We start from the raw sequence: 144,179 nt of genomic DNA, 5'->3' as shown, positions 1-144,179 counted from the left end.
TGCATAGCTCTTGCAAGAAGTATATATATACCTATAAAGATGGTCAAGTGTCCACCACTGTCTCCTCTAGTCTCCCATGTCCCATCAGGGGGCAGGGGGCCTTAGAGGTATAGTCAGATGGGGTAAGACAGGACCGAAATCACTAACAAGCATGTAGCATCTATACCATGAATAAATAAAAAACCCTAAACCTATCACAAGGTGTAGTTATGCAATGGGCTTCTAAGCTACAACTCAGACTTTCTGCATACAACATAGTTTTCTGTACAGATTAAAAAAAGTGAGCTGGTCCCATCTTACCCCAATGGGGTAAGATGGGACCGGGCATGGGGTAAGACAGGACCAACAGGTAATTCTTGTGTTACAAGGTTTTTAATAAAAGTACAAACCTGATATTCAATATTATCAATCTAGAAACACATTATTTGATTACACAACCACTTGTTACTGTTTTGTGTTGCAGGATGTCAACTCTATTGATATTTATCAGTCACATTGGAGTTTTTGTCACGAGAAAACTGTTGACTCTTTAATGACCACATTTTTTTAAGCGCATAAATTTTTTTTGTTATAATTTCTAGTGATTCCAGTTACTAAGTAGTGTATAGATGAGTATGGAACATTGAAAATTGTATATTGAAAAATGTAAGGCAACATTTCAGTCCACTTGGTCTTACGAGATCCTAACATTAAACGCGACGGTATGATCCATTTAGTCTTCTGAGCGCAAAATATGGATGATATTATGTAGCTGGCATAGTTAATTATCATTTTGTACATTACTTTTGCTAGCAACAATGGGCTTAAGAAGTTTGGCCAAGAAACTTCCAAGAAACTCTAGTATTTTAGCAAAAATGCCTTATTTGAGATTGAAATTTCAAAGAAAATTTGTGTTTTCCCAACATCCTTGATGTTGGGAAAACATAAAGGTTGATGGGCCAAAGACGCCAGGGCCATGGTTGTGAGGCTAATGTCTAGGCAGAGAGGCCAGTGTCCAGGTTGAGAGGCCAGCATTAAGGCTGAGAGGCCCGAGTCCAGGTTGAGAGGCCCGAGTCCAGGTTGAGAGGCCAGGGTCCAGGTTGAGAGGCCAGGGTCCAGGTTGAGAGGCCAGGTTTCCACCTTCCATTCTTTTAATTTCAATCATGATTGATTCATTTTCTTTTTCAAATTTGCTTTCAGAACTGGTTTCAGGCATATTGGTGAAACCAATATCGTATCCAATATCAGAAGACTTTTGATCCAGAGTCTTCATTAGATTCACTAGAGAATGGACCAGCAAGATGTTTATGTAGACTGGGACGTTTTCTTGGAGAAGAAAATATTTTCATGCTAAAGCTCATGAAGGAGACTGAAAGGCAAAAAATATTACAAGTGCACTTCAATAATGGCCAGTCTATGTAGATAGAAAATCGGTAAACTGAATTTGTGTTTCTCACTAATGGTGAGAAAAATATTGTAGAAGGGCACTAAATTATAGAATAGTAATGAAAACACAATTATTATCCTTTGTAATTCCCTACTTGCATGGTCTAAGGAACATGACTCAATGGTCACATTTCAAACAATGCAGTTGTAAGTCCAACTGTACTGAAGGATTGCCTTTAGCAACACAATGTGATATATGCATGTAATTTTTATTTTATGTTCAAATTTTGCATGTGCACCCACTATTGTACTAGAAACTGTGTAGAATTATTCCAATGCTGCAACTTTTCTGATTTTCCCACCATAGTCCAATAAAGATTGGGAAATTTCAACAAATGAATGGCACCACGGATTCCCAACAAGACCAGCGCTGTTCGACGCAGTTGGCGGCAAAGAGTAGAGCTGCACCACTGAAACAAAACAGGGAAGCTTACCAAACACGTTCAAAACAACTATCGCATATTCCTTATCATGTCAGTAATAATACACAGCATGTTTGAAAGGCAACCGTATGGTACACCTGGTCGTTAAAGGGTTAAGCATAGTAATAGTAGGTTGGCTTTGATTCATTGTAGAGCACTGCTGAATGCTACATATATATTCCATTAGTGTCATTGTCTGAAAATTTATCAAATTGATAATAAAACCAATGGATAATAACTCCCAACCACTCTTGCACATAGTTCTGCAGCTCACTAATGGGAAGAGACATCCCTATTTTCTCCATCCCCTTGATGCAATTTACCGTAGTACGCTAAATTTCTTTGAGGAGAGCGTCTGCCCCAAAATTTATCTCGGTTATTTACAGGTGGAGCACTCTGAAACTTGGTACGTACACTTATTTAAAATAGAAAGAGTTTGAATTTTTGTGTGAATTTAAAAAAAAGAAATTAAGGAAAATGAATTTCTTATAATACGGCCAAAAAAGGGGGTACTGTAGAAATGTAACTAGTACTAAGATTTTCAAGCTACACCATTGAGACACATATCATTCGATGCATAAAGTCTTTATCTATAAAATGTTTATAGCTTTTTTTAGAAATTCTAATTTTTGTGAAAGTGGGGGCATTTTTCATAAATTTTTCAATTTTCTCCCAGCCATCCTCCCGTTTTTCGCAGAATAAAATCCAAATTATAACAAAATTAGGAAAAATGCCATGAACGTTTTGTAGATCTTTTATTTTTGAATCGAATGATATATGTCTCATTGTTGTAGCTTCAAAACTGTAGTAGGAGATAGGTTTGCAGTGACAATAAGTTAACTTTTCAGTAGGGCCTGACAAAGTCGTGTGCACCTCAAAAACGACATTCAAGGGTGCAAGGTTGCAAAGACTAGATGATACTCTAGCTCAATTTCTGTCAAGGATGGTGTGAATGACGGCACAAGACTGCAGTCCCATACAACTGCAGGTGGATAACTGAAGCACAGCGTGTTCAGACTAGCTATTTAAGTGTGTTACCGGTATTTTCAGCCCATCTCAATGGTAAAGAACTCCCGCGCCTAACCCTTTCGCAATCTGTCTTGAATGCATAAACCAACCTACAGAGATGGTTTTGGTACCATTAGATGCATCAGAATGTAAGCTTTAAGATAAGATGCGTACAAAAACCGAAAATCAAAATTTTTTATTTTGGGGCAGACGCTTCCCTTAAAAAGCTGACAAGTTAGAATGGTTATTTTGAGCAAAAGATGTATGTTCCATTTGGCCAAAATACTCCAATACAAATGCACCATAATATATTCATTTAAAAGCTATTTTTGATAAACTATGGGGTAAGAAAGGACCATTTGTGGGGTAAGATAGGACCACTTGTGGGGTAAAGCAGGATCATTTAGTGGTCCTGTCTTACCCCATGTCCGGTCCTTTTTTACCCCATTTTGGAATACATGTCAGGCAGTGATGGTAGCAGGTGGAAATGCCTAGTATGTCTCAAAAGTTGCTTATTACTTGAGGTTACATGCCTACATCCACAAACTTGGCCAAAAAAATTTTTGTTATTAGACAGAGCTTATTTCCCAAACAGGGTTAACTATTTTGTGACCCTTCTTTACATAAGTTTTCTTTAAAAATTAGCCAGAAATTCATTATTTGCAGAAGAGGGTTGAAACAAGCACTGAAATGACATGCAATGATTGCTCTAACATATTCTTCTATCAAATTGAATTTATTGCAATTAGAATGCATGATATGGGCTGGTCCTTTCTTACCCCATGAAGGCTGCGATCCTGTCTTACCCCATTTGACTATATACCTATATAAGTAATATACAAGAGATATTTTAGTGATTGTGGACTAAAATTAATTGAACCTTTAATTGAATAATTTTTTTCTAGTGTTGAATAGCTTAGACAGAAGCTTCTCCTCATGCTCCTTTGCTAATTGTCACAATGATGGCATCTGCATTGTGGAAGGTAAGAGTTTGTCTATGAAGTAAGACAAAAAAAATTTCTTTCCCCAAACACAGGTAGCTTTTGTAGCATAATTGGTCCTTAGTTCTTATTTCAACTGATGACTCCTCCTCAATACTTGAACTGTTAGTGCAACTTATTTCTTATTGATATTTCTTTTTCTATACCACACAAGAATAGTTGTTTGCTTTGATTTAACAAAAATTACCATTTTCCAATTTTAGCATTTTTGTTTAACACTCAAAACCTTGGTTTGATCAACTTTCAATGATATTTTATTTACTATACTAATGCATTTGCAATACTCTCAAGACAAAGTGCAATACATTTATTGAAAAATTCACGTTATTCCAGTGCCTGTTGCTGGGCATTTGTAAATGCTCTGATTTCATATGTACCAGTCAGTATTTATGTTAACTGGTGTGCTATTATGCTATTCTCACTGAAATTACTCTTGCCTCTCAATTAGACCTGTTCTAAAATTTTGTTTCCTAATTGTTGACTTTAATCTTTCATTAATGCCACCTTCCTTTAATGCACATCACATTAACTGCTGTAATTAATCCAAGTTTGTCTTTGAAAATTTGCCATATTTTTACTAAAACCTCTCTCTCTTGCTTTCTACAGACTGTGAGGCCTCATGTGCCTCTCATCCGGTTTAGGAAAGGTGGCTCAGTCGCCCAGGAGCTTGGTGAGTCCCATACATAGGTAGTGCCTACAAGTACAAGTGCTACAGTATATAGGTATGCCTGGTAGATTAATGTTGTATTAGTAATGTTTTGACTTACTATGAACAACCCTGGATATCAAATTTCTATAAATGCAGGTCTTTAGTTCTTTGCTCATGAGCATTCAGTATAACAAACCATGCTGGAATGCAGAATGGTGTTGACAACTTAAAATTCTGTATCATAATTGAAAATTTTTGAGTTAATTGTCAACCACTGAACAAATATTTTTTCCCAAAATGTGTTACTCAACTTTCTTGTGTGAAAAGGTGGTTTCATTTCAATAATAGAATTTCACTATTCAAGTTTTGTTAATTGCTTATATAAACAATCTGCCAGAAGTAGTGTCAAGCGTATTCTCTATGTATGCTGATGACACAAAAGTTTATAATACAGCTAAGGATGCGTCAAATGAAGTGCAATTACAAGATGATCTTGACAGTTCAGTTAGCTGGGTGGCTCATAAGTGGCAGCTGCATTTTAATGCATCTTAATCTCTCAGTACTTCTGACATCTTTCAATAGATCCATTTACTCTAAGTCATAATTGCCTGGTCGTCAGTACATTATCAATTTTGTCAACTTGTTCATGAAGATATTTAAGTTTCATTTCATTTAGAGCGAGTTCATTAAATAAAATCAACTTGTCCAGCGAGTCACACTGTTGAACCATTCGATTGGTTTTAACTGATGGATCGATTGGAAGCATTCGCATTGGTGATCCACGCCTCAGCAGTATAAGAGGGTTTAGAGGTTTTATTATTCAACTAGATATCTATGTTTACTGACAACTATTGAACTCTGTGCAGTGCGGGGCGCTCTACCGGTAGCAACTGCAGCAGACACCAAAACCGCCCCCGTCACTGCCGCTGCCGCAGTTCTTGAGGACTGGCAAATGCCGCTCAGGTTCAGACGGAAGGAACTCTCGCAGGATGAGATCGATTGCATCAACGTAAGTGCCTGGCAACTCATCAAAGTTGCAACGCAAACAGTCTCACTTGATGATTCTACCTCCATGCACAACAGTCTGACTAAACGTTTCTACCTCCATGCTCAAGAGTCGACTGATTGTTGCTATCTTTATGCTCAATAGTCCGATCAAATGTTTTTACTTCAATTGTCGGTTGACAAAGCCCAAATCTACGGTGCCTTAGGTCGCTGAATAAATTGAATTGCACACTCAAGTAACGCGAGTTATTTACCGGGCTATAAAATACGCGGTGTAACTAGGGCAAGAAGTTATCCTCTATGAAAATAATTTACATAATGTAACTCTCCGTCTGAAGGAGGTGAAGTTTCTTAATTAAGTATCTATTTGACTTATGAACCTGTACATGAATATTTATCAGTCACTTCTGTACATCTGAATTCCACTTTGAAATCCTGTAAAAGAACGTATTTCCGTTTCAGAGTGGTGGTGTATGTTGACCTGCGACGGAGCTACAAACGTGTAAAATGTTGAGTATATAGATGAATGATCGTCGAGAGATCAATATTCTAATGATTCGCACCGGCGAAGCGGGCTCCTGGCTAAGAAGTATCGCTTTAATTGGCAATCGGCCGTCATCGTTGTTATGTTAGTAGAGTAATATAAATTATCCTCAAAAGTGTGGATTTCTTGCTTCCTAAACTTTATGATCGTGAGTTTACACATTCTGTAAATAAAATAGTGACTTTGAAAAAGTTCCAATATATATAATAACTCAAGTCATAAAATGACACGAAATTTTGGTTAACACATTTTTTTTGTAGCAAAAATACTGTTGTGAAACAATTAGAACTGTAAAATAATTATGATTAGGCCTAGCTATCAACAGTATGGAAGTTTTTCTGAAGAAGAGCTACAAAGATTGAAGCTGAAACGCAACAACTAATTTGTTGGGTAAGCGGCTAAGCACTTTACGGAAAATAGGGCGAGTTGCTTCATACTTCAACTTAAATACTCAATAATAGTCTTGTTTATTTGACAGCGAATTAACCTCGTTACCGATCTATTTAGTCGATCGTAACAATTTTCAGTACAGTTGCTAACTATTTTCGACGTCAATGAAATCATGCACTATCAGTTCGTCTCCAAATTCAGTTCATCACAATATTTGACGGTCGTCTCCAGTTGTAATGTTAACTCTTTAAAATTCAACTTTATTCCAATACAAGCATGGATTAACACTGGTAATAATTTAGCTTAAAACTAAATAAACCTTTCGCACAACCATGAACAAGAATTAAAAACGAAGAATTAATAACTGCGATTCATCCTTCGGCTTCTTTGGCCGAGGACCAAAACATCTGAAAATATGAGTACCGTACAAATTCTATGCTGAAAGTGATCCTCGACAGGAAATGATCAGTAAATAGAAAAAAAAAATCTTGAAAGAAATGGGAACTGACTCGAATTAAATATATATATATTACATTTCGCCTTTGAAACCTAAATGACGTAGGGAATGCAGGCAACATTCAAATAATGCCGCTTATTAGATTTTCATGAACTTTCATTTTAAATGAAGGTAATGCAGTAGAGAAAGGAATGTGGAAATAAGGAGTTGAGAGGGGGCTGGCGTGGTAAAACTGATTATAACTTTTACGTTCAATGAAGCAAATTTCTTGAAGCCTCAGCTTAAATAAGCATAAGGCCGAGGGACTCTTGAAGGTATAACTTTTTCCATAATATGCCTTAATAGCGGAGGGCAGTGAAACCTGAAAATACTTGGTAATAGTCAGTAGATTTTTGGTTCGAAAGCAAGGAAGTTGTAGCTGAGAAGAATCATCACACAATCATTGAAGCGCAGCTGAGGGGGAGGTTGAGGGCGTAAGAGAGCTGGGTGGGTGGAGCGGGGCAGATGTTCACGGGCAGATCCCACACGAGGGTCTCGATGTCTAGCTCTTGGGGCGCTCGCCACGACAACGACTCATCCTCCTGCAGCAGAACATAGCATATGAGATTATTATTGTTCTATGAAGCGATTGTCCTGGCGTCTGGTTCAACCGAACTTTAAGGGTACGTATGTTTCACAAAAATGTGATGGCGAGCAAAAGAAGACACGAGTTAACTTCTGTCAGGTCTTAATTATTCTCAATAACAAGCTACACATGCACTGTATAACACTTTAGCTTATAAAACCTTAATATATCGCGTATACATTAATTATTATTTAACATAAAGGATGATGTCTGACGAATACAGAACACGGGATTGCACCTAGTCATCATTCACATCATTCGCTATTAGTTGCAGGCATCAATCAACCAGGCTAACAGCAGCACACATCATCGTCCATATCAACAGCTCGTTAACTGCAGGCTGCGGATTTAAGCTAAACCTCACACCAGAATAACATTTATTTCCCCACTTGCATAATGCTTAGCCTGGCTCCCGTACATCAGTCATTTCGCAATTTGCTTTGCTTGATATTAAACCTTGTTTCCGAACATCAATCATTTCTCCCCACATGCTTAACATGGCTCCTGGACATCAGTCATTTCCCTAATTTGCTTTGCTTGATATTAAACCTTGTTTCCGAACATCAATCATTTCTCCCCACATGCTTAACATGGCTCCTGGACATGTATCATTTCCCCACCTGCTTGACCCAGCCCCCCATATGCAGGCCGGTGTCGGGGTTGTGTTCAGCGGCCTCGCCAGCTTTGGACGCCTTTTTGAGCTTCGCTCTCTGCGCCTTATGGTGAGAGTCGTCAAGGCTGAGGACGAACTCGAAGTGCAGGCGATATTTCAAGTTAACTGCGGGAAGGAAGAATAAATTATTTTTAAATATAAAGTAAATAGTGAAGGAAAAATAAGTATAATTTTTAGATAGAAAAATAAATAGCGATAATAATAAGTTATTTTTCGCTCATACAATAAGCACAATATTTCCCAACTATGAATGCAAAGTCAATTAAAACGATGCAAGATTCCCGACACAAAGAGACGTTAAGTAAACATGATTCTACTTGCGTCTCTCAAGCAATTAAATGACACTCAAGAATTTAGGTATTCAAAAGATTCTATTAAAAATATAGTGTGAAGAGCTGTAAGAGATAAACTTCATGCAATCGGAGACGAATCTAAAAACATTTATTACCTAAACCAAACTAGTTGCCAGTGCGTAATGCAAACAGGGTCGCACACAGTCATACTTTAAAACTTTATCACATCGATTTGTACGTTCATGCTGAAACTTTATTGAGATTGACTTTTCATTTGTTTTAAGCTCTGAAGATAAGCTTGCCAATGCAAATTAGATGCGTAGTACAAGATTCTAGTTTTGATGAGATACCAATCTAATTAGTCAAGAAACCCTCATGTTGGGCTGCCAGTTCTACCGTGATTGTTGCTGTTCAGTATCAAGCATGAGACATTAAATCTTGTTCCAAGTTCAGATCAGGGAAGTTGTTTTACAGTTCATTAGTAAAATATTTTGAGCAGCAATTTATTAAAATCATCGTTCCTAAACAACATCAATGAAAAAGACTAAAAAAAATATGAAATAAAAGCAGACAAAATATCATTATGCTTGAATTTCAAAAGACAAATCATAGACTTATAAAGAAGTGCCACCACATTCTGGATATCAATTTTTTACAGAGGGCTGTAAATTTCGACCTACATATTTTTGAATTCTTAAGTGATCATAAATTTGCCAAACTCCAAAACTAGCGGCATGAGACTAAATCGGGTATAGTAGCGCTGGATACTAACTTTCGATACAGCAAGTAAGTGTACACGCCGAGTAGTAGTTGTAGTTGTAGGTTTCCCTCAAATTCATGTGCACCGATTTCCTGTGCCGTTCTAGCTTAGTTGTTTCTAGCGCTTCAGAAAATCTGTACCTACACGCCGAGTAACTGTACACACCGAGACACTGTACGCACACAAAAAAACTACACAACAAGAAACAGTACACACCAACAAACTATGCACACCAACAAACTGTACACACCAACAAACTGTACACACCAACAAACTGTACACACCGAGTAACTGTACACACCGAGTAACTGTACACACCAACAAACTGTACACACCAACAAACTGTACACACCGAGCAAGTGTACACACCGAGTAACTGTACACAAACAGGACAATGGTAAACAGGAGCTCAACTTCAACAGGTGTAAATTGCGTCACGTGGCGCCATATACAGCAGTGGAGGCAACACGGCAACAACTGACCCATGTGAGCATCACGGCATCAACTGACCCATGTGAGCATCACGGCATCAACTGACCCATGCGAGCATCACGGCATCAACTGACCCAGGTGGCATGTGAGCATCACGGCAACAACTGGCCCATGTGAGCATCAGGGCATCAACTGACCCATGTGAGCATCGAATGATGGCGTGATGTGCAGAGGTACGGGCATCAGCAGGCTGGTATGCGTCATGCTGAGGCACACCTCATGCGTCTTGCTGTGCGACACAACAGACGCGCTCTGCTGACGACGTTTCCTGTGTTCCTGTGCCACCTCCTCCACGCTCTGCAGGCACACCGCGTACTGCGCACGAGGTACAAGTGTTAGTGTCAATGAATGGTAACTCGTATCGAATATCGAAAGAACGTAACTTTACCTCATATAAGATAACAATAACTCACAACACACATGATACAAATAATACACACAGGCTTGTTGAATAATTATGACACTGCCGACTGCATACGAGATCATATTAGCGACTAGGGTAGTTGAAAGGTAACTCATACAAGTAATAGTATCACGTAACACGCATGATGGAAACTTTGGCGCTATTGAATGTTTTAAGTTTTGAATTGAATGTTCACTGCGCAGTAACTGTGCAGTTCCTTGGTATAAGCGATGCACAGCACTACGCACAAAGGCAACACTTAAGAGCAGTGTTAAAAAAACTGCCAGGGTTGTAGAGCACCTGGACGCAGGGGATTTGGGCGGCAGAGAAGTCGAGGGTGGCGAGGAGGTCGTCACCCAGTCTGTACCGGCTTCTGAAGAGGCGGAACTGCACCACGTGTCCGCGGGAGTGGACGACGTTGTAAGCCCGCGCACTGGGCGCCGTCCACGCCTGTGACCACGGACAGCCATTACAGCAAACATCGTCAATGTGATGGTGGAGAAAAGCAAAAAAAAGGACTTCGTAAAATGGAAAAAACTTCATTTTAGTTGATCAGGAAAATTGACTATGCAAATTTAACAAGAAACTATTTTTACAGTTTACTTGTAATCTTTCTTTCAATTCCTAAAAAACATAAGTGGCAAATCAACGACAAAGTTTGCAGCCAAGACTCACCTGCAGCAGGGCAGCGTTGGGAGCAGGGGAGGAGCAGGCGTGGGGGGATGGGTGCAGGAAGGGGTTGCTGGGTGACAGCTCATCATCACTCTCACTGTATGCATCCTCCAGAGCTCCTGGTGTACATAATCATGTCATTATCAATCATGAATGGTAATATAAATACATTGCAGTCTGACCATCACAGAAGAGTTAAACACAACACACAAAGAAATATCTTGTAAGGAATAGGAACCAGCAAGAAGGGTCAATAGCTATGGGTGAATAATTACCACAATAACAAGCTAAGGGCTCATAAATTACCAGGTTAACAAGCCAGAGGCAAAAAAGTTGCATGTTTACCTGCTAGTAGCCAATAAATTACCATGTTAACCAGCCAGTAGCTAATAAATTTCAAGTTTACCTGCTAGTAGCCAATAAATTGCTAGGTTAACCAGCCAATGGCTAATAAGTTTCAAGTTTACATGCAAGTAGCCGTTAAATTACCATGTTAACCAGCCAGTAGCTAATAAATTGCTAGGTTAACCTAGTGTCCAATAAAAAGTAATGTTGAACCCTAAATACCTGGTGGTGGAGGTGGGAGAAGCAGCACCCTGAGGGGGAGTCTGAGGAGCACCACCTTACGGCCATGTCGCTGGGCCCCCACGGTCACTTTCCATGAGTATTTCACATGCACACCTCGGTAGCTGGGTGGACCAGTCACTGGTACCACCTCACGGTACCTGACTGCCAACAACAATATTAGTATCATGATGCAACTAGTTCTTGAAACAAGCCACTTGCCATACTAATAAATCTCATTACATGTAGTTGTTCAGTCATGGCTATCGCGTGATCTATCACATAATGTTTCCAGATGCAGACTCCGGTCTAGTAGGTACTTTTCCCTCAATCTCTATCACGTCTAGTGAATATTACGTCTCAATTACAAATGATCGTATCTTATAAAAAAATTATATTGAATATAATGAGACGCCATATTGACAACGGATAGAAGCGGCCTAAGTACACGTAGCAGCCAATTTCTTGTCTTTGATAGGTGAGTTTAGCTTGAAAAGACATCAGGGATTGGGTGACAAAGTTACAAACTCGTAACTATTTTTGATAGTAGAGTCCTTGATCACTTTACCAAACAAGTTTAAAGCTTGAGAAGCACATGCAAATAAAATACCTGCCACAAACAAAACACCCACATGTTCGAGAGTGGCCAGGGGGGAGATGCAGATCACAGAACAGTATGGTGGGCTTTGTTGTCAGCACCAGGTGGCCTCCCTCGCCACGCCAGGGAGCCAATGATGTTCCTGGAAATAATTAATAAATTAATAACTCGGCAACGAACTGTTCTTTTGCTGAAGATGTTCTGGGTTCAGAAACCATACATAACACAACTAACTGCTTTTGTTGTCATGATAATCCTTATTGTAGTTCAATATATGCAATTTAATTCCGCAAGAAGGGGCTTCTTAGGTACCTACAGATGTTCCTGCATGAAAGTTAATAATATTATGAAGAGTTGCATAAAAATGTAACAACTTATCTCATAATAAGGCAATGTATTCAGTGAAAAAAATTTCAGTTTCAAGCAGCTGTCAACGCAGGCCAGTTTTTAGGTGCCTCTATTATAGAGCTATTCAACAATTAGTACAGATTTGAGTTCATGTACATATGGTTTCCTGCTATCACAAATTTTATGAACATTTTTAAAAATATCCTGAAGCAGCTAAGAAGAGAAGTTTGAAATGAACATTTATTTATATCTGTACTTGCAAGCATCATCCCTGATATAGTACAATAGTCACAACTTGAGCAAAATCCAATAAAAAGCTCCGCCAATTATTTGTGGTAGGTGGATGGATTTCAATGCTTCTGCACTGAATATAGCACAAACTACATAGCAGAGATACAAAAGGAATAATCCAATAAATCATGCATTAAATTCAAAGCATCCGAAGCAAGTGCTTGGCACAGAGCCTCCCAAAGTACTGAAATTCTAACGTTTGTGGCTTGCAATGATGTAAATTACTACGGTATTTCAAGAGAGGTAGGTAATTATCAATGAAAAATTTATCCCTAAAAATTTAACATAAGTTTCCTCTACTATTCCTAGTTCATAAGAAGAGAGTGAAAAAATAACATTGAGAAGAACTTTGAAATTACCTGCAGATGTGAGATTGCCCAATTCTCCAGCAGCAACTGTTGCTTTGGCAGGAGAGGGAGCAATGACGTATGCATCATTTGATGTGCAAATGCAGTGGATTTGAGCACTGCACCAAGCCACAACATCGCCACTCCTGTGAGTCACAAGGTTTCTTTGGATCAAAAATCATTAAATGTTTCAATTAGTCTTGATGATGAAATAGCTCCAACACACATGACGTTTGCATAATAGTATTCTCTGTGAAGCCTTATACAGGTGATCATAGATATGTTTGACCAACCACAAAATAAAGCTTTGGCAGTATTGCTTCTTACAAATTTTCATAGAAGAAAAGTATGTACAGCATTGGCGACAATTATTGATTCACTTAAACCATATGTATTCTTTTACTTTCAAAGAAGACTACAAACCTGTCATAATTTGCTACATCAGTCATAGTGATGAATTAAAAATATATACACAAGCATTAACAACTATTTGAAACTGGCAAGCAATCTGCAAGAATTTTATCATTTAAGTAATAGAAAAAAGGCTTTAGTCTCTGACTTTGAAGAATTCTTATTTAAAAAAAAAAACATTCAAATTGCCGGTGGCAGGCTTTCAGCATATTTTTATATAATAAATGCTTGATGTAAGTAACATAATACAGGTAATGTACTGTTGTTTCTGGCCTTTTAGAAATATTTCAGAACTGAACTTTATGTTACTGCAAACAAAATTTGCATATGTAACAAAATTTCTGAAGAAACATCATCTGTACAAAGATGTCACTTGAGATGGCAAAATAATTAGGAGCATTTATTTTGACCCAAAGCATAGATCCATTATGATTCCTCCTAAAATGAATAGCTCCCATACAAACAGTTATCAATTAGGTACTTACATGTCATCAGAGTTATTGCTGCTGCAGTCTTTTGTTGAGCTCACAGTGACAGAAACAGTGATGGTCTCCCCAGCAGCAACAACACTGCCTCCCTCAACCTGGCCAGTCACTTCTACACCCATCTTCCCCTATTAGTATAAATCTTTCCCTACTTCAATAATTTATAAATAATACTATGGAATAAATTTTTATTGAAGATATCAACTCATCAAGCGTAAATCAAGTACAAGAAAACAAATTAACATTAAACAGCATCTTGATTAGCCAGACTTGATTAACCCTCAAGATGCTGAGGTACAATCAAGGTGGATGGTGGTTGCCAATTATGTTTCTCCATAGATTGCAACTTACAACTGATATGGCAAATGTGCAATGATTGGCACCAATGTATGCGCATTACCATCAAAATGGCCAATGTGAGATGATTGGCACTGAGGATGTACGCACACATCACACACAAGATTAATATGGCCAAAGTGCAATGATTGAAAGAGGCATACACCCAATACATACATGGGTGATGAACAATGATTGGCACAGACATTTGCACATTATGATCAATATGGCCAATGTGTGATGATTGGCATGGACATATGCGCATTATGATCAATATGGATGATGTGCCATGATTGGTACAGATTGGCCAAAACAATTGCTGCAGTGGGCAGATACAAGTAATCAAATCAAGCTGAAGATACACCTGTTGATATTCAACAGCAGTGTTGATCAATTGGTCCATAGTTTGTGATCATCATGGATGGCAATTTAAGGTCAAGATGGCTGATGGGGAGCTTGAAAAGATGTTGATATATCAATCTAAAATGCCTTGCTTTACAGCCTGGATGATTAAATCTGCATGGAAACAAGCAGGGAAGTTTTCAAAAGCAGATTTCACACCCAATAATCAATCAATGATATTGATTGATTTTGTTAGCTTCATTGCCTGACCACCATGCAGAACAGAGTTGAGCAATTATATCACCAAGATCATGTTTTTAGGCCAAAAATGTCAGCATTGTTATGATATGTTGCCATTACCATACCATTAAGTCTTCTTGACAAAAATACAGTAAAAAAGGTAATTAAAGTTAAAAAGAAATGTGTTAGCAACTGGCAAGATGTCATGAAGATAGATTTCAATGCTGATGCGTTGCCAGTGCCGGAGCAACTCAATTAGAGGCTCATAAGTCATAGCCAGCCTGGAATTCGGTATGGGTAATATATTCTCATATTTACATAACAAAATGGATTGGACGGCCTACCACATTATAAATACAATGCTATTGCAAGGCATAGACTGAGCTTGTGAGAGGCTACTGCTAGTCTGACATTTATGATTTACTGACTGCATGTGGATCTCCAAGGTGCCATTCTTGATGATCTTTGCTAGTCATTTATTAATTACAATTTTTGCAATAAATATGTTCTAAAATAGAAGAAAAATTATGTTAACTATTGTAGAAAAGTCTCAAGATTTTAATATTACTAACAAGGTTTTTGGTACCACACAAAATGATGAGATAATCTCTGATTCTTTCATGACTTGTGCACATTGTAATGGCAGTGATTAAGTGATAAGTGAAGCTGTCCCACTCTCTGTTTGGGTAATGTCATATTTGATTTCACAATAAATGGATTTGATCCACACTGAGATTTAAATGATGGAAACCAATTTAACATTTAAACACCTCTTTATAACCAAGCAGATATGAATTTTTTTATGTTTTTGCATGATTTTGTCAATATTGTCTTACTGACTTCACTTCAAATCCTGAATGATTTAGTCTCGCATTGCAAATATTCCAACATCTCATGTCCTATAGAAAATGTTCATTGTTTACACAGAAGAATTACTGCTTTTTGATAAATCAGAGAGGCAGGATTTCAAAAACTTGGGCATGTACCATTAATAAAAATTAGATAATATTAGAATTTAAGTGGTATTAAAATTACCAGAGGTGACACTTTTAGAATTTCAATAAAGAAACTCATATTCAAAATTCATAATTTGAAAGATAAATAATATTGATATTTTCATAAATGGTACCTATATGATGCAAAAATTATTGATCAGGGTGTGAATATCAAAATTGCTACCTACCTATTTTTAAATGTTTCAGGATTTATAGAAATGGCACCTAGAAGAGTAAACATGACACAAGGTATTTTTTATATAAATTCCCAACATTTGATGTAGTTACATCAATCAATCATTTGTAGGACAATTCAACTGTTGTCCATTGACTACAAATTAAGTGACAATAAATGAATTTGGTAGATAATTTATGAATCCTTTTTATATATGGGAATGAAAATTATCCTATCATTTTCGAAATGCTGAATAAATGTTTGTAAAAACTAAACTTTTGTAGGCAATGGAGTCTTTGAAATGACCAAATAATTAATTTTAAGTATTAAGGTAAGAGTGAATAATATCATCATATGATTTGTAAGAAACATTGTTATTCTTAACATATAAGATAGAATGAATATTTTTAATATAAAAGACCTACATCTTCTGTAATATGGATAAGCACTCACTCATTTAGCAACTGCCAAGTGAAATGTCATCAAGCACTGCCTGCACTGGACGTGGCAAATGCAGAACTGCTGACCGGAGTCTGAAGCAATCAGCAAGATGAATGCTTTAGTTGTGTGTACAAACTACATACATCATTTTGCTGCCCCAAATGATCTCTGCACTCTATGTTTCATGATGAAGAGTAAACTCTACTTTGTAGCATGAGATGTTATTATTTCATTACCTTTAGTTAATTATCTTCAATTATTGTTAACTAATGCATCTTATCCTTCTAATTAAATTTTTTCAACATCTTTTAAAATTTTCTAGTGATTAAATCATATCATAGAGTTATAGCAGAGACTTTTTCTAAAGTTTATTTTTGAGTCCTATAAGGCAGTTCAGTGTAGAATTCTAGAAGGGTATTAAATTAACCAGTACAGATAGCATATTGGGAAGCAAGACTTGAAAGCTCGGAAAGGCCAGGAACTTTCCACTTTCAGTCTATTATATACCTACATATCCCATCCTCATCCAGCAGTGATTGGTTAATGAGATTGTAATGTTTTGCCCTTTCCAGCTGTGACTGGTTGATGGATTTGTATTGTTATCCCCTTTCTAGCTGTGATCAGTTGATGGAAATCCTTTCCAGCTGCTATTGGTTGTGCCCATAAGACCTGCCCCATATATGGTATATGTACTACACTACTGGTTAACTTAATACTTAACTTATACCTAATAATTATTCATTACATACAAAGGGCATGGAAAATTTTCAAAAAATCAATTAACACATTGACTACGAAGTGATACATATGCGTACCACGAAATGTATTTCTCCAGGACGTAGTGGTACATAATTCCGGTTGCCTAAAATTGACCAAATCCGAGATCAAGAAAGGCCAAACAAGGCCAATAACTCAATATATACTAGTTTATTTGTAGGTACCACTATAAAAAACCCATTTATTATTTTTTTTGCAGTATTTAAAATTTAATTAGGAAGTACCCTTATCATAAATTTTAGCCGGCCAATGCAATTGAGAAAAACTAAATCACGGAATTTGTCCGGAAAAAATGACCTGACCGTCTGGCAACCCTGTTTAAAAACAGTACAAAAAATAAAATAATAGTACAAGATGAAGCAATCATAGTCAACATGTTAAATAGAAAAAAAATATCAATCAAACATGAGACAACTAAACAATTCTATAACTAATCTGGATTACTAGTCAAGTGGGGTGACTTTGGCCACTGGGGGTGACTTGGCTACACAGCCTACACCTGCAACAGAAACAAATGGAAGCAAAACAAAATAATTAACGTTGACCAAACTCCAAAGTGACTGAGATGAGGTGAGAGAGAGTTTTTAGACTCTCCCTCAAGTTCATTTATGAATCCTAAAAGTAGACCATTAAAGTAATATCATGGATACCAGTAAAGCATCATGGATACCAGCATTTTAATTTCATACATAAGAAATTGGTTTATATCATGAGAAAATTAGGAAATTAAAAATGAACTGCCTCTAATAAATCTCTGGTTTGTCACTCTGCTCCCCACCCACAAAAATAGAAATTGCAAAAGAAGCTATGATGAATCGTTAGATATGGACAGTTTCAAAATGGTAAACCAGAGATTCTTTAGAATCAGTTCATTTTTTATTTCCTCATTACCATACTCAAGATTCAAATTTCAAACCAATATCTTATGCATGATAATCAGATAATGCTGGTATCCATGATACTTTATACTGGTATACTTATACTAAGTTATAGGCCTCTAAATTGACTTGAAGATGAGTCTACTGTCTAAAAATGTCTCTGCTTTGCAACCATCACTATGCTATGGTGAGTATGGTCTATGGATATGGTCTTTATGCATCAAATGCTATGCATCTCATACTCATTGTTGAAGCTTGACAATCCTAGGAGGAGATAGATTTCTGTTCGAACTATAGTACCCCCTCCTTTTTGCCGTTTTATATGAATTTCACTATTTCACATTTTCTTTCCTTTTTAAAAAAATTTACATGAATAAAAGTCTTAGATTTCTGTTCTACACATGTCTTGTGCAGGTACCAAGTTTTACAGTGATCTTTCCATAAAAAAAAGGTTTTTTACCTAGTCTCCCAGACAGCATATGCTCCCCTTTAAAAATTAACAGATTCTAAAAAATCTGTGGTTTGTACTTTGTCACTATGGGTGCAACATGCCTACCGTGCCTAGTAGTAGAACCTTTAATCCTGAATGATGAATCCTTCACCAGCTCAACGCCTCAACCTACAACTACAAGTACTAAACTGCAGTACAACGTCTTGGGCCTGCCGGCCTGGGGTCACACTTAGTCGGAAAAGCTGAAGATGCTGAAGTGGCAAATGATTGATCAATGGAATGCTGTAGCTGAATGATGGAGTTGGGAGACTCAAAGCAAGGCAGCACTCAGCACAGAATATCAATGCAATGATAGCATTAGCATGTTAGCATTCATGGATGATCATGATGGACCATAGCCTCATACTCGTAGGCATTTTCAAAATTCGAGAATGATGATGCGGCAGCCGGCCAAAACTGGCTGCTGTCACGGGAACCCAGCAGAGTACATCTCTTCATCAGTTAAGAGTCAAGACAGCCTATTGCCTCTCAGACTCTCGGGCACAATCACATATTCCTTGACCCTTTCAATGATGGTGTGTGTTGTTGTGGTCGGCTTGAAGGTGAAGAAGTAGTCGAAAGATAACCACTTGTTACATCTGGACCTAGCAGAAAGTTTCAGTGTTAAGTGTCAATGAACCTTGATGGATCTATTACTATTAGCTGGGCTTCCAGTTTTGATCACAGGTAAATCCAGGGTGGCATAGTGGCATAGCAGAGAGTTTTTTAGACTCTCCCTCAAGTTCATTTTTTAGGAGTACTGTCAATCGGGGCTACTCGGGACAGATTTGAGAGTTTTTTTGTTAATAACTTCTTACGATGAAACATTTCATAAACAAGTTTAGACTCATTTTATAGCTCTTTGCGAGGGCTATTGAATGGCATCAAAAAAATTCCATATGCTATTTGTAAGGTGCCAGAAGCAAAAAAAAGAGTTTCCCGAGTAGCCCCCTTGAACGAGGCTACTCGGGACACTTGGAATAAAACTTCATTTTAAACCTTTAAAGCATGCAGAGTGTACTCATACATTACTAACAGTACTCTGAAGTCCTCCTCTTTCATTGTAGATGATATAGAGGTAGAATGAATTACTTTTTCTGTGATTTTTACTCGTTTCTCCTTCATTGATATATTACCATATGCAATAATTACCATATTATTGATGCGATATTACTGTATCCATGAACATGCCATCAAGCATTTACAACAACCTTGTCCACTGCAAGCTTCATACCAGCAGCCTTATAGCATTTTTTCTGTTTCTGTAAGCTTACAGGACGGCTTGTAATTTCACACCATTTTAATTGGGTTAAGTGAATTTACTATAAGAAACAGATTGTGAAAAACATACCTGAAACAGAAAGGAATGTGTTAGTGACAACCATCGTACGTTTTGGAGAAATAAATTGTAGTTTAGGTCAATTGTTTTTCATTCTATGATGCCTGGTGCACAATTCTATATATGACATTCCATGCACAATTTTGTGATGACCGATGATGCACTAATTTTTTGATAAGTGAATTTTTTTTGCTGAGCGCGGTAAATGTAATCAATATTCTTTGTTCTTAATCAATTTTTTTCTTAACTGGTGCCTTTGCTAACTGAGGTTCTACTGTAAATGCATTTTTGGGGTTGTCCCGAATAGCCCCGGGGGGTTGTCCCGAATAGCCCCGGGGGGTTGTCCCGAATAGCCCCGGGGGGTTGTCCCAAGTAGCCCCGCCGTGCGGAAATGACCGCCATTTCGTTTTGGAATAAGATAGGCAAAATCTGTTGATTACGTTTTCAAGCCGACACCTGGGTGCAACTTTTATGTAAGTAAAATTTTTTTATACGGCAAATATTTTTTTTTGCTCCAGACCTTAGCAGAAGTAACTTTGCAAAATTGCGTTTTTCACCATTTTTTTCAGGAATTTTTCAAAGCTAGTAAATGTTGTATTTTTTTACTTCCTTTATACTACATAGATAGGAAAAATGTTGACGTTTACGCCACAATTTTTAATTTTGCAATATTCCAATTAGTTTTGCTACGACAGTTTTACGCCGTGTTGGAGGCCTGTCCTGAGTAGCCCCACTTGTCCTGAGTAGCCCCGGTTGACGGTACCATAAGTAGACCAGTAAAGTATCCTGGATACCAGCCTTATCATACATAAGAATGCAATCTTACAATCTTAGGTAAATGAGGAAGTTAAAAATGAACGGATTCTTAAAAATCTCTGGTTTGTCACTATGCAGGGTGGTGCTCATGCACTACAAGTCTACAGGGAAGTCAGATGATATGTTTGCATTAAAATAAGTTAAATAGGTGATTGTTACTCTTATAATTGCATGTTGAATCTTTCTGCATTAGTTGCCTCCTCCAAAAGCTGTCTCAATGGTGCTGTTACTATGAGAGGCCCAGGGCCATAATCCTACCTCATCTCTAATCAAAGTGATGAAGCAGCCTCTCCCTGATGCAATTACCTCATTCATCCACAGCTGATTCCAGCTGGCCTGAACCCTATCATGCAACAGTTTCTCCACCTCCTCTTTTGAGCTGGGAGTGAGGGTATGGTACCCAAGCTTGTGGGCATCATTGGCTGCCCGGTCAGCAGCCTTGTTGTCCTCAATACCATGGTGGCCTGGGACATACTGGATGCGCACCTCATGGGAGGGCATTAGTGACATGATTTTATTTTGTATTTCAAATATTAGGCTTAGGAAGTAGGTTGTCTATCTCTTATCATGCAAATTGAGGATTGTGAATCTGTGAAAATTACAACATTTTCTGATTGAAGGAGATTGGTTTGTGACCAACTTAAACCTTCTCTTATTGCAAATAATTCGGATTCAATTACCTGAACATCTGGACAAAGCTTCCAGTTTAATAGGACCCCTCTGGAGGGAATTGCTACTGCAGCTGAGGTCGAATGGCTAGGAGTGCTCACATGAGATCCATCTGTAAATATTGCAGTGTGGCTAGAATATTTGAAGTGAAGAAGGTCTTGAAAAATTTGAGCAGCAGCTTCTGAAGATATCTCTGATACAGTCAAGGAAGAAAAGTTAACTGTGTTCCCAGCGAGCCGTTCATGTCGTATGCTCTTTTGGGCAGTTAACTCGTATGGAGTAAAGAAGATGGACGAGGTTGTCCACTTTACTCGTAAACGTGTAAGCTGAAAACAAATTACCTATGAGACGCTAAAACAGCACAACTATGGAAATTACCTATGAAACACTAATACAAAACATTTATACACAAGAACCAGAAACAACGTTAACACGCTTTTACAATAAACACAATTATGAAGAAAACAATAAGTTGAAATATTTTTAGTTACTATAGGTTACTTAGATTTACATAGTTCGTATAGGAGTACTGCGTAGCAAGTACCAGGTCACAAGGATGAATAATGTATGGCCTAACAGGTTCAACATCAGATTGCGTTGGCTACTTATTCTTTGTATGAACAGAGACAGAGAGACGGGCATATGAATGACGCCACAAATTGAGAATAGAGCCTCGGAGTTGAACCAGGGAGGAAGTGGGGAGAAAAGGGAAGAGGTGAGCAGATGAGGAACTGGGATTTGTAATGAAGAAAAGATAGCCCTAGTGCGAGATACAAAGCTGGCTGGTGACGATGTTACCGGGAGGCCTCTACCATATTTTTCACCCAACCATCTGCTCTCTATGTATGAATTATTGTTGAATTAATGTTTACTTATTAATTATTGTGGAATGTATGTTTTCTTTTTGTTCTTTTCAGCCTATGAACTAATTCTCCACTTATGGCAACTTTGCTAATTATTGTGATAGTGATTGGAGGACTATAAAAATGCAATTGTGATCCCTAAATTGATGAGCTACCAAGTGGAACTGCCACAAGTTGTTGGTGAGTGGAATTAGGTGTGATCCCTTTAATTGCAAAGATGTTTTGTGAGTGTCCCATAATTTTGCTACCTGCGAATCTGATTAATTAACTTTGTTAGTGCTTCACTTATCATCCAATGTTTATTGCAATTCTTATTTAAACTGTCATTTGCTTGCAATTTATTCTTGAATGCTTTGATTTTGTGTGTTTATCTTGAAAACTTCATAACTTTTACCAATTACTTGAATGGTTTTTCTTGGTTCTAGTTTTAGCTTATCTTTGCAAATGTTTTACTGATTTCACTCCCAATATTATGTTTGTCTGTTTTGTTTTTCATATTTCTTGCTTGCTGCACGCAACCAGCTTGCCATCAATTAAGAATCTATTTTAAGTATTTATTGCATCAGTTTTAACATTCAAGTTCCCTTCAGGCTTATTATTATTATCTAGTTGGACAGGTTATTGATTTTTGTTCTCTTTATTTTTCAGTTCATCAATGACGGAATATGTGTAACCCTGTCCATGCTCCCTTCCCNGGCCATATCGCTCGTAAAATGCGTGCATCCGTGTCGATCATTGATCGTAAAGTTTGGGCATCTATGTCAATCATTGAGCAACAGCTGCGTCGATCGCGCAAGTGCATGCATCATTGTCGGGCATTGGCCGAATCAGTCGTAAAGCACGTGCCTCAGTATCGATCATCAGACAACGGTCAGATATGCACTTTGGTTTTTCTAGCAAACATTCTGGCAACTTTTTTTCCTGGCATGCTGGAGTACATCCCAAAATGGGCCTCCGGTGCTCACGCCGCACCTTTCAGATCGCGGCGACCGCAACGGGACGCCGATGTAAGGTCGAGATGGCTGATGAAGATCCTCAAAAGACGCCAATGTAAGGTCGAGGTGGCTGATAAAAATTTTCAAAAGACGCCAATATCTCGAGCTAAAAGGCCATACTCTACAGACTGGTCAGGCGGGCTACTCATGACACCCCCTGGGGTAATAAGGTACACCCTCAAAAATGCATTTACAGTAGAACCTCAGTTAGCAAAGGTTCCAGTTAACAAAAAAATTGATTAACAACAAAGTATTTTGATTACATTTACCTCGCTCAGCGAAAAAAGTTCACTTATCGAAAAATTAGTGCATCATCGGTTGTCACAAAATTGTACAATGTACATGGAATGCTATATATAGAATTGTGCATCGGGCATCATAGAATGAAAAGTAATTGACCTAAACTATGATTTATTTCTCCAAAACATAGGGTAAATGCGGTATATTCCAACACATTAAGGACGCATCGATAAATGAAAAACTATAAAAAAATAACGTATGCATTACTCGAGTTCTGTTTGCTTTACACGACTCTCGAAACACCGCACTATGCGCCAGCAGGCTGGAATTCTAGAATTTGTGGTTCACATAAAAAAAAGCTTTACGCCTTAAAAAAACGTTTCATGCAACTAGAAACAGGTTTGCAGGCCGTCAGAAATCGGCTTCAGTTGCAGTAGCTATGATCGTATGAACGTCAAGTCAGGTCAGGCAACACAGAGAAGGCCCCATGCAAGATTGTTAATTGCGTGCGTCACTCACAGATGAGCAAGAGGGATGGATCTACAGAAGGAAATACTATTTACTCCCAACATAATAGTTTCAAATTGAATATAAAAAACATTTATGGCACCTATTCTGGCTATTCATTACCTCAGCTTTCAAATTGAGGAGAAACTCATCGGCAGTTGGAGAAACTTCTCGAAGAAAAGGCAATGCACAACAAACAACATGACACTTCACAGTTGACTGACTAGAATAGACTCAATAGTCAATAGAGTACTCAAAAGTAAAAAATTTAGCATTCAAACCTTTAGATTCTGTGAACCTTGTCACAGAATCTAAAACTACTGATAAAGTTACTAGGCATTTCAAGTCTGAACATATATTTTTCCATAGCTTAATTAATCTTGTCCGTTCTTGAATGCATTCATACTTGGAGGGCCAACGATGTAATGGGGAGGCTGTTCCACATGTTGGTGATTCGATGCGAGAAGAAATGTTGCAGCTTGCAGGGATAAGTTGCACTTTGCAGCACCATTTTCTTAGTTTGTAGCCCCTGCCCCCTGGCCCCTTGGTGTTGGTTCTTGTTTAAGATTCTAGTAATCATTCGGGGACCTTGTGTAACCAGAAACACCGCCACGAAGTTGAAATAATTATGGGTAGCATGCCGACTTGACGGTGACTTGCGTATTGGTTTTAGCACAAAGGCTAAAGAGTCGCTCTTTGGTCTGGCCCTAAATTCCCTTGCATTGGAGAGAGGAGAAATGAACACAAGGAACTTTTTGTAATATATTGGTGATCTTTGGGTGATACACAATTCCACTGTACAAGGCAGTAGGCACACAGTTTATTAGGTCCAAAGCTCCAGGAAATAGGGTCTCAGCCTCAGGGATGCAATGTCAAGGAATCCTAATAAATTACTGAGGACCACAAAAGCAGACGGCAAGGATATGGGTACAAGCGGCACCACAAAACTGACAACCTTGCAGGAACGGGCAGCAAGGATTCGGGTACAAGCCACACCACAAAACTTACAACCTTACAGGAGTGGACTGCAAGGATACAGGTACAAGCCGCACCACAAAACTCAGGAGTGGACAGCAAGGATATGGGTACGAGCCGTACCACAAAACTGACAACCTTACACATAGTGGCAATCAAGAACACATTTTTTTGGGGATGGTAAACATACAATTTAAGCCTATGCATTGCAGAACAAATTTATGAACGCCAATGTTAAACAATCAAAATAAAATTCATTAAACTCAGTTAACATAGAGATAGAAATTTATATAAAAAACTTCTTAGTTATAACGTGCCTCTGACACTCCAGATGGCAGTGTGTCTAGAAGCACATGCAACGACAACCACACGTGGTGCGAGTTGAAAACGTACTGCTGGCTGCTGTATACTGACTACAAGCATCAAGCTATATTTCACGTTCAGCTGGGACGTTCAGTTCAGATTTAGTTTGCTTGTTCAGGAAAAAAATAACTTATTTGTTTGTCTATAGCAGAGATGTTCATGTGCTCATCCAGATTTTGCTTTTGATTTAATTCCTGATTTAAAGCAAACTATGCATTGAGGGATTTTTTGCAAATGATTCAACACTGTAAAGAATTTTTTTAAACAAACTTACAGAACAAAGTTTCATAGCACGTTTTCCATGCAAAAGTTTATTAAATTGAACGTTATTTTTACCAAATTAAAAATGAAACAAAACTATTCACTCACAATGCCTTTGGGTGAGCATGACCAGGTATTTCTGTCTCTGCTTTGATTTTAATGAATGTGCTAAATGATAATTTTTTGTGCTTCTTCCTGCATAAGATCTTCAAATCTGAATTGATCTTAACAAAAGTAAATATGTATCTATTTATTGACAATACCGTATGCTACTATAGGCGCTGGTAGACATTTTATTTTTATTGGCATGCCTGATTTTTTATTACACTTAGCACATTTAATTATTGACCTAATTAATAATGAAGACGTTTATTTACAATATGCTGTTACGAATGTTGTAAGAATTTACTTTTTATTTTAATTTTGTGTCATCTTCATTTTTGCATGTATATACATATACCTATTGGATACATTGACAGCCTGACATGCAGCAGGTCTACAAGTTTCAGTGAACCTTAAATATCTCCCAAATTAAAGAATGCATCTTGATGAAACTCTGCACACATGTTCAATAGGGCCTAACAGTAAAGTTTATAGCATGATCATTTTTTTCGCCTTTGCTGTCTTTTCCTAGTAATACGGGAAAGCTTGTGCACAAAGATAAGATATTTATTAGGCTCACTGCAAATTTAGGACCGTATAACTCGCACAAGAAAACAAAATTGAAAAATTGTTCACAGCCTGAACATCAGTGTTAGGTCTTATTGAACGCATGTGCAAATGTTCACCAAGCTGCATTAATAAATTAGAGATATTTTAGGCTCAGTGAAACTTGGATACAGGCCGCAAACCCGGCCGTAAATGTGTTAGAGAGGTTATAAGAGTTTGCAGTAGTGTTTTTTTTGAAAATATAGCTTCATTGTGGAAAGGGTCAAGCTTTCTTTCTATTATATAAATGTATGCACATGAAACAAGCTAAAAATTAGCTATCGCACTGGTAACAATCTAAATGAATTCCGACAGTGCTCACAGAAAAGTATTGTCTTAGCTTTGTTCATGGCCTTTTCATGTTGAAATGGCTAACTTATGCTTATTGGACCTCCTATGAAAATTCATTCCAAATATTTGACCCAAAATTGTCAACGCGACTGGTCGGACTAATGTGAGCGCACGTTAGTCATTAATCATTAGGACTAATCAGCGCACATTAGTCTGGGATTCTCTGCAATAAGGTATTACCAATCAGTCCAATCTCAGCAACACCAGGCGGGGATGCATGTTGCCATATTGAAGAGTTTCTTATCCTTTTTTGAATTCAGAAAGGAATTTGTAATTTTTTAGAAAAACCATTAAGATACAGGCAACAATAAAACAACCTACTTACAATGTTTATTTTAAAGAAGTTACAACTTGAATGGAATCATGGGAGTGTACTGTAAACTGGGGTAACTTAGACTCCCTGGGTAACTTAGACCACTTTTCGTTTTTTTTAACAAAAACCCCCAAAACTCAAAAACGAATTAACATAGAAAAATTCTGTCAATGGGCATTAAAGGCCTAATACTGAGGCTACGTAACACAATAGAAAGATTTAAAAAGTTTGCATATCTAATAGGTTAAAAAATTAAAAATGTGACCCATGAAAAAAAGCTATTATTTAAAGCCTGTCAGAGTACCCCCTCCAATTTTTTTATTTTTTGGCATAGTAACTCCAGGTTTTGATGCATTGTAGTACAACTCTTCTAGTTACATATGCAAAAGACAAATTTTAGGAAAGTGTCATAGTTTGCAAATGGGAGGTGCCGCACCCCAATGGGGGAACTTTGACCACCTAATGGAAGCTGTGACGGGGTAACATTGATCGGCTTGGAAATTAAGTTGAAATTACCATAGGTACCTATATAACATATTTTATGTTTGATACACCTATTAATATTATTTTCTTTATGTTTCAGACTCTAGAGTCTTATATATGGTAATTTTAACTTAATTTCCAAATCAGTCAATGTTACCCTGTCACGGCTGCCATTAGGTGGTCACATTTCGCCCATTGGGAGGCGGTGCCCCCCATTTGCAAACTATGACACTTTCCTTTGCATATGTAACTAGAAGAGTTCTATTACAATGCACCGCAACCTGGAGTTATTTGTAGTTATTTTATCAAAAAATAAAATTAATTTTACCACCCGGTCAAAGAAACCCCAAGAGCTGGGGTAACAAAGACCATCACTTTTTTTGAAGTTACATCAAAACTATGAGAGGCAGGAGCCAGCAATTTATGGTGAGTAAAGCTAGAGTATAGACCTGCAATTTGCATGTTTCAATTTAAGTTTAACTTATCTAGTAAAAAAATTGCATCATTTTGAAAAATAAATGTGGTCAAAGTTATCCCATTTTACGGTACTGATATGGCTGAGGGTGAATGATCAATGCAAACTTAACAGGCCCTGGCCTTTTGGTCAATGCAGGTAATGGATATATTATGATCAGAATAGGCAGCAGTTAGCATTTCATGCAGTTAGATTAATTTATTTATTGTTAGTACCATATCATCAGTAATGGTCTGCAACTTACTTGCAGTGAAGGGTAGAATTGAACTAAAAGCTTCTATTGATTCCATCTTAAATGTTATATGTAAAAATATGTGTTGTTTGAATGATTGCCATTGGTTAGCTATTTATTTCTTTGTCAGTCATCCAGACTGTGAAGTAATTGAAAATGAGGATGCCAAATTCACCATTGTTTACAAAAAGTAGCATTCTTACTACTGAATTTTGAATGCAGAATCTGTAAAATCAATTTGTGAATAAAAAGCATGCTAATAGAACCAATGGAATCTAACATTGGGAACTCAGTGAGCCTAGTAGTGCCTAGATTTAGAGAATACTTTAAATCTCAGATTTTTTAAATATTAGCTGCCATGTTAATTTGAGGAGTTCTTGTACAAATTATCAAAGAGCCTCATAATTATGCATTAAATTTCATGCATTGTCCACTTATAATTTCCACAGGTTTTCATTATTAGTTAGCAATGGCTCCAAAAGCAGAAGTTCAGCTTCAGCCCCTCACAGACCCTAAAGTGGATGATAGAGGAGTGAATGCCATTCTGTTGGGGCCCCCTGGAGCTGGCAAGGGAACACAAGTAAGTCTATTTCATGTTGCCCTGCTAATTATATATATATATATATATATATTTAAACACGAGTGGTTAATGACCAGAGAAATCATTGATTTAAATTTTCAGGATCGAACAATATTCTTCAGTGGACGTTGGTTGATAAAAATTCAGGTTCAGTCACATTCGAAACGTTGTTAATAAATTAAATTACTTCCTTGAACCTGAATTTTTATCAACCAACGTCCACTGAAGAATATTGTTTGATCCTGAAAATTTAAATCAATGATTTCTCTGCTCATTAACCACTCGTGTTTAAATAAGCTTATACTGCTATCTTATGGTAATTTCTGCACCCATGACCCGGCAGCAAGAGATTAAATGAAGACTGTGAGACGCAGAGCTAAACTAATTCCGATAAAAATCCCACCAAAACAGTGAACTCCGAAATGTGAAATTTGAAAACTCGGAAATTTATTTCGAATTGTCTCGAAGTCTCTCTATCGAACAACTTCATCTCGAGATCCGCGATGAATTGAACTGGCTCCGTGACACCCATGGCCACATCGCCAAACCCCGAACTATACGCAGCGGCGGCACCTTCGAAAAAGGAGTTCTTCAAGAATCTGGTGTGGTCTTTAAATTTTGCTTCAAAGAAGGTTGTAGACTTCTTCATCTTTGGGATTACATTGGACTAATTGGATTAACTTCAATGAAATTGAGCAGCTGTTCTTCCTGCCACCTGAGACAAGCTCGAAACCAGATCATGTCTCAAAGTATTACAATCGAGCAACTTCATCTCAAGATCCGTGAAGAATTCAACCGGCTCTGTGACACCCTTGACAATGACGTCAAATACCGAACTGTACCCAGCAACGGCCCCTTCAAAAAAGAAGGAGTTCTTCAAGAATCTGATGTGATCTATAAATTTTGCTTCAAAGAAGGTTGTAGACTTCTTCATCTTTTGGACTACATTAGAGTAACTGTAGTAACTTCATCGACATTGAGCAGCTGTTTTTCCTGCCACCTGAGACAATTTCGCAACCAGACCAGGTCTCAAAGTCTTACCATCGAGCAACTTAATCTCATGATCCGTGATGAATTCAACAGGCTTCCTGACACCCTTGACAACAACTCTCACTGTGCTGGAGAAACACACCAGCATCTTCATCGTGCAGTGAACCAAAATATTCGACCAACAATAGCTGAAGCCCTCATCTCTATGGATTTCTGAACTTTGAGATTGTTTCGGAATTTTTTTCACTGTTCCAAATTTTCGTGTTGTATCATATTTACGTGTATCATGTACTTATTTCCGTCAAAATTTCGGTATTCAATGCTTCCTATAACTTGAAAATGAATGATGTCACATTCGAAACATCGTTAATAAATTAAATTACTTCCTCGAACCTGAATTTTTATCAACCAACGTCCACTGAAGAATATTGTTCGATCCTGAAAATTTAAATCAATGATTTCTCTGGTCATTAACCACTCATGTTTAAATAAGCTTATTCTGCTATCTTATGGTAATATTTATATATACCATCTGATATATAGTTTCAGTGCAAACTTGATTCTCCTTGAACAATAATTATTTCAGGTTTTGAAGTTTTCATCTTTTATGTTCAGGCAAGTTATTAATTAGTGGAGGACTGAAAGGCACTAAGTTTCACTATTTTTTTTCAATTGTGTAGCTGTTAGAGCTTATGAATTCCTTGTAGACTTCAGGTTGATGATCGAAACTGATGTCCTGCTTCTATAGAAATTTTTATATAGTCCATCACTCATTTTTAGTTTAGAAGATGGATTTATCCTATGTTTTTATATTTTAAGATTTGTAGCAGACAAAAAAACAGACAACAAGAAGTGTATATATATAGTTAAAGAGAAGAGTTGTAAACACTGCAAGTGTTGTTGTTTGTAAATAAATTACAAGTGTTGTAAATGAGCTGCATTAATTTCAAAATGTATATTGAACACACTTCTACCTGTCCAATCAATCTGAAATTTTGCATACTTGCATAAAGTTAGAAACAATACGTGAATCAAATGACAGAATAAATGATTTGAATTTTTTTTATAATATTAAAAAAATTTTAAAAATAATTTTTTTAATATTTAAAAATAAAATAAGAAATTCATTGTACATGTGTAACATCAGAGACACAGGCCTCTTTAGAAGTGTTGTCTTTAGAAAGTAATTTTTAAATGCATAATATTATACTCTGGTGTTAACAAAGGTTCTGTTTTCTCAGGCACCTCTTCTGAAGGAGCGTTATGGAGTGTGCCACCTGAGCACTGGTGACATGCTAAGAGCAGAGATAAGCTCTGAATCAGAGCTTGGGAACACCTTGAAAAAGATCATCAATACAGGTAGATCATTTTTCATTTATTCTGGATATCTTTTATTATAAATGGCAGATTATATTAGGTATTTGTTTTTCTTTATGTTCCTAAATTTGGTGCACTTGGTGTTCTAGTACCAGTACATCCATGACAATGGGTATCTCATTTATGGTTGAGGCATGAAGTGACTTTCAATAAAAATAAAATATGAATAATGCTTACCATTTGTTGTTGAAATTCAACAGAACCACCTCTAAAAAGTATAGATATGAATATATACATATATAAAGTAACTGGTCAATTTTGCCAAAATCAGAAATGCTGATTAGGGATATAATTCAAGTTTGTCCACTTTATGTCCCAGGACTCAATGACAAATCTCACTGGCTTGCAGCTTGTGCAGATTTTAAGCTGAACTATTGCTCATGTAGTCTCAATTTATGTAAACAATTTTTTTGCACTATTCATGCTTCCATATTTTTCCACTAAAAACTATTTATTAAAAACTTTTTACTCTACAAGTCATAAATGAACGATTAAATTTTAATTACAGCATCCAAATTATCCATATAATATTTGCAGGAGCGCTTGTGAGTGATGACCTGGTGGTTTCTTTGGTGAGGCGTAACTTGGATCTACCTGAATGTGCAAGAGGTTTTCTTCTGGATGGCTTCCCACGCACCATTCCTCAGGCGGAGAAGGTGGCTTTCAAACTTTTATCTTGATCATGTCCTTTTTTTTGGCAAACATATATATATATACTATATATATTTATACCAAAAGGCACAAACTTATCCTAACAGAAAGTCTGAGAATTTTATTTAAACCTGTTTAAGTGAGCATTGCAGGACTAAAATTTTTATTCCAACATGTTGTAATGTATTCTAGACTCATTTCTTTGTATCCTATTCTTACATCCTGACAAAGTTTCCTCTTGTAAAGTCATTAAAGGAAATTAAATTACTCATGTTGACAGTTAGATATAAGTGTATTAATATTGAATGACGAATAAAAATTGCCAAAATTTGTACCTTGTTATTCTATTATAATTAAATTATGTCACCCAAATTCCTACCTTTGTATCTATCTTGCAGTTAGATGAGATGTTGGCCAACCGCAAACAGAAACTGGACGCGGTCATCGAGTTCAGCATTGATGACAGTTTGCTTATCCGTCGCATAACAGGACGGCTCTTCCATCTTGCTTCTGGCCGCTCCTACCATGAGGAATTCTACCCCCCTAAGAAGCCCATGATTGATGATGTTTGTACCACATTTCAGGAGATGAAATAGGATTTGTAGGTGTAACATTTCTCATCAGGTGAAGGATTTTCTCATTTTTAGAATGAGCAATACATGTCTTGATGTACCATCGATTCCTTTGATATGCAGTTATTTCCTTTAAATATACTGTAATTCATGTTTTTAATGTAATTCATAATTCATGTTTAAATCGATAGTGCAAATCAATTTATTAAAAATGCTAGGTATTGTTTGCTTGAGTCACTAACCAGTTTCTTGTGTGTCGATTGCAGTGAGTGGTTATGATAGCCTGATATAGGTACCTAAGTAAACAAATCTCAATTGCTTAGTGGTTAGTAAAGAGTATATGTGGAATAGAGGTTCAAGATTGTGTGAAATTGGTTCAGATGTGTTCTAAAAAGGTTAAAATTGTTCGTTAAATTTATGACTTTTGTTAGATTGTTAATAGAATATTTTCATATTTCTTATTAGGTAACTGGAGAGCAGCTGGTACGCCGCAGTGACGACACTCCAGAGTCTCTTAGACTCCGTCTTGATGCTTATCATCGGCAGACAGAGCCACTTGCTGCTTACTATGCTCGCAAAGGTAGGATTTTCACCATCACAGACAGCCACATGCTGCTTACTATGCTCGCAAAGGTAGGATTTTCACCATCATAGACAGCCACATGCTGCTTACTATACTCGCAAAGGTAGGATTTTCACCATCACAGACAGCCACATGCTGCTTACTATGCTCGTTAAGGTGGGATTTCTTGCCTGTAGATCTATTTCCAAGCGCTAGTTTGTTGGTTAATATTTGCTTGGACTTTGTGCAGAGTTAACACTTGAACTCAATGCAGAGGTAATGTTTCTCACAGGGACTCGCTCCATATTAATCACAAATTACAGAACAACTAGTCATCTTCACACATTTTTATTCATGGCAAATTAACTAGCGACTCCTCTTTTTGCAGGTCTTCACCAGAAAGTGGACGCTTCTAAGCCTGCAGAAGATGTGTTCTCCGCCATAGACCTTATATTTGCCAACGCTAAGAGTAAGGATGTAGTCATGTTTCTCTGAACACCGCTCCAGCAGGTATTAGTGAGGCTCTTTTCTGTCTTTCTTTTCGAACTTTGTTCATTTACTAACAGTCTCAGTGGAATCGATTTTAAACTTAGAAGCGGTATGAGCTGGTTTGTTTGAACAATTGGGTACGTCGTTAGTGCCTTTTTCATTGTTTTGTCCTTGTTTCAATTTAAATTTACCCATTATGCACAGACATGTACCGTATATAGTAGGTACCTATCATGTGCTTAAAGGCATGAAAAAATCCTCAAAAATTCATCATATACCTTAAGCTTCATAAAAATACATTACAAACCATAACCCTCGTGAAAAGTCCATTATATGCATCAAGCCACACGAAAAGTCCATTTTATATATATGCATATAGGTATATTCCTCAAGGCTCATGGAAAATCCGGTACATATATTCTCCACATCCCATTCGCCTAACTTTTTCCTGACAAAGTACAAGTGCTTGCGCTGCTTGTGGCTCCATTTCAGTCCCCCATTTTTTCTCTAATAATAGTCGAGTTCCCTGGGCTTAAACTAATACGCTCCTCCGAGGTCTTACAAATTAGTAACACTGTTCAATGATAAGTAGAAATCCAATGAATTTGTCATAAATTGGCTTTGCTTTTATAAGCTGCAAGTTACAGCATTGCCACGCAAAACATTTTTATTATTTCTATATAATGTTTGTTGTCCTGCCAACTTTGTTGATGTTCCTTGATTTGTTAAATTGCCTTCTCGGTAGCCTCGCGCGATAGAATACTCCTTGTTTATGAAAATTTATTCGTAAGGTGCTTAGATTGCTGGTATTTATTGTGCCATGTGATACACATGGGCAGTGTGTTGTTCATGACATTTTTCTTTATTAACCTGAAGGGAAATTGACCTGTTAGCGCATAATATAGCTGTAGTGATGAATTGCATAGACCTTGAATCTTGTTTCAACACTGAATCGTAATCCTTGATTATGTCAACTTTGTCTTATTTTTCACCACCTTTCGATGATAGAAATTGTTTTAATACCTTTAATACCCTCGCATTTTTTACTTCAAATGGGGTTTAAAATGCAGAGACCCTAGTGAGATCCAGTGTATTTGTTTCAGAGTTCCAAGACAGCCTAGGCAAATGAATGAGAGAAGCTGGAGTGCTCCCGCCACGGACATCTACTGCAGCTCATGTCGCGACTGCACACTCTGTGGACCTCGTCTTATTTACACCAGTTCTGCTATGTAATATTGATTTAAACTTCATTTCTTTTCGAAATGTTTTCCTCTAATGGATCCTGATTAATTCGTAGTTCTGTCGAAGTTTACATTGAGAAATCTGAAGGATCAAACTTAGCCAATACGTTTAGAATATCTTCGCCGGCGCGTGTTACTTTCTTTCTTGTGACTACCAGCGGTCTCTACCGTCAATTCTTTATTTTTAGAAATTTCGCGGTGCTTCTGAGATTTTTCGTAGCGCCCTTTATCAATGTTATCTACGATTTTAGTTGAAACATGGTGAAAAGTTTGTTAGTACATTTTTATAAATAGTTTGTCTTGAAATTTCGATCCAACAGTAACGCCAATGAATTTTTAAAGGTTCTTGGCGTTTCTGTTCAATGCTATTGGTTACATACTTAAGGTATTTTGTAACATTGTGGATAACTGCTTTATACAGCTTAGAAGTGACTGGTGTACAAGTTATGCAAGCTAGCCATGAAAGTGTTTCCCCTTGATTTTTTCATTTTTATTTGTGTTTATTTAGCTTTAGCTTACTGTTTCCGAGTAATTGAAGTTGGTGAGTCGTACCGGATTGAAATGTCAAAGAAGTTTTCTTTGGAGAAATCAGAAGCATTTTTATTATTTTCGCGCATTCTGTATACAGTACATGACTAGAAGTGGTTGCTATGGACGTGACGGTATATTTTAGTTTATATAAATGAAGATTGTATGTATTGATTGAAATAATTACTACTTGCAATTTGGAGTGGATCACATTGAATATCAGTCTGGGTGACAACCAGACGCTTGAATGTAATAAAGATATCCAATATTTGAAGGTTATGGCAAATTGACCGTTCTCTCGAATAATCATGATATTCAACCCGCTAAATTTCCTGCTTCAATGTCATAATTTGTTTTAAAAACGATTTCACCAACAAACCTGGCCTCCAAAAATGCGACATTCATAATATTTTTCTTGTTAGGTGTACAAAGAACAACATCCTACTCTATCACTTTTAATTTTCTTGCAGTTTTTTAAAGGATCTTCGAACGCCACAAGCTATTATTGCCCTACACGCTTAGTGTTGGAGGAGTTTATGAAAAGATTAGAAGTAATAATATTAGAAAATTGTTCTGACAATATTTCATAAACAAGCAAATCATATTCGAGATCGGTAAAGGAGTTCATTGATTGTGATTAAATATTTTCGAGTCCAACGGCCTTAGGCAGTCGTAGTTACCTTCCTCTTGATTCGCCGCAATATTCTGCTCTCCTGCATGTGGAGAAGAGAGAGAATAATCCTTTGAAGAAGCTGGTTAGTGTTTCTCTAATTTAAACCGTTCTGGATGGTGACAGAAGAATATGCACTGAAAATACTTACCAATTCATTCAGCATTCAAAGAACAAACTACTCCTGCTAGGTATCACTCATACGCCGTTAATTAATTAATATCAAATAATCCACTTTTTCAGTTACTATTTTGTCTAAATACATTCTTGTACATTCGTCTCCCAGTCATTTATGCTGTTGATGCTTATAAAGTGTGAAATTTAAAATATTTTTGCTACTGTTGTATCAGTTAAGAATTTGTGGTTTGATGTAAGGTGAGCGCCGCTGAAAATTGTTCAGCTATCTATTGCGAATCTCAAGCTGCATTTGCCTCCTATAATTTGAGATTAATTCATTATACTTTGGTGATACATACAGAGGTCAGTGACGCTGGAGCCAAATCTTCTGAGAACTTGAAGTATAAACAGTGACTTACATGCGTTTGTGCTGTGAATCGGGGAGGCTAATTCCGGTTTTACTTTCACGTCAGTTGGCTTCAGAGAAAATAGCTCTTTAAACAAATTTAAAGTTTTTCTGAAATCTCATTAAATTGATTCACTCGCTGTTAGACTGAACCTATAAGATGTTCCTACAAACCTCATATATTATCGTCTTGGTGGATATCACATAGGAAATGTTCGTTACTTAAATCTGGATGAATCTGAAGGGACGTACTATCAAAACTCGCTTTAGCCTGAGAAGTCGCCAATGAATGGCAGACAGAGCTACGAAGTCATTTATTTTTGATAGTGCAGCCCCTTGGCAGCTAAAAGTTCAGCAATAAATAGCTACAATTCTCGGCGCCTCAGACCAGCGCAGTCACTGCCCTACAGTTAAGGTCGGGCGCGCCTATATTGCTTCCCACCAGGTATCTGACGTTGAAATAACGTTGATTAAACGTTGTTTCCAAGAAATTAATTCTTAATCAACGTTGCTTTAACGTTATGCCTGGAGGGTTATGCTCGTAAAAATGACCTCCTACCACTCCTCTTCTTAATTATCGGAGTCCTCTTATAACAGTTAACTCGATTGTTACTTCTTTTCAGTTGGGAACATGATGTTTTCGAACTAATCCGCCAGCGCCTAAATTTTAATAATTGCCATCTCTTTTTTCAGTTGAATTTCTCTTGTTACATGACCTTTTTATCATGTTTCGTCTTGGCGCTAGTATTTTTCCTAAAGACATAGATTTACCAGCGGGTAGCGTGGTGTTTTTTCGAGAGTAATGCTACTTTGACGTTAGATTTATTTGGTTCAGATGAGTGTTGGTCCGTTGGTTATATGAATATAGCATAAAGATGAAATGACGATTTCAATGAATACTTGTATAACTGATCTGATACACTTGCTTTGTTAGTAGAACGTTTGACTCTAGTGTGTTGACCTGTCAAAAGACATCAGGAGCTATAAAATAATGGTTTTTGAACGACTTGAGATGAGCATGTGTATTTGCATGTGCTCGTATGTTTCATTATCGTGTATTTCATGCATAGACCATAATTCTAAAAGTTCAAGTACACATATGTGCGTCATTATCATGTATTTCATGTATAGAACCCTGTTCTAAAAGTGAAGCTATTGAGTAAATCAACGTGAAATGTTCCATTGTATGCCATCGACGTACGGTTTAGTAATGTGAGATTAAATAATTAGTGATGTGCAATGACATTATCACGATTGTTATGCATTTATTTATCAGTTTCACACGAACTGTTCATTCTAATATTCGTATCAATGATAAAACTACTAGAACTAGTCATCATGCACTGCGCGCAAGTATTGCAATCACAGTTTATTTCTTGTTCGCTCATTGTCGTAAATATTATTCCTGTATAATGGCCTGGTAACGACAGTTATCGTTTGCAACCGGAGAGTTAAGACCGCACGCTTATCCTAGCTAAGAGTGCAGCACGTGTTCAAATTTTCGTTTTCGAAAAAATAGTGCATCACGTCTTCTTTTTTACGAAGATTTATTTCGTTTCTTATTTATAAATCGGGCTTTACTTAATTGCTGTGGATCTTGCCATTTTCTTACATGACGTTGCAGCGGGGCCGCCATCAGCCTTAGAACGTGCTTCGGAATTGAGCAGTTCTAAGCAATTTATTCAAGCAGGTTTGGCGGCCGGGAATGTTTTCGAGTGAACGGCGTAAAATCTTTGATTGGTTCATTTGGGCTCACTTGATGATTTCACTGTAAAAAGGCTGTCTCGTGTGTATTTGAATCGTTCTCAGTGTAGGTTTTCATTCGTTATTGTGTTTAGAATTTGATTACTTTTAAATCACTTTGGGATTTTTGTGCTTCTAAAGAATCCAATGGCAAGCCGTCGTGTTGGCTATGAATTTCAATTTTTTCCATAGGATTTCTTAGAGTATTTATTTCGAAAGCTATGCTAATTAACTCTAGCTTCGCAACTTTCCATTTAATTTAGAAACATAAGCAAACCTAATATCGACACAGGTAAAATTTGAAGTGTGCGTTGTGTGTTTGATCAAATTTAATATCGTAGTCTGTACTTTAGTATAGACTTATTGTACAAAAATTTGTAAATGGAGTCCGAAATGTGGTGAAGCGATAAAAGTTATTTCTTTAAATTTCTGGAACTCATTAAACTTCTATAGTATCTAGTGTCCTTTTTGTGTCTGTGTCTGTTAGGCTTGCGTGGTCGTCGCCATAGAATTTGACGATATTTCTAAGCAAAGTTCTGAATATGAAATTCATGCTGACTAGTTATATTATAGAACATTATTTTACATGCTGATATGCTAGTTTATGTAGATTTCTACGCTCATGACACCTGCTACTTGGAAGTACTTTAATAAAAGACTATTAGTGGATTTAATTATTTAATTAGTGAGAAACGAGAGAGTAGCCTCGGTATCTTATTTTCTATCACTTAGAGAATATTTAAATTTCAGAGTAGTGACTGATAACAGTTCTAACACGTTTATTTAATTATTACGTAGTGATTTACATTAATCAATCAACATTAAATATCGATTTTGTGTCCTTTGATTCAGTTCAACTGAAGTCGGAGCCAATTTTCGGTTGTGCTCATATCTGTCTACGTGAACTTCAGATTGATATCCTATTATTCAGTGTAATTTTGTTTAGGATTTGAGGAATTGTCAGCTTTGCTGTTTATTTTTGAGCGACAAATAAAAGGAATTCTTGTTTGGTGATTGTAGTTTTTAACCGAATAGTAGAAAGATTTTCGATGTGGTACCGTTGGAATTGATGCATTCGTTTTGACTTGCCTATTTGCGCGATTGTTTGTTATCGCGAGTCTTAAATAGATGGAAAAATACACAACTGAATAGTACTTATTTTTAACTTGTGATCTGAAAAAACTCACCAATAGCAGAGAAAATTCTTGTAACGCCTTGCCAATGTTGAGCTTTTTTTGTATTCTCTTTGAGGAAGGCGTCGCCACAAATGAGTCACGCTTCAGAAGGTTGAAAAAAATGTGGAGGAAGGGGCTCCGTCCGGCGGCGATCCGGGTGGGGGGAGCCTCTGCCGTTTCGCTTGTTCCGTGGCCAGGGTACCCCCACGACGCAGACGCGGCAGAGATCGGGGGCTCAGAAGGTTGAAGCTCAGGAGGGTGATGAACATAAATAGATTGTAGTCAGCACTACAGACAATATCCGTTCATGTGAATTGTATCTTAGCTCCTATTCATTCAAGCATTCTAAACATGACTACTGTACTAAGATATTGTTTCACGTAGGGGAATTACTTGCGAAATTTAGTGCTTGTTTTAACTGTGCAGTGGGTTTTTTTAACTGGGTGCAGTGGGAGGACCAATCAGCGCTAGTCGGCCCTGTCCTGAGTCTTTGTTTTGTATCCAACGAATTGTACGACAGCATTGGTCTTTGTTGGCCACCGTGCACCACGGAACTGAGGAACGCTACCTCATGGCTGAGTTAGTGCGATACCAAAATGGGCTCGGTTAGTTAGTAGTTATTCCACCTAGGGTATGAACGGCGGGAACGCTATGGATCCGTGGCGTCAGAGCGAAGGATTCCTACTCCTAATGAATGTTGTCCAAGAGGCAGCAGTGGAAATTGATTTCTCGATAATATTTCAGTTTCAGCAGTCCTGATTAGGGAAAGTCGTTCCCTGATAAGCCGCCCGAAGCTAAACGTTCTTCTCTTCTGGCTTACGTTCATAGATGGCGAATCTGAGCTGCCGCTCGTCAACAGCAGGCCTGTGCTTCCTGTTGGGTCCCTGGCCAGGGGTCCAGATATGCTGAAACTATGTTGTGAGTGAACATTCGTGCAGTGCTGCTGCGGCAGAGGCAACATATTGAAATGGTCACATCTCTCTTTAAAACCACCACTCTATCTTTCGCACGAGACTGCTTGTTGCGGTAATGTAGTGTGGAAACGCCTTAAAAGAAATAAATCTCATGAAATCGAAAACAACACGCTCATCCGCATGCACCCATGTTCACTCGGTGGAGGCTTGCTCCCCTTAACTCCGTGTTAAACTCAAATTAGTTATCTGTGTTCATTTCTTTCATATGTGAACCTTCTCTTTATAGGCTGAAATTTGGGATACTGTAGTGGTGCTTTGCATATAACCGTCTTCTGGTTAGGTCACTCGTAAATTTCACCTGCTAAGCATCCAACAACAACCTTGATGAATCCCAGTGTGCATTCGTGTACATGACAGTAAAAGAGTTTGAGTTTGTAGCTAAAGTAACTTTCTGTATGTCTGATTGTCTGTCCTCAATGTTCAACGTACGTGATATTCGGCGCGGCATATTTTGAACTGAAGTGATAGTACGAAAGGATATATGCTAATCTAAAATATCATTTATATGACTTTCGTAGACCCTTCTTATTTCGTTGTAAGGCTGACTATCGCGTGTGTTGCAGAAAGGAGCGCTTCCTCGTTAGCTCATCGTCCATGATGATTTACTGTAGTCCCCATTACAGTAGGCAAAGCCTCCATTTACCTAAGTGGAGTTGATTCCTCTATGACAGGCCACATGAGGATTAAAGATGTTCTATTACTGTCCTTGCTCACTATGGCTGTGAAGGTTTATCATGACCCATGTGAGCCCACTGCTTGAGTGAGGTTGAGTTGGTGCTGGATAAAACCGATCTCTCTAAAGTTAGAGAAAATGAAACGCAAGAAAAAACATTATTAGCGATAACTTTGTGGAACCATCATTTAAAATTTAGATGGCGAATAAATTTAAAATTAAAAAGATCTATTAGTCAAAATTCTCGCAGTACGGAAATGGCTTCACCAAGCCATCAAGTTCTCTCGGCGCAGCGGATATCTTTATCTTATCCGAATGCAAATCCAAAACGCTCGCGCCATTCGCCCTTGTCGTTACTCGTTAGTGCCTGGCTGCCTGCGAGTGTGTTAAGTGGAGTCTCAAGGACCATTCGGTCTACACCCCTCTCAGCCCTCTGAATTCTCAGTAGTAGAATATTTGGTAGCCCATATTTCTCGAGCTAATCTCTTTTTCTTCATTTTTATAAGCTAATCCATATTAAGCATCAATTTTCTAGCATGACTGGCCCAAATGGAGACACCAGCTCGATTGCTGACTCGGAAGATCAAGATATGGTTTGTTTTATTAGCAATTAAGCATTTATTGTCAAATGTGTCAAAGACATACGAGACATTAATCAAAAGTCGCCATAAGTGATGACAGCATGAACAGATACCTAATGCATCTTACTCACCGCTCATCAATAATGCTTGTCAATTGTCATTGCACATGTAACATGTTTGTATACGTATACTAATATTGTATACCTACTCCTTAGTCCTAAGTCCTAACTGTCCAGTGACCAGTAAAGTCCTACCAACCATTTCAATTTGCTTGAATCGGTTAAACTGGTATAATGAAAATTATGACCTCCATCATGAGGCTCCATGCAGTGTGGAATTCTGTATAGGTAATATATTCTCATGTCAATATAAGAAAACGTATCGAAATACCAACCCTACCACGTTACACCACCTTCCAGGCTTCCACTGCAATGAAAATTGATGAACTGAGCACATTTGAAACGGCTGTACTTCCGAAATTGCGCGTGGTTTGAAATCCAATCCCGTGTTGCCAACGACTAATCAAGTTAACTAGTCGTTTATCTGTAGGCTAGCGGACACATTTTTGCAATTAATACGTTCTAAAATAAAAAAAAAACACATCCAGCTTCATAAAAAATTCTCACGATTGGACAACACCCACAAAGTTTTCGATTTCACATGAAATTATTAGATAAACTTCCACTCTTTCATTGCTTACATTCACATGGCGTTTTCTGTTTACTTCTCACAAGACGGTGTCACACACTTATGTTTTGGTTGTGTCTAGTTTGATTTCACAATAAATAGACTTGATTCACATTCCATTATGAGATTTAAATGATTGAAATTTTTTTTTAAATTATAAAAACCTATTTATACGTTCCAGATTTGAATTTTTTGCCCTATTATGTTGGATTTATCTTGATCAATTCACTTCAAATTCTGAATGATTTCGTCTGCCATCCCGCGTTTTCATTACAACTTCCAAGTGATTAGGTACTTTATAGAAACTGAGCAAGTTAGCATGCGTGTTTTAAGCCTTTAAGAAGTTCATTTTTTGCCTCAAGTAACAATGTTGGATAGAAGAAGTGGTCTTGGTGGATCGAAATAATATATGAACCTCCGAAATTAGAATTCCATCCTGGCTCCATGTTTGATGTTTCTTGATGTTTGTTAGCCTATGTTTGAGTTTGAACAAGGCTGTTTTAAAACTTTTCATCACCTTTAAATTGTTTGGCAAATTGGCTGTTTAAAACAACTTTTGGCTAATGGAATTTTAGAATGAAGGCTTTTACTTTGAGGCTGTGATATTAATGTTCATGTTGAAATTACAGCCTCCGAGCCTCGTAGGAAAAGTGATATACAATTGTTTACTTAGTACTTTACTAGTTGGGAAAGGGAAATGTCCTACTTTTTCTGAAATATTGCAGCTCTGATATCATATAATTTCAGTAGGTATAAAATCTCGCAGCTCTTATGTCAACACTGTCATGTATTTTTGTTTGATTGGGAAAATCATGGTTGGCACCATACTCAGGATGATGTATGTTTTCGGTGAATTTTCCCGTGCATTTTCACTTTTTTTAAGCTATTGCTGTGCACAGTTGGCGCAATGTAATGAAAATTGATTCTCTTCGCGGCTCGCGCACGTGTTCGGCTGTTCGCGCAATCCCGGCCATCAATTCTACGTCGCGCTGCCGTGCATGAGCAGTTTGTGGAGGAACAGACGTAATACTCACATTACTCAGTACAGTATGCCTTTAATTATCTTTCAATAATATATGATTTTTCTTGATACGGAAATTTGGTGAATGAGAAATCTAGAACTTTATTTTAGAAGAAATTTTCTCCAAAGTCCTATGGCAACACTGAACACCGTCTGTTTACATTTTGTATGTATAATTGCCACAGTTTACAATTACCGTATGTTCCGTATCCGACAAGGCGGACAAGCGGAAGAGTCAGAAGTAACCCGGACATGTCTTATATTTTATTATTGTCAGTTCGACTCGCGTAGTCAATATACTCGTGTATATTGTCGACTAAAATAGTAGAACTATTTTAGCTTTCTAAAGTACAGCGTACGTTGCATTTTTTTACCAGCATAGTACGGCGCACCTCGCAGGTCGTTAAATACAAAATAAATTCCGGCGCACCTGGCACATCTTCCTGACCATGGGGTTGGCACAACCCCACATTGCAATTTGCAAACATGTCATTTCATAAAATTTTCAACTTCTGCAGTACTTCAACATTCCAGCCAAAATATCCAGCATAATGAAATGATAACAAGTTAACCTAAAATGTTTTGTTGAAGATGGCAAAGTTGTGGTCATGTCAGAGTGGTCAGACTGCATTATCACATGTTCAGTTGCCACTAAAATGGCTTTTCATGGCTGGTGATGGCTGAGATATGGAATTCACAGCTTGCAAATCCATAAAATCACTGCTTGAAAAATCCAGTTGTGGTTCAGAGAGTTGGTATTTTCCTCACTAGGTTGTTTAGAAGCATTCCTTTTATAATAATTTTTGCCAGTCTGTATGCAGTTCAAATTTATAACTTAGCAGTTAACAAGCATAATTAAAAATATTTTTGTAGTTAGAATTTTGCTGCTCAAAAGCATTCTTAACCAGACTGTTATCTGCCTCGATTAAAATTTTTCTACTTGTTTCTGAAATCTTGCAGTTCCAGAAATGGCAGAAAAGTTCTCGTCACAATTATTAAGGTAGATGTTTTTCATGCTAATTATCTGGTAACCATTTTGGCAAGGCAGAGACTTCTTTACTCTTCAGATTCTTCCTTTTTGAGTGCCAGGTACATGTGAATTCTTATTGTGGATCAACCAATCTGCACCATGCACAAAAATATTCTGAGAAAAAATGCCTTAAGTGCCAAAATAGTTTAAGCTTGGATGCAGTGCTGCAAAATTGCATGCAAATGTTTACTTGAATTGCAAAACTATGCATGAACAAGTATTGGTTTAATTTAGCTACAAAATTTTTATGTTAAATGGCTTCTGCTACTGACAGCATTGGCAGCTACCAGCTGCAGCCATGCAATGACACAATCATGACCTATCAGTCTATCACCATGACTTGATGAAATTTTGCATATTAGTGACTGTACAAAATGTTCAATGCATGCTGCTGCCAACAGCTGTGGCTGTACAATGACACATCTTAGACTCAGTTCATTTTTAATTGTCTGATATAGGTAGTTCAAATTTTTGTTCAATACCATATGGCAGTAAATGTTTTGGTTCCCAAAGATTCATTGATAAGGTCAAAGAATAACTCTCTTGTATTGACTGGATTTGTTAATACTTTTCAGGAGGACACTTGGAGTGTGGGCAGTGGAAGCAATGCAGACAACACATCTCGATCCACCACACCAACAATGTCTGCGCCTGCTGGTCCTCATAAACGTGGGAAAGCCAAGAGAGGCAGGAAAAAAGCTCCTCAGCCCCTACCTCCTCAGAATCTCTATAAATTTGTGTGAGCACATATATAAGTATAGATAGTAGGTAATATATCACTTCCCTCATCTGGCTCTGTTTGTGTCTCCTAGATTTTTACCCCAGCATCCTATAGTTTCAGAAACTAGAACAACTAAAAATTCAAATTCATCACTTGCAGATCATTCACTTGCCAGGCTCACACTCTAATAGGTATACAATTTAATGCAATTGATATCCCATGTTTTGTAGCTCAGTTCATAGGAAAGAAATAATGTGTTTTTCTTCAAGTGATCATTCTAAAATGACATAATTTAGGGCTAGATGTATTTCTTGACAGAAATGTTAAGCATACAATTTTTGGTTGAACTTTAATAATAAATTAATTATGAAATTGAGTTTTTTAGAAAAGCAATGAAAGTTGAATGACCTGATTACATTTAATAGTGTATTCTCAATTATGGCCAGTTCATGCCCTTACAGTAATATTTAAATTCTTTAATTGAATTTAAGAATTATTTCAGATGCATTCAAAAAATGTGGAAGATGAAATCATCAATTCTGGGTCAAAATTGTAAATGTGAACTGTCAATACTCTCTGGAGTTCACTGTTCATGTTTATTTTGATACTTTCTATTATAAATAATTTTTTTACTGATACGGTATGTAAAATATTCTAGTATTGAATCCTGATTAATTGAATGTCAGTTTGCAATTTGAAAATTTTACATCATTCAACAGATCATTTCTTAAAGAAGATCATGGCCAACCTCTTTTTGGAGTTGCATTCAACCAATATCTGGGTGAAGGGCAGCCTGCCGTGTTTGCCACTGCTGGCAGCAACAGAGTTTCAGTCTATCAGTGCGAGAAGAATGCCTCCATTCGTCTGCTACAATGCTATGCTGATCCTGATGTAAATGAATGCATTTTAGTCACACACAGTCTTTACCCAAACAGAACCTATCATTAGGCCTCTTATGTGCTGAAAAGTCTTGCTTCCAGAGCTTTTTTTCTATTGTGTATACAATTTGAAGGTTTATTCTTTAAAATCATAAAGATTGCATCTTTTCTAAGGCTGTCTAATTGCTGTGTGTGGTTTATGAAACAATTCTTTGTGTCCGAATCTAGGTCTAAGTTTTGGGTACAGGTTGGAAGAAGAGAAGGTAAGTAGGATTCTCAGCCTGTGCCCTTTGGTCATACTACGTATTCAAGCAAATTTTTCTCCAATTTATTTCTGTCACCCTTTATTTTGTGCAGAGATGATAGTGCTGCTTTTCTCTTAGCACCATGCTGGCTGTCTTAGAACTTCTGCAACAAATTTGCCAAGAATTTTTTCTGTGTGTTCAATAAAAAATATAATAATAATAAAAATGAAATAACAAATTCTTTATTTTCTGCAATCTATTTGACAATGTTGCTTTTGGCCTGTGTTTGCCTCTCATCACCACCTCATTTCACTCTAATATATTTTCAAATGAATTAACACTGTAAGTAGGTAATGTAAAATGCTGCTACCTTATGAAAGATTAAAATACAGCTGCCTTTTTCGTTAAAGGGTAAAATTCTGGCCGTTCCATCACTCGTCCTGACGATTTATTGTCACCTATCATTTTCATGAATATTTTACTTCGCATCAAGCCAATTATGCAAGTGTTATTTCACAAATAACAAGATAGTTGAGTATTATCATTTCTGTTTAGGTCATCAGCCTTTTCTTTATAAATGGGTTACTTCAGTATTTCAGTCGTATATTAGGTCCTTTACACAATGGAAATGAATATAAAAGTGCTGAAACCATATTATGCCAATTGAGTCAGTGATACAAGCTATGATTCAGCGTTTAGAGGTGGACCATGAGGAGGGCGTGTTCCTCATTTTCCTTGTATTTCAAATTCAGTACAATATTTTTATGTGCAGCCTGAAGAAAACTTCTATAGCGTCGCTTGGAGTTATGATACAGAGACTGGACACCCTCTGCTGGCTGCCGGCGGTGCCCGAGGCGTCGTGAGACTCTTCTCCATTGCCACCATGACCTGCACTAAACATTTTACTGGTATGAAAAATTCCAACAAAAATTGATTTAATATAGAGTTGCAGTATAGATTAGTAGTCAATATTAACTCAATTAAATTTGAGCAACATATTAATCAAATTTGCCTTAAAAGAGCTTTGCTTAGCAAAGAAAATTTGAATGCTAATTGAACAACTCATTTCAAGATATTTTTATTCTTGAATGGAGGAGCAAGCTAGATAGGTAGTTACAATTTGAATTATTATTCTACTCCGTATTTTGAAATTTGTGTTTGAATAGAGAAACCAGGCAGCGAAATCGTTTCCTTTATCTCTCCATTAATGGAACAGTTTTATTTATTGTTGAATTGTTTGTTCAGGTCACGGCAATGCAATTAACGAAGTAAAGTTCCACCCTGGGAACCCTGACTTGCTGCTGTCTGTGAGCAAGGACCACGCGATGCGGCTCTGGAACGTGCGCACTGACATCCTCGTCGCTCTGCTCGGTGGAGTTGAGGCTCACAGGGACGAAGTCCTTAGCGCTGTCAGTGATGCCTTCAAAATAAATGTTTTGAGTGGAAGTCATAATTCCGATTTATTTCTATTGGAGTGCACTTGTATGCAAGCATGCTTTTAATACAGTATATGCCAATATGATTTGATTGGCGTCAATATATAAAACATAATAGATATATGATTTTTTTTCAAATCTATTTTTCACTAATAAATTATGCTAATTGTGTTGAGAAATCCATTGGATTCGAAATTTGAATCTAATTTGCATGATTTTCTTAGATTAGCTGGATGCAAGCTGTAAACGATGCTCGGGATGATTGGTTAAAATAATCGTTATATCAAGAGTAAACAAAATAAATTATTTTGTATGTATATTATGTCGATGTCTTCCAATCAGGTTCTTCAGTCATTTTAATGTAATCAGTAATTTCAGTCATTTTTAATGACTGTCAGAGCGACATGTCTACTGTCATCAGTCCAAGTATTTGCATTGCAAATTGTTCTACCTGTTTATAATATCTGCTTGTCTTGATGGTAGTTATTATTCTTCAATGCCCTGCTTATATTCTACGACATCAATATATTTAATATTTCAATAACTTGTATGGTAAAATATGGACAAATCTATTCAATTGCCTCGGTAAAATGTTTTCATAGTTCATGTATCCTTATTTTATGGTGTTTTGTGGGCAGGACATAGACGTGGAAGGTCGTTATCTGGTGTCCTGTGGCATGGATCATTCGCTCAAGATTTGGAGCCTCACGACAGAAGCCATGCAAAACGCTATCAAAGATTCTTACACATTCAATCCAGCGCGCTCTAATCAGCCTTTTGCAACTGTTGAGCAAAATTTTCCCGACTTTTCAACCCGGGACATCCACCGAAACTACGTTGACTGCGTTAGGTGGTTGGGTAATCTCGTGCTTTCTAAGGTGCGTTTTTCTTTCTCCACTGTTATAATTTTACTAGGTCATTCCATTTTTATTTCATACGCGTAAATGTGTCGTTTTCTAGTCACATACATTTATTATCGTTATCAACAGTTTTAGAAACTAACTTCTACAAATCGAAATTTATAAATTTTTCCCAATAACTTAGATTGGAATTGTCTCAGGCTGAACTTACGTTTCTTCTTCACTGGTAGATAAAAATTCCGAAAATGTGCTCCTTGCAGAGTTGCGAGAACACGATCGTGTGCTGGAAGCCTGGCTTGTTAAATCAGACAGAACTGAAGCTGAACGACACAAACGTGACGATCTTGCACAAATTCGACTACAAGGAATGCCAGATTTGGTTCATGCGCTTTTCTCTGGACTTTTGGCAAAGAGTGAGTTGGTTCTCGAAACTAAATCAAATATATTTCAAATTGTGAAACCCAAAGGATAAATCGATTTCCGACGATTTTTGTTGCTTATTTCATTGTTTTTGTTTTTAATATACGATGGAGGTATCAAGTGTGTAAAATAATTCAATCAAGTCAAAATGAAATTATAAAATCATTCAGAAGGCCTAGATTTCAACTGGATGAACTATGATGAAGATCCTGCTATGAAACTAACCATGATGATGAAGATCCTGCTTCGTATATATCCAAACTATTCTATAAAATTGATTTTAATTGCTAATTTTTTTTCAGATGTTGGCAGTAGGTAACCAGCAAGGAAAGATTTACGTGTGGGAAATGACAGCAACAGATCCTCGAATGATTCGACCTAGTACTCTCAGCCACCCGCGCTGTACAGCTGCCATACGCCAAACTGCTTTCAGTCGTGACGCGTCAATACTCATAGGCGTCTGCGACGACGCCACCATTTGGCGATGGGAAGCCACTCCCAATTCATAAGACCCTGGGGCAAAATAGATGGAGTATTTTTTTGTTTGCTTATTCAAATGATATTAGTTCATAGAAGCATTGTTCCTGAGCGTCCCACCACTGAGCTCGCGGTGTCTGACCGTGGGTCTCGGTTGCGGGTTTACATTGCTATTTAAGCAGAATTCTATCTATGCATTCCTTTCCTTGGTCTCATTCTTGCAGGCTGCCGACTTCTCGTGTAAGCGAAATCTTGTACGTGTGTCTTCATTGCTGTTGCTATTTAATTAATAATTTTTAATTAATTCGTCTCTTTGAGACGGTTACACTGTTGCTTCCCTAAAAGGTTCAGCGACTTGACCACTTGTGGGTGATGAATGATGTAACAAATTTTTAAGAATCGAGATCTTCTGCCGTGCGGGGGATGTTTATTTTTAACTTCCGGTGAAAAAATCTGAATGGCTTAATCTCAATTAAATCTTTGTAAACTAATGATGATATTTGTCATTAATATAGGAGGATATATTTTTTGTTATTTCTTGCGCCGACGCATGAGGGGCAAGCTCAGGTGGTGAACGAGGGAGGGCGATCAGAAGATATCTGGTCGAAGGTAAGAAATGTAGCCTATTGGGTCGGCGCCTCCATGGTATTATCTCTTAGAGACTAGATGTTGAGGGTCGTAGGGCAGGAAGGTCAGGCAAAAAGATGCTGGACTGATAGGAGGGGATCCCCGCACTCAGGGCAGGCGGCGCTTGGTGTACGACCAACCTTTAAGGTACATGATGCAAGTAAACTGAGCGGAGCTGGACTAGTAATGAGCGACCAGGCCGCGGTGATCGCATAGGCTTTGTCGATGCGGGTAGACATCTCTAGGTGGAGAGGATGCTTCGCACCTCCGTTGGAGCCCGCGCTCGTGAACCATTCTTTAGTAGGGGTGGCCACACACCCCCTCCCCCCCTTCCTGCGATCGGTCAGCCAGAGCGCATTAGCGCTCTGGCTGATAAAAATTGGTGGGCCATATTGCCCAAGTAGTGACACTTACCGCCCGGCTCTATCAAAATGTGGGCGGAGTACTGTTACACCTTTCAGTATGACGAAACCGGGTCAAAATGGCCCACATTTGAGCAAAAAGTAAATCGCCATTAGGAAAATTCTCGCATTTATCTGAATGAGGTGCTTTCCCTCGCCCGCCTTCGCATCGTCGAGCTTCGGTTAGAACGCGAAGATAGTGGGGTCGTCGGCGTATGTGACGATATTAGAGTCCACTACTGAAAAATCGGAGAGGAATTTTCTAACAGAGCAGGGAAGATCAGCGACCCCTATAGGGCTCCTCAATAGAGATCGTGATTTTAGACCCGATGGCTGTTCTCTGACATCCGGGACCATCACTTTGACCGTCTGACGTCCATCTTGTCGTCATCAGTAACATAGTAAGAACATTATGCTTAGCACGTACGCGTGACTTACTTGCAAACCCTTTCGGATCGAAGTGAGGCGATCATCAATTGCCAATTTTCAAATTTTTTCCTGATTCTCCTATTAGGTGATCTTTATTCAAACATAAATCATGAATATAAACATTGTTCATCTTTTTCGATTGCATTGTGATTCATTCTCTCGAGTCGCTGTTGAGACTGTTCACTTATCGAGCTCCTCTCCAGAAATAGCCTCACGAAAAAGGCGCTCGCCATTTGCTAATTGAGAACCTAATGTTCAAGCGCTATTGCATAAACCTAACTCTACGCACCGACGTATTAACTGTAGAGCGAAATGTATCGAGTAATCTAACAGTGACATGTTACAATGGTGCCCATAAAACGTTGCTTGATACTTAGAATAAAACCAATTGTGCAGGAACACCAAACAACCGCCTTTTTCGAATAAATGTGAATGGAGAGAAAAAAAGAGAACTTAATTCATAACAGTACAGCATGAATTCTATTTGATATAGAATACAGTAGAAGTGTCGGCACTGAAGAAATAGGTACATGGCCTGTTGCCGATTCTTGAGAAGAAAGCTTTACCCGCTGTGTTATTTGTTGAAGTCATTACCTCGTCGACGAAGTCGTTCAAATTTTTCTATCTGGTCTTGCGGATGGGTCACACTTAAAAAACTGAAGACGCTGAAGTGCAGATTACATGACGAATAATAGATCGATCGAATGCGGCGGCGATTTTGGAGATTTCGTAACTTTAGGAGGTAATGTAATCGAATATCACTATATATCATTGGTGTCAAAAGAATCACAACCTTACATATTATATTAAATCTAAAACCAGGGCGTTGAGACAGATTTACCCGTTGTCTGCTTAAACACGTTTAACGATCTTGTCTCCTGTTATTTCTAGTGAAACCTGACGCTCGCTTCAGGTTTTACGGGTTCGTCGCCTATGAGCTGGACCAGTGCTTGCTGAGCGCAATTGATATCGCTGAAAGTATTTGTGAGACCTCACTATTCTAGCCTCAAAGTTCATGAACAGATTCTAGAATGACATCCACAAAATTTTAATGGTATCAGGAGGGTGTTTCAAACAAGGAGAGATGCTTTTCAAGTTTCTTTCTTAGATCTTGACATTAGAGGGATGCCACTAGAAGTCTAGAAGAGTAGCTCAGACCAAATACCTGCCAATGTTACATAAATCAGTACACAGAACACATACATATCATAGGTCGTAGCAGCTGACAACATGACTTACTAGTGTTTTCATTGTTAAGTTATCGAACTACTGAAGAAACCTATCGACTATCGACTGCATAAATCCTATCGACCATCGACTGGCATGCGGTTGTTCAACGACCAGATGACCTTGAGATAAATTTTACAACGACTCTTGTGCCACACTATGAGACCTGGCTCACACAGCTGCCACATGGCAGATCTTGTTTTGATATGAGACAATAGTTACATATTTGTCATTACAATAGCAACACCTCACAACACAAAGAGGATACAAAAATAAACAAATCTTATTATTATTAGATTCTTACCCCAGTTTAATGTGCTCTAGGTAACAAGGTAATGCCAAGTGAATAAATCGGTTATGATCCGCATTTCGGCTCAGTGTTGCACTTTGGGAAAAGTCTAGATTATTATTTGACAAACATTGTTTATCTTTTTTGAATTATGAAATTCTATTTTATTTTAATATTGTCATCAGACGTATGTGCAGGCTAACTAGGTACATTTATAATTGTCCTGAATATGCCTTATTTTATAATTCATGACAAAATGAAATAATACATTTTTCGAGACGTTCACTACATATTCAACCCAGAGGGTGCGGAGTGGTGAAATAAGGAGAATCAAGCATTTATTTAATGCAACTCACCACTCGCCACTCGGTAACAGCATTTAGCACTTAATGTCTGTGTTTACAGTAAAACGATCACGAATGGTTTAACTGGTTCAACGCTACTATCTCGGAAAATATTCAACTCGGAGAGAGCGGAGTTATGAAATGAGGGGATCGCTTATTAAGTTATTCAATGTAAATCACCATGACTCACCCTGCAATAGCATTTAGCCATTGTTGAACTGGCATAAATGATAAGGTTGGCCAATCAGAAGCCCATTTTTGCATATGTAGTTTGTTGTTCGCCTGTGATGTCACTGATCTCAGTGACGTCAAGGGCATTAACCAATCACTCAAATGCAATCAAACCAGTCGACCAATCCGTCGTGGGAATGGCGGGTTTGTTCACGTTTCTTGATCTACGTGACGTAACAAGAAAGCTCAACTGAAAGACGGAACTCCTCGTAGGTCAACCTTGTATAGTTCAAACATAGCATTTAGCACTCGCTATTAGTATTAGTGCTTAAACTCGAGTAAAGCAACTATGACCGCGTACGGTTTCACAGGTTCAACGCTTATATCTCGGAAAATGTACAACCCAAAGAGTTCAGAGTAGTGATTTTCATTGAATAGGTGGCTAATTAATCTTATTTCATCACTCCGTACTCTCTGGGTTGATTATTTTCTGAGATATAAGCGTTGAACTTCTTAAACTGTACGCATTCATTGCAACTTCAAGCAGTATTGGCGAGTGTCAAGTTTTATTGTCGAGTGATTGATTCATCGTATTTCAAGTCTCCGCACTATCTGTATTAGATGCTTTTGTAGTCATAAGATTTGAAGCTTCAAACCATGATTAAGCTATACGTTTACCGTAGCCATGTAAAAAATGAGTGTACCTAGTCTCTTTTTAAGCATTTGTATTACAAATTTTTTTGTAGAATTTAGAAAGTAGATATGCATAGTACCAATGCCTAATTTTTCAGCATAGAATCAATCAGCAGGACCGTTACTTTCATGTTTGCTAAATACGCGAAATTCGTTCAGCCTCAGCATTCCGTTAATCATTCGTTCGCCACTTCAGCAACTTCATCGTTGTTGTTGTTGTTGATGACCCTCCCCGCCTCGCTTTACGGCGAGGTGGGGGGATGCATGCCAGAGACCAGCATTTCTTTCATACTCCTTTCCGTGCGTAAGCCTGCTAAAGGGCAGAGTAGACTAAGTGATTATATGTTAAAAGCCAAAGGGACAAATCCCCTTCAAGTTCATGGAAATGAACCAGCGAGCTAATGAGGTATTGAGAACTTGAGAAGTAAGCCACCAATACAATTGCTCTATGCCGTATCTAAAACCGCCCATCAGCTCTATCCCATGCTGTCTAACCTCCTCAGTATTTTTGGTAAGCAACTCCCTACGCCCTACGGCCTATGCCATACTGCTGTGCAGGGGAGAAAAATCTACTCTGCGAGCCGCAACTGGATTTTTTGAGCCGCAAACTAAAGAATTTTCAAGCTGTAAGCCTATTTCTCAAGCCGTGGAAAGCCATTCTTGAACCGCGAAGTTGTAAACTATTGCCGTATTGGCGGCGATGGCATGAATGATGAGTGCAGATCACAAATAGCTAAGCTTAAATTTCGCCCTAGAAATAGCAGTTAAACATTATTCCCTAATTCACATGTATTTTACTTCATGCCAGGCATGGAATATATCTACTTGGCAAGCCACAACTGAATTTTTTGATCCGTGGTTTTATGGATTTGCCAGCCGTGATTCCATTTCTTTGAGCCGTGATTCCATTTCTTTGAGCTGTGATTCCATTTCTTTGAGCCATGATTCCATTTCACCGAGCCTTGGAATTCCATATCTCAGCCATGAAAAGCCATTTACAAGGCGCAAATTTATTTACAACATCCATGCATCGCCATCATGATGCACGTGCTACCCCAAATCTCTAATTTACCCTAAAACAGTCAAATTGCAACAATAAAATTTGTCTTTACTGTGAGTTGAGGCTGTTAAGCACGTGTTAATGCAGGGGAGGAAAACTTCGACTCTGTGAGCCGCGACTGGATTATTTGAGCCGCGAACTAACGAATTTTCAAGCCGTAAGCCTATTTCTCAAGCCGTGGAAAGCCTTTCTTGAACCTCAAACTTGCGAACTCTTGGCGGCAATGGCATACAATGATACGCGCCGATCACAAATAGCTAAGCTCGAATTTTGCCCTAGAAATAGCAGTTAAACATTATTCCCTAATTCACATGTATTTTAGTTCATGCTAATGCCTACCTTACAATATTATAAAAATATAACACAATTTTACTAAAATTTGAGAGGCGAGTGTAAGATCTTCATCTTTGCGGTCACAGTTTATATATACGAGTATGGCGAGAGCATGGTACTAACCCGCAGACTTAAATATTTTGTTGAATGATAAATTCTATGATAAAGAAAAAAAAATCGAACATACAAAGTTCTGGAAACACTTGTTAAGATGTTTTGACCAACCAGTGAACAAAAACGATTCACCTGCAATGAGATATAAGCTCATACAGAATATCTTAAAAAGGCTACCTTAGAGCTACGACTAATATAAATTACGAAACGAAAAATCCTCAACATGATGCGCCTTTTTTACGAGCAATTTAAGACGTGTGTTGTGTGATTCTAGGCAAAAATCCATTTGCGATGATAAACATCTTTTAAAAATTTCAGTTTTTTTTAATTGAAGGTAAATGTGAGTTAATTTGCATTTAGAAAATATTTAGACAACATGAAGTTTTGTAGATAGACCTGCTCTACACACAGCTCGTTTCACAGGCTCAAAATGTTTACGAATGCTTAGGCCATACATTTAGAAATACATACAAATGCTTAGGCCATACATACATTCAAAATGCGCATCATTTAGTTTTAATTCAAATGGAAACGAGCATGATGGAAGACCTATTTGTTTGTCACACTTCAAGGAATAAATGAGAAAAGAAACTACCTATAATGCTCAATTCATGTTAAAAATGGTTCTCTCTTAACCTGGGACTCTAACTTTTTATCCACGTAGAGAAATTGGAAAAAAATGTTTCATCAGAAGAGCTTGAAAAGGAAAGCCGTTTGAAAGGGGAAAGAGAAACGTCGTGTGAGAGGGTCGCTTGTTGGAGACCAACACTGCCCTGCTTCGATTATACCACCTTGGTTCCTTCCTCCAATATTGTATACAGAGGTGGGCAGTAGCGCGCTACATGTAGCGTCCGCTACTAGCGGCCGCTACATTTTCAGTAGCGGTAGCGGTAGCGGCTCTACATTTAAGGCAATGTAGCGGTAGCGGTAGCGCCCGCTACATATTTAAGTAACACATATATAAGTCAAACCATGCACATATTAAAAAAGACTTCTAAAGTCGCTAGGTATTGTTTTTACAAATCGAATGGTATGTCTCTCATTGCCGTAGCTTGAAAACTGTTGGAGTTATAATTTTTTTAAGATGGATTTTTTTGGATTTTTAAATTGTTTAGGGGAGCCAAATAAAGTAAAATTCATTGAAAACAGAAGAATATGCCCAAAAAGTCTTGATATTGTAGCCCAAGCTTTCCCATTGATAATTATTTGCATTCAAGGTACCAGCACGCGTCTTTAGACCTATTTATGTTCAATTTAACGTGAATAATAGGCTATAAATGGGACTTTTTATATATAAATATATATATAAAATATTCATTTTACATAACTTTACAACTGCATTGCGAAAAAAATATTGCATGAACATCCATGGTAGTAGCTTTGTTAAACGCGTCTTGTTTGTAGCTTTCAAACGAGTGCAAACACTTTGCAATTGACCTAAATAATGACATATAAATACCATTTATTTGTAAATAATTATATAAAATGACCATTTTATAAAAGTTCAAGACTGCATTACACAAAAAAGTATTGCATGTACATCTATGGTAGTAGCTTTGTTGAACGCATCTCGTTTGTAGCTTTCAAACGAGTGCAAACTCTTTGTAATTGACGAGAGTAATGATCTATATATACAGATTTAATCCAAATAAATCTTTGTACATATTGTTTAAAATGTTCATAGATATATTTTTAAAATTGTCTTACTCAAAAATTATAGCACGCACAGACATGCGGTAAACTGCGTTAGACGCGCCTTTTCAGCAGCTTCAAAATGAGTCAAGAAAACGGTAAAGCAAAAATTTCCGATTTTTAGGGTAGTCGGTCCCCTTAATAGTATTAAATATTATTTAAAAACCAGCATGATACATACATAATATAAATTAGAGAATAAAACTGTACGAAAGATTTCGGTGTAGTGTTGTCAACCTCAGCCTGTTACTAGTGTCAACATGTTAGTTGTTACTTGTTAAGTTGTTACTTGTTAAGTTGTTACCAGTTACAGTTTTTTTTCATCTTTCAGTTTGCTTACAGTTATTTTTACACAGTTATTTTTATGTTTCACCTTCCCTACATGGATGTCTACTTTAATCTACCAATCTCAAAAATAATCCACATATATATGCAAAAAAAGACTGAATGTATATGTGGATAATTTCTTAGATTGGTAGATTAAAGTTCACATCCATGTAGGGAAAGTAAAACATAAAAATACCTGTAACTTCTATTTACTGTATCTAACCCTGGGGTAACCCATACTAGTTCGGTTAGGTTAATTGCAATAAAGTTGCATTGATATGTTTTAAAAATGTTTATTATCATTAAATGTTAATGAGTAAATCTCAATAGCAGAAAAATAAATATTTAGAGATTTCCAATAATTTTGGTCATTGTAGCGGCTAATGTAGCGCGCTACATTTTACTGTAGCGGTAGCGGTAGCGCCCGTTTCAATCTAGTGGGTGTAGCGGTAGCGGTAGCGCCCGCTACATTTAGCGTAACGTTTATTAAACGTCGAATTTAACGAAATCAACTCGTAATCAACTTTGTTTCAACGTCATTTGCGTCGAGGCGATGCAGTCTGCACTGAAGGACATCCGAGGTAGTCGCGCTCTTAGATTGCCATCTTTAGCTGCATTTCTTAGTTCATCAATTGTCATTGATGATAAAAATGTATTTTATCTAATGTCATTATCAGAGATATTTAATATCTTTAAGATGATTGTAGAATGAAAAGCGTTAGGAATCATGAATACCTTCTGGTTTTTCGATTATTTCGTACAATTAAGTAGGAGCAACAGATGATCCACATACAAATAAGAACGATCCATATACAAGAGAGTAACCAGCCAACTTCTTTCACGAAAGTTTAATCAATTCTGAGCTATGATTATAAATATAATAGAAAAAAAATATAGATGGACTCATCCATGGGAAGTTTGATTTGGAATCTTCCGTAATATTGTGAACAAATAATATTGGTGTCACCTGATCGCATAATTTCTAACTTGATGCATTTGTCTTTAGTAGCTGATGCCGGATTTCCTGGAGGTGATCTTTGAAAATTTTCCAGGTGACCTTTGAAAAATAACACAAAAATTTTCCATCATCATTTTAAAGGAATCAAATTGCTTGTGTTTATATAAACTGAATATTTCAGAAAATTTGAAACTATTTCACATTTTTCTTTCACGCTTACAATTCCATTTTATTCAACATCGTCTTAATTCAATTTTACGGTCCAACCTGTCGGCGTTGTTAATCCCATTAGGGGTAATAACCCTGAACCTCAGACCAATGATCGTAATGGCTAACAATTCCAATTTCGAAGGAAAGATTATACAAATGTTATAGATGAAAAACTACAACAATTTAACAACCTTCAACTACGAAATTAAACCATAAGTTTTCTTAACCCTATAACAATAAAAAAAACTTGCGTCTTGCTTTACATTCTTTCATTCCATTTCTTGTTCAGAAGCCATCCTGAAAATATATTAACAAACGCAAATTAATTGCATAATAATTATTTAACAAAAATAGCAGTATATGCCGCGAAAACGTAAAACAAATAAATAAAGAACAGGCTAATATGAATAATATGTTTGATCACCTATAAAAAAGTCATTAAATTGACACAGATCCTTACCGCAATATATAAACATACCAAAAAAAACTAACACGTACCTTTGTAGGGAAATTGCGATACAGCGGCAAATTTCTAAACGAGGTACGGTAACGTCAGAGGTGACATGAAGCCATGAATTACATGTATCCTATCAGCAGAGGTGGGCAGTAGCCGCTAGAGGTGGGCAGTAGCGGCCGCTACATTTTCAGTAGCGGCGCTACATTTAAAGCAATGTAGCGGTAGCGGTAGCACCCGCTACATATTTAAGTAGCGATGCGAGGTTTTGCCGCTACAGCGCTACCGCTACATTTATAGATAAAGCCTTTAGATTTTACTTAATATTATTATATATTATTTAAAAACCAGCATGATACATACATAATATAAATTACAGAATAAAACTGTACGTAAGATTTCTGTGTAATGTTGTCAACCTCAGCCTGTTACTAGTGTCAACATGTTAGTTGTTACTTGTTAAGTTGTTATCAGTTACCACTTACAGGTATTTTTCCATGTTTCAGTTTGCTTAGTTTTTTTACACAGTTATTTTTATGTTTCACCTTACCTACATGGATGTCTACTTTAATCTATAAATCTCAAAAATAATCCACATATATATAAAAAAAAGACTGATTTTTTTATATGTATGTGTGGATAATTTTTGAGATTGGTAGATTAAAGTAGACATCCATGTAGGGAAGGTAAAACATAACAATAACTAACTTTTATTTACTGTCTCTAACCCGTACTAGTTTGGTTAGGTTAATTGCAATAAAGTTGCATTGATTTGCATTGAAAATGTTTCATTATCATTAATTGTTTATGAGTAAATCCCAAAAGCAGAACAATAAATATTTAGAGATTTCCAATAATTTTGGCCATTGTAGCGGCTAATGTAGCGGCGCTACATTTTACTGTAGCGGTAGCGGTAGCGCTCGTTACAATTTAGTGGGTGTAGCGGTAGCGGTAGCGCCCGCTACATTTAGAGCATGTAGCGGTAGCGGTAGCGCCCGCTACATTTAGAGCATGTAGCGGTAGCGGTAGCGCCCGCTACATTTAGAGCATGTAGCGGTAGCGGTAGCGCCGCTACATTTCAAAGTAGCGCTGCCCAGCTCTGATTGTATATAGCCTGCCCTTCAACACTTCTGTCCATAAGTGTTGAAGCCTTGAGTGTTTGCAGCTTTCAAATCCATTTAAGTAGACCTATCTCAATCTGCCAGCAGGAAAACAGCCTGCCATAGTATGGCCTAGCGTCATCTGCAAACGCATAAAAATTTTTGCATCATTTGGACATTTAGTGCCACAGCCTTGCAGTGCATATGGTGCCTGCGACCAGTCCTGTGCATCGAATCAGTCTATGATAAGAAGGACAATTCATCGAAAGACAATTAATTTTGGAACTTAACTAAACTATGTGAAACCTAACCTCAGATGATGTGAGCTAATAATTACGCAATATAATGATGTAACAAAAGTCATATTTCATCCGTTGTTTGGTGGTGCATGTCCGATTTCATGCAATTCTACTGACGAGCTGGGCTGATTGATCGCAGTTCGTTGTTTGCTGAGCACAGTTTAGTTTAGGGCAGGGTGGCCCAGTGGCTACAATTTAGAGTACCTACCAGGATTGGAGCAGAGAGGTGCGGGTTCAATCCAGCTCTCTGCGACAGTTTTTGGATTGAATCTTTGAGGCTGGGGGGTTATGCATAGCAGAATCGGAGCAGTGAGTTGCATGTTCGAGACCACAAGAAAGTGTGAAAGTTTTGCAATGTCAAAAATCGGCAACAGGCCTTTGGCGGGATAAGCTCTGAAACTGCTAATACTATTATTATTGTGTCATGGGCAGGTTACTGCCGACAGGCTTGACCCACCGCTGATGTTCGCTCATGCATATAAATGTGCTAGGCGTTCCATTCACGGCAAATTGGTGGTTCACAGTTGCACTCATATTTGAAAAGTTAAACTTGTACATACTTCTCCATCATGCATCACAGCATGATGGAGACTTATGGGAACTCAAGAAACCAGGTTTTGGGAGATAACTCCAACTTACCCAATACATATGTATAAATTACTGAGTGAAAAAGACGTTCAGAGGCATATTTGACAATTTATTCAAGGCAAAATGGTGTACACAAAATAACGGTATTATTAGCATAGGAGAGGCATTGTCCTGATGCAAGACAAAGCTTTATCATCCTAGTAACTTGGTTTGTTAGCGCCCCAGCACTTCCTTCTGTAAATCCATCAGTAATTGATTGATCCTCGTTATTGTGACATAGGTAAAGCTTAAGAGTCCCAATCAGTACAGACCTTGGCAAACGGGTGCGTAAGACCGTAGCAAACAGGCATAGTGAGACTGTAACGAACAGGTGTGGTGAGATCGTAGCAAACAGGCACGGTCAGATGGTAGTTCACAGGTGCGGTGAGAACAAGCCTCTCTTTGACATGCATGCTTCTAGCTCCATGCCCTCATCCATGCCTGCTTCTGTTCTTTGAGGATCTGTAAAATAATGAGAGATGAATACATTGTGTAAATCGAGTGTCCTTAAGAATGCAGGCTCTCATAGACATTACACCAACGTTCTATTAATTTTGGAAATGCATTGCAACGTACTATCTTGTATGCACTCACTCTAATTCTGTTGAATGACAATTCAACACCAAGTATGATATCTTTGGTAGATAAACAAATTTTAAAAAATGAATAATTTTTGAAAGTTAATCAAGTTGAAAACATAATCTTGTCATATATACTATCGATTGAATTTGTTTAAATGCTTGATGCCATTTGGTATGGAAAATCCTTATGCCATAATGCATAGAGAGTGATCACTGATCAAATATCTGAATTTTCTTGGAAATATAGTCAAAAGATCAATAAAATTATTTCAATCATTTAAAATTAGTTCATTTAATCATCTGAATGCGAGAAGATGAGTGTGGGCTTACCATTTAAGAGCAGGCCTCAAAGTCATTGGCCAAGTAGCCAGTAATAGTGCCGCTAGTCTCCTCAGGCACGCACATTCACTCAGAAACCTGAAATAAAAGGCCGGCATCAGGTAATGTATTCTGCAAGATACTAGAAAGCTAACATGAATTATTCGGAAAGAAAATCCTAGCATTCCAAGAATTGGATTTTCCCCAAACCAGTTAATGTCAGCGCTCTTAAATTAAGCTCCCCTTAGGATCGGGACACGTGACTAAGGCGTGAGGGATAACCAAGACACAATCTGTCTTAGAGAAAAGTATCTTGATACGGGGTGGTAATACATGAGAGTTACGATACAGAGGTATAAGCTACGGCATCTACCACTAGGTCAGAAAACTCAACTGAGAGCTACATCGTGAGAGGGCAGCTATGGTTCAAATTGGAGGTTACTTACTAAGGTTACACTACGGGGACTTACTAAGGTTCCCAACCCAGTTATAGACATTGTACCTCCGTTATCTGAGTTCTTGTCCTCATGACACATGACTCAGCATCTGAGGCAAGCTCTCAGTGACACCATGGACTTGTAGCTAACTTTGTAAACACATGATGATTTGCTTTCACAAACTACACACGGATATTAATAATAAAAAATTAAAGTAGCTTATAAACATTTAAAAAAGTCCCATTCCATTCCACAGTAAACCTCACTAAGGCTCACTTAGTATGGGATTCTCATTCAACTCCAAAATTAAAATTAGAATAAAACTTATAAGCTCTTCATATTTTTTGAAAAAGATACAAAATATACCCAACACTGCAAGTATTTTTAATACGCACACAATTATCCATCAGGCCTCTATATGTACTCAACAGTCACATTTCAAGCCACAACTAAACAAACTTAAATGTACAATGGCATGTCTTCATGTTCTTTAGTAGTATGAATTCTAGCTAATTAAAACCCTTATCATTGTTACTGACAAGGTCACACCAAATTTGTAAATAAGTATTTCCCAGACGTTTCATATCCAAGGGAACGAAAGTGGCTACTTTCCAATTGATATTCTAGATGTATATAAATTTCTTGCTATATTAAACTACATACCAAATGTACCGATAGGTGGTAGTAAATTGGTCTTTTCCCTATAATAGAATAAATGTAGAGTGGTATAGTGCCTAATGCCTTTACTTTAGTGACAAAATCAACTGAGTAGGTAACTCGGCAGTGTTACTGATATTCCCTGTGGTCAACACTCGAGAAGCTTAGCTTAGTAACCAACATATTTGTTTATTAGTTGGCAGGCGCTCCATCGAAGGAACAAACGTGCACTTTGCATCGCAATGGGAAACATTTCTTGCTCAATAAATTATGTTTTTGCGCACAGTTGAACACTCCTTGTAAACTTTTTTCATGTTATGAAAATATGGTATCCTATAGTAGCGTAGTCACCGTTACCTGTCAGCACTGTCAAGTTGGTGTCTTTGGTTTCATCGAAATTTGAACTACCAAACTTGCAGTCTGACCTCATTTCAGGATGGTAAACGTTTTTGGTCAATAAATTTGTACGCGGCATTAACTATTCAATAGTTTTTCATCGAATTAAAAACAAGTAATGAAATTTTCTAGAAATAATTTAGAAGTGCATAGATTAGAGGCTTAAAATTGAAACAATACTACATTAGAGCTAAGAAGCAACGGACACCGATCATATATTATTTCTTCCAAGTTTCGTGGACACTGGATAGAGAATACGGCTGGTAAGGTAAGGTGTAATCGGGATAGTCTTCCAAACTTCACAATTGAATCATGTTAAAGACCATTCACAATATAATTCTACTACTAATCTACGTTCTTTTCAAAACAAACTATTGATAAGGCCATATGTATATGATGATAAGAATACTTACAGGTATCAAGCCACCATGCATGATCGCCAACCAGCGCCAAGCCTAGTTGTTGTGGAAACTGGATTAGGACTTAGGAGTTATCACTGCACAACTGCACGTGGAAACAACATGAGCTCAAATGATACAGTGATACGTTTATTCAGCTACATCAGCCAGTGAAATATTCTTTATCGTTTTGCAGCTGACAACTGCCAACAGCGGGCTTGCCCTTCCCCCACACGTCACGTGACCCATTTTGGAGCCGCGACATTTCTAAATCAATATATTTTACCTGACTTCCGAGCCACGAGATTTCAAACTTACCTAAAAATGGGAGATCTTGGGCCGCAAAATTTCCGTAAAAAGTAGATGTATTCCACCCCTGCCGCTGTGTGACAATATCTATGACAATATCTATAGCTTTCAGATGGTTGATGTTGGCTCCAGGGCTGATGTGAGCAAGCATTAATTTGCTGTTCTACAGCTGCGCACCTGAGGCCTGAGGCGGGGACCCTTGCCTTACGCCTAGACCCAGTTCTGGCCTTCTGGAGCCAGCCAAGTTGGTAACCTCAGCGAGCCAGCAGCCCTGCGGCGTTCAGGGGGTCCACTTGCCCAAATGTCACCCACCAATAGCAATAAGGATGTGGGCATTACAGGGCAGGAGAAAAGATGAATAGTGTCATCACTCGTAGCTATGTTTTGGATAGACAGAGAGAGTGAGCAATGTAGAGAAGGGTGTGTGGTGGGATGTATTTTGTTTAGATATGAGAGAAGTAGTGCTGGAGTGGTTTGTTTGTGCGAAGTTGTACAAGGTGTATGCATGCCGGTCTGGTAAGTTAATTTCAGATGGGTGGATGTGGATGAGTGGATCTGTGGTGTCACTGGTGTGGGACTGTTTAGAACTTTATTGTGTTGTGAGCAAGGTTTGTGAGATAGTTTCCTGTGATTGTAGTGTGGATTGTTCTGAGATTTTGTTTGATTGTATCCTGTGTAGTGTGTAGCTTGTTCTGATGGAATATGTATGTTGGCAGGGCTGGAAAAGTCCTATTTTTGTCTGAAATATCACTGCTCTAATATCATATAATTTCAGTAGGTATGAAATTTCGAGGCTCAAATGTCATAAATTTTTGTTTGATTGAAAAATTGCGGTTTGCACTTTGCAAACATGTTATTTCATAAAATTTTCAACTTGCACAATCCGCATTGCTTTACCGTTCCTGCCAAAATATCCTGCAGAAAAAACATAAACATCGTAATCATGTAATGTAAACAAATCAACTAAACGTTTTGTTGAAGATCGTGCATAGTGGTGGTCATGTCAAAGCGGTCAGACTGCATTAACACGTGCTCAACTTACAGGAAAGACAAATTTTATTGTTGCCGTTTGACTGTTTTAGGGTAAAATTAGAGAGTTGAGGTAATAAGTGCATGGAATTTGTAAATAAATTCACGCCTTGTAAATGGCTTTTCATGGCCAAGATATGTAATTCACGGCTTGGTGAAATGGAATCACAGCTGGCAAATCCATAAAACCACGGCTCAAAAAATTAAGTTGCGGCTTGCCAAGTAGATATATTCCATGCCTGTATGTTGGTGGTGAAGCCCAAAAGGCTGAATTGTTATTGTGGAAAATTGTTTGTTTCATGAGGTGGCAGAGGTGCTGTGGGTCAGTGGGTGGAGCTGTAAGGTGAGGAAATGTAGTGGGTGAGTATTGTGAGTTGGATTTTTTGCTTTCTGGCTGAGTCTGATTTGTAGTGCATAACGTTTAAGATGTTGTGTTAAGGATAGGAGTTTGGTTTCTTGGAGTTGGGGAAGGTGATGCTAATTGGGAAATGTCCTACTTTTTTCTTAAATATTGCAGCTTTAACATAATATAATATTTCAGAATGTATGAAGCCTTACAGCTGATGGCTCAAATGTAATACTTGATTGAAGAGATTTGTGGTACACAAACATGTCATCTTACAGAATTGACAACTTGAGCAGTTAAGTACCACAAGCTTGCCAAAATATCATGCTCAATGAGACTAAATGAGTAAATACAAAATTTTTTGTTGATGATTGCATAGTTGCAGTCACATGACAGTCATGACTCACATCAGAGCACAGTTGACACTCAGCAGACTGCATTATAACCAGAGTGCAGAGTTTGCAAACTGCATTGCCAAGATATGGATTTTTAGCCCAAAATGTTGCCAGCCATTTTCGAGATGCGTCGCTGGCGCTGGGTAATTTTTAATACGAAAATGCTGCAAACAACTTTGATAGTATATCCATTACTCTCCAATCTCCATGCACTGCAACACTTACACTCATTGCAACTGATTTCCTGACAATCTTCACTGCATCCTGTTCCATCCAACGTACTGGAAACCTACTGTGTGCGCTTGCAATCTTTCAGATTTTCAACAATTTTTTAACCCTTTCGTAACGGCTATGTCTTTTACAACTTTTTATTTGATTTTTTCTGTAGAATCACATTAAATTAGGACTAAATAATGCATTTCTGTAAAAAAATTATTAAAAATGTGTTAATTGTAAAAATTCTATAAGCGGGACTAGAGAGTCCCGGTAGTATATGGTTGCAACTGTAGTGTCAGATATTGCGACATTGGGCTGCAACACTGTAGCGACCTTTCTATAGCTGTTATTTGTTGAAATGTATCTTACATTCAATGCTTGGCCCTACAGGCAAATTTGGAGTTAGGGATCATAGAAATGCATCGTTATCACCAATACATTTATTGTGAAAAATTATTATTTTGCGAAAAAAATATTAACCTAGTGTATATACGTTAGTATATGGATATTACAAAATTCCTTTGGCAAACGAGTGCACTAGCTTATATAATCACATTTAACAAAGTTCCTTTGGCAAACGAGTGTACTGAGGGCAAACGAGTGTACTCATTACAGTACTATCATGTAATGACATACCCTATCACAATAAACAGATGAAAATAATTAACCTATCATAATAACCAGGTACCGTATAAACAAATTCCTTTGGAGTTGAAATAGATAGCAATTACTTAAGTAGCAGTTTCTTCACTACAATTTATGGTCCCTTTATCGATGTACTACAAGCAAGCAAAAATGCAATCAGTCATTATTAGCAATGGAGAAAGTTTATCGCTGATGAAACTCTCTGAAGCAGTTTCTTGCGGAGTTGCAGCAGAGATGCACTTTGCAGTGTTCACATTCTACGGCAGGTTAGTTTATTGTAGTTTATTGTAGTTTATTGATATTGATATTAAAATGTAGGGGGCACTGGGATATTCTGGTTTTATTATTTATTTGTGTATTTATAGTTTTAGCTGGTGAGGCTGTGCTCATTCAATCTCTATTCGTTAATAGTAAATATGTATGACTAAATTTCAGAAATGGACATTTTATGGCTGACTGATCCCAGAAAATTTCCTGGTTACTCCTTAATATTGGTAAGTATACTTCAATCTATTTATTCATATGTAAATCAAATGTCAAACTCAGAGGTCAACTTACTGCTTACCTTTAATTTTAAGTTATTGTTCTCACTATTGGCTATGCATATGCAGCTTACTGCCTACACTCTCACAGAGACTGGCAACAGTAGAGTAGACTGAGTCATATATTTTTTGTTCAATTATGAATTTCTCTGCTTTTTTAAATTTTAAATTCATTGGTTCATCTGCTACTTCAGCACCATGTGATCTAACTGGAAAATTTGGCAGAAGCCACCCATGAATAAGACAAAAACATTCTAAATCTGGCCAATCTTTTTCAATAAAGCTTTTTGGTTAAGGCTCTTGTTGTCCTGTAGCTTGCTAGCTTATATTCAAGTCACGCAGCATGAATTTTGATATGAAATTATGATGTACCAGTATATATATTCTACTAAATTTTAAAAAAAAAATATTTAAATATAAAATCTTTTCTAAAAGGAAGTTTAGTTGAATTTTATTCGCTAAAAGTTAATGTTTTCTTTTTAAGGTCGATTCCTAAAATAGTGCAAAATAGTATTGTCTTTTATTATGTTATGACTGAGAAAATGGATTTTTTAGGATCATGGCTTGAGTATTTATTTTAATAGGTAGCCATAAAATAAATAAACTGAAGACCCCAATAAATTGCAATCACAGCTTGCACAGTTTTCTGCTTCTTGTTTGACCATTGAGCTGATTGAGATTTAGTTTTTACTATATGATGCTGATGAGATATTTATAGAAAAAATCTTGCTACCATGGCCTTTTATGCAAAATTTGTCTTATACACAAATATCTAAAATTAAATCCATGTCAAGTCTGTGAGTAAAATTCTTGCAAATAATATTAACATCCCTAAAGTATTATTGCAACTGCGCATATATATGGCAAAATATTTTTAAAGAAATTGAATAAAGATTTTGCCAGTAAAAAATAATTTTACATAAAAAAGAAGTTTAAACAAAATTCAAGAATGCTAACTATATTTTTCAAAAATTTTCTATTGCTTGAAATATATTAAACCTGGACCATGAAGTATCAAATAGGGAATTTAAGGATCTTTTGCTATTGATTCTTTTCAAGTTCCTAATTTTCCATCATAACTTTATACCAAACTTTAAAGGTGAGCCAGGAGTAGGGCTTCTAGGTTCTAATGTGCAAACCATAATATGTTTTATTCATGGATCTTGCATGTTTGTGAATGCAATTTTTCTCTTCTATTTCAGCCTTCAGTAAGCATTGCAAATATTGGCCAGCTTGCTGTTGATATTCTAATCTTCTCCCTTCCTACTGAACAGGTAAGGCATTTAGCTGTTAGTGTGTTGTGTAATTCAATTTGTCAGGAAATCCATGTTGAGTTTGAAAATGAACATTCTGTTGTGTTATTATAGTATAATGCAATGGAAGATTTAAAATATAATTGAATTGATCATAAACTCAAGTTTCTTATGTTATTACAGAGTAAAGAGTGTATAATAATAATTTTCTTCAATTGATCCATGCTCAGTATTCTTTTTCCTTAAATGACACATTCTCTTGTACATATCAAATTCGTAATTAATAATGCTATTGCCTCATTGTCAAATTTAACAGATTGCAGTTGTACACCACAGTGCACTCTTGCCTATAGCTGGCTGTGGTGCATACAATGACACAGACTCAGGCCTCACAACTTCTGCAGACTTGCATGTCTGTCATGAGCTGAAGCTCTTAATATTACAAATCCGGGCACCTACAGCAAAGGTTAGTGCATAGCCAACATTATGGATGGATCATTATTGTTAAAGGTTGATTGATGGTTCACAAATGAATCTCATTTCATTTCTTGACTGGTTGTGTTGTCTTCATCTGCATGTTCTTTCTGAACATTTTCTGCATTGCAGTCTTTGCCATCTCATTTGAGTGTTTCTCTTGTTTATTGACTTATGCTGTTATGTTCTTTCCTCCTTAAAAAAGATGTATGTTAATTGCAAATAAATTAATACCATAAAATGGGGTAACTTAGACCGGCGGGGTAACTTAGATCACTTTTCGTTTTTTTAACAAAAACCCCCAAAACTCAAAAACTATTTGACATAGAAAAATGTTGTCAATGGGCATTAAAGGCCTAATACTGAGGCTACATAACACAATAGAAAGATTTAAAAAGTCTGCATATCTAATAGGTTAAAAAATTAAAAATGTGACCCACGAAAAAAAGCTATTATTCAAAGCCTGTCAGAGTACCCCCTCCAATTTTTTTATTTTTTTGGTTAAATAACTCCAGGTTTTGATGCATTGTAGTAGAACTCTTCTAGTTACATATGCAAATGCCAAATTTTAGGAAAGTGTCTAAGTTTGCAAATGGGGGGCGCCACCCCCAAATGGGGGAACTTAGACCACCTAATGTCAGCCCTGATGGGGTAACATAGACCAGCTTGGAAGTTAATATAAAATTACCATATATAACATATTTTATGTTTGACAGCCTATTTATGTTTTTTCTTTATGTTTCAGACTCTACAGAGTCTTATACATGGTAATTTTAGCTTAATTTTTCCAAGCCAGTTTTTTTTCCAAGCCAGTATATTATATTACCCTGTCAGGGTTGCCATTTGGTAGTCACATTTCCCTCATTATGGGGCAGTGCCCCCCATTTGCAAACTATGACACTTTCCTCAAGTTTGTCATTTGCATATGTAACTAGAAGAGTTCTACTACAATGCACCAAAACCTGGAGTTATTTGGAGTTATTTTACCAAAAAATATAATTGATTTTACCACCTGGTCTAAGATACCCCAAGAGCTGGGGTAACAAAGACCATCACTTTTTTTGAAATTACATAAAGACTATGAGAGGCAGGAGCCAGCAATTTATGGTGAGTGAAGCTAGAGTATAGACCTGTATTTTGCATGTTTCAATTCAAGTTTAATTTAGCTAGTAAAAAAATGGCATCATTTATAAAAACAAAGTGGTCTAAGTTACCCCATTTTACGGTACTGCAAATTTAAATATTTTTTACAATAAGATGAATCATGACAGGGATATAATAGTTTTTTTCCAAATCTGGTTCATATTTTGATATTATCTGGAATACAATATCTGGATATATCATATTTGATTCCAATCAGGCCTAAAGTAGATTATTATTTTCAGGGCAAACGTCAAGAATTTGTAGAAGCCTTGAACAAGTTCATACAAGATGTCTTGCCCTCAAGTGAAACCAGCATTGTTTGGGTCTTGGCTGGGTGCCAAGCCGCCAACAGAGGTGATGCTCAGTTATCTGGAAGGCCTCTAAGATTCTACCATCTTCCACAAATTTCTGACCTAACAAATCTCATCAAATTAAGGTGAGTGTTAGTACTTGCCAGTTGGTAATGAATGGAAACAAGTTATGAAATTAGTGTTTGCATTATTTATGTTTTAATGTTTGCTGCTATAACAAACTTGAGCTATTTCAAGAGTGACTTCCCTCTTGAAGTGTGATATGTGGGATTATTCACCTTAGGTTTGTATCAAGCAAAGAGTCTATTTAACAAGTGGCCTTAAATGAACATTTTTGTTCATCATAATTTATTCCAGAGCTGCTACAACATTCCCTTTGATATCATATAACAGAACAAATGATTTACAAGTAACCCAAATAAAAGGTAGATGGATTTAAATTCTGCTAATTATGATTTTTAAAGAATAATCTGTTCAAAAATTTGTGTACAGCTCATGTCTTTTGTCAGTAATAATATTGGAAAAATTCTCAGAAGGAACAAAGAAAGTTCATTTATTTCACAACAAAATCTGTACATTATCTTCAATTAAAATTGTTCACCTATATCTGTAAAAATGAGCATTCTCACTGATATGAAATGGAAGAAGCTTTTCTTTGAATTCTTATTTTCTAAAGCTTATTTTCATTATTTCAGGAGTCTGGGTCCACCAGCCCTTGAAGAATTTATTAATGACCGTGGAGAAATGGAGCCCTTTTTACCTGGAGCTGGGCTGACAAAAAAACTTCTTGACTCATGGTGAGACACTACGTGTCATGATGCATGGTGATGGTGAGACACTACATGTCATGATGCATGGTGATGGTGAGACACTACACACTATATCTTGGATACCATGCCAGAAACAAATTTCTAATATGGATATTCTTCCTGCTTATTATCTCCGCACTATAGAATGTTCATGCCAGAAATAAATTTCTAACATGGACATTCTTCCTGCTTATTTTTTCAACAAAACAGATTGGATCAAGCCTGGAATGAATTTCTAAGATAGATATATATTCTTCCAGCTCCTTGCCGTGCATCGCGCTGCTCATGTTTGTAGACGAAGGAGAGAACACCGTCGATGCGATGACCTTAGCTTCGTACTGCCACGCTGCCGTCTCCGAATCAAAGCCTGTGAGTTAATAGATCTTATCCATGTACCTATTTTCCTTTTTTTTTGAGGTTTTACCAACTATTGTTATAGTTGATAGTTTCTTCCAAAGTGTTCGTTTTGCCAATTTTTTATGTATTTAAGGAATTTTATGGAATTATTTTGACTGCATCCCACCCACCCGTTATATTATCTAATTCCATACGGAAATACTATTAAAAATTACAAAATATATTTTATTATAGTGTAGGCCCACCTTTTGCGGCAATTACTACCTAAATTTTCCAAAGGATTGATTTGTGCAAATTTTGTATTGATTCTAAACGAAGTTTAACCTCTTATTTAGTTAAAACTACCTCCAGTTCGTTTAAAGACAATGGCAACGGGAATCTAAAATCAACTTTAAACGCTCGATAATATTTTGATCTGGTCATTGTGGTGGCCGGATTAAACACGGAACTTCATAATAAGTTTCATTGTTTATATCGTGGTCGAAAATCACGATCTGAAAATGTTAGGAATTTTCTTTATATTATCCAACCCTTGTAGATTTACAGCAGAATATTGTCACAGTGCGCACTACTTCACAGAATATTTAAGGGAAAGCAAATTTCTGTGTCTTCCTGAAGGTAATAATTATATTGTGTTGGACAGGATGACGTAACCAAGATGAAGTGGCGCGTTCCTCCTTCTTGGAAGAACATGTTTGGAGCTCCCGCTCCGAGCTCCATTTTTTTGTGATGGACGAATCGTCTACTTCTACGGTAATTCGTCATCGATACTGCTTTTTTCAATTAATTATCCACGATTTCAATTTGGCGTTTCATTACACATGAAATAGCTTCGACAAAGCCGTAGTATTGAGTTATTTGAAATTCTTAATACAAGTCTACTCAATCAAGTTATTTGTGTACAATTTCGCGTATTAAAATTCCATGCTTCGTCGAATTTTCTAGGCTTTAAGTGCTGATGTTTGTACTCTAAGATGAAAAAGCATATAATTTGATTTGCTTTCTGCAAATAATTATTAAAAAAAATCATTAGGTTGAATCAAACAATGATTCGTAATAGACATTTATTTTGCATATTAAGATATAGTTTATATAAATATTCAAGACACATGTGTCCCGACATCGCTCATGCGTAGCAGAATAAGTTGCGAACGAGAAATTAATGCTTAATTTTCAACGTAACTGACAAAATTAGATCAGCATGGCGAACGGCTCGCTTATTCCGTTATCCGCTTCGTTATCAGCATGGAGAACGGCTCGCCCGAACGAAGTTCGAGCGCAACTGATGTGTGGAAGCAAAAATACGCGTTGTAACAAGTAATATTTTCAATCAACGAGGTGTAACCTTTTTTTTCAATGGGTTATCCTCAAATTTCAAGCTCTGCTCCAACTAGCAGCATCCAAGTATAATTTTTTAGGGTTTCGGATCTCCCAACAAGTTCAAGTCACTAAATAGCAATACATCTTTATTTAGAAAGCTGCACTTAGAGAAATGGGTGCATGGCCCACTTAGATGAATCAACCGCGTTCGACAAAGCAATGCACTTTTTCGACTCACTTACCTCATTTTTGGGTCATAATGACTTATTACTGGCACTTCAAATTTAAGACACATGTTGCGTTAAATTGCTCTGGCGCTCCGATACTCCCTACGTATTCGTCCTCCGGTCGGCGTCAAAAGCGATTTGACGCCACAAGCGCATCATGCCTGAAATTTAAAGGGTCAGTATGCCCCACAAATGGGGTGAGTAAAAAAAACGCATAGCTATTTGGGCGTGGTTGATTTATCAAAATGGGTCATCCGGACCCACCCATATTCTCAATGTGTCATCTGACTGAGTAAATTATAAGGCACTCTTGGTTTCGCACAAAAATTTGGTAAATTGAATTGCTCCCAAACACAGACGAAATCAGATATTCATGATGAACGGCGTTCTTGGCCAGTATTAAATCAAATGGGATGATCTGTATGTGTGTCGGTTAACCATTTCATATGTTGTATCCAAATATAATACAAAAAATGGAAAAGATTCGTTTACTTAGGATGCAAGTTGGCTTTCAAAACACTCCTCAACAACTGAACAATTGAGAAGACATCAAAGAGCATAATTCTTGGTTTAACATAGACGATTCAAGCCAACATGTGTACAGAATTGCAGTTGTTATAAACTGCACAGGTTTTACCTCAATGAAACGGAAACTCGATTTTGCGGTTGAATTCAATGTATAATACCTTAAGAACTGCCTTTTGCTATGAACTTTACAAGCCTAACAATATTACGCTAATGATATGCACGGAAGTGGATCTAAGTGCACTCTTTTTTAAGCCGTTTATGAGCTATTCGAAATTCTAAACGTTCCAAGGACGTACAAAACCACCAAATTATAATTGAAAATCACAATTATTACCTGCTTACATTATTTATATGAACTCCTTAGACATTAAATCGAGTCTCGACTCGCATCGTAATTCCAAGAGTCGCTTACTGCAAGGAAATTGATCCAATAATTGCATTCCTAATTAAACCTACAACCCGTTTCATCAAGGAATCGTTTACCCCTGTTGAATGGTCTCTTGAAAATGATGGAAAATTGTACATCATCCTACAACGGCTGCTCATTGTCATTGCACTGTCACCAGAATATTTCAAAGCTCCCAAACTACGTGAATTTTCGTGTATCATTTCCACCGCCAAGAAAACGCAGCTAAGTACACTTATGTCTACTCTTTTTAGCACCATCAGGATTACGACTCAACACCCAATCTGCTAGAAAATGCAGCCAATAATGCAAATGGGCGTTTGCCTCCAGACAACTAGAAGATTTATAGTCTATCATTAACGAGCACCAACAATTGCTGGGTGTTTAGAATAAAATCCTAAATTCAACTAAAACAATGAATTCAACCATCGTGACCAAAGGAAAATTTGGAATTATCGCAACCAGTAAGAAACATACCGGATAGAACGAGAGTTGATCCCGATTTATCAACAGCTAATGCCTCAGTGCAGATAAATAAAATTGAATAGATTACCAGCAAATTGTCAATCGACTACATTTTTTTTAAAGTAAGCATGATACAAAAAATAAACTCGTAGCTAAACTGATTTAGAGTAACAATGAAAATAATAACAAGTGGGTCTATATATAGAATAAAAGCTGGAGAGAATATTATGAAAACTGACTGCAGAAGACGGTAGGATTTATGCACCTGAGTACTTTAGGCTTGTTTCTTCCTGCAGGAAATCTAGAGATAAAATGCTGGCTACAGTCGATCGAAAACTGTTGCTTCAGTCGCGATTCGATTAATTTAAAATTACTGGAACAGAATCATCGTTCTCAAAGTTGGCATATTTTGTGACCAAAAAGAAAATTCAGCGCTAGGTGTTATGAAAACAATAAAATGAAAGCCATTTATGACGCTATGAGTAGAAAAAAATCAACCCATACTTAAGACAAAATAGAAATATCGACTAGACCCTTTTTCGCAAGAGCGACAGCTTCGGTTCAAGCAATTCAACAAATGAACCTCACAAGAAACCATACAAACCGAATCATAATTTCAATTAGACGGTAATAATTATGAATATAATTATCGCACGCTCTCGGTGGGTGACATGTAAACAATATTTAAATTGTAAGAAAAATAGGCAACTTTCTGAAGATACACACACGTAGGCTTACCTGCTTATTAAAAATCAGATCTAGAATTTACGATTCATATTGAGGACAGCTTGTAAAGCAAGGGTTCATATGAAGTAAGTGATAACTGAAGATGAAGTAGAAGAATCCTACTGAGTATTGAGTATGAGAATATCGTTCTTCGATATTCTATCTAATACTCCAAGAGATTAAAAAACAGCACGCTACATTAATGGATGGAACGCAGCGGGGTGTTGATAAAAGGCTTCATGTTAACAGCGATGTTGCTTAAAATGAAGGCATACAAAATTATTTTCTTTTATCAGAGGACGACAAAAACATTGAAAACACATTCACAGCATAAAAACGACATAGACCTGCATACTCATGAATAACACGAAACAATCCTCCAACAATTCTAATTTGTGAAGCAAGGCTACCAAAATGCTGCAATTCTATTCGCAAACCAACCGATTATTTTTACAAGAAACCAATCCGGCTCTTTAGTTTGACCAGAAAAGAGTACGGAATATTTATCTTTGTTATCTCAGTAAATAAATGATACTTGTTTATTGGGCTTTCTTTGCTCTTTTAAAAAACTGAATTCGCTTTTAAATTGTTGGAGTACACTGTTCTGCTTCGTTCACTGAGCGCGCAAGTCGACTTGGGCAACGTCTACATTGGCAAGCCATTCGGTCGAATCGTGCCCTTTAAACTATGTCAGGTTACAAATACCGTACACAAATTCTCGACAATGGAAAGACAGTCAATTGAATAATCTGACTCATTACCTTCAAAATAATTGAAAACATATTAGCGCGCAATTAAAATGTTATAAAAGACATGGAAAACAGTGGGAGACAATAAAGTATTGACCTAGAGGCCACAGCTGAATTTGCAATCGTATAAAATAAGACCATTTGCTTCGGCTAGTCCATCAAGTTGATAACGTATTTTACGGATGGGCAGCTGCCATGTCTTCTCTGATCTGAAGAAAACTCCGGCTCATTTCACGGATCGTTTGGCACCATGTAATAATAGCTTGCTTCATGACGGCACAAGCAAGCCTTGTGGTCATATTTTTATCCGCTTTGCGAATACGTTATAATTCTTACACATCAGCCTACATTCCAAGGCAAGACACGTGTCCTTTGTTTGTATACACTAACTTATATCTTTTCATTCATGTTCGAGAAGCATCACAGTCTAAGCCTCATCTCGTTGGCAACAGTAGTCGAATCAGCGACAAGTGCTTCTTTAATTGAAGGTTTCATTTCATTCTTGAAGCACCTTCACAGTGAACAAGGCTTATTCGTGCTAGGCCATTATTCATGCACGAACTAATCATCTTGGTAATTACGTCAGTTTTAATGTACGCGGTCCTTTGGGAAAATTGCTGACAAGTTCTCGAATGTAGGGCATTCGTTTTAATGCCCCAACTGTGGCGCGGATTATTTCCTTATACTGGTATTACAAGCGTGCGTATTTACGACTTAGAATTAACTCTAGGCTTGCTCACTTTACCAATTAAAAAAAAAAGAGGCATTGTAGCCCTATTTGGGTATGGTTTTTTCCCATACCTGTTATGAGGAGTTCGATTGTAAAATTGCTGGCCGTATTCATGTGCATGCAGAATACGGAGGTAACTTCCTCCCATCATCTTGGAGGCTCCAAATGCAACTGAAGCCAGCAAGGACAAGCTGTTATTTCTCTACGCTTATAACTGGAACCGAAACCTTTACAAAAAGAGACGTTAACACAAAATACATCGACACGACCGCAGAGTCGCGATCTTTTGGCGCTAATCCTCGACAGACTATCTACTAAATCAAAACTAAATATTTTCAACGTGTGTCCGGGTTTTATTTTTCGTACCGATGGGCTGTCAAATCTCGAGGTATCTTCAATGGATTCTGGGAGGGCGGGTGATGAAACGAATACATCTACGTTGGATTGATTGTACAGCCACACCTCCGAGTCCTCGCGACATATTAAAATACCTGTCAAAAAGAACATGCATGTTAGATTTAACTTGTTTCCAGTGAACACGTGAATATTGCATGGGTGTTAGTTATATATATATATCATAGCACGCGTAAAGTTGACACTCAGAAGTGAGCTGACAAAATTTGAAATGTAAATATCATATGTAAATCTTAAATTGAAAAATATTTTTTGAGTTCAAAGAGAACTTGAGTGGTAATATAACATTTTAATGAACGTTGAAACAGTAGATAATACCAACGATTATTTAATAGGAAGGTCTTTGGTTGAAATTCAAAAGTGACTCGTGAATATTATACAAGGTATCGTCATATGAACTATTAACTACCGAATGAACCAAAAGTTCTTGCCACACTTTTTTGAAAATATTTTGACCATGATTCCATTTGGTTTAATAGGTTTAATACTGATCTAGACACAAGTACCTGCATTAACTTTTAATAAAGCTTTTACTCATGATTTCAATTGATTCTGTCTTATACAGACCTACACTTAAGTACATGCAATATTTTTCGATGAAGCCTTTATTCATCATAATTTCGTTCAATTTCAACTGTCTAATGCTGATCTAGACTTAAGTACATGCAATACTTTTCGATGAAGCCTTTGTTCATCATGATTTTGTTCAATTTCAACTGTCTAATACTGACCTAAGCTTATGAACATGCAATAATTTTTGAAGAGGCTTTCATCCATGACTCCATTTAATTTTAATGGCGTAATACTGACCTGGGCCTATTTTATTTTTGATTTTGAGTGCCTCTTGCGAAGTATTGGAGAGGGAGGCGGAGAGAAGGTTGAGGCAGAGGCCGCTGTGAACCGTCAAGGAGGCGCTACTGCCAACCACACTCACGCTGTCACTCGCTACCTCGAACGCTGCGCCGACCCGCGTGCTCTTCTCCCAGTACCGAACACTGCACCAGCCGCCTGCGAAAGAAACGATTGTTTATTTATATAGAATTTTTAGGATTCGGTCGACAAATTCAAATGCTGCATTAATACGAACATGTTATTTATTTATGAGAATTTAATAAAAAAATAGAAATACAGAATGAATACGAACATGTTATTTATTCATGTGAATTCGATCGACAAGTACAAATTTGCATGAAGACGAACATTTAGTCCATTGGTTAGGATTAACGGACAAATACAATTGATGTATCAAGACGAACATGTTATTTACTCGTAAATACAAATACTGCATGACGATGAAACAAATGTTCTTCGTAGATACGTAGATCGACAAAGAGACAAGACTGTAGACTTATTACCAGGGCATACAAAAAATATAAGATTAATCTTAACCACCAAAACTTCGAGGATTATTAACTTAAAAAAATTATTTAGCTCGGGGATTTTTAACATAAAAAAATTCTTTAGCTAAGTTTTTCCGTGTTGGAACCTCGAAGAAAATAGTTTCCTTACTCCAGCCAATAGAAGCAAGATCAAAAGATGTGCAAAGTAATTTGCATCCATAGATCCTTCAAGTTTGCGCGCCATAATAGAATACACGTTTTCCAGCAATTTCGAAGCAGTCTAACCTTCGTCAACAGGTTTCTTTTGGTAAAGGGCATTTGTACAAGTTCGAGTTTATGATAGTCACACATGAATGGTACGAAACGACTAATAACCTACGCAGTTGTCAGCCACGAGCTATAATCGTTAAGCTATCGATCGTACGGCTCCAATAATTTATAAGTAAAAATATGCTAACAATATCAATACTGAAAAATAATGTTCAAAAATAATATCGAATGCACGGCCTGTTGCAAAAATTTCAGACTGGTCCTTAGTACGCACAAAATTAATTACAAGGCCATGAAACAGAATGTGAGATTATTCATACTAAAATCATTTATAAAAAGTACGAGCAATCACCAGCAGCATCACAGTATCCGAATATCTTGGACGTATGGCCTAGAAAGTAGATACAAGTGTTGGTTGCTGGTAGCATGTTTGTTTTGGCATTCTTATTTTATCATGTCGTGAGTCAATGAGTCCAAGTCGACATGATTATTGTAGCACCGAGCATGGATGTTGTGATGGCACCAAATGCAGCTGAGAGAAGCGTCGTCATTGCTGCTGCGCCTAGCAAGTTATCAGCAACGTTCCTTCTCACCGACACGCCGGCGCCGTATGACAACTGCACTGGCGGCAAAATAACTACGCGCCCAAACGTACGAACGTGGCCCACATAGTGGATTACCTCTATAGACCAGGTGTTGAATAATAAGATTCCACATATACGTATGCTACATAAGTGAATTGGTGCTCTGCATGTCGAATAAGTCAAGAAAAACGCAAAATCGTTAAGCAAAAATTAGTAAAACAATAGGTAATAATCTTATACTTTATGGTCTCAGGCAACAAAAGCAACAACTTTTCACATACACCAAAGTTCCAGAAATGGTTCATAATCGGAATTATTGCTGGAATAATTCAATACGCAATAGACAGTAAACTTAAAAAAATAAATAAATAATATTAAAGTTTGCGATCTCAGGCAACAAATATAACCTGCAACGTTCATTATACAAAAAAAATTGTTGATTAGCTGAATTATTCTCTTAGTAGTATACTACGCAATAGACAGCGAACAATCAAGCGGCGACAGACGGCAGAGAGCGGCGGGACGTCTGGCTGGTTACCTGGCGAGTGGTGGCCAGCCTAACCATAGGTGGCCATGATGTGTGTTGATCTAGCAATTACTTTAAAGGCCCTTCAGCGCTAGCAATACTCTCACTTATGATCGTAATAAAACTCAGTGTTATGCTTAAACTGAGCGTAGAGATAGATATGCACTGTGGAGGCTTAAATAAACTGGTTCATTTCGAAGCATTGGACGGTTCTGTAACCAACGTAAATTTTAAATAAAGCAAGTATTGCACTGGAATGCAAGTAGCAGTGCAGCTCCTACAGCACTAAAAACAAACAAAGATCATCAAATAGTAATCTTACATAGATAATAATTACGTATTTGACCAGTCCACGCAGGGCCGTTGACAACTGAAGAAAATGCTATAGCTTCGGTACGAAAGATATAACGCTGAAATTACTTATTCAATGACATCGCTAAATTATCGCCAGTGATAAATTCCGTTCAATGCTAGGTGGAATATCGGTGCCATTCACCCTTCTGAATGAACAGTTACTAAGCTCCGCTTTCCTCACTATTAAGTGCGAAAAAAGTATTGAGCTTATTGGGGTGCGAATGACAGTTCATTTTTACTTTTGCCGTACGACAAAAGTCAACTACGTTAGCTGGGCCAATAGAAGTCATCTCTAAAAATAAACCTGACACAAGACATGAAAAACCGAAGCTGCTCTTCACAAGTCAAGAGAAACTAATGAAATACTACAGCGCGTGACAGTCTTTTGAAATTTACAGCTTGGAATTTTTAGGGTACAAAGGGACAAAACACTAACACCTGCACACACAACGCTGTCTTTATCTCAGAGCTGCAAATAAAGATGCCGCATATACTGCATTTGGACAAAATAAACCAAGTCGTCATGGAATTTCTCCCACTCTTTAAGTTAGGAAAAGTCATACAAATGAAAGCTTTCAAAAAATATTGCCTGCAATATTTTCTCATTGTTACTTGATAAATTCGAGACTAAATCAAATGATATTTTTCAAGCTCAGCAGCCGATTATCATGTTAATAATAGCTGCAAAACAACGACAAAATAATTTTTACGCAACAGTCCAGTCCTCCACGATCGAAGTTTATGTGTCTTCCCAGATTGGTAAAAGTATCCAGGCTAGAACCTGACTCGACAGGCAAGAAATTAAAACGTTATACAGTAGAGAATAAGAAGGGCGAGGAAGAAACGATATGAAAAGGGAGGGGAGGTTACAATCGTTTGGCGCCAGAGGCTCGGAGCCACAGCCTCAGGGTTGGCGAGACTCAGTCCGCTTCCTCCCTTGTGCCAAACCGCGGATTTTTGACGCTCTATGAATCTGATTACCACTGGAAACACGGAAAAATTTTGCCCTCTAAATGCATGAAAATTTCTTCAAAAATGAGCTATATGACATTCATCATCATTTGTATTTGAGATTACATTAGATTCGTCCATAAAACGTCGAACGACACAGTTCTATCAAAATAGTTTATAATTTAGTATTTCCATTACACAAAAATTACAATAAAACTCGAACGTATCACTCATGTTTCGGTGGTGTCATCAGTTAGAAGTGAATATCCTATTGATTTGAAGGGGTAAATTCCCGTTAGTGACAATTTTGTGATGAAATCTCAGAGTAGTTCACGCAGTACGCGCTGGTCTGAACCTTGATTTCCACTTCAATATTGTCCGTCGGACTGACGCCTTTCTTCCCACCCCCACCCCTCCTCCCCCTCATCTTCCCTCGACGTGAAGGATAGATGGAGTGTGTGCGTCATGAAGCCAGACGCCGATTTCTTGACTCGCCGGAATATTTGCAGCGTCAGAGCAAAGGCGCAATCGTTCATGTATTCTATTCACGATAATATTTTGAGAAGTCAGATTTTCTTAACTCTTCAATGTCATACATCAAGCAAAGGTCAGCGCTACGCGTGGGCTTACGTTTATGCTGGTCTGATGATGGGATATTTAAATGATCAGGAAGCATTTCATTCATTAGGTTAGGTCAATATTTGATTTCGAACTAAATCAGTCTGCTATGCAATCCTTAGAGCGTGCTGGATACGCGATTCGTGTTGAGAAGATTGACGTAGATCCATGTTGCTAAATTTGTTTTGAGCATGTTTAGAATATTTAGGATAGTGTTTCAGCGCAATGTCCTGCAGCCCAAATTCAGTATTCTCATCTGGACATAGAAACACAGGCAATCCATAAACACTACGTACAATTTATCGCGGCACTTAATATGGCAGCGACGGGGGCGAGAAAATGTCGGTCTTCATTCAACGTAAAAGGATTTCTTGGAGCAGTCGAATGAAAGACTTGATAACATCGATCATACAAGAAACGGGCCTTGATATGCAATAAATAAAATTATGATTACCTCTCGAGGTTCTCAGAAGGGATGTGACTAAGCCAAAGCCTTGCATCATCTGACAATGAGGGCGTATAAATAAATAAAATATACCAATGGTGCGATTAGTATGATGAACCCAAAAAGTTTCGCTATTTTAGCAAAATAAACTAATATAGAATTACTATTTTTGTGAATGTTAGATGAAATATTGGCGATGTTACACATCAATTTCATATCATTTATTCACATAGATTAAGCAGACAAATATTCACACGTACGTACCAAATGTGATGAAACGCGTAAAATCAAAGAACAAAATGAAGGGTCTGCAACTGAATAATTGAATTAAGCGCTTGGAATTGAACAATTGAATGAAGCGTCTATAATTGAATAAATTGAATCAAGCGATTGTATACTTGAAGAATTTAATTAAACGCAAGTAGAAACACAAAATTGAAACTAGGAGCTATGTGGAAACAGAATAAATGTGAGTGTATATTCATCGGCTTTGAGCGCACAACTGTTTGTGCTGCCATTTGCAGCACATGTGACACTATAAAATGCCGCATTTTATGAACCATGCACACAATGGGTCATAAGCTACGGAAGACAATTCGAGAAGACTTCATCTGAAAAGTTAATAAACACGCAAAATCATATTTTTAACTCTATTAACAACGACCAGAAACCCTATTTAAAAAATTTGTAGTGCGTGAGTTAGTCACGTAGCTTGGTTACGCGGCGATTTTGAACATTTCCCGGAAGACGAAGCCCCTAGAATACAGTAAATGCTTGCTAACTACTATTAAAAAGGGAGCCCGTTAATTACTTTCTAACTTCAGAAACAATTGATAAAAACCTGTCATTTTTAATGCATCACAAAATGATATTGAAAAATTGTTTGACCAACAAATTGGGAGGTAAAATAAACAACACAAAAACGACATTCTATTGAGCATGCAGGAAACGCCTCAAGCAAAAAAAAAACGCAGACAATTTGTATGGTATAAAAAAATAATTCTGCCACCTTCGACGAATCAATTCAAATAAATCATCTAGCCTCATTATAATCTAGGTCGAAAATTAAACTAATGCGGTGCAGATTTTCGAATTGAAGAAAATAATGTTAATTTGAGAAAATTTAGGAAAAATATATAAAGATGAAGTGAATCCTACTGTAAATATAAATCACACTCCTATCTAAACTCTACCAAAAATGAAATTATTCGCTCAAATGCTTATTTACATGGGATTAAACGAGTTGTATTTCATTGAAGTTGAACAACAGCACCTAAAGTATCAGGTGACGTGCGAGAAATATAAACATAAGGCCAGCCATATGACAACTATTCCTTTCATTCGAGTTAAGCCAGGACTTGAAATAGCTGGGCAAGATGCTAGGAGACGAAGGTATGCGTCAAGCCATTTAGGGCATTGAGGGCACGACGCTACGGCATCAAGTGTGAAAGCTTCCCGCTGAGCGACCACATTGTATAATAAAATGCGACGGTGGCGCCACACTGTAGCCGGCGACTGCTTGAATGGCTAGAGGGGCGCCAGAGTGCGCAGCCTTCGCCAGGTGCTGCGTAACGGACTCCCCGCTAAGCCTGTCTCTCTCTCACCGCCAGGACGCATACTAATGCACCACTACACAAATAGCTCGGCTGCATTGCCATCATGACCTATGATTGCCTCCCTCAAACTAAAACGCTTCACTTCCCTTGCTAGCAGAGTAATCATTGACTGTGTGCACTCCAATTTTGAAAATCAATTTCAATGATGAATATTTTGAAGAGATATCTCTATCCTGTTGTTTAGTATGTGGTCAGTCGTCTGCCATTACGTCGACAGTAATCGTATTTTGTATCAATGCAGTGCAAATTTAATTGAATTACGAGCACATTTAAGATCATTCACTAGGCAATCTTGAAATTTTAAACCAATCACTTCAAACACAAAAAAGTTGCATTTATAATTATAAATCATATATACTCGAGAGCAATTGAATTACTGAAGTTTTTAAAACTACAGTCGAGCAAAAATCGAGCGTATTGCGAGTCATCTGATCAATTGTACTTAAATCGCAGAGGCAAAGAAGAAGGGGCAATCGAGTGACACGTTGCAACCGAAACGATAAAAAAATAATTGTTAAAAATGTATTCAAATGTAAAAGTCAGTTTGATTGCATGAAAGGAATCGTCGTCTCCTGTAACTAAAAAAATATGCATTTGAAACCCCCAAAATAACTACAACAAAAATATTCCAGAGCCTAGCACGATGACAGGAACAAAACAAATTTCAACAAATAGTCAATAAATAAAATACGAAATGACAAGATAGTGTATAGGAGGCGCCATTTGATAAGATAAGAAGAGCTGCATTATCAGGACCTCTATATCCATGTTCTATACAGGCTGTGGCACCTGGTGATAATGAAACTATTTAGAAAAAGAATGACGCTAAACGGAAAATAAATAAATTCCGTATAATCAATAAAATAAAAATAGAAAGACTTTGCGTCCTACAAAAAAGAATTTTTGCGTCATACATGCATTATTGAATAGATATGATATCATGACTATTAGAGATCATCACAATAGAATTTTTTTTTTGTAGAACTTCGACTTGTGAGGACGAACTCAAACAATTAAAAATTTCCCATAATATAATTGCCGTGCGTTTACTTGACGAATTTTGAAACGCTGATTATTTAAAACAAATGAAAATGAAATTTTAAATAAATGAATGAAATTATTTGCCATGGTGAAAAGGATTTTGAAGAAGACTACTTAATGTCTTTACATCTTGACAAACAAATATTAAATGTTACTACAGATCGCTGCAATTACGCAAGTTTTTTACTTTAAGAAGTGAAACTAAAACGCTTGCAATAACATTATTTCCTCAACTCTGAAGAGAATCGCAAGAGAACATAACGCGAACAAGAGAACACTAGGCGCAGAGAACAACAGAGCCATCACTCGCAAGGTAACGATGGCGGTGCCACGCACTCTTCCGCGGCCGGGTTTAGGCCAGCTTCCGTTCCTCGGCAACGATCCCTTCGAAGTGCAGGGAAAATCAGAGATTTCTTCTAAGGCAACTTCGAAGACAAATTTATGGCCTTGATAGCGGTTCCAGTTCCGAGCAAAACCGGAACAAAGGCAATAAGAAAAGGCGATTTAGGCATCCGGCATTATATCTCAATGATGAGAGAAACTTAGCCGCCACTAAATGATGTGAAGCTGAAGGGGACTCAAATAAGGAGTCAAAACGCATTCCAAAATCTTCGTACTCTAAAATCTGGATCAGAATTATACCAAAGATAAACAGAGAATATTTATTCCGTCTTAGAGTAGGAGGCTTTTGTGTTGAGTTAATTTTTGCATTTCAAATGACCTTTTCAGGTCGAATTGTTCAATTTTTGATTTCTCAAAAGATAACATAGATTTATTTATTCCACAATGAAGAAAAAATTAGACCGAATCCGAGCATATAAACGCCATCCTAAATCCACGAGTCATTATTACAGCCAACAGTTGTGACATCCATCTAAAGTTCATTAAATAATTATTAAATTACTATAGCACATAGTTGTAAATCAAAGGCACCGAAGCATATCAGTGTACGGCTGCACGCCGCAGCGACAGTGACATTATTGTGGCATGTCGAGCAATGAACCTGTTCGTCGACTTGGCTGGCAATATGTTTTCGTGTACTCGAGTGACAAATGCTCATGAATTATATATAAGCATCCGTGAGGCAGTTTACAAACATCTTTCTCGAGATATTCAATTGATTTCATTACTGATAACGAACATACCAAATGCAGTAACAAAAACTCCCCTAATTGTAATGAAGGAATCTGTCGTTTCTGGAGACGCTAAGATTATACAACAAGATTAAAACGCATTTAAAAGTCACAAAGCTGAAAATGATAGCTGCTTCTCAGTATCAATAAAAATACATTTCATGCATTGTGCAGATTACGTTATCCAAGTTAATATAATTCTATTTCTGCACACGATTATAAGACGCATTTAAAAGTCACAAAGTTTAACTTTATAGCTCCATCTGATCGTAAATAAAAATAGATTTCATACATAGAAACACGAGGTACAGACATTCTCACATCACTACGGAATGTTGTGCATGAGAAATAGGTAAAATGTTGAAGCAAGCGGCAGCTGCGTCAGAATAAACTAACACGATATAAAAAAAGAGGCGCCACTGCCGGCGCTCGCAGGTCAGCCAAACAGCCTGACATCATCACGTTAGATTAAGATGAGCGCTCTGCACTTTTCAGGCCCTTTGCGCAGTAGTACTGCAATGTTAAGCGCCTCAGCGTCTTGGTACAGTAGTGGTACTGCAATGTTAAGCGCCTCAGCGTCTTGGTACAGTAGTGGTACTGCAATGTTAAGACCCTGAGCCTCTTGGTGTAGTAGTAGTACTGCAATGCTAAGCAACTCTGCCTCTTGGTACAGTAAAAGTACTGCAATACTAAGCGTTTCAGTTCCTTGGTGCAGTAGCACCACAATGCTATAAGAGCCTCAGCCTCTTAGCGCAGTAGTTGTACTGCAACGCTAAATAAAACTTGCTTAAAACTTGAGATTATGCTGCTTTCAAATATGCTTAAAACTCATTCGAAAAATAAACAGGTTTAGTGTCGATCCTTGCATAATTATTCTCTTTAATTAAGATTAATCAAAATCATTAACAAATCTAGGGCCAATCAAATAATTTTTAAACGCTTTAAAAAAAGTTTTAGGTGCCAAATCTATCACAACAAGTGCTTAATAGATTCGTAGAAACATAAACAAGAATGTCGTGGCTATATTTACGAGTAGTTGACAGGTTCAATACGCAAACAATATACAAATTATGCTTACGACACCATAAGAAGGCCAGTCAAAGGCCTTGCGAACGATCAATTAAAGATTTAATGCGTATTTGTAGACGGTGAGAGGTAAGGCGCCACAGAGGCGCCATGTCTATCTTAACCTCTGAGAACTCAAGACTTAAAAGCATCTTAAAATGGTCCCATAAAAGCATCTTAAAAAGCTCTCATAAAAACGTAAGTTGAATGTCCCTTGAATAAGCAGCATTGACGCGAGTGCCAAACCGAGACATACGCAAGCGGCGCAACCTCTCCAGCTGCACCATATAGCCGGCGCCTGCTGCTGCTTCGGCATACGCAAAACAAGAGGCGTTATTTCACTCGCGTATCATCACGATATGCGTATGATAATGGCCAGAGTATTCATTAGAAATACTTACTGAGGTTTACAGTTAGTCAGCGTAATTGATGAAAATAATTACCAAAGTCCACAGTTAGTCGGTCAGCGTAATCGATAATATAATTAGCAACATCCAGAGTTGATGATTCAATAAGAAACACATCTATCCATTCGTAAAATTGATAAAAGCGGAAGCAACTTTAAATCCTGGAGTTAGATTGTATTGTAGGATAAGGTGAATAGTATTAAAGATAGCCAAACGCGTTTCATTTCTTAAATGAACTTGCAGTTCAGTTGACAGCTTCAACAATTTCTAGCGAGTCAAAAATGAGAGCTTAAGAGGGTAAGCCGAGGAGCAGACGATCAAGCATTTTGACGAACGCATGCAAACGCAAGGGTCTGCTATGTGGTGGCAGCCTTGCACAATCTGAGTTCTCTTCAGTGTATCGTACGTTTTTCAAGTAATCACTGAAGTTGCAGTGCGCAATGTAAATATGGATGCATATGAATAAAAACTATGCTAATAATAATAATCTAAATAATGTAAAATAAATAAAAAATAATTCATGGATGACAGCATGTTTATCAAGAAGCACAGCTAAAAAAATCCACTTCCCTGTACCGACCCTAATAAATTACGCTGTTGAAATTTTAAAAGTGTAACAACCTTACACGTAACACTCAAACACATTCAAAGACACATGGCCACTCACGCACACATGACCAACGCACCAAAGACACACCGACACAACCGCGCACATGACCAACGCATCAAAGACACATCGACACAACCGCGTACATGACCAACGCACCAAAGACACACCGACACAACCGCGCACATGACCAACGCACCAAAGACGCATGGACACAACCGCGCACATGACCAACGCACCAAAGACGCATGGACACAACCCGTATTCAAGGTCAAGTAGGAACTGAGAGGCCTTATATAGGACAAGTGTGCAGCCAGTCTATGCATGTAAGAACCAAAACCAAGAGGACCTTCAGACGCTCCCTTGAAACATTTGACTTCTTTTGTTGTGACATCTGAACAGACATCATCACACGTCCCTGTGTATAACATAACACAGTTATTACCAACAAGATTTATCTTCGAATTCGAATAAAATCGACTAGAGTGGAAAATCCCAATTTTGTACGCCTTAATCTCCGAATTAGTGAATAGTAGAGAAATAGTTATTGCGTTTCTTCGAGCTCTGTACTCACTTGTCGGAACGCGGCCTCCGGTTTCCTGAGACTCGTATCTGGATGACTGGGAGAATTTTGACGATGTCAAGTCTGTTAACGGTTAAAAAATTAACCAGGTTTATAAAAAAGAAGCATTAAGAGAATGATAAGAGATTGATATTCTGTAATACAAAATAAATTCAATTCACAAACAATACTGCAGATAAGTACCTTACACGACATTCACTTTAAACTTTTCATACAGGAATTTTATGCCTAAAAGTCAATACAGGTCAATGATGATCTACGTGCAATGTGCGGTTTTTGGCACATCTTTTGCGGAATGTTCGCAGCTAGAGAAATGTAAACTAATAATGAAAAGTACACATAAAATTATTAGCAATTTAGAACACTATTAAAGACATTAATTTTGTCGTAAAAGAATAATAGCGTGACTAAATAATTCGTGAAGTAAGTGATTCAACGCAAACGTTAACAATACAGTTAGTTCCACGGTGCAAAAATTCATCGTCATTGATATGAATTGATTATGTTATCGGAATGCATAATACTGTGATTTAACGTATACATTAATTAGTAAATTACTATTAGATGGCATAATATTCTTGTTTATATGCGTACAATTTATGACCAGAGAATGCATTAAAATTTTCAGGGAGTCGAGCAATTCTTCAGATGACGTTGGCAGATCAAAAGGCAGGTTTAGCAAGTAATAATAATATAATAACGACGTTTCGAATGTAACAACATTCATTTTCAAGTTAGGAGAAGCATTGAATAATGAAATTTTCTCGGACCTAATACATGTAAATAGGATACAACACAAAAAGTTCGAGTCAGAAGTCCCTCCACAAACAAAGTTTAGACAAATCCGATAGTTTGGAAATAGATAGCTGGGGTTCAATTACTCCAATCTTGTCCAAATGATGAAGTCTACAACCTTTTTTGAAGCAAAATTTATAGGCTACACCGGCCTCTTAGAGAATTTCCGCTCTTTGGCAGGGGCAATTGTTGCGTATAATGACGTTATTGTCAAGGGTGTCACCAAGCCTGTTTCAACAACAACATTTTCAACATTTCATTTCAACAGCTTGGATATTATTAGGGATATTATTACTTACTAAACCTGCCTCTTCTTCATATACCAACGTAATATAAAGCATTGTTCGACTACTATAAAATTAAAATGCATTCTCTGGTCATAAATTGTATGCATATAAACAAGAAAATCAATTAAAAATGAAACGAAATGCCAGTTAGCTTATAACCTGGCGATACCTATCAAATTAGTGCCAATTTTTTTTCCATTAAATGGTTCCCTGACACCTCATTATACGAAATATTTCATCGACACATTTCTTGAGTACAGCAATTTGCAACTGACACATTTCATGAGTATCGCAATTCATCATTAAAGTATTTCATCGTCAAGATACCTTCTTTCATAACCTAACCTGCTTCAACATGTTGCCAGAATTTCTCGCAATATTAGTAACTTGAGTACACCTACATACATGTGCTCTTGTTTGCAAAATACACTTTATTCAATGACGATGAAAAGAATTATAGATGAACTGTTGTACTGATGAAATGTCTCTTATGATGAGGTGTTTGGCCACCTCCCAGAACAGTGCTCATATTTTTCTTAGATCAGTCAGAATTTTTTTCGATCAATATGCAAAACACGAGTAAATATGAATCACGTATTGCAATCTCACCGTCTTCGTCGGAGCGGGGGTGGAGGCGATCGTGAGGGGAGGGGCGTTCTCTGTAGGGGGGTGGGGGAGAGTCTGTGAAAGATAAAAAAAATGACGTTAACAAAACTATTGAACGCTGAGAGAAAACAAAACAAGTAATAATCGATATGAAAGCAAAATGACATAAGCGGCTGCAGCGACAAGAGCAGACATTAACAGCGAAAACAAAATTAAAAAATAACTGAAACATCCACGCACACGGAAAAATCTGCTGAAATTAATATAAAAACAACAACAGCTGCTGCAGCAACTGCAAAGACAACAACTGCTGCAGCAACTGCAAAGACAACAACAACTGCTGCAGCAACTGCAAAGACAACAATCGCTGCTGCAGCAACTGCAAAGACAACAACAGCTGCTGCAGCAACTGGACGATAAGGAAAACACTTGCAGAAACTGTACAAAATCCAGCTGTTGCGGCACCTGAGAAGACAACAAACGCAGCTGCCGCGAATGAACACAGTGACGGTGAAAGACCAGCTGTTGCAGCAGCTATGGGGACACAACTCCAGCTGAAGCGTCGGTACACACATCAACAGCTGTTGCAGTTGCTGTTGCAGCAGCTGTAGACAACAACAGCAACCGCAGCCACAGTAGACAATAACAGCAGCTGCAGCTGCAGTCACTGTAGACTGTAGACAACAGCAGCTGCAGCAACTGTAGACAACAACAGCTGCAGCAACTGTAGACAACAACAGCTGCAGCAACTGTACACAACAACAGCAGCTGCAGCAACTGTAGACAACAACAGCTGCAGCAACTGTGGACAACAGCAGCTGCAGCAACTGTAGACAACAGCAGCTGCAGCAACTGTAGACTGCACAGCCTCCACAAGGACAAGGGTAGAGTGGTTGGCTTCCGTGGCGCCTCTTCTGGCGCCGACGTTTTCACGGCGCGAATGCGGCAGGCAATGCAGGTGCGCTGCTGCTGGAATAAACCATGTAGGCGTCTGACGTTTAAACAACGTTGATTTCACGTTGAAAAATTTATCAACCAAAATTAAATGTTGAATCGACGTCGAAATGTGACCAACACTCGAAGTCAGTGTAAAGGAATTGTCTTTGTTAGCTTTAATTTATTTAAATATTCTTCAACAATAGTGCGATGATGAGACTTGACCTACATAAAGTGTAAAGTCTAGGCGGTGTTTGTACAGGGTACAAACACACACACAGTTCCCTATCCGCTTTGATACGGAATGTTTGCCAAAACTTGCGATTGTCGACATAATGCAGCAGAGGCCAAAAATAACTCAGGTGCAGAAAAAAGGCACAGGATGAGATCAAGATACACAGGCTAAAAATTTTTTTACTAGAATATCAATAAAAATATTATATTCATTAATTTCCATCTACCAAGACGCATGAAAACGGACGTTTTTCGGTAGAATAGACACAGAGTCCCCGAAAGATTGAAAAATGCACATACATATCTCATGAGAGAAAGCATAAACACAATGAAGAACTAAACATGTTTGCCAATGAATTAATAGCACACATTATAATATCCGAGCAGCTGTTTTCGCAACACGGATAATCTGGATCACAACTTGGAATATGATAATCTGAATTTCAGGTATAAAACGTGGATAAGGACAATCTGAATAATCTGAACCTAGAGTCTTATTATCTGAATATCAAGTACAAAACGGGGATAGGGATAACCAGAAAACAATGAATCTAGGATCTGATTATCTTAACATAGGTTATAAAAACGAGTATAAAACATACAGCGCACGCACAAAACACAGGCTGCGGCCGGGGGGTAAAACACACGAGACGTTTTTACAGGAACCGCAGGAGAACGTCTGGCATTGCAGTCGCAACGACGACAATAAAAAACAAACGAGAAGAAGAAGGCGCCGCGGTCCCGCCATGCAACGCTGCTTATAAGGATCCGGCGCCACGGCTACACCTTCTTGGGTGCTTCCTGGCAGAGCAACAACCATGCACTCACGGCAATGAGCGAGACTTTGTCCAAATTAGGATGCACTGTCATTTTGTGCAACCATGCACTCACGGCAATGAGCGAGACGTTGTCCAAATTAGGATGCACTGTCATTTTGTGCAACCATGCACTCACGAGAATGAGCGAGACTTTGTCCAAATTAGGATGCACTGTCATTGTCTGGATCATCCTGGTTGAATTTGGCCAGGCAAGAGTATCAGTGCAACGTGTATAAAGTGCGTTAATGTTTGTAAAATATGACATAATCATTCTTCTGAGCGTGCGCGGTCCACACTACATGGTCTACGTTTCACCAGACATTTGACTTTGAATTAAACATTTATTTCGTTCAATATAAGTTGTTTCAAAGTTTCAATTTGCCTGGTGAGGCACCAACACAAAAGTGGAGTGTCTACACTTCGAGGTGCCGAATAACCTTGCAAACACAAAACTTAACTCATTTCTAGTGGCAAGAGAAGATGGATAGAATTATCAAAATTACCGGTAAAAAAACAGACGGGGATACAAGTACTTACCTGTATTTTATTTTATTATATAAAACAATATTGAAGGAATCGACGATGAATTACCTCAGAGCGTAGATTCGTCATTACATCAAAGCATAAAAATACAAGCGTTCATCGTAAAGATGACGTTTGTGGTGCAATAACATTCGTTTCGATTTACTAAATTGCAATTTAACTTTGGAAGAAATAAATTACTATTCTGTACTGGCCACACAAGACTCATGCTGGTCACCTCATTTATATACATATTCCTGCGCGAATGACGTTGAAACACCGTTTAATTAACGTTGATTCAACGAAAAAAAACGTCGAGTTCAATGTTGATTCAACGTTAAATGTCTTGTGAGATATATTTCTGCGCGAATACACAGTCAAGAGTTGAGGGAATCGAGTTTTTGTAAAAGGACATTGTTTGTGAGGCTCTTTGCGGGGAAGATAAATATTGAGATTTGGTCCGCCAGATTTAGAGCGCACGCCAGTGTCTGGACGCACGCGCAGCCTAACCTTCTATGGACTAGAACGGCTAAGGCAGACAGACGAAAACCGGTGTTCATTTAGTCTGGCCGCCTCCTAACCATTATATCAAACCGGTGTCCATTTAGTCTGACCGCCTCCTAACCATTATATGAAACCGGTGTTCATTTTGTCTGGCCGCCTCCTAACCATTATATCAAACCGGTGTCCATTTAGTCTGGCCGCCTCCTAACCATTATACAAACCGGTGTCCATTTAGTCTGGCCAATTATATCAAACCGGTGTCCATTTAGTCTGGCCGCCTCCTAACCATTATATGAAACCGGTGTTCATTTTGTCTGGCCGCCTCTTAACCATTATATCAAACCGGTGTCCATTTAGTCTGGCCGCCTCCTAACCATTATGTCAATCCGACGACCATTTAGTCTGGCCGCCTCCTAACCATTATATAAAACCGGTGTCCATTTAGTCTGGCCGTCTCCAAACCATTATGTCAATCCGACGACCATTTAGTCTGGCCGCCTCCAAACCATTATATCAAACCGGTGTCCATTTAGTCTGGCCGCCTCCTAACCATTACCTATATCAAACCGGTGTTCATTTAGTCTGGCCGACTCCTAATCATTATATCAAACCGGTGTCCATTTAGTCTGGCCGCCTCCTAACCATTATATGAAACCGGCGTCCATTTAGTCTGCCCGTCTCCAAACCATTATGTCAATCCGACGACCATTTAGTCTGGCCGCCTCCAAACCATTATATCCAGCCGGCGCCCATTTAGTTTAGATACAGATATTTGTCCATAATTATGAGCGCTCTATATAGCACGCTTCTTTACCAACCGCAATCGTATTTAAAGATTGTGAAGATCGTTCCGGGAGCGCAGCCGTGCACCACCAATTTTGTGCACCAATAAGCCCTGAATCGAACGCCTCGGATCTCTCCGGACATCCACCATTTAGCCGTGAATGGAACCTGCTATCCGTAGCCGACCCTTGACATCATTCTGCTTTGAATATTTAGAGCTCTACACCCCCCAGACACGAGGTCGAACCGCCTAGAGTCGAATGGCCGTCCCTCACTGAACGTTGCGTCGAAGCACACTTCATACCTTGGCCACCGCTCGAACTGGAACTTGCGCGCAACAGCCTGCGACCACTCGGCTTTGTCGTCCTCCTGCCTTGCATAAAACCTGCCGTGCACCACCAGACCGCGGATCGAATATAACTTCCGGGCATCGTTAAATTACGTAATTTTACCTTCACCGCATCTGAGGTTAGGATTCAGATAGCATAGTTATGTTCTAAAATTTATCGTCCTTCGTCGAGTGGGCGTTCGACCGAGGGCTGGTTCGACGCACGGCCTAGATACGGACGGCTTGGTATGGCGGATATCACATTTGCAGCAAGGCTCCAGCGCGCTACGTCCGAGTGGTGCAGAATTTTTTCGCGGTACGGCGGACGATGCTAGGCCATTCGATCGCCGGCTGTTTCTCCTGAGGGCTAATTGGTCTAATTCAGCAGCGGCAGCAGCAGCGGTGCGGGCTGAGGAGCAGCAGCGGCAGCAGCGGTACGGCTGAGGAGCAGCAGCGGTACGGCTGAGAAGCAGCAGCGGCAGCAGCGGTACGGCTGAGGAGCAGCAGCAGCAGCAGCGGTACGGCTGAGAAGCAGCAGCAGCGGTACGGCTGAGAAGCAGCAGCAGCGGTACGGCTGAGAAGCAGCAGCAGCAGCAGCGGTGCGAGCTGAGAAGCATTGGGTCGCACGACACCCGCTGGCGCCAGCGCGTCGCCGCTACAGCGACGCGAGAGCCAAACATAGCGCCTGCAAAACTCGCACCCTGAATATTGTGCGTGACCTAAACTCGACTAGACCCCTCACCCTGAATATTGTGCGTGACCTAAACTCGACTAGACCCCTCACCCTGAATATTGTGCGTGACCTAAACTCGACTAGACCCCTCACCCTGAATATTGTGCGTGACCTAAACTCGACTAGACCCCTCACCCTGAATATTGTGCGTGACCTTAACTCGACTAGACCCTGCACCCTGAATATTGTGCGTTACGTAGTCACGACTACATCTCGAGCTCTGAACATAGTCGTGATATTGATCTCGAGCTCTAAATTATGATTCCAAAACACACCGAATTTCCGTTCCCATCACAGCATTATAAAAAATACTAGTTTAAAAATAAACCATTTTTTTCCCCAAAGTAATAAATAATAACCAAGTCAGTTCAACGAGAGACATGATTCTGAATAGTATTTATTTTTAAGTTGTTCGAGGTCCTGAAATAAATTTTTGCGTTGAACATAAGCCATGATAGACGGTGAAAAATCGCAATGAAATGACTACAAATCAATGTGATATAAATGGTGCCACACAATTTGATATTCACCATGGAGCGTCGGCCCAGACGGCCTGCCTCGGGAGTTTATAACGGCAGGGGAAGTAACACTTGCAGCTGTAGAGTGAAACACAGCAGCTGTAGAGGGAAACACAGCAGTTGTAGAAGGGAACACTGCAGTTGTAGAAGGATACGCTGAAGTTGTGGAAGGGAACACTGCAGTTGTAGAAGGGAACAGTGCAGTTGTAGAAGGGAACACTGCAGCTGTAGAGGGAAACACTGCAGTAGTTGTGGGAAATCCTGCAGTTTTAGAGGGGAACACTGCATTTCTAGAGGGGAACATTGTCCCCCCCAGTCGGCACAGTGAACACGCCGCCAGTTCTTCACTTGTGCTACGCGCGACCAAACTTGAAATGCCGATACTTAATAATGATACTAACTTAATTCAACTGCATGATTTCCACAAATTTATGTCTCGAACGTGTAACAAGATGGTTTATTTAGCGTTTAAATTTTGCAAACAGCCTAAAACGGAGTTTGCTCTAATTTTGTCAAGTTCTGCTGCACTTGGGATTTTCTTTTTCAATAATCACACAATCTGCGCAAATAAAAAAAATTATGCACACGCTGCAAGTCATTTTCTGTAACGGTCGATGAAAAAAAAGCTTCGACTCTAACAATATTACGATGACAAACAATCCAAAACATTTCAATTCAAACGAAAATGCATAACATCAAAGTACAGGATTAATTCACAGAATATCGCATCATTAGTGCAAGTGTTGTGGATTACTCTAGACAAACGATTGCAGTTCACCAGAGTATTTTTCCAACACTTCGCGTGTACAACACGCGCGATTTCCAGTAATAATCGTTGGAAACGAGTAAACAATTCTAATGAACGCATTCCACGACGCTACGAGGAAAATAGCTATCACAAGAATTACAATTCTATAAACGAAGAATTGTGATTAAAAAAGTTTCGGAAATTTACACAAGTCGTAAAATCCGTGTAACAAGTCTGCTATGGATGCTCATAAAAACAATTTTTAAATGCAATTTGAATATAAAATAAATGAAATTATGAATATGTTTCAGTTAATTGATCGAAGTTATGCGAAATATAAGTCTGTGTAGCTAACTGGTTAGCTAATCAAATGAAATACTCGCGCTTTATCAGACAACCGCCACTATAGAAATTACTAAGAGCTATCGTCGAAAATGATCAAGACTGTCGAAGCCGATCACATGATCGAGGTCACTGAGTGACAACCAGACGAGGAATGCAAATATTGACATAGAGTGGCATGCACAACACGACTCAGCACACTATCCTTCCCCTGTACTTCTATCTTTACTACGACACTAGAGCTTTGATACACATGCTAATAACTTTACTAATACAGCACATTACCCTTCCCCTGTACTCCTATCTTTACTAGGACACTAGTGCTTTGATACACATGCTAATAACTTTACTAATATGTCATGAAAGACAAATATTTTCACGATCGTAAACATACGGATCAAATGCAAACACCTTCGAGAGCGAGGTCGAATGAAAGAAATAATTAAAATTAAATACTCTTCTCGCTGGGACGTGATGGAGTAAAAAAGTAAGCATAGTACGACGAAGGAGATCAACAGGTACGAGTTTGTTACCGAGTTCACTGAATACTAAAGAAAGGAAATCATGATAATAGAAAAAAGCAATGCTGTCGTCCGACGAAACAAATAGAGGAAGGAATTACTGGACCAAACGACGCTAGTTGTCATGTGCAAGACGGAAAGAAGGTGTCATATGCAAGACGGAAAGAAGGTGTAATATGCAAGACGGAAAGAAGGTGTAATATGCAAGACGGAAAGAAGGTGTCATATGTAAGACGTGAGGAAGAACGCAAGACGGAAGCTTGTCGGCATCTCTGCGTCAGCGGAAGCAAAGCGCTACTAGCTGTTGCATGCAAGCTTCAGCTACATGCAGCCTGTAAGTCCTGTTGTATTTAGTGCGGGGAATGATATATTGAATGAATGATGTATTAAAATATGCTTCATAATTCAAACTGTTTGCGCTTTTATACCAAATAGGCATTGAATCAGCTATGCAAACTCCCTGCCTTCAACTCTTAACGAAGCGCACTAACTGCAGCAAGCTTTGCATGTGCAGGTTTGTTTGTACATACACATAATTACTCATGAGTTGCTTAAATATTCGACACCTGTACCAACTGACTGCGGTGCAACGCTCAGTGCTGCATAATTCAATCATTGTTGGAAGACGTCAGATCTAAATTTTGCTTCTACAAGTAATTTTCGTACAAAAATCGTGATCGAGAGTACGTAAGAATTACATTCGTCCCTACCAGCAAGATTGCAAGCGTAGATGGAATAATTTTAAACATAATTCAAGCTCATTAAATTCTTCATAGTTGTTAAATTATACCGCTCAGTAACAATTCCGGCTTTAAAATGTGCCTTTGGATCCAAATGTTGCACAAGAAAGGTAACTTCAACGCGTTGTAGGCTAAGAAGTTATCCAAGACATGTTGACAGAGATATGCGAAATTTCGGTTCCAGTTCCAAAAAGGTTGAAATTTCGAGTTTATTTTCACTCATGCGTCCACCCATTTACTCAGCTTTACTTTACGATCTCAACAAAAGAAGGTTATCCTTGTACTATGTACCTACTCCACTGTTTCAAGGTATAGAGCCACATGAAACGAAAAAATAAATTTTCTATTCCAATATAGAGGTTTATATTATCACATCCGATTCGAAAACTTCAACCCGAGTCCAAACCCACGACAAAGTTCGCGGAAACAGTGCGATAATTAATTATCTCAGGCAATCGTTGCATGCCATCTTTATGAGAAAATTTCTCAGAAAACAACAGAAAATATCATGCATGCATGTAGTAGGTAATGCACAGACCCATACAATGAAAAATTTCCCATATTAGTTTTATGACGCAACTAAGGAATATTATGAAATTTATGCCTAGTTTCGGCGATGAAAACAATTCAATGATCTTGTTGAAAACCATGAGAGTTACTTAAAGCTCTATGCCATTAGAATAACTTCGACTTCGACCTCTTACTCATTTACGACAACCGTATACGAGAGTAGCTAAAATGAGATTTGCCCTTTTATTATAGCATAGTAAATAATGTAGCATAGTAAATACTTTATTATAAATGGCTTAGCATATATATTAATATTCAGTGTGAAATAGTTAATAGTTTCGTATAGCAGTGATGCCGTTGAAAACTAAGCAGCCACTTTAGGCCTATCGCCAATTCTTGTAATGTTCTTGACTCGTTTTCGGCAAGTCAAATATACTTATATTCAAAACTTATATTCATTCCGGTGTTCCATTACTCTATATTCAGCACATAACACAGGAACGGTAATTACGCATAAGGTAGTGAGCATGAGAGCTACCAGCGCACGTGTCCCATGTTCAGCCAGTTCACGCACGGGATACCGGGAGCCACAAATTCTCCCTCCTGCCAGCACGGCGTCACTAGCACAAATGAACTGACAGTGCCAAATGCTGCTGATGTAGCTGCAGCTCAGAGGCACACAGAGAGATAGAGAGAGAAAGGCGGACAGACGCCAGCCCCAGCCGTAGCTTTCCTTCCTTCCTTGTGAGTGCCAAGTTTTTGAAGACTGGGCGACAGTGAGTACGCACAATGACAGTCCTGTCAACGAAGGTATATATATATACAGTTTATAAGTTGGATAGAGATACAATTTCCAGGGCGCCGGTCCCGTCCCTTGTACTGCTAGGGCCACGTAAAGCCACTAGCTACGACGCCACGCGTGGGTCATCATCATAGTGGAAAAAGCGCGCTTTATTCGTCACTGTTTTAGACTCAGCTCACAGCTTCATTGGTTATAGTGTTTGCCAATTAAAAATCATACAGGAAGCGAGTGGTTTTAGAAGTAAAAAGAATTTTAGGCCCGTTATGTAGAAAAGTTAACGTACCGTACGCAGTAAAATTATTCTACTGACGACAGAGTTGAAGACCGCTTCATTAAATCGAATATCATACAACGTACGATATGTTCTTGGTAGTCTCACACAACGTAAATGGTAGCATCTAACAAACTAGGCGAATTTTGTACAGTAAACCACGGCACAACCTACCTCAACTCGAATATGCCTATCCTCTACAGATATCAGGCTATATATGTATATAGGGTGTGAAGCGAGGACAACTTTAACCCTTTGACAACTGATGATAGTAACTCGAGCTACCAGACTTTTAGGAAAGAATAGCATTGGCGACGGCTAATGTATCCGTGGACAAAAAGTTAAGCCTGTAATACGATACGAGCCATTCATTCTCTGACGTGCATGACGGCGATGACTCATCCGAGGCTCGGTATTAGGCATAACACGTGATCAGCCGCGGGCATACGGCGCTTGTGGCATGGCCGACTATACAGCGTGCATCTTAGGCTTTATTTCTTAGCGGAAAGCGGTTCAAACAGAACCGTAGCAGACAATGGCGGTTCTACAACGGTAAATAAAAGATACACGAATACATTAAGGGTTCATTATTCACGCACTTATAATTGGTTCAATTGTGTACGGTAAAACAGACGATTCAAGCGTACATTGAACCTGAGGTTCAACTTTGAATTACATAAATTTATGGAACTCAAAATTACAAGCCATTTATTCCTAAAGATTTAAATGCCTCATGGCAAGCGGCCCATAGTTGACTGCAGTCGCTCCTTAATTACTTAAATTTCTATATTTAATGGGGATCAAGACACAAATTAAAATTTCTCATGAAATCTATGCGAGAATTGCAAGTCATTCGATAAGTTATGAGGTAATAAAGATTGATACAAAAAAATCCTCGACATTGCTAGACGGACTAATTAAAGCAATCAGACTACACCGTTAATAGGCATGAACTTTTTTCTCTTTGTATCAGCCTGCCGTCAAAGCAGCCTTAATCTTGATAGGAGTGCCAAGTCATGCAGCATAAGCGCTTACAAAATTTACTTAGGCTGCACCTTGACCGTGCTGGGTGACGTGTTCGGAACATTCTGATGACGACCGATCCCGGTACTACATCAACAATATATTTATATAACAATACATTAATATATTAATGATAACGACCTTCAATATATTAATGTACAATGTATGCATTAATTATTATTTATAAAGTATACAACTGTTTATTCACAACTTAGCGTTTTAATCAGAATTTAGGCCTAATAAACTTGGTGTCTAGTCTCGATAATTCTACTTACTAGGCCTTTAGGTGTGAATATCATCATCTATATATAATATATATTATATGTGCAAAATAATAAATAAATTTGCACTATATTTATTAATAAATATACTAAAAAGCATATACTAAAGGTATAATGAAAATGTATAAATGTATAATGTATATACTATACTAAATATATTTTATATCTAGGTGCGGTTAATTAATGCACATGCCCGTAAAGTGTAAATGGTGAGCCTCCCGTAAACCAATACAGAGACGTAATGATTTGGAAGCAACATTGCGTTGCTTTTATTTAATAAAAGGTTAGAGATTTCTACGTTTTATACATTAGTTACGCTAGCTAAATAAAAAATTAATTTAAATTACTTAAGCTTGATTTTAACATACTATTCAAATAAAACAATAGGGCGTTAAAATCGTTAATTGTTGTCAAATTATACCACTGTTCTAATAGTTTTAGATGTTTTCTTCAGTACTAGAATCGAACCAGTACTGCTGATTAAAATACACCCGTGTACACTAAAAAACACACACGATAAGTTATCACACGGGGATGAACGAAACTAAGAGACATGCTCTCAAGAGCGTGTTTTTCCCGAAGAGGCCCACATTAGTAAACAAAGATAAATAAAAAAGAATCTGTTAAAAAATATTGATGCAAAGTAAATAAAGTTTAATATATTAAGTTCCGAATGCCAGCTTCAACCAGATTTTGAAAAAGGTCCAATGCAATGACGAAACTTGTTTGAAAAAATGTTTAAAATCTTCCGAAGTGCTTAAATATTTTTAGATTATCGAAGTTATCTATTCTGCCATTCAGCTCTAAAATAATACTCACTTCTTAACCAATTGTAAAATCTTAATACCATAATTGCGCGTCATTCGAGGCGCCATAGACAAAGAACTCAGCATAATCATGAGAAGGACAGCGCCAGTCGACGTATATAATGCTGGCGCCACGGCTGATAAGGAAGCTTAACTCAACACAGTGGCAGCCATACTGCGATGCTGTGACGCGTCATCTCAGATTGTCGACGTATTGTGCCAGTAGATTGTCGACGTATTGTGCCAGTAGGTTGTCGACGTATTGTGGCAGTAGATTGTCGACGTATTGTGGCAGTAGATTGTCGACGTATTGTGAACGTATTGTGCCAGTAGATTGTGTACGTATTGTGGCAGTAGATTGTCGACGTATTGTGCCAGTAGATCGTCGACGTATTGTGGCAGTTCTTAGAAGAATGCGTTGCGATATTGTAGCAACCAGTGACAGAGACACTGCGACGCGTCACCTCAGATTGTCGACGTATTGCGGCATTAGATTGTCGACGTATTGTGGCAGTTGACTGTCGACGTATTGTGGCAGACGTGCTTCTTGGAAGAACATGTGGCGATAATCTAGCCTACGTAGTTGGTGGTAGCTACATTGTGAAAAAGTGCGGGTCTGCTCTTTCCCTTAAATTATTTTTTATAACATTTTTCAATAAGCCAAGGATAAATCAGCCAGTCTATTACGCAGCTTTATCAATACAAATGCATTGCACATAGAGGAGCTTCAATCATTTATGATGCAAATTAGGGTGTTTGCTTTGAATTTAAATGTTAATGCGTAACAAACAAACGAACACTGCGCTCAACATTGAAAGAAGGAGTAAATAATCTGTAAGCATCTCCTACAATGATCGGTATAACCAACACAACATTGGATATTACTTTGTTCAACTTTTATCTAAAATTAATTGAACAGTTTTGAGATACAAGAATTTAATAAAAATTGTTCTGTTGAAAAGCATTACTAGATAACACGTCACAGCATTACTACCAGATAACACGTCACAGCATTACGAGATAACAAATGGAAATAGCGAGAACTAATACTTTGTTTAATTACCTACTTAAATTCATGACCGTTCAAGCGACCGAGTCAGTGTAGACTCAGAAGCATGCTAGCCATTTCCGTTAATGGGCATTAAACCGAGAACACTTTCATCGATAAAAATCACTAATCACTTAATATAACTTGAGGCAAGTTGACGAATGGGTTGAAACGAGGAACTGGATAGATACGTGACTTTGAGCAAAATAATTGACAATTCTAACATATACTTTGATATTTGATTTCCTCTCAAAGCCAATTCGTACCATAATTCCGATTTATATATGTAGGAGTTTGGCGATCGGTCACTGAAGGGTGACGTCGGATGTTAGAAATATACCGCAACATACAAAGCGATTTTGCGTAGCAAGACAATCAAAGCCACTAGGATGACGTCGCGTGGTATAAATTCTACGTCGTGTCTTTATATAGCGCGATAATATACGGCATGAGAAACACAGTCGCTACGGTAACGTCATGTGGAATATCAGCATCACGAGTAAGCACTGTACGAGGGTAACAATCTTAAGAGGGTCCACAAGGTGCGAGGCTTTCATCGTAAGAGAACAACCAATGTAAGAGGGTAAGCTTTGTACGGAGGTAAGCGTAACCATCATCCGAGGGTAACCAACATCCGAGGGTAACCAACATCCGAGGGTAACCAACATCCGAGGGTAACATCATACGAGGATAACCATCTTACGAGGGTAACTATCATAAGAGGGTCACCACCATACTTGGAAAACCATCATACGAGGGAAACCAACATCCGAGGGTAACCAGCATAAGAGGGTAAACATAGAGCAGGAGAGGGCGGCGACAGGAGGTCTCGACGCGAGCAGCACGCGGTGGCGCCGGGGCCGTTGTCGCCGCCACCGCCGCCGCGGCCCTCGCTTGGTGCCAGCGGACCTCTGGCGCCACGGGAGGAGGGGGGAGGGGGTTACACCAGTCATTATTTCCGTTCATTTTCCCTTCATTCATTCTTCACATTCCAGGAACCAATTCAAATAAACGCGAGTTTGTATATTCCATCTAATTTTAAATACTGTAGAAGAATATTTTGGTATATAATTTTCAAGATTAGTTGCTCAAAATTAATTGTGATTAGCAGTGTTTGCACGTGTCGAATGAGTAGTTGGTTAAAAATAAATTTCGAGCTCTTCAACACTCGTATTAAGCATTATATTCAAAAGTTTCACCACTGAAAATATCCATGCCTGCCAAATACTCAATTACGGACTCGACTGCATGTAATAACACACACGATAAACGAAATGAAGAATAACAAAATAAAGTAACGAATAAAAGCCAATAACCTAGAATAAGGAGTCCTTACTACTTGAAACCATCATAGAATTGGCACAATGTTTTTATATTTTAATAAAAATCAAAACGAAACACCGAAAACTTTCCACAAGTAGCAAATCATTTGATGAAGGTAATGCAAATTTCTACCGAACGACCTCTTCAGCAACACTCAAAATGTTCAGGAGCAACGACCGGTATGAGAAGATACCAGAAAGCTGACTTATCGACGTGATATAGTCTACACTTGACTATATACATGACATGATATAGTCTATACTTCGACTATATGAGAGAAAACAAGAGAAACGTCTACAAATAAAATATACTATAATGATTGCGGATAATCCAACTTTAACCGGAATGCCTTCAGGTCGAAAACTTGCTCATGACTTCGTAGTTGTAGGTTATCCAAGTGGAAATAGCAAATTTATTCAAATCTATATTATTAAAATGACTGGCGGCATTCAAATAAAAATAATAGAAATGACTGGAAGTATTTCGGTCCAGGTATACCGAAGTATAACAATATTCCTGCCCAATAATTTGAAATTTGAAAAAATAAGGAACTTTGTGACGAAGAGAGGATATCTAAGAAACAGTGAATTACTTCCGGCGTATCGCTGTCCGTAAAAGATGCTCATTCAACCAAGGTTATTCATAAATAAAGATCTTTATTGTGGACCAAGTGGCCAATTTTATAGCATTCAGATGACTGGAATGGAAACTTTGAATTAAAACATACAACTTATAGTCGTCGGATTAAAGAAACTATTCTCTATCTAGGAATTATAAAGTGACTATGAAGTCCACTTACTATACTTCCATAACCTGCAGGCCCAATGCCGGCCATCTCCAGGGTATTCTAACTGTGATCATTAATCTCAAAGTAAAATAATTGTTACTACAGTGACTATATAACTTCAAAGAATTGAGTTAAATATTAACAAGACCCGGCAATTACATTGTCTGCTCACATCCCAAGTTCATGGAAGGAGATCAGGAGACGGAGATGAATACATAAAAGGCGCATGTCTGAGAGCTAGAGAATACCGACGAGTGTGACGCGCCATTAGCAAACGTCTGGCAGCATTTAGGGACCCATCGCTCATTATAAATAAGAAGTAAAGAGGGTTTCCAGGCCGCTGCGTGGCGCCGAGCGCAGCTTCGGGCGCCACCGAAGATCGGCCAACAGATTTTGGCGCCAGAAGGCAAGTCTGGCGCCGACGCCGCTGCGCATGGCGACTTCTTTCTTTCCGACTTCTGAATGTTTTTTAGGTACATGGTTTTGGTTTAAAAGAAAGCTGCATACGCTTCTTATAAGTTATTTATTATCTTCAGTCCCGCACACAAAGAAGGTGGGTAATTAACCGTTAGAGTACTGAACCCAAGGTATTCTTAAACGGAATAAAACCACCGAGAATTTCAAAAAAAGGAGCGCGTATATGTCCTACGATTTGCAAGTAATGTAATAATCACTGAAGAAGTATCACGAACATTAGTCTTTGGGAAAACAATCAATAACTATTTAGTCCATGGTTAAAAAAGAGTCATAATCCGAAATTTTTTAGGTAAACCCAAACCCTAACCCATATTGTCATCAAAGAATAAAAATTACAATGAGCTGATCGAACGGCATTTTAAAGCGAAGACTTACTAGGTAATCTTAGTTAGTGGCGCTAACTGCAGTCAGACGAACCATCAACTCAGACGAATTTTTGACGGAAAAATAGATGTGGTCTGTAGTCAGGGTTTATCGATCTGAATGCCGAGAAAATGGGAACAGGCTCGAATGCCCAATGGAGGTCTGGATGGAAGGTACACCCGCAGTTCCAGACCTCGTGCCGCCCTGGAAAGCGGCCAGACCTTCTTTGCAGCATCGGAGGACGCACGAGTCTTGCTGCCATTGTGGGCAACGCGCAGGCTGGTGGCGCCTAGAACAGTAACGCGCAGGCTGGCGGCGCCTAGAACAGTTCACAGTCTCGCTGCCATTGTAACGCGCAGGCTGGCGGCGCCTAGAACAGTTGTCTCGCTGCCATTGCAAGGAACTTGCAGGCTGGTGGCGCCTAGGATAATTCCATATGATAAACGTGCCATGCAGCTCTCTAAGGAAAAGAGCATTGATTCGTCGTCGCATTAGCTAGACTCTTGGTAAAAAGTTATCTATATTTTAAACCAATGTTACTTTATTTCTATATTTTGAGCGTTTACAACATGTGTGTATAATGAACTTGAAAGTTAGTTGTGAGTTGTCATTCTTTTCAAGAGATAAAAAAGTTAAAATGTCCGAATTATTCTTTTTTTCAAAACGGTACCTATTTGGCATAATTGTCTCGTCATCAATAAGGCTTTAGATCCTAGAAGAAATATATAATGTAATATAAGGGTAACATATCCATTGTGACCGGAAGTGGAGCATAGCAAATAACTAAAAAAATACAACTCCGTACTCACTGCAGTGAGTGACAGAGAGCGCATTTATTCGTCGACGAAAACGTGAAGTCACGGACGGACAGACAGACAGACGGACGGACGGACGGACATGACGAGCACAATAGCGCCTTTTCTTCTATAAATGAGAAAATGCGCTAAAAAGACTGAGTATTGCAAATAACTGAAAAATCCACCACAGAAGCTGATGTTCTAGCAACACTGGTTTTTATCTTATTGGCTACTGGAAAATAGAAAAAAAAACATGATTAAAAAACTTATAAATACTCTTAAAGTTCATCTTATAAAATTATTTAGAATAAGATAGGTATTCGTAATGAGCATTATTCAAGAGGTTCTGAAGACATGAGAACAAAGAATGTCTATATAAAGTCAAGTTGTTTATCATAGAGCAACCATATATGGTCAACATGCTGCCTGGAAAATAGATAAGAATGGGCTAGACTGGGCTATCCAGACATTCCGTACTCAAGCTGAAAACTTCTCTAGTTCTATTCAGATTATTCAAAGAAAATTGAGAAATTTATCGCGCATCTTATGGTTATTTTAGGCGCCGGTAACTAAAGTAATAGATCCTTAATGATGCAAGTATTGTAAGATTGGCATTTACGATCAAAGCAAGCGCCAATTGAAGGTCTAAGTAAGTAGCCTACAATGGATGAAAATTACATAAATTGTATATTGTTTAGATCCTAAAGATGCTAGTATTAAGATATGGCTCAAGATCAAAGCAAGCATGGATGAAAATTACATAAAATGGTATATTAGTACGAATATTAGTACTTAAAGAGGTATTATTAAAGGATTTCTACTAAAAATCAGGTATGAGGGAGAGTGAGAGAGGGAGGAGACAGAGTCCCAGCAGAGTGGGGGAGCGAGGGGGGCAGGTTTTACGAGACTGTGGCGCCAGATAATTGGAAACACGGGCCGACTACTGCAAGCCGCGGCGCACCTGTGCTCCTATATATAGGCTCGGTGCGTTCCAGTGACACGGTGGCGGCTAATGATATTAATACGGCCACGGCGGCTACTGATATTAATACGGCCACGGCGGCTACTGATATTAATACGGCCACGGCGGCTACTGATATTCCTGCGGCCACGCTGGCTACTGATATTAATACGGCCACGCTGGCTACTGATATTCCTACAGCCACGGCGGCTACTGATATTCCTACGGCCACAATGCGGTTACTGATATTAATACGGCCACGAAGGCAGCTACTGATATTCCTACGGCTACGGTGGCGACTAATGATATTCCTACGGCCACGGTGGCGACTAATGATATTACTACGGTCGGTTAGTTTGCTGAAGGCTGCATACTGTACAGTGCACAGCCTTAGCACAGTTTCTTGGTTTTCAGGTAAAGTCGAAATGAAAATTCAGTTTAACTCAATGTATACCGGTACAATTTTAGTGAATGCATAGATCACATGAGTTCAGCTTGGAAAATCTGAAAATTGTCACTTAAAGAGGTATTGGACGTATTATCAAGTTTAAAAGGAGTAGCGTGCATCAGCTGGCCCAAATGCGATAGTCAGAGGCGGCGATCCATCGTGGCCTGGGACTGCTACGTCCGAAAAATATACTAAGGATAACAAGGGAAGCAATTGTTCTTGCTCAATTGGGACTTTTGGCTGGACAGGAAAAATGGTCTCACATTTGTATATAAATTAGCATAAAAGTTTGATTCATTGTACTCGTATTATAATTTAATTACTGTTACCAGTTACAACGCTCATGGAGAGCCGAAAGATCAGATTTTTTCCGATTTGACACCGGAATAATTCTGGAAGGGGCATGCAATTGTGGAGTAATACTACTTTACTTTACACTGGGTCAGATGAGGCATACTAGCCATACTTTGATAGTCTAATTAGTGTCATTACGAACACGCTGACAGAACTTTAAACTATTGTAAATTTTTTATTTAAAAAAGAACCATTTATTAAGTAGTGCACTTCAGGTACAATGTGACGTCAAACGGGAACTGTTCTCATGGAAATTTTAAAACCATACTTAATTATGTTGTTGATTGTGGGCGAGTTGAAAATATTTAATTTATTTTGGGTAATATGGGGAAAAAAGGAGACATTCTAGCGATTTCTTCGTTGCCATAACGCGTTGATTTGAAGTCTTACGTTAACTTGAAATATGAAACATGAGTGAATATTTTCTCATAGTTTTTCAACTATTTTATTCGTTTTTCGGTTTTAAAATGTATCGGAATGTTTCTCGATTTATTCACAAATCAAAAAAGTGTCCCAAATTTTCAATACGTGTGCAATAACACCTAAAACTAAAAATTTGGAAGGAAAATTACGAAATGAGGAAGTTATTTTATTTTAAGTTTAGAAAGAACCAACTTCAAATCACGATTTTTCTTCCGCTGTATAATACACTTGGAAGAAGAAATATATTATATTCAGAGTACAGCTTTCCATAAAATTAAAATGTAATAAGTTAATAACCAAACTCGAATAATTTAAAAGTTTAAGGGATAATTTAATTATGCTGAGTGGGTACTGAGATTGCGACTAAAAATAAAACAGAGCAAGCCATGCTCTGACACTTCTTCACAGCTGTTTTGTTTCATTAATTTGTCTATAAGCACTATTTCGAAATTTTCGTAACTATTTCTTCAACGGTGATTGATTCAAACAACTGGCTCACTCGATCTTAAGATAACCAAATTTCTGAGGCCAGAAAATGTGAATAGCGAAATGAATTTTCTACGCTAATTGAATTTCGCTAATTTACAAACAAATACATGGTTGAGTTGTAAAGAGTAATTCTTCATTCTAACTGAGTCGATTCTGTTTCAAATGAAAGTTAATACCTCATTTTAAATATATTTAAAATCTGAAGATTTCGTCCCCTCCAGTGAACCTGAATTTTGAATTCGATTTATACTTGAAGTTTAAATTCTAGATAATTTAAGACGATTAATTTGAATGTTGGCTTGACGATGCAGAGCAAATGAAAGTACGAGTTCTTAATTACGTTCTTGCAGAGAACGTAATTACTGAGTTCTTACGTGACAGGTGCAGCTGAATTACTCATGCTGCTCTCGAGCGCTACATAAATGACGCTCAAGTTTCACTGTCACAAACCGATCTGTAGCTTGAATAACAAAACCACTATATAACTGCATTACAAAGGAAGGTAAACAGTGTTGACAAATTTAAATGCAACTGCTATTCTATAGATAAAATTTATGTAAACGGTCGTACTATGCAATATAGTAATGGCAAGTTCATAGTTCGGGGCGGTGGTGCGATGCAACATAGTAATGGCAAGTTCACAGTACGGGCTCAATGAAACATGTTAGTTACGTGGTGGAGTTCCACTGGAATATTGTACATCGAAAAATAGTAATTATTTTCAGTTTATGGAAGTATCGGGATTTGGAAATAAGTCATAAGTAGACATGTAGCACCTCTGTAGTTGCGCGAAAAAGAGTGGTCTGGGACTGAGTGGGAATGAGTGGCTGCGCACTGAGAGGAGGGGATGATAAGAAAAGGATGCGATCAGGAAAAGATGTGACGGAAGAGCAAGTGGAGTTGAAAAGAAAGAGAAAGGGAACAAGGTAAAGGAAAAGAAGGCACAGGTTAACGAAGGAACAGTGGAAGAAAAGTAGATACCGGATGATAAAGAAAGAAGAAGTAGTTGAGAAATAGACGCAGGATGAAAATTGAAGGAGGTACAGAAAAAAAAGAATAGGAGGTGTGGTGGAGGATAACGGACCGAAATAAGAATGAATATGTGATGAAAATAGAGAATAAAAGGGAGGAGGTAGAGGAGATTGGGAAACAGCAAAAAATAAGAAGAGAAGGAGGAGGATAAGCAGTAACAAAAGAAGGATTTGATCAACAAGGGGAAGAAACATTAAGCATGATGAAGAAGCTGAGAAGAAGCAAATAAGTGAAGGTGTTGAAAGATAAGATAAAGAAAAATAGGCGATGTAGGAAAAGCTAGAACACGTGACAAAGAGAAGATAAAACAAGTATTTCAGTGTAGGAGCCCAGGTGATCAGAGCGACGCTGGGTTATCTTTCGATCATGCGTCTATGTGTACGTCCTCTGTACGATCTCTCTGTACGTGTCTTATTGTGTACACTTTGTACGTGTGTATGGCTTCTTGAAATACATGTCGAGATGATATTACGAATACAAAATCGTGGCAGAGGCCGCATGCGGGCTCCGAAAACAAAGCGTTCATCAGAACAACTGTGGAGATGTTCAGAGCTGTGGAGATGTTCAGAGCTGTGGAGATGTTCAGAGCTCTTGAGAAATACACTCGCAGTTATCAATTGTTTCATCACCGACATGTCGTTAAAAACTACGAGCTGATGCCAAAGAAAATAGTGTAATGTCTCACTTCAAATAGTCTATTATCCAATGATGCCAATAAAAGCTCGAGCAGACAAGTCTCTTGAATGAAAAAAATCAAATGAAACAAGTCATTTGACTTGAATGAACAAGTCAAATAACTCAGGGAGTAAAATTTTACAGTCGAATTCAAGGAAGCTACGCTTATCAATACTTAATATAAATTTGTAGAAAAACAATTAAATATTAGCAAATAATAAAAAATTGTTCTCAAATTAAATAAGAACTACGATGATTCGAGAAGTAATATATTGACAGTACCGAAGATATTATCTTATTAGTACTGGTACACTAGATGTTAGCATAATATACTAGGCGATCATTAGGTTGCCTTGTGCGAGGAAGATTTAAATGACGCTAGGATTTACAAGTTTCCCAGGATACACTCATAGCAATGAATAGGTCATACTGTCCAAATAGCGACACACTTCATGTGCGTAGCACTGATACCGGTACGCCAAAGTGCATCGCTATTAGGACAAGGTCTCACTAATTTCTCTTTAAACGCAGCATGTGAAGCGAGCACTGTAGGCGCAGTAATGGTCAGTACACGCAATTGAGTCTGCATCATTTTACGGCATGCGGAGCGTAGAGCGTTAGTTGCAGAAGCGAAAGAGAGAAAATAACTGTACATTAGATTTAAGTAAAAGATTTTAGACTTTTTAGTTAAATTAAAAATATGTCTAGCGATGGCTGCAGTTCTAAAAAAAGAGCAGCAGCAGCAGCAGCAGCAGCAGCAGCAGCAGCCGCAGCTGGCGCGCTGAGGCGCCTGAGAGGCGCCGGGCTGTGATGTCATCCCTGAACTGGTGCACAGCAGCAGCTGCAGCACCTCTGTGCAGTGGTGCACAGCAGCAGCTGCAGCACATCTGTGCAGTGGTGCACAGCAGCAGCTGCAGCACCTCTGTGCAGTGGTGCACAGCAGCAGCTGCAGCACCTCTGTGCAGTGGTGCAGTGGAACGGAGGTGTTGCGGCAGCCGAACGTGCAGAAGCATTGAATCTTCAGCCGATTATGGCATCAGCGGCAGACATCGGTAGACTTAGCGTGATAGCACAGCAGCTGTACTACAGCTCCGAGGCTACATCAGTCGTGATAGCACAGCGGCTGTACTACAGCACCGCAGCTACGGCAGTCACACATGAGCTTAGCTTCTTAGCACAAAAAGCTGTACAGTAGCACAGCAACGGAACAAAGTACAGTGGCTGCACAGCACAACAGCCGTACAGCAAAACGGCCATAACATAACGACATAACGGCTGTACAGCATAATGGCCTTCCAACATTAAGGACACACAGCATAACGGTCGTACAGTTCAACGGTTTAACGGGCGTACAACACAGCAGTTTTGCAGCATAACGGCTTTCAGCACAACCGCTGTACAACACAGCAGTTTTGCAGCATAACGGCTTTCAGCACAACCGCTGTACAACACAGCAGTTTTGCAGCATAACGGCTTTCAGCACAACCGCTGTACAACACAGCAGTTTTGCAGCATAACGGCTTTCAGCACAACCGCTGTACAACACAGCAGTTCTGCAGCATAACGGCTTACAGCACAACCGCTGTACAACACAGCAGTTCTGCAGCATACCGGCTTACAGCAGCACCGCTGTACAACACAGCAGTTCTGCAGCATACCGGCTTACAGCACAACCGCTGTACAACACAGCAGTTCTGCAGCATAACGGCTTACAGCACAACCGCTGTACAACATATCGTCGGGGCTGTACAGCGGCTGTGCAGGTGGTTTGGCGCACGCGAGGGCAGCTGTTTAATAACGGGCGCCTCGCGTCTATTCCTGTCCTAGCGCCAGCTGGCTCAGAAATGCCACCAGCTGCGGCATCAGCTAATAAATGTGGCCCCTGGCAACAGCATCCAGAGGGTGAGTCACCTGTGGCAACGGTGCCCAGGTGGTGTGTTGCCCGTGACAACGGTGCCCAGGTGGTGAGTCACCCGTGACAACGGTGCCCAGGTGGTGAGTCACCCGTGACAACGGTGCCCAGGTGGTGAGTCACCCGTGACAACGGTGCCCAGGTGCAGTTGTCGCTTTCATCACAGCTTCCACTAACATTTTTTACACGGGTCAACAGCTTCCATACAATTTTTAATACGTTGAACTGAGCGAATTCACGGTGGATTTTTAAAAATAAAGTTGCCACGGAGAACAGCTTCCATCATACTCGCCTTGGTTTGGCAACAACTCCTGGGACAGTTGCCACTAATAGCGACAGTTCGCATGTCAGTTGTCACCTGTGGCAATATTTTCCATCAGTTGCCAGCCGAGACAAAAACTTTCACGCCAGTTTGCCAGAAGCGACTTGGATCTGTGATATCTGCTACACAGATTCTTGCGTACCTCCTTGGCGCTTGCAAGTATCTGGCGAATACTTGCGAGCGCGAATGAGGTACGGGAAATGAAAATATTCGATATTATCTGCGAGAAAAGAAGCCTTAATTTCTTTGAATAATTAACGCGAAAAATGTCCTATGGCACACCAAGTATTTTCATCTAGAGCAGGGAAGCAAGTTAATTTGCTATTTGCTTGATGCCAAAAAGCAGCACTGCACAGCAGTGCTGCTTTTGTATTCTGCCATCCTGCGAGAAGTCATCACTTTAACGAAAAATAGTAACATAATTCTATCTAAAATATACATTAGTGTCTTCTCAAACAACCAACTGTGGCCCCAGTGCTTGCTCAGTTCTGATAATGCATTTGTTCACGTAACTCCAACAATTCGGGAAACATTTAAGGCTGATTTAAGTGATTCCGCGTACTGGTGACCGAGGTTTTTCTGATATCGTAACCGGATAAGGAAATGCCACAAAACTGGCGCCATAGCTGGCGCCTTATACTTGAGGGCCCCCGTCTCAAGGTGCAGCTTCGGCGCACAGACGATTAATATATTTTTCAATTAATACATTATTTTAAACTAACTTCAAACAATACGAGAGTAAGTTTGATATTTACAATCGAGTTCCGAGATATTCTTGAAACAAATGCTAAAAGTTTGAAACAATAACAATTTAGAACAATAGACCGATTGTTCTTAATAATTTCGGTTCTTAACCAGGATCGCACAAAATTAGGTACGCTGTTGATAAGCTTGAGAGATAACCGAGTTACTCAAACAAGCCGCACCGCGTTAGACCGATATACAACCACACCTTTGGAGATTAGACCATGCTTAATTTAAATTGTTTATATCGACAGAAAACGAGTCCATATAATTTTTTCATAATCCATGCAATCGCCACAGCAACATGACGACGCAAGACAAAAGATAAAAGCTAGCACCACCAACCGTTACCAGGGCGATAGTGGCACTGAGAAGTTTTTATCGAGTCAAGGTCGTTATGAGATTTCTTCTCACGCGCCCATCAAGAGATAGCGACTGCCGACATTCAACATCAACGTGGCACCGTTCCAGACATCGAGACAGAATTAACGATTGTCCTAATGAACACTGTGAATTACGATACAGCTATGGGCGTGATACACAATAGCTGCGCATGGGATGCGTGTGAGTTACAGATGAGACCTGCAACAACAGCTGCGAATATTCTCAAAATCTATAACGAGAATGACTATTAAAATTGGTTTCAAATGATTTTCATTCTAAATATATACACAAGAAAGCCCGCTGAAGGCAGTAAGGTTTCTTCCCTACCTCTTGATTTTAGCTCCACTTCGCCGATTAAAAAAACTATGAATGTATGCCAGCAGCAAACATACATAAACGAATGAACTTAAGCATGAACCACACAAGTACGTAAACGTATTAATTTAGTAAAAGGTTCGGCTAGGTTATTGTCCTAGCAGACGAGCTATCCGAGGACGGCGAGCCTACGATTCCTTATTTGAACCGGAAAATCCACGTAACAAATTATACGGAGATTCATGTAAGTGGTCAGTGATCCTCCCACTGATTTTCGTAGAAACTTTATACGCAATCAAATTCAAATGAGTACAAATCTTAATTTTTTATAAAAATACCATGTTTAGAATAACAATTTATTTTTCTCTAGAAAATCACTAAATATTTTGTCAGTTCAGAGACTTGGGAGCCGAAAATGCGTTTAATGCAGTTGCAAGCAGAGTTAGCGAGAAAATTTGGCATTGTTTCTTCTATTGGATAACTTTTTTTTAACTTATCATGTAGATAAGTTAAAGAAGACAGATATCTGAGAAGTATATTGGGCCAACATTTATACGATGCAACACGATCGAAGAAACAAATATAAGAAGAAACCTGGAAACAAAGAAGCAATAGAAAATATCCTCGGTAATTACAAACGATTTCAAGAAAGACTCGGGCCCACGAAAGTTATTTCTTACTTTACAAATAATTGAAAGCAGATTAAAAATATTCAGGTCTATACATGAGAAACGCAAAAGCACCCAAAAAGGTTTAAGCACACTTTCGCTGATTTTCGACTGCTATATTCCTCCGCTTTAAATGAGATCTCCAATCACCTTGTAACTATCGGATAAATAACCAAATCGCGATATGATTCGCAATAAAATTAGTTTTAATGCGCCTTAGCTAAGTCATGTGAGGTAAATTTATTAAATGAAGAAGCTAACAGAGTTCATAAGTCACAACTAACACGCTGCCAAGTTTCGCATGAAGTTGGTAACGACGTGGATGTAGCCCACAGCGCTCAGTTCACGAACAGCTCAGCATGCATCAAAGCTTCTCTTTATTGCACTTAAGGGGCAATGACGCGAGCTTTGCTGCTGCACTGACAATCGTGTAGGCCATGGTGTCTATTGAAGACATATACATGTCTTACTTTAGCGTGCCCAGGCCGTCACGTCATACTACCGAGACATGAGCAGGGTTCCTTTGCGTACCAATACCACCTTAAAGTCTTATGAAATCAAGACATCTATACCAGTAAAAACGGGCTAGTTGAGATAAATGGCTTTGTCTACGGAGGCAGAAAAAATATTTCCCGTAACTTCTCGATAACTTTTATACCAGTATGTCATCAGAAGATTCTCAACTGAGAACTTGCCCTAACACAGTATTTTCAGAGCAAAGTTTCGTTTCAACACACTTGAATATCTGAACTAGCAGATTTTCTGCAGCTACGTACAGAGCCTTAATAGTACCATACTCGCTTAATCTGAGACGCATTGAGGCTTCTTTCATGCCTCAAGTCTCAGCCTCGGTCTTGTCGCTTCGCTATGGAGATGTTAACGTGTATTACTTGCCTAAGAAGAAAAGATACGATGACGCGTTCTAACAGTCCAAAGAATCTTCAAGTTGTACTCATATGCAAAAGAACGCGCTCTAATACTCAAAAAAAGGTCTCCAAGTTGACCTATACGCTACTAAATGCATTTTTATGCGCTAAGAAAAAAGATGTTATCATGATTGTCAAAAATGCATCTTACTGATAACATCGCGACACAAAATTTCAGGGGCGCTGTTCATTTCACAATGTAGTAATCTCAAAGAAGCCACGCAATGCAGTGATTGGAGCGCACGTTGCTGCAATCGGGCATCACAATAGCAATGCCATGTAAGGTGGAGGAATTCTACATTGTACGAAGCATTGCCACCTCAGTGCAGTGGTCACAGCTCGCTCAGTGCAGTGGTTGTATATGCAGTGAACTAGCCTCTGAGAGGCTAACTATCACTCAACTGTCGGGCGACGTGCAGTTCTCCACGGCCCAGTTTCCTCCTTAAGTATTTAATAACAAACCGCAGATGCAACGTCCTGTATGCCTTCAGGTTCAACCTCCGAAATGTAATACATGGTCATTAACAATTATTAGCATATAATTATTATTATTAGCATATAATTATTATTTATCACAGCCATCAGCGTAGAAATAGGATCCGATAAATACCTTTTTTTGCTCACGATGTAATTGGATCAAAAAATCGAGTTATCTGCGACATGAATCTCCTATCGTTGCAATTTATGGATACAAATTGCATGAGGGTGCAGTTCCACATATATATTATTAAACAAACATTGCCTTCACGTCAAATAAACTTAGTATAACTAATGCGTTACTGAAATTCAAAGGAGAGAATAAGTCGACATTCATGGGGCACGTGCAATATTGCATGTGGTTATATGTTAAAGTTATGTCAAAACAGCTGATAAACGAATCCAATTTCAAACCGTGATAATGAAGCAGACAACTGCGAATACTATATGCTTTTATTGGAGATACGTTACCTTATCTATGAACAATATTTCAAAAAATTTTGGGGCAGAATTAAGCAACCGAAACCTCGCACAAATACAACAAATTCACTATGATTACAACATAATTGAAACAATATTCAATTCACATCACCTCTGATAATGTATGCAGAGGAAGCTGGAGCACGCAAATCTATCAGGTTAGAGTTGCTGGTTCAGTTGAGATTTCACCATGAGCAAAGAGAAGTTCATTGCGCAAATTTGAGATATGTTTACGAATAATCCAGGCTTCGGTTGAGAGAGTACAATAAAATAATAAAATGGTATCTAGCACACAAAATGATTTTTTAAACACATCTTCGACAAGTTAGGGAGATAGCCAGGGTAGAACAAGGAAAGTTTGACGGCAAATGATTGTCTAGTTTACGGAGCAACTTTTGCCAAGCTAAACGAGCATGCAGAACGTCCGACTTGAGCTTCAAATGATGCTCATTACATCGCCTCTGCGTGGCAAGGCTCGCTTCAAACAGACGCCTCTTGTATGCGCAGAGGCAGCAAACTTGCGCTCATCATTTGACTTGCTCTCGTCATTTATAAGACCTGACGGCTCTCATTAGGCCAAGTCTTCGTAACGTCTTTTATAATATATAATTGATGCTCTGCTATGCATGCCTTACATCTAACGCTTAGATTGTAACTGTAGAGTTGATGCAAGTGTGCTAACCGCATGCTTCAGATAGCTTCACTCAAGCATCTATAAACCTTAGCGGGAGGATAGGTACACAAGTGTCCTCTCGAAACGAGACGATTTGTGTGCTTTGCAAGTTTGTTGTTCTTGTATCTGATGAAAGGTCACGAGCATTAAACGTGTATCAGTGATCAGTCAAACGTCAATTTAGGAATTTACCCGAAACTGCATTGAGCATTGGATCTATTCCAAGGTAGAACTTCAAGTAGTTCCAATCTGCTTACCCTGTCTACTATATTAAAGATAAAATTAAAATTATGTGCAAATTCAAAAATGGGGCTACCAATTGATATTGCATTAAATTGAAATCATAGACAATTCAAGATAAATGACATTATTTCACGCCAGATCGCTCACGAAAGCAAAGTTTCAAGCCAGATCGCAAGGATTGCAGAATTTCTAAATGTTAGAAATTATATATGATCACCACCGGAAAACTGCACAAGCCCAGAGCATTCGGTTAGTTCATAAAAAATGAGAAGGATTCTGACCCGCTATGGATTATATTGCAAACAAATCGCACAAGAAAAAAATAATTCGAACACAGCAGGACGAAAGCTTTTTGCTTATATGCGATTAGGATCATTATAGTTTATCTACTAGTAAGGGAGTATATATACTCAATCTAGTATTCGTTACCGGTACATGTTGTATTCAGAGAACATTGGTATCAATATCCTTAAATGAGATATTTGTATCATCTAAAACCCGTACGGTAGGTATATAATGGAGGAGAGCCAAACAAATTTTAGCCCGTGGAGTTTGGAACCAATGAAGATGCGACACTATAACAAGATATACCGTAATTCGATTAAATTTCGCCATTTGAATTTAAAGTTGGATTTAAACATGTGAATTTCTCTTAGTCAAGACAGAAAAGTGCACGAAGATGTTATTTACGATTGTCCCTACACATATAGAAAAAAAGTGCTCTGCGTCATGCATAAATCAGAAAATGAAACTTGACACTGTTTGGAGAGATAACCTGAGCCAGACTTGACTGAAGGACCTCACAACGACGCTTGCAACTATTGAGTAATTTCATGGGTATAAAGAGTTTGGCATTTTAATGAAGTCAAGCTTATCAACGAAACTAAAATAAATAATACTCACTACAAGAGTCATTATGTGTCTTTAACGAAAATATCAGTGCACGAATTTAGTCATTATCACTTATTTCTAAGATCTATATACATTCTGTTTACAGAAGTTAGGACATACACCTTCACTGAAGAGGTCAACACTTACATGTATTACTCGTCTTTTGATTATATGTAAGTATTTCATTATACCTAAACTCGGCAAAACTGTACACAACAGGATGATGCATACCACTACAGTTGAATTATTTCGGAACATCCCCATTGATTTAATTATTTCGGTTATTCGTATACTACTCAGATTTCAAATTAATGTATGGACAAAGGGTCGATATAAAATGACGAATTGTAACTATCCTTTCAGCTACGCATACATTGATATCTACAAGCCCGGTATACGTAACTACTTTACTTCAACAAAATTTGGATGCGGACCCGACTCTGCAAAAAATGCCGCCTAGGACACGGGGAGCACGTAAATAAGCCACTCTCTGTCCGACTCAGCCGGGCTCGAAAAGCAGCCTCAAACTTCAAAGCAGCTTCCAAGTTCAGTATTACTAGTCTTCGGCAAACCCTTGTCATACTCTCATTACACTTTAAAGTTAGGAGGATATTTTGACCAGAAGCCCATTTCGATTGGGTTGCCAAGCAGGCCCACAATAACTAAGACGAATGTAGCGACTAGTTGGCAGAAGCCTAGGCGTCACCCAAATTTTGTTAGAGCGGAGTTATGGTCAGTGGACAAACGGCTAACACATTAACCGCTGCACAATGCATTCGCTTCAATCTTCCTGGTAACTAAAGTAATGGTTAGTAGAGAAACAGTTTTGCTCTTTGTCTACGGATACATAAACTACGCCAATGCTTTTCGTATCAAACGTCCTGGAAACAAAATTTACCGTCAGTAAACAAAAGGTTAAGCTCGTCTTTGCTTTGAAGTCAAATCAGTGTATGAACTTCAAGACCAAGAAAGCGACGGAAGTCCTGATTGGGCTGCCAAAATAGCTCGTCAAGACGACACGTGAAATGACACAACAATCTCTTGGCATGTGCAGTCACACTCGTCGTACGAACATTTAAAATTGCATCATTTCTATTCATGGAGTCGAGAGTAACCCGGAATATCATTTTGCATCACACATTTTCAAGTACAAGAAAACATGTTTTAACATTTTTTCTATTTCAAGAAACTTTATTGAGGTAGTAAAATGATGTAGGTTACTCAGCCCAGCTGAGAAATTTTCTCTGAAATTTTCTTTCTGTTTCTGTAAAAAAAATACCAAGTTTCATACTTTTACGGCGTTGCAGGCTCCTTATATAAATTTAATAAATACAATAGAATTCGAATGCTCGATGAAAACAAAACGATTAAAGTCGGCACTATTGCCCAAGAAATAACGTCACTATAAAGAGAATCCGGTGCACTCCAAATAATAGAATTCTATCAAGATATAGACTATGGTACAGAGAAGTACAAGCCTTAAAAACTCGGTCGAAGGGGGGATATTGCACCCACAAGGGGACCACGCGACCTCAGTGATCCCTGGAAAAGCGGTAGCAGGTTGGGGAGGTGAGACACAATACAGCAGCGGAAGATCAATAAGACATCAGCTGGACCCCTTACGCCAACACCATAAGCTTCCGCTCTTAATTCTTTACTGCCCAATCACTTGAAAAAACACAGCATGCCTCCTGCAAGCGACGCTAAATTGTGTTTTTCCTCTAAATGGAGTTACGCTGCTCGAGACAGATTGATTGCAATGATTTGGGTGCCTTGCAACTTGACCGGCAAAAGATGTTTTTTACATTTATCCGTTCCACTTTTTATTCTATAAATGATTTAGTTTTTCACACGAGAACGTTGAGAGGCAAGATGCATGCCTCTTAACGCCCATGCATTGGGCAAGAATTGCCCAATGCATGGTTAAAAAACATTTTCATGAGAGAAATGATTCAGTTGTTTCTCCGATTTGTCGCTAAAGAGCAATGCAAAATTTTAAATTTTCGCAGCATTGTAATTGGAATTCTAGTGCAAAATTTTAAATTTTCGCAGCATTGTAAATGGAATTCTAGCTAAAAATTTACAGCATGAATATAAATTGGACTATGACACAGTGCTGCAAAGCTGTTAGACAGCAAAGCTGTCCCATAATATTTTTCAATTATCGTTTTTTTGTTACGAGACCTCGAACGTAATTTCAGTTACAATATGCTTGTTACGACAGATAGAGTAGCATAAAAAAAGAAGTTACCCGTAAACTTGAATTATTACGAATACTTAGTTACTTACTTGCCGTTCTGCTAGATTACATAAAGCTGCGAACACGTGAAAAATTTCCTTGATAACATATACATACACACCAAGAGATCTATTCATGTTCATTCGTCCAGCAAAGATTAGACAAAGACATTCGTCACTCAGGCAAAAAAAAAATGAAAACAATGACTGGGGGCAAGACATTTATCCCCAAGCAAAGAGACGAGAAAATAAACTCAGTCACAAATGATATCAATTCTTACCTGATTGAGTGGCGCAGCAGATGGCAGAATGATAGGGGTTGATGCAGGCTTGAGTAAGATCTGGTGTGCAGGGTGGAACGGGTCTCAATGTTGCGTCGAGAGGTAAATCTGGCCACCGCCAGACCGCCAGACTCAGGAAGGCCGGCGACAAGGGTGCAACGCCTCCAACGAGCACGTCTCGGTTTGGCACCAAAACGCATGGACCCGCGCCTCCCGCCTCCAAGGCGGCGTTCAGACTCTCCAGCTCCGAAACCTTCAACTGGTTCAGTATGGACAAGGCACTGGTTTTGAGAGCTGACTGGTTTCCTAAGATGGTGTGCAGGGATGGTCCACTTGGAATCCCATTTTGTGACTGGATTTGAACGGCAAACGCTGTGCTGTTTCCTTGCTGTGCTGTACAGTTGGCCGCCGTTGCTGTATTTTGAGACAAACATCTTGGGGCTTCCGGCGGCTTGACGCGCCTCCGCCAGGCTTTCCTGATCAGGGATTTCTTTCTACAGCCCAACATGAATGAGCGGCATGGCGGCCCAGACTTGGACCCACATGATACCAGACCTTCACAGACGACAGTCGAAGGCCCAGCTTCGGAAGTGCAATTGTTGTTATTGCTGCACTGACGCGTCAGCCGACGAAGTCTACCAGTGTTCTGATGATTGCTTTCTACGTTCCCCGTCGTGTAGGGTCCAGTCGCGGGCGCTTTTTCACGTATGGCTGGAGATCCCAACGGAATCTCCGGGTTTTCACAGGATTCAACGGTCAACTTGGCATCTGGCGAGGATGCTTCTATTGGCCTTTTACGGGAGTTTCTCCGTTGGTTCTGATGAAAAGGCTGCGAGTTATCTTCACTGCTGCTGCTGGAAGTGTTCAGGTCAAAGGCTTCCGAGGTTAGGCGGTGGCAGCAGCAGAGGTGAGAGAGACGGGAGCTGCAGGGATCCGTTGTGACGACAATCGTGTAGATAATTGACAAAAATAATTTCTTCACGATGGAGATATTTGCGAAGAGAAGCTTATAGCCAGATTCTGATCCGTTCACCGTAACGTAATGTTATCTGTGACAGCACCGAGCCACTGAACGTTCCACGAAAGTTTTTAAGTTAAGCGCACACTGAACACCCAGGATATCATTGCACACTTGGCAGAATAAAAGTAATTTCTTACGCCGATAGCGGGGTCATGTAAACAGAACTGTCAAATATACATATACATCGAGTAAATGATCGATACTTGAGAAGAAAACATCTAAAATCTTCCAATCATTAACACACTAATTTCTATAGAACAAAATGCCTGCAAAAATAACTGGTATGTGTCATGATATTAAGTTTGGAATGCACGTGAAATTGGAAAAAGTTATGAAGGCAGACCATTGCAAAAAAATATATAATTAGTCGAGAATCCAAAATGCGTTGAATTGGGTTAGTGCGCAGGCAAATCACAGTTGGCATAGTACTATTACATATAAATACTTCACCATTAATAGAGCAATCAAGATACTTGCACACCATTACTGCACCCGTGGATGCACCATTACTTTTGAGGTGGTCACAATTAAGGTGGAATGTACCACCACAAAAAAATACCGTGACTGCCAATGTGAAGAGTATAACACCCCACAGCTGCATGTACTTCAGCAGTCAACAGCAGCACCGTAAAGGCAAAGCGTTACATTACCACAACTTGTTCACCATAACTGCACTATTATGTCGTCACACTTTACCATAAGTCATAACTGCACTATTATAGTTGACAGGCGGTGCACAGCACCATTAAACCATGCGCTGCACCATTATGTCGGTGCACAGTATCAACACGGCGGTGCACTCCATCACCATAACGTTAGACCGTATCACCACGGCAGTTCACTGTACCACAGCAGTGCAGTGCACCACCACAGTGGTGCACTGCACCACCACAGCAGTGCACTGGCAGCACTGCATCATCACAGCTGTGCACTGCACCACCGTCTGACAGTCAAGAGGCAGCCATGAGCGACTGGCGCCACACAGACGCCGCCTCAGACGCGACCTCTCCTCGGCGCGGCGCTTCCCGCCTCTCCCCCGCCCACCTCGGACCTTACTCCTCCCCCACCCCCTCTTCTTCATATACCTAACGCCCCAAGCTCCCCCCACTCCCGCTCTTTCTATCTATCATCCCAGCAAATATTAGCATGAATGATAATCCATGGACACCGCTTTGACTATCAATCATCTACTGAACGATGGATCATTCAGGTTGTCGGTTGATAATAAATCAAAGTAATGTTCATTTTGGGTGATGCCGATGCGACGTGTGAGATGGAACAAGTAAATAATGGATAGCGCAAACAATTTAGATTAAGACAATTTATTAGAGGCTGGCTATTCTTTACACCGTTCAAAGGCAAAAACTATCGTTTACTCTCACTTCTCAGCGAACGTGAATTATAATTTCAATTTATGCTAACTCAAGGTTCATTTACACTACACGCGTGTGAGAAAAAGGTTTTAGCCTCACCAACAAACAGTGGGAAATAATATTATCAATAACGGTCATATCAACGGATCAAATGTCGATCGAATCGGATTTAATTTTGGCGCGTGCAAACCAAGCCCAGGTTAGGCAGTACGTGTGGCGAGCTGGATACGTGACAGACTTCACGCACCAACTTCCCACACATCCTACCCCGCACCAACACTACGCACGCTCACGCACAAACACCGCTGACACTAATTTCTCACTCAGAATGCTATCAATTCACTAACATGTTCTTTTAACCGTTTGTCACCAGCTAGATGACCGTCATCAATTCTATTTGCATCTAGAGAAGTAGGACTGATGACCAAATTTACCGTTAGTAGACTATGTGGTTCAACATAACCCGAATATTGCGGTAGCTAATGCACGAAATTGGACTAGGTTTCACGTGGCTTATGAGTGAAGCGATGGAACTATGTTCTATTGACTAGGTATTCTATTGTAGGTATCCAGATTACCTTCACCGCTTTTTATTACACGGCAGACGTTGGGCCGTAAGATTAGAAGAAGAAACAAACAGAAAATGAAATCCGCTAACATATAGAGCGATGCTTAAAATTCGATTACTCGAATCCGAACACAACTATGGGGAAAATCACTAACGTAACGGCTGTCGTTGAAGGGTAATTGCTTCAGGTGGCAGTGGAGCAAGAAGACATGCGGATTCGGTGGAAGCTCGGCAAGAAAATAGCAACTGATAAATGGTACGGCACGTGTTGGGCGATTGCTGCTACTGAGTTGATACACGCGCTTCTCTCCCTAACCCTCGCAATCTTGGGTCTCACTCTGGGGCCTTTTTCTCTGGACCCACGATCACCGGTCTGGTACGCTGGCGAGATAAGCTAGCTCTGTGCAGCAGTTATAGAAATGTTCATAACAATGATACTTGTGGCGGGAATTGCGATGAGACGTCTATATTTGCTGCGAGTCTGGGTATGGACACGTGTCGTAACGATGCTCCTGCTGCTCAGCCCTATCGTTATAATGATGATGGCTCTGTCAGCCGGAAGTATATTTGTCACCATGCCGCTTCTTGTAATTATACTGCCATTGTTCCTGATCTTCGAATCATCGAGAATTTACTGTCTTCTAATCGTAAGAATGTTTTACCTCTCTAGATCAAGCGAGCAAACAACGAAAACCGCAGCCTAATCTGCAACTAACGAGTGCTGATCTTCGTGGATTGGTTGCAGCTGCAGCCTTGCAGGTCAACGTAATTAGACTAATATGGACAGAAAAACAATTTATGTAGATATCTGGAGTACTCCTGAATAAAATTAACAGTAAAATGGTTGAATTTTTACTGCGTACTTTGTCCCTATTTCACTCGGGATTTTTGACGATTTATTTATTTATTTAGTGACGGCCATCTTTTCAGACGCTAAATTCGGTTAATTGGGAGCTCCGAAATAATGTAATTAAAATTGCAATAATCACAACGTTTCACCTTCAAATTTATGTCCTACTTATATAGACTGGTTAATTATGAGTGTCATTGAGTGACAAGGTATGACGAGCTACAGAGCTCCCGCTTGGCTAGGAAAAAACTGAAAAGCCTCTTCAGTTCGGCCTTTTCAGGCAGAAATCGTCAGAAATATCACGATAATTAACTTATCTAAAAACATAATTGTTCAACTTTTCAAACTGCGGTCGCATGATATGGCAACTCATACGATGAAAGTTCTTTCTATTAGCCTATTTATGAGAAAATGAGCGAAGATTTTACAGAATTCTAACTAAAACGTTTCCAACAGGTCAATTCTCAAGTGCAGTGGTGCTGAAATCTGAAGAAATATATATATAAAGAATGACGTGTTAACTAAGTTTCACATTTTCAACGGATCTCTGTAAATCAAGTATGAACTGAATACGGAAGCAAATCAGTACGCTAAGTCGCTACCTATCAAATAAACGTCAATGGCACAAGAGTCGCCGCTGCATTTAATCAACACAATCTAAATGAAACCAGACGCGATCATGTACAATGCAATTCATGTCTGAATAACAGGGTAGCTTCGAAACATTCAGAATCTCAACAAAAACTTCAAAAAGTTTCTCTTCAATTTCGTTCAAAATTTTTAAGATAAATCGTTAGTAAAATTGTAGGGCGTCGACCGCGTCGTTGACTTAAAGAAAAAGTTTCGATTCACAGGCACAGCCACAACTTCACAAGAGTCGTTTACGGCATTTGCATCAATAATATTCTACCGTCACCCGCAGGATAACGATTAATCGTATTCTACCCAAACGACGTAGAGGAAACATGCAGCCAACAAGGAAGATAACAATTACAAATAGCTAGCCTAGTAGCCTAGTCTTACACGAGCCTTGAAATGCTCTAATGTTACGATACCAGTTTCAAGCCGATTCAGTTTTATTCGGACGAAAAAATGGTAAGGAACGCTGGAACAAACCTAGATAGTTTCCAGCAATACAGATCACCAAACAAGGAAATCCGTGGAGAAGGATAAATTTCGTTTTAATCCTGAAACTTGTGAGTATGCTAATTCAGTCTATATATAATACTATGGGCACACTGTCTTCAACTTGGCACCAATCAAGTGTGTGTTTGCACAACAAATTACACTTTCGGAACAAATGCTAATTTTTTGCAAGATTCACAATAGCATTTAACGTATATGACCAAAATACTGCCCGTCATCAATTACAGATCAAACTAGAAATGAAGGTATTGAATAGATATATCCCACGAAATTGGCGCTGCAACCACCTGCCCCGAACACGGTCACACGAATACTGACTGTGACTGAGCAATGATCTCGGCTGCTTGTATTGCGATGGATCTCCTAACGCGCCAAGTGATACCGAGAGTGAGCTGCGAAAAAACGAAAGTTTACTACTACCAGCTTCTTGAAATCCATTTGGCGGTGACAATGTCTGACTGAACAAAATAAAACTGTACTTAAATTAAAGAAGTTGCTTTCATGAGCCATGATCGCATTTGATTTACGAGTTAAATAATATTCGTACATGTTCGGCAATTCTTAAGTTACGTAAATAAAATAAATAGTCCTAGGTTTTGTCTACAAAATATTATAGTTTTATTTTTTGTCTTAATTAGTGTTATGAGAGGGATATTCTGTATTGCTCTCGAAAACTTCATATTGTAATTGTGTGAAGAGGATTTGATTAAGTTTTGGGGCGTGATACCTGAGAGAAGTTCCTGTGTCATACCTTTGTAATGTAACGGCTACCACCACGCAACTCTTGCTCATTTTACGTCGGTGTATGATGCTAAGAGTTATACAAGGTTAGGAAGAAAGAAAGTGAACCAAAAGGTTGTGAATAGAAAACGATACAGAAGATGAAAATGAAGTACAGATGAATAGAAGCAGGTTCAGACTCCCTCACAAAAGAGGTGCAATGGCTCTCTAATCCGTCAGTTAATCCGCAATGATCAGCAGTTCTGGCTCTGGCGAAAAATGTTCACTGTAAATAGATGAATTAAGGTGACTTCTATTGTTTGGTCTAAAATACACAATACCATACTTGTCATGAATAATTAGAACGATTCTTAGTATGCCTCTTCATCGCATGGCCTACGGTCAGAGGTGGGCAGTAGCGCGCTACATGTAGCGGTAGCGGTGCTTCATTTAAAGGCAATGTAGCGGTAGCGGTAGCGCCCGCTACATATTTAAGTAGCGATACGAGGTTATGCCGCTACAGCGCTACCGCTACATTTATAGACAAAGCCTTTAGATTTTACTTAATAGTATAAAATATTATTTAAAAACCAGCATGAATTACATACATAATATAAATTACAGAATAAAACTGTACGAAAGATTTCGGTGAAATGTCAACCTCAGCCTGTTAGTGTTACTAGTGTCAACATGTTAGTTGTTACTTGTTAAGTTGTTACCAGTTACCACTTACTGATATTTTTTCATGTTTCAGTTTGCTTACCGTTATTTTTACACAGCTATTTTTATGTTTCACCTTCCCTTCATGCATGTCCACTTTAATCTACCAATCTCAAAAATAATCCACATACAGTATATATACAAATAAAAGACTGATTTTTGTGTATGTATGTGTGGATAATTTTTGAGATTGGTAGATTAAAGTAGACATCCATTTAGGGAAGGTAAAACATAAAAATAACTGTAACTTCTATTTACTGTATCTAACCCGTACCGTACTAGGTAGTTCGGTTAGGTTAATTGCAATAAAGTTGCATTGATATGTTTTGAAAATGTTTTATTATCATTAAATGTTTATGAGTAAATCCCAATAGCAGAACAATAAATATTTAGAGATTTCCAATAATTTTGGCCATTGTAGCGGCTGATGTAGCGGTGCTACATTTTACTGTAGGGGTAGCGGTAGCGCTCGCTGCAATCTAGTGGGGGTAGCGGTAGCGCCCGCTACATTTAGAGCATGTAGCGGCAGCGGTAGCGGCCGCTACATTTCAAAGTAGCGCTGCCCCGCTCTGCCTACGGTATATCTGCTGTAGATGTATAATTTCGTATTTTAAATTTTGTATACTGCTATCGAAAAGATTTGAAATATTTATTAATGGCCCTATGATGTAGCCTTGACCATATTTAAACGTTTCGGTGGCAAGATATTCTTTTGTGAATTACTTTCAATTCTTGATCCTCGTAAACTGGAACTGCATTAAGGACCAGCTCCAATTTTTATTGTGTTTTAATATTTTGTTGAAATTGCACTACCATATCTATTCCCGTTACTATGGAACTACTATTCTTACTATTCTTCTGATTACTAATTGTTCTGGAACCAAAATGTGCAAGTTCCAGTTAAAAAGGGACTGGATCGTGACAGCGAAATTTTCTCGAGAAATTTTCGAGACGGACATTCTGCTCTTCTTCCATTCATCAGTGGAAGAAAAATATCTTATTCCGAGAAAATTAAGATTACTTCGCTGGTCACTGCCTAACACTTCGACAAGAACATTCCATCAGAGAACAACCATTGATTTGCCACTGCTGAGGTGAGGAAGCTTGTTCGACCGAAATATTACGCCAATTGTGGATAATTGGTTATAATGTCGTTCGTTTGAGTGTATTATAACTTGTAATTCATATCGTTACTAATCTTAGTTGAGGCTGATGGAGGCATATTGTTTGTCATTATACATGCCTTTAAGTTATACCGGGTTTCCGATTGTCTGATGGAATATCATAAAATATCGCTCTTTAATGCGTGAAACTCCTGTTCGAAGTCTAATTTCGCGTTAAACTGCCAAAAGTTGTTTGAGAAATTTCTAAAATGTATGAATTGAGCCTCTCGATTTGTTGGCGATTAATTGGCTTATATAATATTTGACGTTCGAACTTTATCTGTTGGAGCATAACTTTTGTTGAATTGCCTTTATATGAACAGGATCTATATCGCCATGACTTCAAGCGTACTTCTTGCCTGCCTGATTGTCGTTGCACTGGTGAGTTTTCACGACGGTTCCTGATAGTTCTTCACAAAGCCGTAAATGATAAGTTTGTAAATGGGTTGTGAATTTCATATCTATTAATATAAGTAACTATGATTATTGCCAACTACCAATTATCTGAAGTATTACCTGGTCAGCATCGTCACATTGTAAGGGACTTCTAATGAACTGGTTCCCTTTCAGCATTGAGGAGATATATTCTCAAAGGTCCTTGTCAACATTTCAGGTCGCGGCTGATCCCAATGTGCTTCAGCAACGCTACGGCACTCCTTCTGACATCGGTCAAGGATCAACTTCAGGAGGAGCGTCTGGCTTCGGTCAAGGATCAACTTCAGGCGGAGCGTCTGGCTTCGGTCAAGGATCAACTTCAGGAGGAGCGTCTGGCTTCGGTCAAGGATCAACTTCAGGAGGAGCGTCTGGCTTCGGTCAAGAAGAATCACGCTCTTCCCCTGCATCTCCTGGTTCGGATGGGTCCTCTACGTCTGGTTCCCAGAGCTCTACTTCCTTGGGTCTACCTGGTAGCGCAGGTGTTCCTGGCGGAGTTGTTGGCAGTGGGTCGCCTACTGGCTCCCGAGCAGTTCCTGTCATTGCACAAGAGCCAGTGGTTATCACTCAAGAGACCACATTAGATTTTTTCCACACCGTGACTAACCTAGTTTACAACTCTATTCCTGTAACGCTTACGGACTTCGTGAAGACTACGATCATCCGCCCGACTGTTCAGGTTAGAACTGCTAGAGAACAGATTTAAGACTTGCAACTGAACGTCACTGAACTTCTGAAAGATTAATTCAGCACCTCGAATTAACAGGTTACTTCTGAAATGCTTAAGTGTTGGTATCGTGTACATATTTTTAAAGTCTTCATTCATTCCAGGTGGTCACGACACCCGTCGATGATAACGTCTTCATCACTACCGTTCCTGCGTTCCGCACAGAGTTCTTAACAGTGACTGATACTCAGTCGTCCTTCCAGTGCGCCACCGAAATTTCAACTGACACCTTCCTAGTTACCCACTTGGCTCACGATATCCGTCAGCAGACGATTACGTCCACTGTTGTTCAGACGTGAGTGGTTCAGAGTTTCTGTTGAACTGGAACAATCTGCTTTATAAGTTGATGTGGAAAACCATTTTCTTCATTGGTAGAATTTCGGTAGGTTTTGTACGGAAGTTCTTTTAAGTAATCTAGCTTAGAACAAGCAACAGTTATTAAACATAGATTCTCTTCTTACAGAGAGATCTTCAGACCAACCGTGGTGAGCACAAGGATTTTCACTGAGACGGATACTCAGACTGTATTTCAGACAGTTACCAACACGGTCATTGTGGATGCAAACGCAGGCACCCTCTTCCCTACTCGAACTCCTTCCGTGCCTCGCAGTGGTCCCGTCCCGATCCAGAGGCGCTACGGCGCTCCTGATTTCTTGTACTAAATTTTAATTTTGTCTAGCGTTGATGGAACAGAATAAGATTGCTAAAAAACTTTGTTTTTTTCCTTGAGCTCGGTAAAACATGAGTGGTTAGCGAATTTAGTCTGGAAGTCTAAATTTTAACAGCTTGCTTGAACTACCACCATCGGCTTCCCCTTCATAAGATCACTCGGATTATAAATGAACTATTGGCTTGGGCAAAAAGTTTCTGCTGTAACCATGATCGCAGAACATTCGGTCAGAATCAAGTTTCGCAACTTGGAGAGTGCGCACTCCAGACTAATAAGGTCTCACAACCTTGACGGGTTGCGTATATGTTCAGCCTGTTCTCAGATACCGCGAGAGTAGTCGTGCATCGGTAGCGAATAGAGGACGCCATCCAGTGGTGTGCTTGAATCGCTTAGTTCAGATTCTGGTTGACGGAGACTGTACACACTAGCGTCAACGGCTAGTAGAACTCGTGACAATCTTTGGATATTTTGAAAACTGCTGAACGTTGGGCACACGTACACCGTGAGATCATGTGCTCGTAAGCAAACTGAATTTTCTACCATCGGATGTAGTAGTATTACTTTACACTGCCAATTTTCATTGAACGTCGTTCTGTGAACAAAGTCGACCTTTTTTTAGAGATTCCCGGCAGCCTTGCAGGCGCATCAAAAGTTGCTGGACATTATTCTAGTTTTTATTTGAACGAAATGGAAGTTTCAATGCAGCAGTTGGTCGTGCTGGCGTATTCGGGAGGCTTGGATACATCTTGCATCCTCGTGTGGCTCAGGGAGCAGGGCTACTCGGTCATAGCTTACTTGGTGAGCTCGGTTATTGAAGTCCTTGATAATAAAACGATATTTTAGAATTGGGAAAATTCCTTACGGATTGTTTACCAAATGTCATTTTCTGAAATTAAGACAAATCCAATATAAAATCGTTTACACGAGACATTCGTAAATTTTCAGTCCATTTTCGAATTATAGATTGCAATGTTGAAAGTTACTGATTAGACTCGAGATCTCGCACTCTACTTCGTGATGCATTTGCGAGAAGCTCTTTCTGAGCAAAATTTGTCTCAAACGCAAATAACTTTCAGTTCTTCCGTATTTTCATCTCGCAACAATTCAAACCCTGGAATATGAAAACCGTTCGAATGTAACTTGAATGCTAGATAAAATGCGTCAAATCAGTCAATTGACAAAATTTGATGTTAAATTTGTTAGAGAATCTATGAAGTAGACATACTTGTAGTTTACTTTGAAATCTGCGAATAAACTTATTTTATGCTACTCACAATGAAATAATTCTTAATAAGTATGTAGTCCGTGAGTATGAAGCTTGATTGACAAGAAACGTTTTGCGGCTTTTCGCTACAGGCCAACCTTGGGCAAAATGAAGACTTTGAAGAAGCCAGAGCTAAGGCAGAAAAGCTTGGAGCTGTTGACGTAAGTTGCCTTTATTCTTTTATTAGTCATTGGCGGCGCTAACTTCGGATCTGTTTTGGGGCTACTAAATTTGTTGCTAGTGGCTTTCTGGAGGATTATGAGTATTATTAAATCTAATTAATTAATTAATTTGAATGAAACAATCTTAATTTGAACAGGCAAAAATTTTCAAAATTATTACAAGTTTACTTACCTTCCATTTTTTGATAAATTCTCGTTTCGAAAATTCTCGAGTCAATTTAGCTCGCAAAGGTAATAAGACATGACTTTTTGCTCGGAAGATCTAAAAATCACGTTATTGATATTAGATTAATTAATTAAGCAGCTTCATAAATTTGTATCGTTTTAATTATTAAATAGAACATGTTCAGTCATTTGTTCAATGTAAATTACTCTGTTTAAATTTATTAATTTTCAATGGATCATCGAATTATATGACATTTGCCGGTGTATGTATATATTATGGCGCCTGGTGACAAAACTTTGTATTGTCCATTTTTAAATTGGGGGTTTTAATTAGAACTTTTAGAATACTAATTTTTAATCGGAATTTTAGAGGACCTGAAACTAGATCTTGTTAAGAAATTAATGTTGACTCTACCACTTGCCTGGAGTTTGAAATAAATATCATTAGTCAAATGTCATTCATAGAGAATTATGCTTTATGAAGATTTCGCCTATCAAACTGGCAGTAAAATGAACTGCAACAATGCAGCAGAGTGATCGTATAGCATCAGACTTAAGCAAAGTTATTTCTATCATTTGATCCCCGATGACCTTATGCTTGAGCTAATAAAAAAATTTATTGACGAGGAAGCACATAATGCCAGTTAAAATTATAATTACAATTTGAATTACTGACACTAAACAATGATTAGAAAATCTACTAGAATACAAATTATATAAATGTTTCCTTACGATCGAAGCAATTATCAAGGACCTAATAACGGATGAAAGGCATGCCACTAAATAGAAGTACATTTTATTGACACCCTACAATAAAAGACAATCTACCAAAATGCAATTTTAATGGATATTATTTCTTAGAGGTAATTTTCGAAGACTGACAGCCCGAGTTCGTGTAGGACTTCGTACTGATGGAGGAGCAAATAATGTCATTAAATATAATTACCTACATCACTGACACAATATTCGTCATTAAATTATATACCTAAAGACAAGTTTTATATTATTTATTTAAGGTAATCATCGAAGACCTGCGACGCGAGCTGGTTGAAGACTTCGCGTTCGTGTCGGTGCAAGGGAACTGCAGGTACGAAGACAAGTATTTGCTTGGCACGTCCCTCGCTCGTCCCTGCATCGTCCGGGGACTCGTCAGAGCTGCTCGCAAACATAAAGCTGGTAAAAAACCGCCAAATTTATTTATTTTTATTATATTTACAATCCAATCTTTGTATAATTTATTTATATATCTAAATTATTTGAAAATTTATTCATATTTATTATATTTCCAATCCAATTTCTTGTATAATTTACTTATATAATATCAATTTAGTCTGGAAATTTGTAGAATTTTGAATTTTATATGAATATAATTTACAATTATAACTATATACATTGTTTTCTATACAACCGTTTTCATAGTTCATAGCATTTTGCTGCTTAACCCTCTCCGTGTCATAATTTTTTTTAAAGAAACGCTTTCTCTTTTTCGATGATTTTTTTTTCTCAAAATACAAACTTAAATCGCTGGCGGTAAATAATCGAGCATCTAGTTAAAAATTGTGTCCTGACAAAGCATGAATTCCGTATCAAATTGTTTATCAAATGTACTTATTTCATCATATTTGGGCAAATTTCATATTAATTAAGGGGTTTATCAGCTGCAATTGTATTATCGTATTTGCTTGAATTCCGTATTAAATAGTTTGTCACATATTCTTATTTTATAATTTTTGTGCAAATTCCCTATTAAGGGGCTAATAAAATTTAACTGTATTAGCTCATTTGTGCGAATTTCGTATTAAATTGTTTGTCAAATGTACTTGTTTTATGGTATTTATTTAAAATGACTTTGACGTTATAGGCTTCATCGCTCACGGCGCCACTGGCAAAGGCAACGACCAAGTCCGCTTCGAGTTCGGCTGCGCTGCACTCATGCCCAACGCTAAGGTTACGGTTGCAGGGCAAAGGTTACGGTTGCTGGCCAAAGGTTACGGTTGCAGGGCAAAGGTTACGGTTGCAGGGCAAAGGTTACGGTTGCAGGCCAAAGGTTACGGTTGCTGGGCAAAGGTTACGGTTGCTGGGCAAAGGTTACGGTTGCTGGCCAGAGGTTACGGTCGCTGGCCAAAGGTTACGGTTGCTGGCCAAAGGTTACGGTTGCTGGGCAAAGGTTACGGTTGCTGGCCAGAGGTTACGGTTGCTGGCCAAAGGTTACGGTTGCTGGCCAAAGGTTACGGTTGCTGGGCAAAGGTTACGGTTGCTGGCAAAGGTTACGGTTGCTGGCCAAAGGTTACGGTCGCTGGCCAAAGGTTACGGTTGCTGGCCAGAGGTTACGGTTGCTGGCCAAAGGTTACGGTTGATAGCCAAAAAGTTAATTTACATGTAAAACGCATATTTACATCGGAAACGCGGAATCTATAACACGAAATTATACCCTGAAATGAAGTATATCATAGGTCTTGACACAACAGTTCGGTTTCATTTAATAATATCGCGTTTTTCTAATTAACGAGAGAGAATTTCTGACGAAACAAATAGTTTATCGTGAAAATTTTGGTCATCAAACATGAATAATAAAATAAATCAATTTTTGTCCCTATTCGAAAAAATTAATTTGTATTAAACACATTATAGTTCGATGTACGCAGATCGTACATGACAAGCTGCATCGCTCCAAAGTAAGATGTCCCAAAGAATGCAGCCTTTAAAACACATTTTGAGGATACTCTGAATTTGTGACAATTTAACCTAAATTTTCGTGTGTCAATCATAATCTTAATGTTATTTTTATAACATACGTTTACTACTAAACCATAATTTTCATGACCCACGTTTGAAAGAAGATAATTTTTATAGCCCAAGTTTACAAAAAGATAATTTTTATGGCACCAGTTTACAAAAAAGATAATTTCTATGGCACTAGTTTACAAAACGATAATTTATATGGTCCAAGTTTACAAAAAAAATAATTTTTATAGCCCAAGTTTACTAAACTTAACCTTTTTTGACCCAAGTTAACGAAACGATAAGAATTTTCATGACCCAAATATAATAAACTATAATTTTTATGATCTACCTTTATTCAACCATAATTTTAATGATCAACCTTTATTTAAACATAATTTTAATGACCCAAGTTTACCAAACTTCCATATTGAAGTGCAGGTGATAGCTCCGTGGCGCGACCCTGGGTTTTGCGCACGGTTCCAGGGCCGTCAAGACCTGTTCTCTTACGCGCGTGCAAACGGCATCCCGCTGCCTGTCACTCCAAAATCTCCGTGGAGCATCGACGGCAACATCATTCATGTCAGGTATGGCTACAGTCAGTGAATGTCACGTCAGGTATGACTACAGTCAGTGAATGTCATGTCAGGTATGACTACAGTCAGTGAATGTCATGTCAGGTATGGCTACAGTCAGTGAATGTCATGTCAGGTATGACTACAGTCAGTGAATGTCACGTCAGGTATGACTACAGTCAGTGAATGTCATGTCAGGTATGACTACAGTCAGTGAATGTCATGTCAGGTATGGCTACAGTCATTGAATCTTATGTCAGGTATGAATGTTCGTCCAAGTAAACATATTGGAAGGTGTTACGCATTAAAATTCGACTAAATTTCGAGGCTATTAATGAGACCTTTGTGTTTAAGCTATGAAAGTCTTCTGTTTGGATTTAAGAGGAAATGTTCATACATTATGTGATTCGTTTTTTTATAAATCAGTAATAAATAATAAAGCTAAATGAATTTTATGCTACATCCAGCTATGAGTCTGGCATCTTGGAAGACCCGAACTGTCCGGCGCCAGAAGGGCTCTGTCAGATGACCGTAGACCCAGAGAAGGCCCCGGACAAACCCCAGCTTCTCACCATAAATTTTGAAAAAGGCACGTACTCCAGTTACCCCTTTGTGTCGTGACGGTATATGTAGTCATCAGGCTCATGGGTATGAAAAATACTTACTTTGCGTACTGACTGTAACTCTAGTTATTGGGCCTCTTGGTTCGAATAATAATGACCGATTAATGTAATATTCTTGAATCGAAGGTTGAACTTTTATGTACTGAATGTAAATATGGTCAGCAGGCCGCATGGTAAGAATAACATTGAGGCCGAGTGACGTATAATTAGACCGAAGGTTGGCCTTTAATGTACAGACTATAATTTTATCAATAAATTTTAATACACCACTCATACCCAAAATTCCGTACTAAAATAAGAAGATTGCGCAGTATCGGAAGATTAAAAACTAATATAATCAATAAACCTCTAATTATTTGTATGTGTATCTATGGTAATAATCGATTGTCTTTTTTATTCAGCTATTCCGGTTTCTATTGCGATGGTAAACGAATTTAAAATTTTTTGTTTAAATTAATATAATTGATAATGGATCATTTCTTTAATTCAGGTATTCCAGTATCTGTAGTAATGGAAGACGGGTCGCGAGTGGAGGGATCACTGGAAGTGTTCACGGCAGTGAACACCGCGGCGGCTGCGCACGGCGTCGGCAGAGTGGACATGGTCGAGAACAGGTTTCTGGGACTCAAGGTAACTACCAGAGTTTAGGTAATTATAGCCCCTTATACGATGTGCTTAGCGAATTAAAGTTACTTTCCTTAAAATCAGGAATTGTATTTTCAAATTAAAGTAGAATTTACAGGTTTTTACTGACACGAGATGGATATGAGATAGAATAATAATTTTAATACGACAAATTAATCTCATATTTGTCAGAGGGAAGCGTTTAATTCTGGCTTTCTGTCACGAGTGATATCATTGATGCTCATAACGTCATGCTTATAACATCATGCCCGTAACATCATGCCCGTAACATCATGCCCGTAACATCATGCCCGTAACATCATGCCGTAACATCACGCCCGTAACATCATGCCACAGTCGCGCGGCGTGTACGAGACGCCAGGCTTGACAGCGCTGCACGCTGCGCACGGCGACCTGGAGAGCGTGTGTCTGGACAAGCGCGTGCGGGATGTCAAAGAGCATCTCGCGCACGTCCTCGCGCAGCAAATATATAACGGCTAGTATACGCATTTATATTTATTTTATGTCAAACACATGAATATTTTAATTGTATTTATGAAATATATAACGGCTAGTATACGCATTTAAATTTATTTATGTCAAATACACTGAATATTTTAATTGTATTTATGAAATATATAACGGCTAGTATATGCATTTATATTTATTTGTCAAAAACATGAATATTTTAATTGTATTTATGAAATATATAACGGCTAGTATACGCATTTATAATTATTTATGTCAAATGCACTGAATATTTGAATTATATTTATGCGTTCAGGTGTAAAACTGAACAGGATACTTCAACAATAGATTAGTGGCCACTACATTTTTGTAAAATATTACAGAGAGTTGAAAGGAATTGTTCTCAGATATATATGTGTTGCCTGTATGAAAATTATATTTGAAGAATATATTTTCCCCGTAATTATAATTTATTTAGTTGGCTTTTACGACGTATAAATTGACCTGATGATTAATGATGATTGATGACGAATTAATGATAATTGATGATTGATGACGAATTAACTGACCTGATGATAGAATTTTAGAGGATGAAATCATACACTGCATAATGAAAGACTGACGACAATGAGTAAGACTGTGCAGGTCTCTGGTACAGTCCTGAGTGTGAGTACACGCGACAATGAGTAAGACTGTACAGGTCTCTGGTACAGTCCTGAGTGTGAGTACACCAGACAATGAGTAAGACCTGTCTCTTATACACATCTAGATGTGTATAAGAGACAGGAGTAAGACTGTGCAGGTCTCTGGTACAGTCCCGAGTGTGAGTACACGCGACAATGAGTAAGACTGTGCAGGTCTCTGGTACAGTCCCGAGTGTGAGTACACGCGACAATGCATCGCTGCGTCGCAGACTCACGTGACTGGCAGCGTCAGGCTCAAGCTCTACAAAGGCAACGGTGAGTCGGAACTGTTACTGTTACCATACTGTTTCGTATCATGAAATAATCGCACTTGAATGACTTATACTGTCAATTACTGCATGCTATTTATAATGTTATGAGTTAAATATGATAGTTATCTGAGTCAAATGGCTGTTGTTAAAGGTACGTTCCGTTTATTATGACCAAATTATTTGAGTTTAACCAGACTGTCATCTGAGTTAATGATCTGATTTAAATGACTGTACCGCGTGCATACTGTTCGCTATCAATAAATGATCGCACTTAAATGACTGCTATATAGTGTTATATTACTGAAATTATTTATTTCGATCTCGGCTAAATCTGACTGTTATCTTGGTTCATAATTTAAGTTAAATAAATGTTCAGCATGTATGCGGTATTATTGTCAAATAATCTGTTTTAAGTTGAACTGTCATCCGAGTTAATAATTAGAGTTTAATGACTGTTGTGTATGCAGTACACGTCGTACAGCGCGTTGGTGCCCCTGGATGCTCGCTGTACAACACCAGTCTCGTCTCCATGGACGAACATGGCGGCTACGACCCGACTGATGCTAGCGGGTTTATTGCTGTCCATGCCCTGCGACTGCGCGAGTACGGCAGCCTTAGAGCTGCTGCTCCTTGATAAGGCCTGCATAGGAGCCGTACTATCAAAAAATGGATGAGTTTGTAGCTCCGTCATTCAATTGCTGAATAGTTAAATAAATTACTATATCGGGTTTCTGGAGCTATGCCCACCAATTTACAGATTAGAAATCCGGAACTACTTTTACCTGGGCAGAGATTAACGAAACTTCGCTAAGTATACGTAACTTTCCGTACTTACGTTCAAAAAGTTACGTATTGCCTAAGTCAGTTAAAATTTGGCATTAACAAAACTGTCTTACGCAAGACTCATCTGAAAAGGTATTATCGAAACCATCCAACTAACTGACCAATCAGAGGCTTCGAATTTGCCATTCTAGCTCCTGTCGACTAATAAGAGTCTCGACTCAGACTCAGTACGCGGTGCGCGTGGATGAAAGGAGGTTGTATTGTGTCAGCGTGATCTGCGTTGACTGACTAGGGAGCATATGGAGAAATGAGTGAGACGTTGTCTAAATAGCAATGACAACGCCTTGATTGTAATTTTTTGCAATCAAGGCAAAAAATTACATTTTTTCCATTCAAAACTTGAGGACTTTTTAGAGAGCTACCTAAAATTTAGAACATTATGTGAGTTGGAGTTCAACTATCAGCGGAGAAAGAAAAGAATTTGTGTACGTAGCTAGAAAAATGGTTGGCTTGTCAAACTTCACTTAGTTTTGAATCAAAAAGTCACGAAGATATTATTTTAGTGAATGATCATAAAACTCTTAGATACGAATACCAAGATTTGCTTGCAAATTATAGCACAAAAGGAAAAGAAATTAGCTGGCATACCTCAATTGAATTTTTTTTCTCAAAAAGCACCGTTTAACACGATCACATATTATGCCTATGTTGAATTATTGACAAAAGTCTATCACAATTCACCGTGTTGCAAGTAAATCAATAGTTTTATATTGCTTCGGCACACTCAAAACGTCTACGTAACTCCACTTACGACACCTCCGAGCAGGCGTAAAGCTACGTACGGCTTCTTGTACGTAGCTTCCCGCGCAAATGTTTTGATAATACCACCGCTAGAGTTATTTCTTCATATCAGCACTTACGCCACTCGTAAGTCGCTACGTGTACTTAGCGATTTTTTGATAATCCGGCCCCTGGGTCGCAACGTGTGCGTATGAGTATAGGCCTAATCGTGTACGTAGGTGGCTACATGGCCTTAGGTCAATATGTATACTTATATAGGTCACTACTTGTAATTAAGTAAGTATTGATAGTACGGCCCCAGTAAGTTAACAATGTTTACTTTTCTAATTACACGCTCTGCTTTAGAACTGACAAAAACAAAATCACATTTTTTAACAAAAATCACTTTAAGTTTTAAGTTCGTATTCGGTAATGAATATACTCTGCAATTTAAGCAACGAATAAGTATTTGCAGTTCGTAAGAGGTTTGGGTTTAATATAATCTAGAATCATATAAATATTTATCAGTGTTTAATTGTGTAGGTATACGTGGCCATGAATTACAAATCTATAGAGGTTGTTAGGACACAAATCCGCACTACTCATCGTGTCGGGATATTACCTTGACCAGAAAATGCACGCTCTGTGAGAGAATAGTAAGGTTTTGCTCAACTGAGAAGAAAGGATTGGATCAAAAATGTAAGAATGTAAATGTAAAAAATAGACTACTGAATTGGTATAGAAATACACACAATAGTTAAATACACACAATAGTTTTTCCATGCCAGGAAACCAGAGCCAAATGATAGTTTTATATTCTATGTAAAAATGTGGGTTTGAATAGGCCTTGGGGTACGCACTCAGTGAAAGCAGGTTTGCCAGCGCGGGCAACCTGCTCCAACCTGCCACAAGAATAAACATAGGATAATAATGTAAGTGTTCACAGTGAAAACCTGTACGAATAGGCTTCTGTATTCTATGGGTACGCACACAGTGAAAGCAGGTTGCCAGCGTGTTGGTTACCTGCTAAGGCTGGCGCCTGAAACCATAGAATACAGAAGCCTATTACAGGTTGCCCGCGCGGGCAAACCTGCTTTCACTGCGTGCGTACCCTATGGTTTCAGGCGCCAGCCTGAGCAGGTAACCAGCACGCTGGCAACCTGCTTTCACTGTGTGCGTACCCATACATTCGTTAGCATGCAGTAATTTAATTTTTTTGACCGGGATAACGGGATTCTAACATTTAACCTGCTGGTAAAATATATATTTTTTATCGCGTACATGAATATATTTTAACTTTCCTTTATCAATAAAATAGTTTTCTTGCGTAAAATATCGCTTCCTCCGTACGATATGAATTTTACATGTTCGATGAATGGTTGAGCAGATTCGTCAAAAGTTCATTTCTCTTTCATTATATGTACGTTCATTTGAAGAATATTTGTATTCAAGCAACTTCTTTTGCTTATTGGCGCATATTGTGTTGTATTTTGTGCCGGATTCCATCTTATGATACAGGACGGCCCAGGATGCGTGAGTGAGGTTATCCGGAAAATGGTGTGAGCAAAGGACGAGACGCAGGCCGAAAATGGAACTAACTAAACGTTATTGTCTCTCATAGAGAAAACAAGATGTGAAGGGATAAGGTTCCTAAAAAGTGCAAATTATGGTGTCCTTTCCCAGGAAGGTAGCAATAAATTTTAAAAAGTTCAAATAAGAAAGTGGGACGTATTTCCTTACACAGTAAGAGCGGAGGAAAAGGAGAGAAGGTGAGAGAAAGATCCCTCGAGATCGGGAGAAGCCAAGAGAATGCATCACGGTAAACGGTTAGGACTTTATGGAGCTATAGCTGACCGGATCTCGGCAGTCTGTGGAGACCGAAAAACACGAACCTTCTTTCTTCTCAATTAAGACTAGACTCCTGAACGCAGTCCATCAACATGAAGGCTCTGTTTAGAAATAAATATAACTCAGTACTCACTGCATTGAGTGACAGAGAGCGCATTTTCTCGTCGACGAAAACGTGAAGTCACGGACGGACAGACGGACGGACATAACGAGCACAATATCGCCTTTTTTCCATAAATGAGAAAATGCGCTAAAAATAGAAAAAATAATCGTCTTCAACGAGAGCTTACACTGATGGAACAGGCAGACAGTCCATATACATAGTTTCGAAGAAGTCGTTGAAAGAGCGGGTTTTCGGAGAAGATTCGTGGTGTCTGAGTGGAAGCGGGATTAGAATGGGAGAAAAAGGAGTTCACACCCATTTTAGTAAGCAAGGTAGTGTTAAGGAAGCTTTTGAGCCTTTAAAGATATGATTTTGAACACAGTTCGTTTCGTATCCTGAAGGATGAAGCGCAGAAATCTTCATTCATGATGGAATTTCGCTTCACTGCTGTGGTCGTTTAAAATGGACTACAGAAAGTAGAGACCGGCAGTAAGGTCTCTTATGGTAAGACACTCAACCGGGATAGAGAGAATTTCTCAACTTCTATCAACTTCTTGCCATGATCCAAGGAGTTATGTATGGGGTGTGATGGTTGAACCTTGAAAACAGTTGCTGTTACATTCACCCTGATTGACGCTCTCCGGTGCAATGAGTAGTAGCAGGGAACATCTATTGTTTCTCCTGTTTCTGCATTATAATGTAATCCTCGAAACCTTGTCTGGCTAACGCCTACATTCTTATACTCATTAAATCGTATATAGAATAGAATAGAAGTGTAGGCATTGAAGAAATAGGCCCATGGCCTGTTGCCGATTCTTGAATTTTTCGTGACTTGATTCACAAGGGATCCGGCCTTTGGAACCTGATCTTTCCATAACTGACGATTGATTGAGATAGCTGCTGGACTTGTTGCCTGGTCCGTAATTTGCTAGACATTTTAGGACTGAACATATGCTCCTGCATAGCTTCGTCTAGTCTGTTTTTGAAGGCGTTCATACTCGGAGCATCAACGATGCTATCAGGGAGGTTTTCATATATGATAGGTTTTCATGTGTCGCTGTCATTTTCTTGGTACTCAGCCTTTAAACTCATTTGTGTACATTTGAATTTCCACTGATGATTATAATTATATCTACTTTTTTAACTGATAATGGAGCTGGTCCACGAAGCTTTATAAATAAAGACATGGTAAATTTACATGACGTTTTCCTTATTACCCTCTACCGCCGTATGTCACTCTCCGGGAACATAACATCCAAGTTGTCGCAACATAAAACATTTTAAAGTTGTCGTACGTGGCGGCAGCGCTCACTAGAACATATAAATAAAAATAATGGTTTCAGCGTTTAGTGAGCCGTAGGCCTGTCGCCGATTCTTAACATCGCAGAACATTCACAACATTTTGCGGCCTCGAACTCGCAACTCATTGCTACAATTCTGCTGTGCTTAACCGCCCGGCCGCCTTACCGATTCTGACCAGAAACTGACGCACAGAACGGTCGAACCCGCACCTCTCTGCGCCAATCGTGGTACTCTGAACTGTAACCACTAGGCCACCCTATAATTTTTGGGAAGTAGGATTGTGACAAAATTGCTCCGGTTACTCAAGACAGGCGGTAGAGAGTTAAATTCATGGTTGGTTAAATTCCTGCGTGTCAGTAAAACGTATGTGCACTCGAAATAATTCGGTGTAGAAAATTTTTTCTGGTTACCATTCTATTATTTGAAAAGATAATTACTGATATAACATCACATGAAACATATGTCTCTCAAGATTCCTGCCAATAAGTTCAATAAATTGTTTATGTTTGTGCTTCTAAATTGCAATTCCGCATTTCTCCGTTTCTACCTAAACATAATTATTTTTTCATTCCGTACTCTCGGATGACCCATTTTTACCAGACGTATCAGTTGGCTAATTTTAGCTGGAAAGTGGAAACGTCGTTTGCTAAATGCTTCTTAATAATAAGAAGACAAAATATAGTGCAAAGAAAAGTTATCCAGGATTATGCTGTCATCTGATTAGCTGCCTAACTTAGTAATTGGGCATAAATATTTTTCGAACGTCATGGCATCAGGTGGTACAGTTCTACCTTTCGTTCGTGGAATCGATCTCACAAGAAATGATTTCAAGGTAGGTATGTTGTTAACTTGCACAATATAAATGACATTTCATATCAAACTACCGTTTACTAATTTAGTGAAGATTGTTAACTCTTTAGAAATTTTAAATTGCACCCATGCCGTCATTGCCATGGCCATGCCTGTGACTTTTGCCTAATTTTTATGGTAAAAATTGATGTTGCTCACACATTTTCAGTTGCAATTTCACTTAGGCTAATTGCATTAAATTTAGACTGGATCAAGACCATAGTGGCAATCGAGTACATATTTTTTTTCTAGGGTAAACATACAATTTCTGAACGCAAATTAAGCATATGCATTGCTTCCATAGTGACAAACCAGAGATTTTTTAGAATCAGTTCACTTATAATTTCCTCATTTACCTAAGATTTAAACCAATTTCTTATGTATGATGATGCTGGTATCCA

General features: G+C 38.4%; 8 protein-coding genes across 13 annotated transcripts; 6 read left to right on the top strand and 2 right to left on the bottom strand.

The window, feature by feature from the left end:
• The first annotated feature begins 3,699 nt into the window (after positions 1-3,699).
• Positions 3,700-6,169, top strand: LOC108675437. Its single transcript, XM_018163454.2, has 4 exons — positions 3,700-3,838; positions 4,463-4,526; positions 5,372-5,514; positions 5,973-6,169. Exons 1-4 carry the CDS (start codon positions 3,815-3,817, stop codon positions 5,988-5,990), a joined length of 249 nt encoding a protein of 82 aa, XP_018018943.1. The 5' UTR covers positions 3,700-3,814; the 3' UTR covers positions 5,991-6,169.
• Positions 6,170-6,690: 521 nt separating this feature from the next.
• LOC108675436 (RAB6A-GEF complex partner protein 2) lies at positions 6,691-15,262 on the bottom strand. The gene is made up of 9 exons (XM_018163453.2): positions 13,864-15,262; positions 12,980-13,113; positions 12,016-12,123; positions 11,387-11,548; positions 10,823-10,938; positions 10,448-10,597; positions 9,882-10,059; positions 8,147-8,304; positions 6,691-7,482 (listed from the first exon to the last, which is right to left on the bottom strand). Exons 1-9 carry the CDS (start codon positions 13,983-13,985, stop codon positions 7,333-7,335), a joined length of 1,278 nt encoding a protein of 425 aa, XP_018018942.1. The 5' UTR covers positions 13,986-15,262; the 3' UTR covers positions 6,691-7,332.
• A 13,288-nt stretch (positions 15,263-28,550) lies between these two features.
• On the top strand, positions 28,551-39,065 carry LOC108675433 (adenylate kinase). Of its 2 annotated transcripts, none has more exons than XM_018163448.2 (7): positions 28,551-28,707; positions 30,939-31,056; positions 31,612-31,730; positions 32,124-32,291; positions 32,763-32,877; positions 33,248-33,328; positions 34,452-39,065. In XM_018163448.2, exons 1-7 carry the CDS (start codon positions 28,597-28,599, stop codon positions 34,475-34,477), a joined length of 738 nt encoding a protein of 245 aa, XP_018018937.1. In that variant the 5' UTR covers positions 28,551-28,596; the 3' UTR covers positions 34,478-39,065. The 2 variants fall into 2 exon arrangements, with proteins under 2 accessions (XP_018018937.1, XP_018018936.1); XM_018163447.2 differs by having other exon boundaries at positions 33,248-33,369.
• A 2,132-nt stretch (positions 39,066-41,197) lies between these two features.
• Positions 41,198-49,758, top strand: LOC108675439 (polycomb protein EED). Its single transcript, XM_018163458.2, has 8 exons — positions 41,198-41,468; positions 44,770-44,933; positions 45,635-45,806; positions 46,811-46,946; positions 47,284-47,447; positions 48,113-48,352; positions 48,595-48,747; positions 49,057-49,758. Exons 1-8 carry the CDS (start codon positions 41,412-41,414, stop codon positions 49,261-49,263), a joined length of 1,293 nt encoding a protein of 430 aa, XP_018018947.1. The 5' UTR covers positions 41,198-41,411; the 3' UTR covers positions 49,264-49,758.
• A 1,556-nt stretch (positions 49,759-51,314) lies between these two features.
• On the top strand, positions 51,315-72,005 carry LOC108675432 (proteasome assembly chaperone 2). The gene is made up of 8 exons (XM_018163445.2): positions 51,315-51,430; positions 66,749-66,807; positions 68,058-68,129; positions 68,425-68,574; positions 69,968-70,161; positions 70,732-70,833; positions 71,106-71,214; positions 71,846-72,005. The coding sequence occupies exons 1-8, from the start codon at positions 51,370-51,372 to the stop codon at positions 71,930-71,932; spliced, it is 834 nt and encodes a 277-aa protein (XP_018018934.1). The 5' UTR covers positions 51,315-51,369; the 3' UTR covers positions 71,933-72,005.
• Positions 72,006-74,564: 2,559 nt separating this feature from the next.
• Positions 74,565-122,970, bottom strand: LOC108675431 (mothers against decapentaplegic homolog 6). Of its 2 annotated transcripts, none has more exons than XM_018163443.2 (5): positions 121,147-122,970; positions 89,999-90,070; positions 88,299-88,370; positions 77,578-77,775; positions 74,565-76,844 (listed from the first exon to the last, which is right to left on the bottom strand). In XM_018163443.2, the coding sequence occupies exons 1-5, from the start codon at positions 121,652-121,654 to the stop codon at positions 76,501-76,503; spliced, it is 1,194 nt and encodes a 397-aa protein (XP_018018932.1). In that variant the 5' UTR covers positions 121,655-122,970; the 3' UTR covers positions 74,565-76,500. The 2 variants fall into 2 exon arrangements, with proteins under 2 accessions (XP_018018932.1, XP_018018933.1); XM_018163444.2 differs by lacking the exon at positions 121,147-122,970 and adding an exon at positions 95,384-95,925.
• Positions 122,971-128,582: 5,612 nt separating this feature from the next.
• LOC108675430 (YEATS domain-containing protein 2) lies at positions 128,583-130,581 on the top strand. The gene is made up of 5 exons (XM_018163441.1): positions 128,583-128,638; positions 129,031-129,088; positions 129,321-129,818; positions 129,971-130,161; positions 130,330-130,581. Exons 2-5 carry the CDS (start codon positions 129,044-129,046, stop codon positions 130,526-130,528), a joined length of 933 nt encoding a protein of 310 aa, XP_018018930.1. The 5' UTR covers positions 128,583-128,638; positions 129,031-129,043; the 3' UTR covers positions 130,529-130,581.
• A 296-nt stretch (positions 130,582-130,877) lies between these two features.
• On the top strand, positions 130,878-138,948 carry LOC108675434 (argininosuccinate synthase). 4 transcript variants are annotated; one of them, XM_018163450.2, is made up of 11 exons: positions 130,878-131,054; positions 131,156-131,334; positions 131,893-131,961; positions 133,164-133,323; positions 134,009-134,094; positions 135,310-135,455; positions 135,911-136,032; positions 136,557-136,696; positions 137,048-137,186; positions 138,016-138,117; positions 138,581-138,948. In XM_018163450.2, exons 2-11 carry the CDS (start codon positions 131,224-131,226, stop codon positions 138,745-138,747), a joined length of 1,242 nt encoding a protein of 413 aa, XP_018018939.1. In that variant the 5' UTR covers positions 130,878-131,054; positions 131,156-131,223; the 3' UTR covers positions 138,748-138,948. The 4 variants fall into 4 exon arrangements, with proteins under 4 accessions (XP_018018939.1, XP_018018938.1, XP_018018940.1 ...); XM_018163449.2 differs by having other exon boundaries at positions 130,878-131,334; XM_018163451.2 differs by lacking the exon at positions 138,581-138,948 and having other exon boundaries at positions 130,878-131,334; positions 137,961-138,084.
• The last annotated feature ends 5,231 nt before the right edge of the window (positions 138,949-144,179 follow it).

The sequence above is a fragment of the Hyalella azteca genome, unplaced genomic scaffold (assembly GCF_000764305.2).
Source record: "Hyalella azteca isolate HAZT.00-mixed unplaced genomic scaffold, Hazt_2.0.2 contig3154, whole genome shotgun sequence".
In the NCBI taxonomy this organism is placed as follows: Eukaryota; Metazoa; Arthropoda; class Malacostraca; order Amphipoda; family Hyalellidae; genus Hyalella; species Hyalella azteca.
The sequence above is the reverse complement of the archived record's forward strand: the minus strand, read 5'-3'. Positions and strand labels throughout refer to the sequence as shown.

What these genes read in the sequence shown, in the direction of transcription:
- LOC108675437 (XM_018163454.2), top strand. Translation starts at nt 3,815, where the DNA reads ATGATGGCATCTGCATTGTGGAAG. An exon ending in TGGCATCTGCATTGTGGAAG is followed by an intron (nt 3,839 to 4,462) that starts GTAAGAGTTTGT and finishes TGCTTTCTACAG; the next exon opens with ACTGTGAGGCCTCATGTGCC. An exon ending in CTCAGTCGCCCAGGAGCTTG is followed by an intron (nt 4,527 to 5,371) that starts GTGAGTCCCATA and finishes AACTCTGTGCAG; the next exon opens with TGCGGGGCGCTCTACCGGTA.
- LOC108675436 (XM_018163453.2), bottom strand. Translation starts at nt 13,985, where the DNA reads ATGGGTGTAGAAGTGACTGGCCAGGTTGAGGGAGGCAGTGTTGTTGCT. An exon ending in AGCAATAACTCTGATGACAT is followed by an intron (nt 13,114 to 13,863) that starts GTAAGTACCTAA and finishes TGTGACTCACAG; the next exon opens with GAGTGGCGATGTTGTGGCTT. An exon ending in TCTCCCACCTCCACCACCAG is followed by an intron (nt 10,939 to 11,386) that starts GTATTTAGGGTT and finishes TATGTACACCAG; the next exon opens with GAGCTCTGGAGGATGCATAC.
- LOC108675433 (XM_018163448.2), top strand. Translation starts at nt 28,597, where the DNA reads ATGGCTCCAAAAGCAGAAGTTCAGCTTCAGCCCCTCACAGACCCTAAA. An exon ending in AGAAGCCCATGATTGATGAT is followed by an intron (nt 32,292 to 32,762) that starts GTTTGTACCACA and finishes ATTTCTTATTAG; the next exon opens with GTAACTGGAGAGCAGCTGGT. An exon ending in TATATTTGCCAACGCTAAGA is followed by an intron (nt 33,329 to 34,451) that starts GTAAGGATGTAG and finishes TATTTGTTTCAG; the next exon opens with AGTTCCAAGACAGCCTAGGC.
- LOC108675439 (XM_018163458.2), top strand. Translation starts at nt 41,412, where the DNA reads ATGACTGGCCCAAATGGAGACACCAGCTCGATTGCTGACTCGGAAGAT. An exon ending in CAGAATCTCTATAAATTTGT is followed by an intron (nt 44,934 to 45,634) that starts GTGAGCACATAT and finishes ATCATTCAACAG; the next exon opens with ATCATTTCTTAAAGAAGATC. An exon ending in CTGCACTAAACATTTTACTG is followed by an intron (nt 46,947 to 47,283) that starts GTATGAAAAATT and finishes TTGTTTGTTCAG; the next exon opens with GTCACGGCAATGCAATTAAC.
- LOC108675432 (XM_018163445.2), top strand. Translation starts at nt 51,370, where the DNA reads ATGACGAATAATAGATCGATCGAATGCGGCGGCGATTTTGGAGATTTC. An exon ending in CTGGTTACTCCTTAATATTG is followed by an intron (nt 66,808 to 68,057) that starts GTAAGTATACTT and finishes CTTCTATTTCAG; the next exon opens with CCTTCAGTAAGCATTGCAAA. An exon ending in TCCGGGCACCTACAGCAAAG is followed by an intron (nt 68,575 to 69,967) that starts GTTAGTGCATAG and finishes TATTATTTTCAG; the next exon opens with GGCAAACGTCAAGAATTTGT.
- LOC108675431 (XM_018163443.2), bottom strand. Translation starts at nt 121,654, where the DNA reads ATGTTGGGCTGTAGAAAGAAATCCCTGATCAGGAAAGCCTGGCGGAGG. An exon ending in CGGAGGCCGCGTTCCGACAA is followed by an intron (nt 77,776 to 88,298) that starts GTGAGTACAGAG and finishes TTTCTTTCGCAG; the next exon opens with GCGGCTGGTGCAGTGTTCGG. An exon ending in CAAAAATAAAATAGGCCCAG is followed by an intron (nt 76,845 to 77,577) that starts GTCAGTATTACG and finishes TCTTTTTGACAG; the next exon opens with GTATTTTAATATGTCGCGAG.
- LOC108675430 (XM_018163441.1), top strand. Translation starts at nt 129,044, where the DNA reads ATGACTTCAAGCGTACTTCTTGCCTGCCTGATTGTCGTTGCACTG. An exon ending in TCATCCGCCCGACTGTTCAG is followed by an intron (nt 129,819 to 129,970) that starts GTTAGAACTGCT and finishes CATTCATTCCAG; the next exon opens with GTGGTCACGACACCCGTCGA. An exon ending in ACGTCCACTGTTGTTCAGAC is followed by an intron (nt 130,162 to 130,329) that starts GTGAGTGGTTCA and finishes CTCTTCTTACAG; the next exon opens with AGAGATCTTCAGACCAACCG.
- LOC108675434 (XM_018163450.2), top strand. Translation starts at nt 131,224, where the DNA reads ATGGAAGTTTCAATGCAGCAGTTGGTCGTGCTGGCGTATTCGGGAGGC. An exon ending in TGCTCGCAAACATAAAGCTG is followed by an intron (nt 133,324 to 134,008) that starts GTAAAAAACCGC and finishes TTGACGTTATAG; the next exon opens with GCTTCATCGCTCACGGCGCC. An exon ending in CGCGCAGCAAATATATAACG is followed by an intron (nt 137,187 to 138,015) that starts GCTAGTATACGC and finishes AAGACTGTGCAG; the next exon opens with GTCTCTGGTACAGTCCCGAG.